Source organism: Phocoena phocoena, chromosome 20, assembly GCF_963924675.1.
Source record: "Phocoena phocoena chromosome 20, mPhoPho1.1, whole genome shotgun sequence".
NCBI classification, from domain to species: domain Eukaryota; kingdom Metazoa; phylum Chordata; class Mammalia; order Artiodactyla; family Phocoenidae; genus Phocoena; species Phocoena phocoena.
Window position 1 is genome coordinate 32,443,734 of NC_089238.1, and position 141,020 is coordinate 32,584,753.

The 141,020-nt window shown below is 51.7% G+C and overlaps 5 protein-coding genes across 7 annotated transcripts in view; 3 read left to right on the forward strand and 2 right to left on the reverse strand.

The window, feature by feature from the left end:
- Positions 1–6,941: 6,941 nt before the first annotated feature.
- Positions 6,942–72,961, reverse strand: CNGB1 (cyclic nucleotide gated channel subunit beta 1). Its single transcript, XM_065898467.1, has 33 exons — positions 72,815–72,961; positions 70,222–70,279; positions 69,844–69,916; positions 68,998–69,118; positions 68,851–68,896; positions 68,621–68,657; positions 67,068–67,143; positions 66,829–66,868; positions 66,295–66,454; positions 65,092–65,167; positions 63,786–63,822; positions 58,004–58,163; positions 56,881–57,021; positions 50,387–50,474; positions 49,686–49,722; positions 42,189–42,220; positions 41,974–42,104; positions 38,775–38,882; positions 36,536–36,693; positions 34,923–35,078; positions 33,568–33,776; positions 32,490–32,540; positions 32,146–32,232; positions 29,939–30,003; positions 28,926–29,048; positions 23,068–23,209; positions 22,129–22,288; positions 20,213–20,310; positions 20,033–20,116; positions 16,976–17,094; positions 16,556–16,702; positions 9,882–10,098; positions 6,942–7,250 (listed from the first exon to the last, which is right to left on the reverse strand). The coding sequence occupies exons 1-33, from the start codon at positions 72,959–72,961 to the stop codon at positions 6,942–6,944; spliced, it is 3,693 nt and encodes a 1,230-aa protein (XP_065754539.1).
- Positions 72,962–79,368: 6,407 nt separating this feature from the next.
- SPMIP8 (sperm microtubule inner protein 8) lies at positions 79,369–86,684 on the forward strand. The gene is given in 9 exon segments (XM_065899022.1): positions 79,369–79,470; positions 79,472–79,506; positions 80,263–80,519; positions 83,844–83,905; positions 84,130–84,304; positions 84,732–84,793; positions 85,005–85,069; positions 85,422–85,454; positions 86,603–86,684. Coding segments are annotated over 9 exon segments (822 nt in total). The 3' UTR covers positions 86,634–86,684.
- An 8,741-nt stretch (positions 86,685–95,425) lies between these two features.
- ZNF319 (zinc finger protein 319) lies at positions 95,426–97,183 on the reverse strand. The gene has a single exon (XM_065899741.1). The coding sequence runs from the start codon at positions 97,181–97,183 to the stop codon at positions 95,426–95,428; it is 1,758 nt and encodes a 585-aa protein (XP_065755813.1).
- A 3,363-nt stretch (positions 97,184–100,546) lies between these two features.
- USB1 (U6 snRNA biogenesis phosphodiesterase 1) lies at positions 100,547–120,548 on the forward strand. Of its 3 annotated transcripts, XM_065898904.1 has the most exons (7): positions 100,547–100,648; positions 101,518–101,684; positions 103,451–103,634; positions 114,303–114,356; positions 116,642–116,747; positions 118,312–118,395; positions 119,433–120,548. In XM_065898904.1, exons 1-7 carry the CDS (start codon positions 100,551–100,553, stop codon positions 119,535–119,537), a joined length of 798 nt encoding a protein of 265 aa, XP_065754976.1. In that variant the 5' UTR covers positions 100,547–100,550; the 3' UTR covers positions 119,538–120,548. The 3 variants fall into 3 exon arrangements, with proteins under 3 accessions (XP_065754976.1, XP_065754977.1, XP_065754978.1); XM_065898905.1 differs by lacking the exon at positions 114,303–114,356 and having other exon boundaries at positions 100,551–100,648; positions 119,433–119,537; XM_065898906.1 differs by lacking the exons at positions 114,303–114,356; positions 116,642–116,747; positions 118,312–118,395; positions 119,433–120,548 and adding an exon at positions 104,767–104,770 and having other exon boundaries at positions 100,551–100,648; positions 103,451–103,637.
- Positions 120,549–134,350: 13,802 nt separating this feature from the next.
- MMP15 (matrix metallopeptidase 15) overlaps positions 134,351–141,020 on the forward strand; it is an 18,874-nt gene continuing 12,204 nt past the window's right edge. Inside the window, exon 1 of the mRNA XM_065898645.1 lies at positions 134,351–134,512. Within this exon, the coding sequence (XP_065754717.1) occupies positions 134,351–134,512 (162 nt within the window). The remainder of the gene's footprint in view (positions 134,513–141,020) is intronic.

Here is a 141,020-nt window from a genome sequence, read left to right on the forward strand (position 1 = left end):
GGAGCGGCTGGGCCCGTGAGCCATGGCCGCTGAGCCTGCGCGTCCGGAGCCTGTGCTCCGCAACGGAAGAGGCCACAACAGTGAGAGGCCCGAGTACCGCAAAAAAGTAAAAAATAAAAATAATTCCCCTCCTGATCTGTGCACAGCAGCATGGTAGACAAGACCACCAGAATGGTAGACAAGAACTCACCTGAGTTCTTAACGCTTCATTGTAAAAGAAAACAATGAGAGGCAGATCAGCTTAAAGGATCATTAATGAGGAGGGGTCTGTCCCAGGGGTCTTAGCTGTTGTGTCCTTCTTCAGGACAGGGAGGGAGCTGGGAAAAGCCTGTGGGGAATAAGCCTTGATGCTCTGTTTTGGGCTGCACCCCACAGGCCTATGCTTGCCCAGCTTCAAAACCAAAGAAAAGGCCCAGAGCAGCAACAGAGACATCAATAGTTTCATGGATGGGAGAGCTTACGAGTCTGAAGCAAGGTCCTGGAGCAACATCCCACTGTGTGCAGCCGAAGGGCAGGACACGGTGGCCATCTTCCCTCCCGGAGGAGCTGGGGAGGCGAGACTACCTTTTATAGGGGAATTGATGTCAGGTGGGCTCATTAGTTACCAGAGAAACCAGCAGAGGGGCACGCCCCTCATGGCCCCTTTGGTAAGAACAATCATTGGCTGGGGCCTGGGGCAAGTAGGCAGGAAGGTCAGTCCTGTGAGTGGGGTGTAGGTGACAGGCACTGGTCGGTCAGAGAGCAAGAGAGCGGGGCTTCCCTGGTAGCGCAGTGGTTAAGAATCCGCCTGTCAATGCAGGGGGCACGGGTTCGAGCCCTGATCAGGGATGATCCCACATGCCGCGGAGCAACTAGGCCCGTGCGCCACAACTACTGAGCCTGCGCTCTAGAGCCCGCGAGCCACAACTACTGAAGCCCGCGTGCCCTAGAGCCTGTGCTCTGCAACAACAGCAGCCACCGCAATGAGAAGCCCGCACACCACAACGAAGAGTAGCCGCAACTAGAGAGAGGCTGTATGCAGCAACAAAGTCTCAACGCAGCCAGAAATAAATAAATAAATATTTAAAAGAGAGCAGTCATCTTGAGTGGCCTGACAAGTTCTTCTTGCGGGATAAATCACTCTCTCCCAGTCAGTTTCCCATCCACAGAGAAGTATTTGAACTCGATCTTGTTTACAGCAGCTCTCTATCTCCTCTATTCCCTTCTCCAAGGGTCTCTTCCTGATGTTTGAATTTAGAAACCACAACTGTCTGCACTAGACCAAAAAATCACACCCAGAATGAGTGGCTAGGTCTTGAATTTTAAATAACCGGGAAACTCCCAGAAGTACTTTTGTCGGCAGCTGGTGAGGTTTCTTACATTGTGAGTGATGGAACCAACTCTGACTGAAGCCAAAGGTGAATTAACTCAAAATACACAAGGTAGCTCCTGTCATTTGGGAAAAGCTGAAGACCAGACAGGGAGGATAGGAATGCCCTGAATCTGAACAACTTAAGAATCCATCGACGAATGAATGAATAAAAACTTGTGAGATATATATATGTGATATACATATGTGAGATATATATATATTCCATATAATAATATGGAACATTATTCGGCCATTAAAAAAAACAAAAAAACGAGGAAATCCTACCACTCTGCGACAACATGGATGACCCCTGAAGGCATTATGCTAAGTGAAATAAGTCAGACAAAGACAAATACTGTAAGATCTCGCATGTGAAATCTTAAAAAACAAACAAGCAAACAAACATTTTTGAAAAAGAGGTCAGACTTGTAGTTTCCGGGGTGGGTTGGGTCTGGGTGGCGTGGGGGTGGGGGGCAGTGTGAACAGGGGTGGAGGGGGCATTGGAGGTAGGTGGTCAAAGAAGTACAAACTTCTAGTTATAAAATAAATAAGTACTAGGGACGTAATATACAACGTGATGACTGTGACTAACAGTGCTGTATGATACATAGGCAAGTTGTTAAGACAGTAAATCCTAAGAGTTTTCATCTCAAGAAAAACATTTTTTTCTTTCTTCTTTTTTTATTGTATCTATATGAGAAGACGGATGTTAGCTGAACCTACTGTGCAATATATGTAATATATTTACATATATATTTTACATACAAATTTTACATATTTACATATATATTTACAATATATGTAAATCAAACCATCAGGCTGTACACCTTAAACTTACACAGTCATGTTGTCAATTATTTCTGAATTAAACTGGGGGGAAAGAAAGAATCTGAGCAACAGGAAGGAATGATGGGTGTGGTCAGTGTGCGGAAGTTGTGAGGCATCTGACCGTGTTTTCTCTCTTTCCCCCTCCATTCCATTGCTCTTCTATCAGGATGCTTTCAGCTGCAGGTAACGGAGATCAGGACTTAAATAACAAAAGTATGTCATTATGTCAAGTAACAAGAATTCTGGAGATAACTGATTTGGGGGTTGATTTGGCAACACCAGCACATCACAGTTTGCATCTCTGATTCTTCTGATTCTTGGACTCTTCAGCCACAAGAGGTCTGTTCCATCTCCAAATACAATAGATTCTCCCCACCAGTATTGCAAGGAAGAAAGAGGGACCAAAGGATGGAGTTGGGGGTGGGGTTCCTTTCTTTATTAAGGAGCCACCTATCATCCTTCCCTTTATACTCATTGTTTGGGACTGGGTCAAATGGCTACCCCTAGCGGCAAGGAAGGCTGGGAGAGTCTCTGGCATAAGGGATGGGAAGAGCAGTGATTGGTTTACAGCAGGGCTTCATCCCCTGGGGCTGGGCATGTTGCTGCCCAGAACTAAATCAGGGTTGTTCTAGCAAGAAGGATGGGGCAATAGCTCTCAAGATTCAGATTCCCAGGAAAGAATCAATGGGCCTAGCTTGGGTCATCGTGTTTGAGTCACAATATATGATTGAAAGGTAATCTTCTGAAAGGAAGCCGAATCCTGGGGCTGGAAGAAGGGAGTTGGAAGCTGAGTGTAAAAGAGACACAGCTCCCTCTCCCATTGACCTTTTCAGATAGCATGACAGGCTACATAATTTGTGGGGCCCAGTGCCAGTAAAAATGTGAGACCCCTGTTCACAAATTATTACGAATTTAAAGATGGTGGGACTTCCCTAGTGGCGCAGTGGTTGAGAGTCTGCCTGCCAATGCAGGGGACATGGATTCAAGCCCTGGTCCAGGAAGATCCTACATGCCGCGGAGCAACTAAGCCCGTGTGCCACAACTACCGAGCCTGTGCTCTAGAGCCCGTGAGCCACAACTACTGAACCCACGTGCCACAACTACTGAAGCCCGGGTGCCTAGAGCCTGTGTTCCACAACGAGAGAAGCCACCGCAACGAGAAGCCCGCGCACTGCAACAAAGAGTAGCCCCCCCTCGCCACAACTAGAGAAAGCCCGTGCGCAGCAGTGAAGACCCAACGCAGCCAAAAATAAATCAATAAAAATAAACAAATAAATTTATTTTAAAATAAATAAATAAATAAAGATGGTGACTAGCATGGGGCCATGTGTGACTGCACGGGTCACACACCCATGAAGGCCCTAGGCCTGGCTCAGAATGGAGTGACCATTTCAGGAGAGTCAGCCTTGGGTGGGTGTTTCAGGGTCTGTTTTTGTATGAAATTGGATTAAAGACATTCATGAATGGTGGGGAAAGTAGTGATTTATACTGTTATAATTCACATATGTCCAGGCTTTTATACAAACTATTAGTTAAAGAGCAGCGAAAGAGGTGATCACACCCCATCTTTGTGTATAACCCCAGGCAGAGGCAGAATTCAGAGAAGACAGAGTTCTGAGGGGGCTTCTACTCTATCCCAGGTAGACTAAGCGGGATGGCACATTGGCTTTATTTCTCGTGCCCGTTCAGAGTTGGCCGTGCCAGTCTATTATCTGATCATCTCAGTGGCCCTGTACGGTGCAACGTATTATCTCCATGAGGTCACTGAGGCTCAGAGAGGTCATGGTTATCCGTGGTACATGGTCAAGCTGGGATTGGAAGCTAGGCAGTCTGAACCCAGAGTTCGTGTATGTCAGCACTCTGAACTGGCGGCATTAGGACAAGTCTAATGCGATTGAGGAAACTGTAAGCTGTGGGCTTGGTAAGAACAGACATAAAAGGGCTGTTTTTGAGGGACTTAGACTCCTAGGGATGGTGTGATAAGGGCTATCACTCCGGCAACAGAAATGCAGGATGGATTATTGCCCCAGCATGTCAACAGGAGATCAGTCAGGGAGGCTGAGCCAGAAAATAAACTTAATTTTTCTCACAAAAGTGTCTGTCATACTTGGTCAGTTCCTGAAATTAATCCACTAGCCAGGAACATTTGTCTAAATACTTTTAATTAAAATGCATTATAATAGGATGAAAACCAGAGTACAAACACGGTATTCATGTTTACTAAGAAAACGGATGAAAATACTCCAGATCGCTGAATACATTTGGATAATGAAATTGTAAACAGCTTCTTGGTTTTAATTTTATTTAAAATATTTATATAGTTAAAAAAATAACTTGCTGTTCACTTTCTACCAAAATGCAGGAAATGTTGAGACATTTTAAATTAGTAGAGATACAGCACACATAAATAAAAGTCTTGTTTCAACTGCAGAATGATAATATTCCTGACCTGTACCACCCATACCTTGGCGATCAACCAGTCCCATTCCATTTGGAGAATAATGTCAGCCTCAAATTCAATTCATCTAATGTCCAAAGTTCGTGAAAGTGTCAAGTTTTATGAGATTTCTCAGTGAAATTAAGACACTGCTAAGCTCATTTCAAAATCAATTTTCTTTCTAGGACAATTCTTAGGAACCTCAAGAATCTCTCACTTTATATAATAAGCAGTATACATTCAAGGGTTGATATCTAAAAGAATAAGTACATTTACATAAAAAAGATTCCTTATTAAGGACATTTACATAAAAAAGATTCCTTATTTATTCCTTACATAAAAAGATTCCTTAATAAGATTCCTTATTATTCCTTCCTGTTCACAGTGAAGGTGTCTTTGAAATATTTTGCCATCTACTAAAGGGCAATAAGTTTACTTTATTGATATATCTGAACTACTTGCTAAAGACGGAAGCATTCTCTATGCTTGGGTCATAGAACATATAGTACAAATATGAAAATGAGGAATGGGGACGGTAAAGAAAAAAATTAGCCCAAACCTCCATACTTCTCTTATTTAAAAGGTGTTTACCAGTGAAATTCTGTCTGTACAATATTTTTTAATTACAGCATTATTTTTAACAGCATAAGATTGGAAACAATGCAAATGGCCATCGATGGGACAGTGGTTAAATGTTATGGTACATGCATACAATGGACTAGATTGCAGTCCTGAAAAAATAAGCGCACCCTTTATGTTCTGATAGGAAATAATCTCCAACATAAATCAAGTGAAAAATAACAGCAGCTCTAGTATGTTACCATTTGTGGGGGGAAAAAAAGGAAGGAAACAAGAATGAATTTACATATTTCCTTGTGCAAGCTTAAAAATATCTCTGAAACAATAAACAAGAAACTGATAATAGAATGGCTGCTTCCAGGAAGGGGACCAGGGAGGTTGGGCGTCTGGAGTAGGAGGGAGAATTTTTACTGGATATCCTTTTGTACACATGTAAATATGTTATTACATTTAAAAATAAATAAAAAAAATTTTAAAGGTCAAATAATAACATTGTTCATCACTATATTCAATGTAATGACTACTCCCATCACATGGTATGTCATGGACTAGGTGAATCTGCTTGTTACCCTGGGATTTGAAAATGCTTAGACCAGTCTGGGAATTCCCATACTGTTTACTTCTTTTCACCGGGGAAATGAAAGTTCTGCTTTAGTTGAATGGATAAAAACACAACTTTGCCAGCCTTCAGAGGCCCCTTCAGTAGTTCACAAGGTTCCTGTGATTTTATATGAAATGGGCAGGACTGGAATAACAGGTCTTTTGTATTCATTGCTGCTGATGGAAACAAATGGCCTAATACTAGTTTTTGTTTTTAATCACTGAAGAGCCATTCAGTATGCAAATATAATCCTCTCAATAAATATTCATTTGACTGAATGACTCTTTTTCCTTTTTTTTAAATTATAAAAGCAACACGACTTGATCTGAAGAAACCTCAGAAACTTCAGTGATGTCGGCCATGAGACTCCACCTTCTAGGCTTAAAGGAAGTTACTACCATCCTCTCTAGAGCAAGGGTGTAAAAAGCAAGTAATAGATTAATCCCGGCTGAGGAGGCTTGGGTAACTGGCAGAGCAGATGCTCAGAAGCGCTCAGACCCCTTACCAGTAAGCCATTTCCGTTGTATCTGTTCTAAGATAACAGCATCACTGAGAAGGGAATATAGTCTGGGGAAGGTAAGTACTAACTGTCCTAAGGAGCAGCGCGTTCCTTATGTGACCGCCCAGCAAACAAAAGCAGCATTGGACCATGGGTCACATGTGCCGGAATTCCCACTTCGTCAAAAAAACAGTGTAGCTGCCCTCCCTTCCGCCGGAAAGGTTTTCTATTCTTGAAATGTGGGAGACAAATTCCTGAGGGGAAAACCCAAACATTCAACAACCGTTTGCTTCTCCAACAAGGCTTCCCATATGTTGAAGCCCCACAGAAGAGTATTTTGTTCTTAAAAATAATAACAGGCGGGGGGCAGGTAGGGTTCTCTAGTGACGGTGGGAACTTCGGGGCACAAACACTGTGAAGTTTGTTAATTTCAAGACCAGCCCTGGGAGACAGAGAAGCTGACATCAGGGCAGGATCGCTGGCCGAGCTGCTAACTGAGAGTGACTGAGGCCACTACTGCAGACCAGCGTCTTGGCCTTCTTGCGGTGCAGGGACTCAGGGCTCACGGGGAGCAGGGGAGCGGGGGAGTGGGCGGCGCGGGGGGGGGGCGCACCTGCTGGGTTGTGGCACACTAGCTACCGCCTCCCTATTCCTCCTCCTTCTCCCCCTCCTCCCCCTCCTCCCCCTCCTCGCCCTCCCCCTCCTCTTCCTCCTCCTCCTCCTTCTCCTCCTTCTCGGGGATCTCCACCAACAGGATCTGTTCCCCGGGATCCGGGCCTGGGCTCATGTGGATCCGCACCGAGTGCTCCTCGGGCCAGGCCGCACCCCCCTCTTCTCCCTCGGACCTCCCCTGGGATGCAGGTGGCGGAGAGCCTGGGGCCGGGGTCTCCGGGGCCGCGGGCTGTTTTGGGGTAGCTGATCCCGTCTCTCCCGCTGCGCCTTCCAAACTCTTGGCCTGGAATCCAGAAAAAGTGACTCGTGAGGCAGAGGGGTCTTGGACACTTCCCAGTTCCCTCCTTCTTGGACCCCTGGGACCCCTGAAGAGGAAGACAGCGCTCCGAAATCTAATAGCTGGAAGGTTGGGCGGAGCTGCATCAGGGTTATGTGGTAGAAACAGTATATTATGGGGAAGTTGAAGGATTAAAAGCCCCGGTAGGATGTGGTGAAGCTCTTTGGGATATTTTATGTCTCTGTGGAGTTGCAGGGCCGGAAGCCTGAGAGAAGTTGCGAGTTCAAGGGCAGAGCCCCGTCAACCGTCACTGAGCTATTGAGGGAAGAGAGGCTGTGACCAGGAGGGAGCGCCACCAAAACCTCTGCAGAACTCAGCCAGCCTGCCCTGCCCGGTTAGCCGGGATGTGTACTCCCTGGTGAATGAGAAAAGCTCTAAGCAAATACTAAGGTAAAGGCTGATGAGGGCAGGAGCAGCTGTGGCCTGGCCCGTTTCCCGGAAGGTCTCAAAGGTTGAGACACCGCCCCCTCTCCCCTCCGGCGGGAGAATGGGCTGGGTACCACTGGCATTAGGCTGGGCTGAGCCCGTGTCTGGAGACTTGGTGGGTACCTCCAACCTCCAGCCTGTGGGTTTCCCATGGATGGGGTTCCCGTGGGTAGAATTAGGGAATTGGGTGAAAACCCAAGCCTTGTGGATACCCACGGCCCCTCCTGCTCTCTCTGACGCCATCTCTGCATGGGAGGAAACTGGGGAGGGAGCAGCCCCCACAGCAGGAGGCCCAGTGGTCTGTAGGGAGTTTAAAGTGAGAGCAGTCAGCGTGCTTATGAGGAATAGAGAAGTCAGAGGGCACTGAAGGAGGGGAATTGGGTGGGGTGGGGCGAGCCAGGACACTCCTAGATCCCACGGCAGCTCTGGGGACCTGCCGCTCCCTCTGTCTCCACGAGCTTCTGCATGTTTCGGTGCACCTGTTCCCCCCACCCCCACCCCGCCCATCCACTGTCAGCTCTGACAACACACTTCCAGGGCAGGATGCCCAGATGGTGCCCATTATGGGATCTTCTTGAAGCATCCTGCTGTGAATGGAGCCGGAAGGATCATGGGAAGTTTGATCAAGGGCTTCACTGTGTTTAACATGCTTTTATGAAAGTATCCAAGGTAACCTGCTTCATCTCTGCTACCCCATGTGACAGCCAGGAGTAATGTGGGCCCCAGAAGGTCCTGGAGGAGATTCCCCAGGACACAGGGCTGGCAGTGACAGAGTCAGGATTTGGACCTGTGTCTATAGGCTGCTGTTTAAGAGCTCCATGTACTCTGCCCTTCTGCCCTGGTTGTTCTAAAACTGCCTTTTATGAGAACACTCATGCAAATTTAATTCACATCTCCAAGCTGCCTGGGTGAAGAGCTAACGCTTAGAAGCAACAAATCCCATTTCAGATAACACCTTTCACTGCTCTGAGAACATTCTCAGAGGTCATGTGCACTCAGTCCCACACACCAGCCAGCACTAAAGACCCCAACTTGCCAGCTCGACCCTGCCCTTGACAGTTGGTGAGCCAGACAATCACACCTGTCCTCAATTTGGGGCCATCGGTGGATGCATCTGGAGAATGTACTGGAACCCTGGGTGACTTTGGTGTCATTCCACAACTCCTGCTGTCAAATGACCTCTGGATCGGTCTCCTGGACCAGCCTGGATTGAGACTGAGTTCACCAGCCTCCTCTGATTTCTGTCATGTAGACTGCTGTCCCCTCCCTGCCACTGAGCTTCTGCCTGACCCCACCCCCCCTTTCCCAGCAGCCTCCCTAAAGGACAGTCATGAACAACCATAATTAGTGCAATCATCCTAATTGGCACTCTTGGCATTAGTCACAGAAAAAAGTCCCAGAATTAGTTAAAAATTCCATTTAGACTTAGGGGGTGGGGACAGTTGGCACCATGCCTGTCACCTTGGATTTTCCTTTCAGATCTTTTAAATGGTCACAGACACAACATTAAATATGAGAACATCACTGTAGTCTGGGGAGGGACACTGCTGCCCACACCCACTGCTCCTACCTCTGCAGCAGCAGCCGGATGTCCATTTGGGGGAATGCGCCCACCCCAATCCCCACTCTCAGTCCAGGGATGGGCATATGAGCCAGTCCTCCCCAGAGCACCACACTGAATGGCTCAGGAACTGACATGTGACCCAGTTCTGTCCAGTAGCTATGAGCCCTGGGACTTTTTGCTGAAGCTACTGAGAAAGAGGTACTTTCTTTCTGTGGGAGTTCCTCAACCAGGAGGATGTGATCTTGGGGGATGTCCTCTTAAGCTCTTGGGGGACTGCCTGGGAATGGAGCCATCCCCAAGGGAAGCAAAGGTGATAGAATGGCAGAACTCATCCTACTGGCATCATTTGAACTTTTAGATCCAGCCTTGCCTGAATTTTTCAATGACTTGCTCCTATAAATCCCCTGTTTTTTCAAGCTAATTTGAGCTTGCACTGTCACTTGCATTTCTATCACTTAAAACCAAATGAATCCTGACTGATAGGAAGAAGGAAAAACAGTCCCTAAAATGGAATGCGTGGGTCCCTAGGTCTTCTTCCTGGCACGTGGTTGAAATGGACCAGGGGGCTGTGTCTCCAACTGCATTACCTGTTCCAGCACCTGCTGCTGTCTTGCAGCCGCCTCCAGCGCAGCCAGCTCCTTGAGTCGCGCCCTGAGGTGGGCAAGCTTGCCATCTTTGGCCCCCTTGGCACCCATCTTTCCTGCTGCAGCCAGGGTGGCGCTGAAGAGCTTGGGGGTGCCTGGCCGTGGAGGAAGGATGAGTACGCTCTGCTCCTTGGGTTTGTTGTCATTTCTCAGCATTCTCCTGAAAGAAAGCAGCGTCCACTAACGTGACCAGCAAGCTCTGGGAGAGAGTGAAGCCGTGCTGGTTCGGGCAGAGCCCTCTAGTTGAGTTGTGTGATGGTGTTTGTTTTGACTAACAGTTTCTGAGCTCCTTTTCTGAGCCCAGCACGGTGCTGTGTGAGGCATCACATCTCACTGAACAATCAGAACAACCATAATGATGTGGGTCTTATTGCCTGCACGTTATAGATGAGGCTCAGAGGGGTTGAGTGGCTTTTCTGAGGTCACACAGGAAATGATGCAGGATACTTTAGTATATAGAATCAGAAATAGGACGTCCAGATGAAAAAGAACCCGAGCTTTCTGCTTCTCCTTCTTCTGCTTCATTGTCATTTCACCATCATCACCATCACCAATGTGGACACAAGTGTCTGTATGTGTCAGGCTCTGTGCTCAGACCTTTACAGGAGGGCATTCCTTGGTGACCCCTGTGATCCCCCTTCCTGGTGTTCACACCTCTGTGTGACCCCCTCACCTTGAGCGTAGTGGGACATGTGACTTGCTTTCAACCAGTGGAATACAGCAAGGGAGATCAAATGTCATTTTTGTGAATGTGTCACATAGGATTGTGGTCTCTGTCTTACATGGAGACTCTCCCTTGCTGGCTGTGATGAAGCAAGCGGCCATGTTGGGAGAGGCCTACATGGCAAGAACCTGAGGGCAGCCACTGGCCAATGACTAGCCAGGAACCGAAGCCCCCAGTCCCACAACCACAAGGAACTGAATTCAGTCAACAACTATGGGACCTTGGAAGCAGATCCTTCCCCAGTCGAGACTTGAGATGAGACCCAGCTCTGGCCCACATCCTGATTACTGCCTTGTAGTGGATGCATCTAAGCTGTCCCCAGACTTCTGACATGTAGAAACTCTGAGATAATAAATATGTGTGGTTTTAAGCCACTCAACTTGTGGTAACATTGTTACACAGCAATAGATAACTGATACGTACTTTAAGTCTCACAGTAATCCTTACAGGTAGGTCCTATTATCCTCCCTCATTTCAAATGAGGATGTGGACGTCCAGAGGGGCTGAGTAACTTTTCCAAGGCCACACAGCTGGGAAGTGGCAGAGCTGGAATTCAAACCCCTGCCTTTGACCCCAGCACCCCAAGTCTTAAGGATTACAAAGCAGTATCATGGTCATTATCTTCTTGGACGCTGACAACACTCCATGACCTGGAAAGGGCTGGGATTACCGTACCTAGAAGGGTTGGGGAAACTGAGGCTCAGAATGGGAGGAGTGACACGCCCAAGGTTACAGGAAGTGGCAGAGACAGAATTACAACCCAGATCCAATGCAATATACCACCCTGCTTCTCTAAATAAGGAGAGAATTTTCCATCACAGAGAGCCCCAGCCTTTATTAAGGAATTCTTCACACTACAAATACATGATGAGTGGTTTGGCTCAAGAACAAATGAGCTTCGCCTGCAGTCTAGCAGGTCTAGACGACTAATTGGCAAATTCTTTCATCAGGGTTCAGGCCAAACTTGTTTGTTTAAAAATGAGGCCATTACTGGCTGCTTATCTAATCAGAGGCAATGGGTTTAAATTGTGCATATTGATATTAATTGCCCAAGACTTACATTTTTGAGCTGGGGCTCTCCCAGGAGACCACAAACATGATAATTTTCAGAGGCCTCTTCCAAGCCCAGCACTGTCACCTGTGTTATTTGAGTCCATAATTCACAGCATGGCAGTCCGTGGGAAGGCTCGGTGTGGTACTCAAATGACACGAAAGAACCATCTACAGGCCCTTTGCTGGTCGCTAATTATCTCTGTTTTGAAACACTGAGCTGACTTCTGGGACATTTCCAGATCAAGGAAATTTATCCTCATTTTCAGATGACGTGAGTTTCACTCTAATTACGGTATAATTAACCCCTGAGAGAGTGGCATGCAGGAGAGCTTTTTGCCCCATTTCTTGGAGTGGCCAAGTCAGAGAGTGAAGTGTCTCACTTCTTTGGGGCCTCAGGTCCCCCATCTGTAAAGTGGGGAGCTTGGACAGAATCTCAGCAATTCAGACTTCCCCAGGCCCTGTGGTTCTCAGACCTGTATCTCCTTGGATGGGCAGAGCTCATCTGTGATCCCCTGCCCCTCTCCTCAAGCTTGCCTGTCCAGAGAAGCAGCCTCGGATGAACCGTGCCACGGCCCGCTGTGTGCAGCACTGCCCGCCAGCCCCTCCTCCTTCCTCTGGCTGCCTCACCCCAGCACACCGCAGGCATGGCCAGGAGCAAGACCTCTGTGGGATCCCGGCTGACTTGCTAAACCCACACCTAACCCAGCCGGAGGAATGGGATGACAGCTATGAGTGTGGCTTTTCTGAGCCATGTTCCTCTTGCAGGGGACAGGAAGGCAGGGGGATGGGAACCCGGTACCTATTCTCAAACATGAGCAGTCAGTTCTCATTATCCGCGGTAGTTAAGTTCTGTAAAGTGTCTGCAGACACGGAATTAGTGACTACTGAGCCATGGCTTCTGGGGGAAATACAGGATTCGGTTACGGTGAGCCTCTCCACACGTTTTCATCAACTGTTCATTACATAATCTTGTCTTGTGTGTGTTTCTGTTTAAAGACATCTTATTTAATATACATCATTGATTTGTTTACAATGAACGCGCGGCTCTCTAACTCAGGCCTGCGTGGGGCGACACGAGATAGCACTTCAGCACTACACCTGGGGCCATTTCAACAGCAAAATCACCAACAAAAATCACAAAAATGTGAAAAACATGCTACATAATGGACCACACAAAGACACTTGTTTACGATATGAGCTGAAACAAGAAGGCAGACCGTCACCTTCTTCAACTTTAGCTGGGAACGTGCGCTTTAGGTGACTCAAATTTTTGCCTCTGGGCACACGTCTGCGAGTGTCTGCGTAAGCCTTTGAGTATTGATTTGGGGATTACAAATAAATTTAGTGAGTAGGCGAATTGCAAGTATGGAATCTGTGAATAATGGGGATTGACTGTGCATCCTTGTCCCTTGGGACAGCAGGGGGACGTGGATAGACTTGGGGGAAAGATCACGTAGACCAGCCACTGGAAGGGCCCCATGGCTTCTCTAAGAACAGCCAGGTAAGATGAATTACAGGGCAGCTTCCTTCCCTGGGAGACCCCAACGCCTTGTCTATATTATGCTTTAAGGTCAACACTGCATCCACTCACCTGGGAGCTGCCAAAGGGATTCTGTAAAAACTTAAGTCACAGTAAGTCACTCCTCAGTGTAAAACCCTGCATAGCTCCCATCTCCCTCAGAGCAAAAGCTAAAGCCATTGTGAGGCTTCCCCTACAAGGCCCTACCCAATCTCACCCCCTACACTGCTCCCATCCCATATCAAGCTACATTCATTTTCTTGTTGGTCTCCATGTAACACTGAGTCTGTGCCTCCTTGGGACCTTTGCACATGCTGTTCCCTCTGCCTGGAATGCTTTTCCCTGCAGGCAGTTCCCCAGCTCACTCCTTCACTCTGGCAGATCTCACTTGAAGTGCCACACCCTGAGAATAACTTTTCCTGACCAACTTATCTCACATAGCTCCCTCCATCACCTCTATCTCTTCATGTGGCTTTATGTTTCCTTATGGCCTTTATCCCCAGCTGACACATCACATAGTCATTCCTTTCTCCATTGTTGGCTTCCCCGACTAGAATGTAAGCTTTGTTTGCTCCCTCCTGTGTCCCCAGGGCCTCGAACTATCAGCTCAATAAATTATTTTGCTGTATGAATGGACATGGTGAGTTTGTTCCCTTTATTATGACCACTCTCTGTACAGATTATTTATGGTGACTGAAGTGGAAAATATGAATATGTGATAAAAGGCAAGGGAGGAAATACCAGATAGGTGGATTAAAAAGGCTTTATCCCATGGGAAAATTATAGAGAGAATTTAATGGATAAAGAGGAACAATTATTATTATTAACACGTATTGAGCTCTCCTGTGTGCCAGGCCCCCTGCTAGAGACATTCACATACACTATTTTATTTAATCGTCTCCACAACAAAGTGATTACCCTTATTTTACAATGGAGAAACTGAGACCAGAAAAGTAAAGTGACTTTTCCAAGGTCACACAGCCAGTACTGCACATGGACAGGACTTGAGCCCTATCAGCCTCCCAAGCCTATTTGTGCATTTTCTACCACATCGTGCTGCTTCCATCACTCAATTTAAAACCTGATCTTAAGTGTTTGAAAGCAAAAAACTGCTTTTCTTAAAAATTACCTTTTCCAGGGAATTCCCTAGCCGTCTAGTGGTTAGGATTCCAGGCTTTCACTGTTGGGGACCCAAGTTCAATCCCTGGTTGGGGAACTAAGATCCCACAAACTGTGTGGCATGGCCAAAAAAAAAAAACAATTACCTATTCCCCAACAATACAAAATACAGCTGCACAGGGTTATTCGTTGCAGTACTATTTATAATTGCAAAATATTGGAAATAGCCTAAATACAGTTGTTAAAAGGAATGAGGAAGCTGTCTGTGGACTCAATGCATGTTTTCTGGGATTTCTCGTCAAGTGAAAAAAAGTCAAGTGCAAAAGAGAATCTGCAGTGTGCTATCCTTTGTGTAAGACAGAAAGGGAAATAAGCAAATATTCACAGATCTGCCTATTTTTGCAAAAGGAAACACAAGAAGAAAAAAGAAACTAAGGCGATTAGATTCCTGTAAGGGGTGGGTGGCAACAGGTGCAGGGAGTTGGGACCCTGAATGCACTGTTTTGTAGCCTTCTTCCATGTTCATGTTCTACATATTCAAAACACAAAAAATCAACAAGGGTCAGTGTGGGGGAACCCTGAAATGGAATGCAAACTGAAACACGTGAGCCTAGCTGTATTTCAAATGAACGGAACAACCACAGTAGAGGGAGGAAGACAGAGAACCAATCCAGATAACCCTGAACACAACACCTACATCGTGGGTCCTCAGGCTAAAGACGGAAAGAACTGCTCTCTGCTTAGAAGGCTTTCTTCTTTCCAGTAGTATGAAATCGGAATTCTGGTGCTACTTTCTCTACATTGTAGGACTGAACAAATGAATCAATGTAATGAGGATAAAGGGAGTCAAATTTCTCAGTGTTGGAGAAGGAATTTACAAATATGGAAAAGGAGATTAGAATGAACTCTGTGATGTTGGATCGAAATTGTTAGATAGGTGGAAATAGAGACAGAGATATACAGACACATAGATAGACACAGACAAAAAAATAGATGTTGATATTTATGTATGTGCATATACATATATGTATGTGTGTATATATATATATATTTGCATTTATACATACAGGTGTATATGTAGATGTATTTCCCAGCTCTGTCCAGCGTGGAGGCCTAGTAACACCCCAGTAGCAATGAGAGCACTTAGTACTCATATCTTGGTTTCTAAAAACCATTCCCCTCTAAAAGGAATCAAGCCTCCTTGGAGAAATGCCCATTTCCAGGGATGCAGCAGGGAAAGTATAAGATGAATCTACGGTGTTTTATTGTGCCTATAAGCAAAAAAGTGCTAAAATATAACAGGGACGTAACAAAACTTCACTATATTCAGCCTAAAGAGGTGTCCAGTGGCCAATGTGGAACAATTTGAGCGTGAAAATGATTGTAACGGGATATTCATGGAATACAGCAAATCCATACCATTATAAATAGATAAATGAAAAATCAAATAAGTGGGAAAGAAGAGAAAGTTATTCCTTACAGTACATTGCTAGCTAATAAACGTAGAAAGCATGACAGAGTTAGAAAATCACCATTTTGCAACCACCATGGCAATCATTGCAAGGAACCTTTAGTGAAGGCTGAAAGTAGTGAGGTAAAGTGAGATAAGGAACAGGAAATCTACATCATCTCAAGGTGACTTGCCACTCATTACTTATTAATTGCAAAGGGAAAAATAGTAACTTGAGAGTGTGGAAACTTTAACCACGTGATCAGAGTAAAAAAGTCATCAGAATAGGGAGAAAGCAGCCTCTCAATACACTGTACCGAGAAGGACACAACATCACTTCTGAGTAACTCCTGCCCAAAATGCAGAACCTGAGGTAATGATGAGAAAACATATAAACTTAAGTGGAGGGACATTCTACAGAATAACTGGCCTGTCCTCTTCAGAGAAGTCAAAACCACTGCAGATAGGAAAAGGTGAGGAACTTTGATCCCAGATCAAAGGAGACTAAAATGGCAACATCACGCAGTGGGGGATCCAGGAATGGAAAAGAAGAAAAGAAAAGCTATAAAAGACACTATTGGGACGATTAACAAAATTTGACTATGGATTAGGGATGAGGTAAGTATTGCTTCAATATTGAATTTCGTGATTTTCAGAAAGGTACTACAGTTATGTAAAAGAAAGTCTGAGTCCTTAAGAAATGCACACTAAAGTATATATGGATTTCTTTTATTAAAAAAAAAAAAACGTACCTGGCCTTCTTCCGGAGCAACTTCTGAGACTCAGGATAATGCACCAAAATGTCATTCAGGTCCTTCTTATCCAGAATGAAGAGGTTGGTAAACCCGTGGGCTATCACATTAGCCGTGCGCCGGTTCCCGCCCCCAACAGCCAGCAAGCTGGGGCAGAGAAGGGAGGGAGGTGAGACCCTCAGGAGGCTGCAGTTCTGATCACACTTAGCATCTTCACTTTCACCCCTGCCTGGAGCATCACGATGGCCTCACACGGGTGAGAGCTGGGCCCACCTTGTGTATGTCAGCAGGTGCCAGTGCTGTATGCATAGCGGTTTCCTCAGACCCACCGAAGGGCCCTTGAGGACGTGGTCCCACCCCCTGGCCATCCCTCCCTTCCCCAGCCTTTGCCGAGGTCCCCTTGTTTCACCCCGTTCTGACCTTATTTCTCCAAACACAGATCCAGCTTTCAGCGTCACCAGCACGGACTTCCCATCCGGGCCGCCCAAGACCTGCACCTGCCCCGCCTGGATGATGTACATCTCCCGGCCTATCTCCCCCTGAAACAGAGAAGGGGGTGAGTCCCTCTGTCATCACCAAAAGCAACCACAGAAGCAGCAGGGCTAGGCCCAGGCGCTGGTGGCACAGTGCAGAGGAACCTGGGCTGGGATCAAGCCCTCCTACTGACTTGGTATGTGGTGTAGAGATAGTCACTTCCCCTCCGGGGTCTCAGTCTCCCCACCTGCAGATTGCAGGATTACGGTGGGGAGTTAGTGGTGTGATGGAAAATGCTAGATAACGAGGCCCAGGTGTAGTGGTATTCGGTAAATTTCCAGTTATACGCACCCATGGAGGGCCCAGAGGCATGGAAAAGCTCACAGTGGTTCATACAATCAGCTGATACCTGCGCCTCCCCCATATCCTATCAGGAGCTTGGGCGGCATTTGCTTACTGAAATAGGAATGATAACAGCTTTAATAGGAACGTCCACCATTACCTAACGCTTTTCTGTGCCAGGCGTTGCTCTAAGTGCTTTATGTGACTGAGCCTCCTTAGTCCTCAACAGCCCTCTGCGGTAGGAACTCTGCCCAAGGTCACAAAGTTAAGCAAAGCCGAGCCGGGATTTGAAAACAGGCAGTCTGGTTCCATGAACCCAGAGTTCATGGTTGTTATGAACCCCCATTCATATGTTGAAATCCTAACCCACCCCTACCCCACCCCCGCCCGGCTCCTCAGAATGTAACCTTATTTGGAAATAGGGTCATTACAGATGTAATTAGTTAAAAGAAGATGAGATCATACCACAGTTGGGTGAGCCCCTAATCCAATAGGATTGGTGTCCTTATAAAGGGACATTTGGGCACAGAGACAGGTGCAGAGGGAAGACAGTGTGAAGAGGCACAGGGAGAAGGCAGTCATCTACAAGCCAGGAGAGAAGCCTGGGTCCTTTGCTCACCGTCCTCAGAAGGAACCTACCCCACCGACACTTGGATCTCCGACTTCTAGCCTCCAGAATTGTGAGACAATACAGTTCTGTCATTTAAGCCATTCCGTTTGTGGTACTTTGTTGTGGCAGCCCTAGCAGGCTGATACAATGGTCTTAATCACAAATTAAAACCAATGAACGAATGAATGAATAGCTTTGCTTCGGACTAGAATCAGAAATACCCAGTCTGCCAGCACCTTCCAATCCTCATGCCTTCACAGACCGGTGCCCTGGCCACACCTGGTGTGTGTAAAGGGAGAGTGACCAAAGACTGGTAAGTGGCTTATGCTTTTGATTCATTTGACAAATATTCCCTGGGCATCTCACACATGCATGGCCTTCTTAACAAAAAGGAAGAAAGTCTCCTTCCCCTGTTTCAGTGTCCAATTTGACATGGGGCTGAAGTGTGAGGGGCTGCAGAGCTCACCCTCATCTCACTGACCCGCCCAGGGGTGGTCCTGGGGTGGCCTCGGGTTGTCTCAGCGAGATTGTCACAGCGCCAAGCCTGTCAGCAGAGGGCGCCATTTACACACGTTCACCAAGTGTTCACTTCAGCTTCCACGGCAAACTTCCCAACAATCAGATTCATTTTTCCTCATCAGAGGTAAAGTCTACATCACCCACAAGGATATTAGCAGCAGCAATGGCACCGACTCTGTGCCAGCCATGGTGCCAAACTCTCTATGTATATCTTCTTCAATTCTCACAGTCACCCCATGAGGGAGATACTATCAATATCCCTACTTACCCTTGAAAAGAGTCAGGCTCAGAGAGGGCAAGCCACTTCCCCAAGGCTGCACAGCTAGGAAGTGGCTCCAATGTCAGACAAATCATTCTGTTGTTCCCAAACTTCTCTTGGCCGCTAAGGCTGCAGCTTTAAATTCTCAGCCATACCCTTGTCCCCATTCCCCTAGCTCTTTGCTTCCAGAAACTTCACTGTTATGCAGCATACAGCTTGGAGATGGGGCCCTTCTGGGGCTGGGGGTTCCTGAGTTTCACAGGGGGTTCTTGGGCAATATTTTCACCCCTGTATACACACTAAGCTCCTCCACCCTGACCACTCACTCACCAAGTGAGCTCCGTCTCACCTCGAATCCCAAAAAATGGGAGCAGAAGGGGCCTTAGACACTGTCTAGCCTTGGCATTCAAACCCAAATGAGTCCCAGGATCAGGTGGATGATGTCAAGGAGAGGAGGGAGCCTGTGGGGCAGTGGAGAGTGGTGGGACCTGCGGCATCAGGAGAGGACAACGTCCCCTTCAAGGCCAGCCCCTTCTCCAATCCACATGATTCTGGCTATTTGGGAAAGTGGGGCTCAATGCTAGCCGATTTTCTGTTTTCACCGGAAGTCTGGGTTTTTATGTGAAACCTTCCAGCTTTTTTTGGCAACGTTGCGCACTTTGCAGGATCCTAGTTCCCTAACCAAGGACTGAACCCAGGTCACGGCAGTAAAAGCACCAAGTCCTAACCACTGGACCTCCAGGGAATTCCCGAAACCTTCCAACTTTTAAAGGTTGGAGACTAATTCAAATTTTTATTTTTAGATTAGTCCAAAAAAAAGAAGGAAAAAAAACCCCATGAAACATCTGTGGGCTGGCTCCTATGCAAGAACCATTAGTTTGCAAACTCTGACCTATCCTACCCCTCCTCCAGCCCCATTTTCCTGACAGGAAGACCAAGACCCTGGAAGCAGGTCCATCTACACAGTCAAGACCCTGCCCCTCTCTATGCTCCTCACTTTCCTCTTCTATAAAGTGGGGCTCCTTGTCCTGGCCCCCATGGCCCCAGGAAGAGGGAGCAAGGCCTGAGGCACATCTGAGTTCAGTGCCTAGAGCTGGACAGAGCCTCCTCATGCCAAACAAGCCAGGAGCCCTGGGGTCAGCTCACCACCCTCCTCCCCTCCTGGCAATTCCGCTCGCCCCGCTGTGCCTTCATAGGCCCCCACTCCAGCCCAGCTGCGACAGGCAGTGGCTGTGAATCCCAGACCGCCTTGAGGCTGCCCTGGGCCACTCACCTTCTTGCACACGTAGTCGTTGGGCAGGTAGACAACAGAACGAAGTCTCTTCAGCATGTCGAAGATCATCTGCCGGTCACAGCCCTGGCCCCGAGAGGACGGGAAAGGAGCCGTTGAGAGGAAGGTGTGGGCTCTGGACATTCCAGAGTCTTGAGGGTGGGGACACTGGGTGGGCCATACCTGGAAGAGTGCCACTTTGCTGACGATGTCATAGTTCACATCGATGGCGAGGTCCAGCCGCATCTTATCTGGAAGCTGCACCATCAGCTCTGACTCGTCTGCAAATGAGACCCTGCAAGGTTCAGAGGCACAGCCGGGCCCCTCCTCCACACACACAGGGCCCGTCCACACCACACTGGTGGGGACCCCAGGCACACCATTCCTCTACCACCTGGAACCACTCTAGATTGGGAGGGTATCCTCTCTGCCTCCAGGTGTTTGCCAATGCTGTTCCCTCTGCTGGGAACAACCCCCTTCACCTTCCTGGCTAACCCTACTCATTCTGCAGAACCCAGCACTCATGTCACCTCCTCCAGGAAGCCTTCCCTTGACATCCTCCCACCTAGCTATTATGTTATCAGTCCCTGTGCCATAGCACATATCACACCCTTTACTGCAATTGTTTGCCAATGATCTGTCTTCTCCACTCACATTATAAGAACAACATTAGCAAGAAATGAAGTATTTGGAGCACTTACTATGTGCCAGGCAGTTTCACAGAGTGCTTTACCAAGATGATTTCATTAAATCCTCCCAGCAGCTCAAGAGGTGCCCACTATAATCCACTTTACAGACAAGGACAGGGAGACTCCGGAGGGCAGTGACTTGCCCATGTCCATGCAGCCCAGGGGAATGGAATCAGGACCCCACCCAGGCCCTGTGACTTCACAACCTATGCTGGGAGAGCAGTATGTCTGCCCACCATGGGGTCTATGGTGCACAGCTGAGAGCCTGGCACAGAATGAAGGTCGGTAACTGGAGACAGAAATGTACCACGGGGCCCCTGCCCCGTGCTCTGTCCACTGCACCACAATTAGCTTAGGGCTCAAGTGCTGGGTCTGTGCAACCCTGGGCAGGTCAGAGCCCTCTCTGGTCCTCAACGTGTGCCCCTGTGAAAAGTCACAAGGCTGTCACTAGAACAGAATGAGGCAGTGGAAATGAACATGCCTTGGAAACTGTAGTCATGTGCTTTGTCCACAGACTTGCCAACACCCCCCAACTCAGGAGTCTGTGGGCCTCAAGTGTGGCTTCTTTGAGACCAGAGTGAACCCCACAGAAGCAGTGGGGGGCCCTTTCATTTTTTTGAGGACCTTGGGAGACTCTAGGCACAGTGCCAGTGGTCCATAAGCTTTTCAGAGCCCTCCAAAACAATGTCTAGGCTCTAAAAACAAAATTACTAGCTCCCCAAAATAAAAAGGAAACAGGAAAAACATAAAGTCAATTAACATGTAATTAACCTATTCAAATTTCACTAAGAATTCCATTTAGAATCTGTGAAAACCTCACTATATTTGGAAACAGTTTACAGGTAAGATTCTCCCACTTTGCAAGAATAACGGAGCACACCTCATCATTGCCAAGAAAGCAGAAAGAGCAGTGAATGAAAATGCATTGTTTTAGCCAATTTCAGAAGCAAAGTATAACATCAAAAAATTTTTTTAAATATATTGTAATAAACTCTAATGGAAAATAATCTGAAAAAGAATTTTTTTTAATTTACAAAATATGTATTATATGTATGGATGTATATGAAGAGGAAGAGAGAAGAGAGAAACAGAGACAGAGTCTTCCCTCCTGGTTCCAACTGTACTTCTATTTTCGAATGTACATGCATTTCAAGGTGGGGGGCGGCATTCGGAAGACAAGCCCTTCATGTCTTCAGGGGTCTCCTGATGGCTTAACTTGGGCACTGCCCCATGCCTCCCCAGGCCGCTCTCACTTAAATGTTGGGGCCAAGAGAGGCCCCCATGCTCGGGGCCTCAAGGACACGGGATGAGGCCAGGGCCCAGGAAGGCAGGGCACCGGGTCGGGCTGGGGGAGCTGGTGACAGCTGGGTTGGGGCAGGGAGGGGAGGGGGGGAGGGGGCATGGTCTTACCCAGCATGCCTTGGGAGTGCCAGGTGTACTCATACCAGGTCTTGACCCGGTTCTGCACGGACCTGGGGATCTTGTAGAAGTTCATGTACTTCACTGTGCTGTCCATACAGCTGCGGTAGTAGGTCTTTCCCGCAGTAGCGGCCCCCACCACGTCTCTCATCTGGGGATAAGGAGGGTGGTCAGGGGAGCCGCTGGGTCAGAGCGGGCCCGGGCTCTGGGGACGTGTGTTGTGGGCACATTTACTTAACACAGGCCAGGGGTACGTGCCTGTGGGGCTGGGGGGAGATCAGGAGAGAGGGAATCGCATGTCCACACACAGGTTTTCCGACGATGCTGCACGTGGAGGAGCGAGGCTGCTGGCCCCCTCCCGTGGCCTCAGGTCTCTGGGGCCACACAAGGAGGGAAGGCCTCCCTGGGCTGGGCTGATTCTGGTACAACGTGGCCCCTTGGTGCCAGAGGTCACTTTGACACCACACGCCACCCTCCCGCCCCGCCCCGCGGAAATATGAACCAGGAGCGCTGCTCCTTGGAGCAGAGCCCCTCAAAGGTAACTCTGAGGACCCCTGGTGGTTGCCTCAGGCACTGACTACAGTATGAGCCGCACCCCCAGTACATTAGAATCCACCAGGGACTTCTCTCCAAGGGAAGAGCCCAAATCCTCAGCCCCTGCAGAAAGCCATTCAGCCCAACTCTCCAGCTGTCCCAAAGGACTGACATTTCAAATGGGAAGCAACCTCAGAGAGGAAATGGGACCTACACCTCCATCACCACCCCTTCACTCAGCGGGTCCCAGAGCTCCAGGCTCCTAACTCTCGGCCCAGTGCTGTTCCTGGGCCTAGTCTGAAAGGAACGGGCACAGATGGTGATGCTTCTGGCAGCAGCAAGAGGGCAAAGGGCCCTGCAGGCAGGTGGTTTGGAACAGACTAGTGACCCAGCTACCTGTCCAATCATCACGGAGAAAGCGAAGACACCTGTGAAATAGTTCAGACCCTGGAAGACAATTTCAAAGAGCGTCCTGGGGTCGGGCAGGCCGCCGATGGTGATGAGGGTCTTCACAGCCCAGTAGTAACAGCGAATGTAACTAGGGAGAGAAGAGGAAGGGGACCTCAGTCATCACAGGCCCCGCCCTGTGGATCCTGGGCAGCCTGGCGTGGATACGTGTACACTGTACAAAAGAGAAAAAGCTTTACGGCTCATAAGTGCAAACAAACAAACAAAACCAAAAAAAAAAAAAAGGAAAAAACAAAAACCCTCTCCCAACTTCAGAGCCCTCTGCCGCTTGTAGAGTACGTTCACAGGTACTGTGTGGTTTTGTTGTGGCTCTGCCCCGACCCTGCAGTGACATGTTGTCATCCCCATTTACAGATGTGGAAACTGAGGCTTCCGGAGATTACTTAGAAGACTTGGCAGGAGGATAAACCAGGGTTTTCCGGCTCCTGATGCCTGGGATCCCTCAGTTTCCCTCAATATGTTTTCAATGTCCGCAGTCTTTCCTTTGCTATCCCACCATGAGGTTTAAGAACAAGCTCAAAAGTGGAAGATATCCGGAGGATCACCTTTTCTGACCCTCCCCCTTGCCTGTCCACTAACCAGATAGTGAAATTGAGGGCCGCAGAGGGAAAGGGAACACCCATGGTCACCAACTGGCAAGTTCCAGAGCTCAGACTGGAAACCAGATGTCATCTGCTTCTCTGAGCTAGCACCCACCATCAGTAAGCCTTTGACACAGCTCATGAATCATCGGAAAGGGAGGTATGGGTGATGGGGCCCTACTGTGTGGTAAAAGGCATAGGAAATGCCTGCGCTTGTCTAATTATCACAAAGCAGTGAGAGTCCCTCCCTTTTTTTTTTAAAGTTTTGCATGTTTATTTATAATTACAAGTGTACGTTACTCCAACAGGGCAGCCCCATTGTTACGTTCCAATTTTTAGCCACTAAGTCCTACAAAAATAAACCTAAGCTTTTACAATATCTTAAGCAATACAGAACTAAAATCTTTATAGCTATTTGAAGGGATTTAGTTACCAAGGTGCTTATGTTCATACCTTCAGACTGTGCCCTCCCGCCAGCAAGGTTGAGGTCAGCAGGGCCTAAAGCCAGGGCAGTCTCAGCAGGCTTTCCTGTGCTTCCTGTCCTCCCACCAGGGCACAGGAATTGCCCAGAGCCTGCCCTGGCTCCAGTGTCCTGACACACCCATGTTTCCAGGGTCCCTGCTCTACTGGGAAATGGAGAACATCAACCAGCTGGCCAATCATCTGGTCCAAGAATGACCCCACATTTGTCCTCCCCTGGGCTCTGTTCACCAGCTGTTTTTGCAGCACCACGCTTAGAGCATGGGCTCTGGAGCTGGACCGCCTGGGCTCAAACCCAGCTCTGCCACTTTCTAGCTGTATAACCTGGACAAGTTACTCATCTAGCCAAGCCTCAGCATCCTTCCCCTGAAAGGGACATGGCAATACAGCATTCTTCACAGGGCGATCATGAGGGTGACATGAGGTGCAAAAGAGCGCCTGGCACACGGTGGGCTCTCAGTAAATGTCAGCTATCAGAGCCTTCACTGTCACTGGTGCCAGCAGTGGGGAACAATAGACTCACCTATGTCCTCAAGAAGTTCACTGTCTAGTGGGGACAGGCAAGTCAACGTGCAATGAGCACTGGTGGGTGGGGAAGCAGAGGTTGCTGGGGAGTTGGGGCAGTGCGGGGGCTCTACCTCTGAATAGCTGTGAGGCCTGGGGCAGGGCTCTGGGCCTCCTGACCCCTCATTACCACCTAGTGCAAGAAAAATCTCAGAATCATGAGACAGGCCTGCCCTGTCAATCCCCATCATACCAGTCCTGGCCACCAGAGGGCGTGCTGAGCAGCCTTTAGGAGGACTGAGCTGGGCGCCGCCTGGGTACTGCCTGGGCTCTGGGTGCCACTGGGCCACCAATAGAAGATGAGTGATATCCACACAGCTCCTGCTTTCCCCTAAACCCTTACTGGCTGCAGAAGTCAGCCACTGGCATGGATGGCACATCTTAGGGGCCTCCCAAGTCTTCCATGCCACTGGGTCTGTGGGGACCCCTGCATGCTGCCCCAGACCAGGCCAAAGCAGAGCAGGATGAAGAAACCAAATATTAATATATAGGAACTTAGGTCCTTAAGCTCCCTGGCCTATAGCAGGTGCTCAAGGAATGGTCACTATTTTGAAAGTTATTATTACGGATCATGTTGGATTTCTACAGGAATTCTCCTTCACTACTTGTGCTTTTGCATATCCTGGGGTTCCCAACAGGATTCCATTTCGAAAAGGGTAATGCTGCCAGAAAAGTGTGCCCCTCCACTACGGAGCAGTGAGAACTCCCCAGGGCCATGCAGAGGGAAGTCCCGGATGGTTGGCCCTGTCCTCCCCTGCCCTGCCTGCCATTCCTCCCAGGCCTACCTGTGATGCGGGCCAGGTCCAGGTCCAGGATGTGGGTTTTTAGCCTGTTGGGGCACAAACCCCTTTGAAAAGCTAACAAAAGTTATTAGGAAGCTTCTCCTTAGAAAAGCCAGCATGTTCCCAAAATTTAGTTCCAATTTCAAGGTGTGGTTGTGACCCCCTTAAATCTCTGGACCCCTGGTTAGGAACCCTTTCCTGGTGTGCCGGCTTCCCCATAAGAATGGCCATAGCTAGGAAGTGAGGTCATTGACTCCTGTCCAGGCACAGGCTGGACATGTTACATACTTCATTTATTCTTCACGAGAAATCTGAGTGTAATCCTACCCCATTTTATAGATGAGAAAATTGAGTCTCAGAAAGGGTAAGGGCCTTACCCAAGGCCACAGAGCAAGATTTAATGAATAGCTTCTGTTCTTCCCTTTGCATAGAATGTCTTCGAGTCCTCCCTCTGCCCCCTTGTGAGGGGATGAATGAGTGAATAAATGAGTGAATGAATGGTCTAGTCATGGGCTCAGGAGCAGGGCTGTGGGTGAGTTCAGCCACAGGGAAGAGGGAGCGGGGCCAGTGGTGATGTAGGCGTGCTGGGCCCTGACCCCATCCCTGACACACTCCACCCCACAGCAGATGGCAGGATTCCCCCCACCTGCCTGGTTGCCCTGGACCCTGTGACTCTCTAGGTGAGCTCCCCTCAGGCCACAGGCCCGTCGCAGAGGGTGACAGCTGTGGCCATTGGGGCCAAGGTTGGGGCATCTGTACTGAGAAGGGACTTTCTGGACCAACAACCACTCTAGAGAGAAGCCACCTTGGACACAAGTGGCCTGTTCTAGCGCCAACTGGAAACAAGCACGTGGAGGAGGTGAAAGTGCTGACAGCCGGACTGAGAGCATTTTGTGTCACTAGTGGGCACAGCCCAGGGTGAGGCAGGGCCTGCCTGAGGGGACTCACTGACCCCCTGGGCCTGAACTCTTCCTCCGCCTCTTCGTCACCACAGCTGACCGAGTGCCGGTTGTGGCCTGGCATGGGATCGGTGACTCAGATGCACCCAGTCCTCACAGTTACCTCTTCAAGGTGTGGGCTCCTATTGTCAGACCCATTGGGCAGATCAGGAAACTGAGGCTCAGAGAAACGAAGTGACCCGCCCACTGCTAGCAGGTGGCAGCACCAGGAGTGAGCTCCTGATTCCTGTTTCTAAAGTCTGTGCTCTGAATCTCCAGGCCCATCCCTGACCTTGACCCTAAGTGCTTCTGTCTCCATCCCACACTGCCCTCCATCCTTGTTATCACACAAACCCTCTCTCGACCTTTTCTTTTTTTTTTTTTTTTTGCCCTCACGGACAGGGCCCTAACCCCTAACCAGTTCATCTGTCTGCTTCCTGCCTGTCCTCCCCATCCATCCTCCCATCAGCCATCATTGGGAAAACCATCTTTCTGGGATTCCCCTGGGTCCTGTCATTCTCCTGCTTAAAGGGCTTTGAAAGGCAAGTGGTGAGAGTGTAAATGGGCAGCTTTCAATAACCAACCAAGCCTCAGAAATGAGGTGGTGTACGGGAACTCTCTGTACTTTCCAATCCACTTTTCTGTAAACCTAAAACTGCTCTAAAAAAATAGTCTCTTAATAAAAAAAATAATAATTTTTTTAAACACTTCATAAAATGTTCATACCCTTGGCCCTGCCATCCCTCTGTAGGAATTTATTATGAGGAAACTGTCAGACCAGAAGACAAAGATTCCTAAACACAGACACGCCCTGCAGCATCACCACGTGTCATCATGAAAAAACTGGAGACAACTTAAGTAGCCAATGACAAGGAAATGGCTAAATAAATGGTGGTATCTCTGTGTGGTGGGGCATTGGTATCATGGTTTTTAAATTTTACTGATGGGAAAATATGCACAATATTATGTCATTCTATTTCCTTGTTGGTGACAATTCTTTTCACACTTTCATATTTCTAAAATAAGGATTATCTTATAATCCATGTATACGTTTAATGTAATATTTCCTTTTTTCCCAAAAAGCTATATTGACTCAATAATGTATCATAATTAACTGCATCTTAGACTCAAAGAGAGTATGTTCCCGATCTTTCTTTTATAATCAGAATATATATATATATGTATATGAACAGTAAAAAAGAGACTTCTGCTGGTTTTGCCTAGGGCAGCTCTATCCAATAAAAATATGATGTGATCCACATATGTAATTTAAAATTTTGAGCAACCACATTTTTGAAAAGTAAAAAGAGGTGAAATTAATTTCAATAATGTATTTCAGTTAACCCAAAATATCAAAATTAATATCATATCCACATGTAACCAATATTTTAAAAATTAGGAATAAGACACTAATCCAAAACCTGTGTGTTCTCTACAGCTGCAGCGTATCTCAGTGGCCCTTGCACTTCAAGTGCAGCCAGTGGCTTCGGTATGGCTCAGGTGGGAGGCTGCTTGGTAACCCGGCCCCGCCTCCCTCTATGGATCCTTCCACACACCCTGCCCGCTTCAGCGACAGAGGACCGCTGGCTTCCTGACTCCACTATTTCGCAACTCCACACCTTTCTTCCTGCTGCTCCCTCCCCCCGGGATTCTCTGCCCCTTCCCTCCACCTACCCAGGCCAAGCTCAAACTTAACTTTTCAGAATTGACCATCCCACGTCTCCCTCCCCCCCACCCAGGGCACTGGGCAGATGGTACCACACGTAAGACTCTGTAGCCGTGCTGTCTGGATTCAAACCCTCGCTCTCTGTGTGATCTGGGAAGTCGCTTCACGTCTGTTACCTCATCTGTAAAATGGGGATGCTGATGGTTCCTGTCTAGTGTGATTGTTGGGAGGATTAAGTGAGATACTACGTGAAGTGCTTAGAACAGGGCTGGTCTGTCTAAGCCTTCTCCAATGCTTGCTATTATGAGTATTACTACCATTGTCACCATCATTAACATTTGAGCATGGACCTCTATGTGTGGCAGCTCTCTGGACTGGCAAGTAGATTTCTCCTTGTTTGCTAGCTCCTCCACGGCTAGCGATGCCCAGGAAGCATGTCAAGCAGTATTCCCTGGCCTTGTTCCCGCACAGCCGTGCCCACAGGGTGGAGGAGTGGACACGCACGTGCTGTGAACTGGCCAACTCAGTAGACTTTGGGATGCGAAAGAATCTTTCTAGCAGGTCTTGTTCATGTCTGCCCCCTTTTGCCTGGCACGTGGCAGGTGCTCAGAAAATGTTAGATTAGTGAGGATGTGGAGACTTGGCCCTTGAACCTTATCATGACAATGATTCTTTGGGAGTGAGGTGACCTCGGCAAAATGGCGGCAGTGGGACTCCTTTCTGGGAGTCTTGGTACCGTGAATTATTAAGACACAGGAGGAAGACCGCGGCTCACCTGTTTCCCACGCCATCATAAACCCAGTGAGTGGAGCCAAGGCCCTCATAGGCTGAAGCCCAGTAATACAGACATGAGTTCACATGTAGACTGTAGAGCAGGTAGGCTGTGGTCCTGATAACCCTGCAAAAGAAGGAAAGGCATGAACACAGTAGCAGAAAGGGTGGCAATGACATATCACCCCAGGGGTCAGAACTGCAGGGAACAAGCTAGTCTTCACCCTTCCCAAAGCCCACCTCAGAGCCCTCCCTGTCGGAGCTGCACAGCCCTGCCCAGCTGTCTGGTGTGATGGACACTTGAACGATGGGAACCAGTGGCTGGACTGGGCCAACTGGCTGCTCTGTTGAGACTGTGCTGGTTAGGACTGGTGATACTTGAACAGAAAGTTGTCAAGACTGGGGGCTGGAATAGGCACAGAGCTACATGTGCAGACAATTCCAGGGAACTGGAAGAGCTGAGTGGGGGATGCATCGGGACGGGGGAGCAAAGAAAGGACAGATGCATACAGAGGAGCGCTGCTCCATGAGAGATGGGGAGAGGAGCCCTGTCCCCGAGCGTGGCCTGGCTGGTCCTGGGTCCCAAGCTTGGACATCTGCAAGATGGCCCACTGTGGCCATACAGCCACTACCCCCGTGTTTGAGTGGTTAGGGGGGTCAGTTTCCTGAGCTGAGACTAAATTGAGACCCAGTTCCCTGGAAATGCAGGGGAGCCGTGCGTGTCAACCTACGTGAGACCTCCTCACAATTGGGGGAAATGGGACATTCCTGGTTCTCTAAAAAACAAACATCCCTTCGCAGAAGGGCCAGGAAGAGGCCCGGCTTCCGGTGAGTGGCAGTGGCGAGGGGGCCTGGGGGCCAGGGGAGCCGAAAGGGGAAGTGATGGGGGTAGAGAATTCCTTGCTCCGTTCTTGCTGCAAATGTCCTGGGGCATGTGTGTACGTGCATGTGTGTGCACGTGTGCACTTCTGTGTGTGTCTGTGTGTGTGTGTGTGTGTATGTGTGTAGGGGTCTCACCTGTAAATGTAGGCTTTGCTGAGGATGGATTCCAGGCGGTTGTTAAACTCGAAGAAGGCCATGTACTGGGAGAAACAGCAAGGCATCAGGGGCGGCCCGCTGCCCTCACCTCCCAGACCATTCCCCACAGACCCCCGGTGGGAGCGGGTTGGAGAGTGAACATTCAAAATCAGAGGTCCTTAGCCCTTTGAGGAATGGGGGGCCAGAAACTCCATTTCTGAATCTGATGGAAACCCTGGACCCTCTTCCTTGGAAATTACATATAATCATGTTGTCACAGTTTGTGTATAACTTCAGGGGACTCCTAGACCTTCCAAATCCTATCATGAAACTTTTAAGGTACATGCATCCCAGGTTAAGGACCCTGTTCTCAAGGTTTACTTATAAAGACAACAATTATATAAAGAAACAGCCGCTCTCTGATGTCCTCAAAAGCCTTATTTATAATAATAAAAGTGTAAGATAACTGCCCATTACTGAGCCCTTGTATGACTGCACTTTATACACTTTACCTTAGCACTTATTTACATGTATTATCCTTCTCCTTTCACAGAGAGGAAACTGGCACTCAGGGGAATTCAGGAACTTGCCCAAAACACACAGCTGGTAAGTGACAGAGCCAGGGTTCGAAGCCAGATCACACTCAAAACTGCAAGCTCGGGGCTTCCCTGGTGGTGCAGTGGTTGAGAGTCTGCCTGCCGATGCAGGGGACACGGGTTCGTGCCCCGGTCTGGAAGGATCCCACATGCCGCGGAGCGGCTGGGCCCGTGGGCCATGGCCGCTGGGCCTGTGCGTCCGGAGCCTGTGCTCCGCAGCTGGAGAGGCCACAATGGTGAGAGGCTTGCGTACCGCAAAAAAAAAAAAAAAAAAAAAAAAACCTGCAAGCTCTTTCCACAATGTTACACTTGCCTCTAGATCTCTGCACACATGTTGTTTGACCTTTGAAAATAACATTGATGAAGATTCCCTGTGGGCCACGCTAGCTATCATCCAGGTGTTCATTCTAATTTCCACCCGGAGTTTGCATTGGATGAAGAAGGACCACGGACTTGGATCCTCACCTTGGACCCAAAAAGTTGCATCCTCTGAGTCCTGCTAGATGTTAGGTGCTTGAGTTACGTTCACTACTACCACGTGGACCAAGATATGGATCCAGCCTCTGTATTTGGGGTAAAACTTGGGCTGTGGATCTAACCCTCCTCACTCTGATGTATGGCTCTAAAGCAACCTCTGCCGCCCCTGGAAGGCTGGCATGTGTCAAATAACACTGGTGCCACTTCCAGTTTCCCTCTTCCTCTGGGCAGCCAGGATGCTCAGAAGCAGCTTTCATGCTCCATTCCAGATATGCTTTCTTTTCATCGAGGTACTTGCATTCTTCCAGTTTTTCTCTGCCCTATTTCTCCAAGTTATTAAGGTTATTGCGTTTTCCTCTTTTGTAAATTCCCTCATTACCATTTTGGGGAAGAAGCATCAGGTATTATGTAAGGAGAAAGATGAATTTACTTGGTCTGCCAGAAAAATCCATTTGGGGGATCCTGAGTGCTCTGACTAGCTGTCCACTCTGGTCACATTACAGGATGTTGCCAGGTCTCTACTCTACACTGTGTCACCCTCTCTGAGACATTGGCTCTGCCCCGGTGACAAGAGGAATGGTTGTAGTGACACTGTAATGACAACAACTAATGATGAAACAGGTGTCGGGCTGCATGTTCAAATCCATCCTGGGCACTTCCTGGCTCCTGTGACCTTGGGCAAGTCACCCAAGCTTTCCAAGCCTCTGCTTTTCCATCTTTTAGATGAAGACCATCATAAAGCAGAAATCTCTCTGTTGAATCTCTATAGTAACTGAAAGCATAGACAGTGGAAACAGGCTGCCTGGGTTCAAATCCAGACTCTACTCCTTCCTACCTGAGTGACCTTGGGCAAGTTACTTAACCTCTCTGTGCCTCAGGCATCTCATTTGTGAAATTCTGGTACTAACAACACTCATCTCATGCTGTTGAGGAGTAGGCACTTGTAAAGCCTCCAGAACGATATGTAACACACAGCACAACTAAGAAGCGCTAACGATTGTAAGGAATTTCCCATCTCCCCTCGGGGCCACCCTTCCCAGATGCCTCCTGCTCCCCAGTGCTGCTCAGGCCAGACATTAAGCTGCCACTGCAGGCGCAGAGCACGGAGGAGCTGAAGGCCTTGGATGGTCTTACCTTCAAACAGCGGGGCAAGCGCAGGAGGGGATTCACACCGAATTTCAAGTAGAGAAAGTCCAAGGGCAAGAGGCAGAGCATATCCATCTGAAATCCCAGCAGGACACCACAGTGCATAAAAGAGTATATAACTCCCAGGGTTGTGGGCTGGGGTGAGTGGCAGGGGTCTCCACCATCAATGGAAAGGTGAGGTCAGAATGCCCCTGGAGGGGCTAAAATTAGGGCAGGAGGCATCCTACCAACGAGCTCCACCCCATGCTGGTCCTGGCAGGAACCACATCACATTGGCCCCAAAGCACCCAGGGACCCCAGAGACATCACCTCCCAAGATCCCTGGCACACACCTTAAAGCGCTGAGATTTCAGGTAATTGTTGCGCATCTCCTTTTTGTCTGTCTGGAATAAAATGGAACACTGACTGTGAAATGGCCTGAGAGCTTAATCCCTGACCCCATGGGAGCAGCGATGGAAAGCCCTGCACAACCTCCACCTTCCTATAACAGCCCCATAGATGTGTAGCAGAATGGACCAGCAGAGCTTCGATGAAAGCCTCACAGTCTACAGATAGGGAGGGTCAAGCTCCCGGGGGTGGCATGGTGGGGGAGGGGGGAGGTTGTCCAAGGGCACTCGGCTCAATTCCAACTTCCTGGATGGAAGGCAGGGACATTGAGCTTATTCTCTCTTACCTGGACCATTTGCACCTTATTCACTGAGGAGCTGGCCACTGCCCTGATCAGACCAGGAAAGAGGTTGCTCAGGGAATTCTCTTTCCTCTAAATTGTTTTAGAGGCTCAGACTCAACTTGTCTGCACACAGCGGAGCAGGCTCTGCCAGCATGGGATTTTGAAAAGTGACATGCACAGGGAGATGGGAACTCTGCCAAGTCACGATCAGGACTTAGGTTTTCTCCCTAATGAGCGCACCAGAACACAGGCTCCCAAACTTGTCTGGGTAGTGCTGCAGGAAATGTTGATTGTCAGCAGACACCTGTGCTAAGCATTCTGCATACATCACCTCCATAGATCCTCACAGCAATGGCATGAGGTGCGAGCGATTACTATCCCCATTTTACAGATGAGGAAACTGAGGCTCCACGAGGTGATACAGTTGTCCTGGTTGAGCCGAGATTTGAACCAGGTCTGCCTGTTCTAAAGGTCAATCTCTAGGCCACTTCTTCATCTCTCACTGCATCAGGTGGTCCAGGAAGCATTTCACCCATGAGCAAGACTTGATGTGTGTAATTTGAACGTATCAAAGATGTGTGAAACAAGCAATGATGCTGTTGAATAAGCATGGGTGGACGTCCTGAGATTTCCTTGTTCATTTAGCTTCTGGTCCCTCCCAGCGTCAGGGGTCAGCCCCACGAATGCTCTGGCTGCAGGGTCTGCTCCCAGCCACCCCCCCACACCTGTCTGTGACTCACAATGATGTCCCCGCCTCTGACAAACTGCAGACGCAGCTGGAACACGGTGATGTCCAGGAGGTAGATGAGGTCACACAGGTAATCCACCAGCAGCCAGAGGTGGATGTTGTCCGGCATCTGGTAGGGGAAGGCCCAGCGCACGGGAATCAGCCAACAGTTCCAGTTCCAGGCCAGCACCACGAAGAACAGCCACAGGATGTACATCAGGTCTGCAGGGGTGGGAGGGGCCAGGAATATGCTAGAACATCAGCCAGAGAAGGGCTCCTCACCACGGGATGAGGGTGGGGCTTTCCTCTTCCCACTTGTCTGTCTGCACTTTCCTACAAGCCCTATATGCGGTCCTTCTGTAATTTCGGGGTGGGGGGGCATGTAAAACTATCGTTGATATAAAAATAAATCACGGCTAGGCCCTAACAAATTGAGTACTCTGAGTAGGGGATATGGGATATGGGGTCATTACTAGTTAATAGACAGCTAACCAGAAAACACTTCTGCTCTCATCCTTGTTGAAATTTTTCCAAAAATGTATTTCCTGCCTTTGTAAATACACAACAGTAAATAATGCATAGAAGATGGACAGATGGATATACAGATGGACAAGTGCATGGATGGATGGATGGATACTGTAGGTCACCTGGGCATTTTATCATTTATCTATTTATTTTTGTTTTTAATTTTTTTGACCACGCTGGGCAGCCTGTGGGATCTTAGTTCCCCGACCGGCGATCAAACCCATGCCCCCTGTAGTAGAAGCGCAGAGTCCTAACCACTGGACCACCAGGGAATTCCCCCCACCTGGGCATTTTAAAGGACCAATGGACACCAGGGTTGAAGTCCTGCCCCCCAAATGACTTCTTGTGTGTCCTTAGGAAAGTTCCTCTCTGGCACCTGTTCTGTCCTCCTCAGAGAAGTCATAAGGAGAAGTCAGATAAAAAAGGCAGGGCGATCCTTTGTAAACTGTGAAGTGCTGTGCACATATGAAGCGTCGTTATTCCTGAAGAATACAAAACGGGCTAAAAGGCAAGTGAGAGGGACTTCACTTTAGATGTTGGAAGAACTTTTCCCCTTTTCTGCTCAGAGCAGCAGCTCTGGGAAGGAGCCAGGAAGAGCAGAGTAGAAAAAAGACTTGGCCAAGAGTCAGGAGTCCTGAGTCTGCCACTGACTAGTTGTGTCTTTAGGCCAGTTAACTTCTCTGTACCTTAGTTTGCTTGTCTGTTAAGATGGGTATGACCTTATGTTCCTAGTTCAGGGACTTCGTTAGTTTGGGGCCCGCCCTTGCACTGCCCCCACCCCCTCCCATTCTCCTGCCCTCTCATGTGACATGTGGCAACGCCCACCGCCTTCCCAGGACTCACTGGTCATCGGGTCGATGCTCTGGGGAAACTGGCACTTCTTCCAGGGGCGGCGTTTGAACTTGCAGCAGAGCATTTCACAATAGTGTTCCTCCTCCACCTGCCCTGCTTCAGCTGGCTTCACATCCAGGGCCGGCTCTGGGGCTTTCTTGGCTGGGGCTATGGGATGACACTGTGACCCTCTGACCCAGCCCTGAGGCTCGGGTAGAGGATGCAAAGAGAAGGCTCTCAGGACTTCCCTTGTGGCGCAGTGGTTAAGAATCCACCTGCCAGTGCAGGGGACACGGGTTCAAGCCCCGGTCCGGGAAGATCCCACACTGCGGAGCAACTAAGCCTGTGTGCCACAACTACTGAAGCCTGCAAACCACAACTACTGAAGCCCGTGCGCCACAACTACTGAAACCCATGCACCTGGAGCCCGTACTCCGCAACAAGAGAAGTCACCGTAATGAGAAGCCCGCACACTGCAACGGAGGGTAGCCCCTGCTCGCCACAACTAGAGAAAGCCCGCACGCAGCAACAAAGACCCAACGCAGCCAAAAATAAATAAATAAATTAATTAATTAAAACAAAAAAAAGAGAAGGCTCACAACTGCAGGCTCTGGAACTGAAGCTGAGGGGACCCTGGCACCATCCCATAACCTGCTACAAGCTCTGGGTGCTCTCCTGCAGCAAACCACAAAGATCCTCCTTAATAGCAACCTGGGCACCTGCTCTGAACTCTTACAGCTACCAGTCTGGGACTGCTTCTCAGGAACTGCCTAAAATGAGGTGTTTCTGGGCAAGTTGGATGTTTCAGTTGAGTGTGTGCTTGTGTGTCTGTGCTTGGACCCCTTGGTTTCTCTGGAGGGCTAGGGGCATTGGTACCCAGAACTTCCACCACCCAGGGCCAGAAATCAGGAAAACATTGTTCTAGGTTTTTCAGAGCAGAAATCTCAGCTGTCTCATCTGTAAAACAAGACACCAGATGGGATCACAGTTTTCCTGTGCATCTATGGTGATGTTGTTGGTGAGCTAGAAATTGGTTCTTACAGGTTTAATATGGCTATGTTTCCAGCTTTAGGAGTGTGAAGTCAGGCTCTGCTAGGTCCACTGTTGGCACCATGAGTTCTAAGGCACAACCCTCCTTTGAAAAGACCTAGAAAACCTCCCTGGTGAGACAGCATGGTTCTTATTTCCTCCTGGCACTTTGAAAGCAGGAAACTTTCAGGTAACCTCATAAAAATACTGCAATGGAGGCCTCTGAAAAATAAGACTGTGTAGTTCCAGAGTGGGTTACGGACACCATCTAAGTGCAAGACCATGAGATACATCCCAGGGTGGACCACCTGCCCGCCAGTGGGAAAGGGGCAGGGGGTCAACAAGGGAACTTGCCCTGTGGGAGGGAGAGCCAAGTACAACTGGATCACTGGTCAGAACTTTGACATTCTTTCCTCCCCTGGACACGTAGCTAAACCTGTACATAAAGGACCTCAAATTCCAGAGAATGGAGATCTGGGCTTCTCTCAAGCACCCCAACCGTTTCCTTGGGGCCACCCTCCCCAAGAATTGACAGGGGCCTTAAGGGGCCCCACCCCACCCCTGGTCAGGTGGCCCAGCCCCAGCTCTGGACTCACAGGGCTTGGGGCTCTCTTCGTCAGAGGTGACATCAGGGTCGATGAGCTTCTCCTTCACCTTCTCCGTCCGCTCCTTGAAAAGCTTCACCAGCTCCTGGAGCCGGTTGTTGATGAGGGCACTGGTCTGGCTGTCTGTGGAGGCTGCGCGGTCCTGGTCACTGAGGGAACACCACCCAGAGCTGAGCGGGCTGCCTGGGGAGGGACCCCTGCACCACCGGGCAAGAGCTGAATCTATATCCCACCTGGCCTTAGGGGGTAAATCCTGGCCCAGTCTTCTTCTGACATCAAAACATCAAACCCACCTTAATATCTCCTGGGAGGAAAAACACCCGGGTGCCCAGCTTTCAGAAAATGTACCACAAATGCTCTGATTCAGATGGGCAATTCCAGAAAAACTCGGATTCCACTTGTGATTTAGGGGGAAACTCTGGAACTCAGTTCAGGGCTGTTAGTCTCAGTGTGGGGTTCACATGAGATACAGGACAGATCAGAGAGGGGACAGGGGCTACTTTTTTAGGCTTAGGAAATAACTGATGGAAAAAACAGTGCAGGGAATTCCCTGGCTGGCTGGTGGTTAGGACTCTGTGCTCTCACTGCCGAGGGCCCAGGTTCGATCCCTGGTCAGGGAACTAAGATCCTAGAAGCAGCACAGCGCAGCCTAAATAAGTAAATAGATAGATAAATAAATAAATATTAAAGACAGTGGAGGTACATTACATATTCTTTTAATTTGTAGGAATTTAAACTGCATGAACTTGCAGCAAGGGAGAGACAGACACAGACAGAGAGAATGAATGAAAGTCTTCCGCTCAGTGTGTGTCAAGAGCCCTGGGTGAGTTGAGACGGGCGGCCGTGTGAACCAGCCTATGTTCTATGTTCCCCTCTGAGTAGCCTGTGATCTTCTTGCTGAGCTGAGGGTAACATTAATGTTTACAGATCTACTGGTTTTTTTCATACATTGAGGCACTGAAACTCAAGCCAGCTACTCTTCTTGTGCTCAGTTGAGGGAGCTAGCTGGAGAAAATCAGTGTGGGGGGGTCATAATGAGAGATAGTGCTGGGGGGCAGAGGAGACACGAGCTGCTCACCCACACCCACTCCCTCCTGCAGGGAGGGGTCACCACGCAGCCAGCGACTACGTTGCTCAGGTGTGGCCGTGCGAGCTCTCACGGGTGGACATGCTAGTGCAATTCCGGGCCTCCTTGTGGAAGAGCGTCCCGGCACTCCCCCTTTCTAGTGGTGACCAGCAGGGTCTTGAAAGCCACACAAAGACGGCAGAGCCACTGTTGGCTGGGGCCCTAAATGACGGCAGGGGGCAGAGCCTTCCACTGACCTGAAACACACCACCAGTGACACAACTGTGACATATGAGACGTCTTGTTCCTTAAGCCACTGAATCATTGAGGTCTATTTGTTATAGCATCTTAACCTACTGAGGTAATACATGGGGTTCCATGCTGACCACCTTAAGAGTTTTCAAAGGTAATTTTTATTATTATACCTGATTTCTGGCTTATTTTCTGATATTAAACCCTAATCCAACCCCTACCCTACTGCATAAGATGTGACTCCACGGTATGCTAAAATGGATCACTGGACTATACGTGAGGTTTGGGTTTTTTCCTGCTTCTTTTGCTTTTCTGAACTTTTCACAATACCGTTAAGCATAAACTCCATAAAATTATGGACAGAAAAAAAGACTGGAAGGAAAGTATATTGTCTCCTAAGGTCACTCCAGAAGCTATGCCTGGAGAGGAGGTGAGGATCCCAGGCCAGAGCCCAGGGCTGGGGTATTCACTGTCACCAGCCTACGTAGACCCTTCAGGAAAACACCTCCCACTGGCCCAGCCCTTGTGACACTTCGATGTCAGAGACACAGGTCCCGATGCCCTCGTAGTGGCCTCTAAACATTGTTCCACAGACCAGTTGCATCAGAATCAGCTGGGGAGCTTCTAAAGATGTGGATTCCCCAGGGCCCACTCTCTGTGGTTCTGGACACAGCTGGGCCCAGACTTTGAGCCCATTCTGCACACCAGATTTTTCAGAATTTCTGGGCTGGTCAGAAGCAGCCTGGGCAGGAGACCCGGCCCTCTCTTACTGCCGGGAAGCCACTGGCACAGTCTGCCTTGGGGTGGAAGGTTCTAAAAACATCCATTCTCCCCCCAACTCACCTCCCTTTGCTTGCCCATCCCCACCCAGACTTCTGGTTCCCTGAGACCCCAGAGGCGGCCCCCACTTACTCAGTGCCCTGCGGGCTGGTGGGGTCCGAACAAGCGACCACGGGCGATACAGCCGGTGACAGCATCTTGAGCTCTTCAGCCTCATCATCTTGGGAGCACAGCCTCTTCCTGCAAGAGCACAGACATGGAAGGGAGGGGCCTTCAGGGAGGCAGGGGCCGCGAGGGGGTGAACCAACTTTGAGCCCTGCAGATCACCCAGAGCGAATCCTGGGGGGGGAGGTGGGGACAGAGGACGGTGCTGCCAAAGGGTCCTCGCTTGCCTGCAGGGAAACAAAAAAGAGAAGAGGGGACACATCCAACCTCTGGATCTCGGTCTCTGCATCCATTCAATGGCCTAGCATAAAAGTAACAGCACTGACTTGGGATCAGGCAAACCCGAATTTGCACCCCAGCCCTGCTTCTTCCCAGTGTGTGACCTTGGCAAGTTACTCAAACCCTCTGAGCTGCCTCAGTTTTCCCCCTCTATAAAATGGGACTTAAACCTACCCAGTTCAATGAGGTGCTTATCACTCAGTCGGGTCTCCCTTCCACCTCCCAGTCTGAGGGCACTGCCCTTCCCAGTCCACCCCGTCCCCTTCTCCATCACACCACCCTTCCAGCTACTGAGAAGGTGCGAGGGCTCACATTCCATCTTATTAACTCTCCTGGAAGCTCAGCTTCTCTCCCTTTGCAGATGTGCCCCTGGCTGGAAAAGCTGACACCCATGGGCCATGAAGTCTGTTTTCCAGCTCATGGTGCGACCTGGGGAAAGCCCATCCCCTCCTGGAGTTCCCGCTTCCCTATCTGAAGAATGAAGGCTCAATTATGTCCAGGTCCCCATCATTCAGTCCAAGTCTGCCACAGAGTGCTGCATTTGGAATCACTGGTGTCTCAGCTGCTGGTGTCTAGATTTGAATCCACTTGGTACTTGTCCCATACTCAACCACTGTGACTCAGGATTCCATCATTAGGGCTTGTAAAGGGATACAGTCAGAGGGATGTGCAGCATTTGCTTTATTCCACAAGGCTCTGAAACCACCCTATTACCTTCTGCGAACTCGCCTAGAATGGCAAAGCTCATGGGTTCACCTCTTTTACGCTCTAATTAAAAGGATGCCTGCAAACAAGAAGACTGGGGCAAAAATCTCACAACTGGGACTTAAACTCAGGCCTCCTGCTCCCAGCCCAGTGCCCTCTCCGGGCCTGGAGAGAATCAAGAGTGTGGAACTAAATCAGCAGCTATGCTCCTCCAGCACCGCCCAGTGCCTGGCCCTGTGTTGAGCACCTCACATACAGTAGCTTGTTGAATTTTCATAATCCTAGTAGATAGGGGATGTTTGGGATTCACTCCAAACCACAGCATTGCACTGTGAGAAGGGCCTTGCCCATGCACCCCTCTGTTTTGGTGGCTTTTCTGCTCCCATCAGTTGCCCCCAGTGCTCATTCCATCCCGGACCACAGGCAGCCGCGCTGGCCTCTCATGTCAGGCATCAGAATTCCCTCTTGACGCCAAGCTCAGGCTGAGGCGTCCCAGTTTCTCACAGTCACATTCTCCTTAGCACTCTCTGGAAAAATCTTGTGTGATTACTTGTTCATTGTCTATCTTGGCCCCACTGGAATGTCAGCGCCATGAGGGCAGGCCCCTCTCAGGCTTCTCCCTGATGCAACCACAGCACCTAGAGCAGAGCCTGGCACATAAAGATGTTCAGTAAATGTTTGCAAATGAATGAAAGAATGATAATAAGAGGAGCCTCACAGACCCAGCTCATAAGCAAAAGGCAGGAGGTTTTTTTTTTTTGCGGTATGCAGGCCTCTCACTGTCGTGGCCTCTCCCGTTGCAGAGCACAGGCTCCAGGCGCGCAAGCTCAGCGGCCATGGCTCACGGGCCCAGCCGCTCCGTGGCATGTGGGATCTTCCCGGACCGGGGCACAAACCCGTGTCCCCTGCATCGGCAGGCAGACTCTCAACCACTGTGCCACCAGGGAAGCCCCAGGAGGCCTTGATTCTTGTCCCAAGTGATTTTAGTACCCTCCCTCCTCCCGAATATCCACCTCTAACCCAGCCTGTACAGTTTCCCTACCCTTATAAAGGGAACAGAGAGAGGTAGACCAGATGTCTACAATTATGGTGGTGCCTTATCTTCTGCTCTCTGTACTCTGTGCATGATTCAGTGAATTAAACATGAGGACTGATGTGTCTGTGAGCTGGGTGAGATTATGACTCTTTTCTCCACATCAAAATCTGGGAGCCTTCTGTTTGCTACGTCCAACCATCTCTGTTTTGGCAGTCTTCTGACCTCAGCTGAGAAATTACTCAAGGGTTCATGGATAAAAGCAAGAATTAATCAAGAAAAAAGAACCATCCCGCAATCTAGCCAGCAAAGGAGATGCACTGGCAGCTCCCCTTTAGCTTAATTAACCATTCACACAGCACTGTACTGCAGTTCACAGACTACCTACAGCTCTATGCAGGCCCTCTCTCAGTTACCTGGCTCAGGTTGTCCAAAACCAACTCTAACCATGCAGCAACCAACCTATCTCGAGAGGCACAAAAACGCACGCAACCCTGACCAGGAAACCCACTCTCGAGAAAGGAGCCCAAGGACAGAGGGCAGAAGACCAAAGAGATATTTGTAGCACCACTGTGGACAGTATTCAACAACAGAGGATTGTTATGTCTATCCTGGCACATGCAGCTGGAGGATGTCAACACAGCATCACAATGTGTTAAGGAAACAGACTAGCAATATGGAAAAGGGCTCAATAAATAAGATGTGGTCTCAAATGAGATATGATCCAATCACTCCTTCAACTAAAACCACTCAAAAGCATGGGCCCACGGACAAGGTATGAAAGAGGAGGCAGAAAAATAAAAGTACCACCTAGAGTGGTGGGATTAGGGATGGTTATTATATCTAGTGTTCTTTGGTATGTCCATTGTATTATTTAACAATAAAATTAGCCCTGTCACATTTATTACCCCCTTCAAATGTACAATTGAGGGTATTCTGGACAGGACTTCCTCAGAGAGCTCTTTCTATAGAGCCTGAAGCCAGAAATTAGGAGAACTGAAAATGGTGGGGCCATAGTCCCAGCGCTGACAGCAACTCGCTGAGTGACTTGGGCCAGCTTCTTCCCCTCTCTGGCCCCAGTGTCCTCAAATGCCAAATGCACAGGTGGTACTATGCTATGAAAAGCCCAAGAGAAGCATAAAAGGTGACCTGAGGCTCCCTGTGGCTGATCCTGGGACCCCAAGTGTGTTGCATTTGGCAGGAGACGGGGGCAGAGACACGGGAGAGGGTGGATTCTCCTCCTCGTTGAGGGGTTGGCTATCAGCATCAGCGTCTTCCACCTGCACTTCCGGGTGCTCTTCCGTGGGAGAGGGTGGATTCTCCTCCTCGTTGAGGGGCTGGCTGTCAGCATCAGCGTCTTCCACCTGCACTTCCGGGTGCTCTTCCATGGCAGGTACTGGGGAGAGGGAGGAGGCACAGCATCAGAGAGAAGCCAGGTCCCAGGGCCTTGCTGTGTTCTACACGGAAGCCACAGAAAGCATGTGTGGAGGGGCCTCTGGAAGTCTTGCCTCCCAACAGGGCCCACAGGAGAGATCCATGCAGGGGGCACAACGATGCAGAGCCCAGGGCCCTCTGACAGCCACGCCCATGCCAGCCACTAACCCAGGAGCCACAGAAGAAACCACAATGCCACAGAAGCCACAGGAGCTCCTGGACACAGCCTGGAGCCCAAAATCCAGCCTGGTTTCCCTGGGCCTGGAGAAGCATCAAGGCCCTGGGGTGGGTGATGGGGGTGCATCACTCAGGTAGAGCATGGGGAGCCTGGGGGTGCCACGTCCTAGGGCCTGGCCTGGTGCGGCCTGGCTCAGCTGCTTCCCCTCTCTGGGCCTCAGTTTCCCCATCCCAAGGTAGGAGTGACGAGGCTTTCCCAGGCCTGTGGGGGCATGAGACACGGGCTAAAGGGCCTCACACTCTTTTTATATTTGACTTACCATGTTGTGTCAATCTCTGCTGTACAGCAAAGTGACTCAGTTATACACATATCAACATTCCTTTTTTTCATATTCTTTTCTATTATGGTTTGTCACAGGATATTGAATATAGTTCCCTGTGCTCTACAGTAGGACCTTGTTGTTTATCCATCCTATGTATAATAGTTTACCTCTGCTAATCCCAAACTCCCAGTCCTTCCCTCCCCACCCCACTCCCCTTTGGCAACCACCAGTCTGTTCTCTATGTCTGTGAGTCTGTTTCTATCTTGTAGATAGGTTCATTTGTGCCATATTTAGATTCCACATGTAAGTGGTATCATATGGTATTTGTCTTTCTCTTTCTGACTTACTTCACTTGGAGTGATAATCTCTAGGTGCATTCATGTTGCTGCAAATGACCTTATTTCATTCTTTTTTATGGCTGAGTAGTATTCCATTGTATATATGCACCACATCTTCTTTCCATTCTTCCGTCAATGGACATGTAGGTTGTTTTCATATCTTGGCTATTGTGAATAGTGCTGCTATGAACATAGGGGTGCATGCATCTTTCTGAATTATAGTTTTGTCTGGGTATATGCCCAGGAGTAGGATTGCTGGATCATATGGCAACTCTAGTTTTAGTTTTCTGAGGAACCTCCATACTGTTCTCCATAGTGGCTGCACCAATTTACATTCCCACCAAGAGTATAGGAGGGTTCCCTTTTCTCCACACCCTCTCCAGCATTTGTTATTTGTAGACTTTTTAATGATAGCTATTCTGACCAGTGTGAGGTGGTACCTCAATGCAGTTTTGATTTGCATTTCTCTAATAATTAGTGATGTTGAGCATCTTTTCATGTGTCTATTGGCCGTCTCTATGCCTTCTTTGGAGAAACGTCTATTAACGTCTTCTGCCCATTTTTCAATTGGGTTGTTTTGTTGTTGTGTTGGGTTGTATGAGCTGTTTGTATATTTTGGAGATTAAGCCCTTGTCTGTCACATCATTTGCAAATATTTTCTCCCATTCCCTAGGTTGTCTTTTTTTTGTTTTTGTTTTTAATGGTTTCCTTTGCTGTGCAAAAGCTTGAAAGCTTGATTAGGTCCCATTTGTTTATTTTTGCTTTTATTTCTATTGCCTTGGGAGACTGACCTAGGAAAACATTGGTACTATTTATGTCAGAGAATGTTTTGCCTATGTTCTCTTCTTGGAGTTTTATGGTGTCATGTGTTATGTTTGAGTCTTTAAGCCATTTTGAGTTTATTGTTGTGTATGCTATGAGGGTGTGTTCTACTTCATTGATTTACATGCAGCTGTCCAACTTTCCCAGCACCACTTTCTGAAGAGACTGTCTTTTCCCCATTTTATATTCCTGCCTCCTTTGTCAAAGATTAATTGACTGTAGGTGTGTGGGTTTATTTCTGGGCTCTCTATTCTGTTCCATTGATCCGTATGTATGTTTTTGTAGCAGTACGATGCTGTTTTGGTTACGGTAGCTTTGTAGTATTGTCTGAAGTCTGGGAGAGTTATGCCTCCTGCTTTGCTTTTTCTCCTCAGGATTGCTTTGGCAATTCTGGGTCTTTTATGGTTCCATATAAATTTTTTGATTATTTGTTCTAGTTCTGTGAAAAATGTCTTGGGTATTTTGATAGGGATCATATTAAATCTGTAGATTGCTTTGGGTAGTATTGTCGTTTTAACAATATTAATTCTTCCAATCCAAGAGCATGGGATATCTTTCCATCTCTTTGAATCCTCTTTAATTTCCTTTATTAATGTTTCATGGTTTTCAGCGTATAAGTCTTTCACCTCCTTGGTCAGGTTTATTCCTTGGCATTTTATTTTATTTTTTCTGGTGCTGTTTTAAAAGGTATTCTTTTTTTACATTCCCTTTCTGATATATCATTGTTAGTGTAAAGAAATGCAACCGATTTTTGAATGTTCATCCTGTATCCTACTACTTTGCTGAACTCATTTATTAGATCTAGTGGTTTTTGCATGGAGTCCTTAGGATTTTCTATATATAGTATCACGTTTTTGCATAGAGTGACAGTTTTACCTCTTCAGGGTCTCACAGGAGAGAGACACGGTGCAGTGGGGACGTCCCCCTGCTTCCCTGAAGACCTTGAGAGAGGTGAGCTGGAGGTGGGCCAGGGGCGTGGAGGCAGCCAGGACAAGGGCAGCTTCTCAAAAATGCTCAGGGGCCCCCAGCATGGCCCCCAGGCAGCAAAAAAACACCCTGGTCTCAGCATCCATGAAGCTGTCTCACGGAATCTGGGAAGAAGAAGGTGGTGCCCTTACCCCCTGCCTCGCCCTGCACAAGACCCTATGAACTCAATCACTCCCAGGGGAGGGCGGAGAACTCCTAAGCCTGATGTTTCATTTCCTGCCAGCTTGGCAGAGTAGAAACTCAAAGTAGAAATTATATTCGTTTATATTATACTGATTTATAGAATAAGAATACTATAATTCCGAATATAAAGAATATCTTATGCTTAAATTGGTTTAGAGAATAACAATATTTACCGTTAAGCACTTCCTATATGCCTGCTAGGCATTAGTTTCACTAAACTCTAAGCGCTTTATATATATAAACTCCTTCATCGTTCCCGGCCACTCTATGAGGTCCCTGTTACCATAGTCCCCATTTTGTGGAGAAGGAAACCGAAGCACAGAGAGATTAAGAAACTTTCAGCAGAGCCCAGATTTGGACCCAGGCAGCCTGGCTCCAGAGCTGAAACTCTTATCCCATCCTGAGGTTGGTGACCAACATATGTAGAGGCCTCTGTCAAATTGAAACCTCGGCTGAGAGGTGCCAAGCAGCACCACTGAAATGGGAATAATGTTCTCACTACATGCCGTCACCGCCTTGTCTGCAGCATCTAAGATCATGGTGTGTCCTACTGTTTAGATTGGGCATAGGTAGAAACCATATATAAGACCCGCAAACTATCACCGAAGGACCTTGCTCTTGATCCTAGATAGTAAATGTTTTAGAACCAAGTCTGGGGAAGAAGGCCTTGATTTACATCTCTCTATTAATCTGTGTTGTAAATTCGACCACTACCGTGACCAATACCAAGCCTTATATAAATCCCTGTTTTTTAGATCTTTTAATTATCTGAAAGATTTTTTTGACTGACAATATTTTCTATTTCTCTACTTGTTTTACTTTTAATGGCTAATGTCGTCATTTTATAAATAGTCTGTATTAATGAATATTTAAACAGTGCTGCAGTAAACATCCTTGCCTACTCATCAGTAAATAAAATAAAATCATCACGTGTCAACGACAGCCGGTTCAACCTACTGTCCCAATGTGTCACTGGGACTATTTCTCAAAGTGTGGGGCTCCCAGGGACCAGAGAAGGCACACGACGATTTTAGGTGGCACAGCCAAGGCAAAGGATGATAGAGCGGAACCATTCCTCCCTGTCCGGTTCCGTCTGGATCCTGAGAAGGCAGAGAGAAAGCCTCAAGTTAGTGCTGCTATGGCCTTAACACCCCTCTGATACGTCTGAATCCCCCTTTGCAGCTGGGAGAGCAGACTCAGCTATGAGCCTTCAGCAGGCCACGTACCTCACTAGAAACTACCGACTCCACATTGTTCTCCATACCTTTGTGGTTATTTCTATTTATGTCTTCTCTATATTTATGGCAGGCCATGCTGGTTTTCCATTTGAATTATAATGTAAAGCTTCCTGTTTAAATACACTCAATTAAATGAAAAAAGTGAATCCACTGAAAGAAAGATGGTAAGTAAATAAATGCAGAGTTGGTACAGAGTGCACAAAACTCGAGCCGTGATATAAGGGTAGAGGGCGTGGAAGACCCTTTGGAGTGACGAGATTTAGGCCCTACCCGGAACACTGAGCCTGGCATGTCATCCCCTGTCTTGGGGTTGATCACGTGCCACCTTGCCCCCAACTCTGTGCCCACCCCAGGCCAGGAGGAGGGAGAGGACGAGAGTGGATCTCTTCTTGTGAAATGTTCAGCTCAACCTGCCTGTGAATCTCAGAGGCAACCTTGCCCAGTGTAATCCAAAAACAAACAAACAAATTAAAGGGAAAATGGCAAGTCTGGTTTGAGTCAAGGCAGAAAGTGACAGAGGTTAGCCCAGAGGCACCAGTATGTCCCCCAGCACTTTCCAAAGGCCACTGAGGGGATCTTGTCACAATTAAATGGATCCAGACAGGCTCTCTCTCTGCACTGGCCCCTGAGGATGCCTCCTCTGGGTCTGCCTGTCAGCACCTGGGGGCCTCCCCTTTCCTGAAAGGGAATTTGCTGAGCAGGTAACAACAGTCCTCAGAAAGTCTAGCTCCCAGCCAACTCTCAAGGTCGGTAGATTCTGTCTGCAACGGACCTCCACATTCCTCTTCTGGTTTATTCCCCTCTGATTATTCTCTTCCCCCACCCAGCTCCCTGCCCCAAGCCTCTTGGCCTGGAGATCTGAGTGACTTGTTTAAACTCGGGTATGAGTGACTACCTGTATAAAAATTGATGATCTGCAAAAAGCCATGTTTAACCCAAAGAAATGAATTGCTAATTGTGGAATTTTAGGCACAGAGAGAAGGGGACTAATACCCTTCAAGTCACCACAAAGCAAGATGAAGGCACTGGTCAGCAGAGGAAGAAGGGGTGGTGTTCCATGAGCCCAAATAGTGGTCCCACGCCAAGACCATGGCACCCATGCAGGAAACAGCCCAAGCCATGCAGAAGCACATCACAGACACCAGCGCGCTGGGTGGTCAATTTCACGCTACCTAGGCAACCGATGGAGCTCCTGGTCTCCTCGGCGAAGCTGGAGTTGGACAAGGCTGTCCTCCGGGAGATGAGGACAGGGGTGTGGGTGATCAGGGGGTGGTAGCTGGACACATTGGGGAGGTGCTCCACCAGGTTTGGGGGAGCAAGCCCAGGGGTCACTTGGCCAGGTGGCTGGTCCTGGACCAGGCGATTCAGCTCCACGTCCTGGCCTGGTTTAGCCATGGTGCTGGGGGCAGGGGATCTCAGGCAGAGGCGGGACCCTGGGGACTGCAATGAGGAGCACAGAGTTGGGAGAGGCAGGGTAGGTGGGGCTCCTCCCCACCAGCACCACCACAGACCAGCCCGGTGCCCACCTGCGCTTGCAGCAGCTGCACCCAAAGTCTGGAGCGTCACTCTCGTCCCTGGAGTTCAGTGTCAAGAGCATCACCAGTCACGTGGCTCGTCCACCCAACAGCTCTGAGAGACAGCCCTGAGCGCCCCAGTTCTGGAGCTTTCTCTGCTAACCAACCATCGTAGCATTTCATACTTTAGACTCAAAGAAATTAGAATCAGAGAACCCAGAACCCGTCAGGCTTAGGCTCACAGACTCAAACGTTCTTAGCCTGGTAGGATTTTCCATCCCAAAGAAATCCTGGAGCTCAATTAATTTCACTTCCAACCAGAAGCAATAACTTTTCCTAGGCCCCTGTTTCCCCAAATGGGCTGCATATTGGAATCGCCTGGGGAGGTCTGGAAATGCCTGATGCGTGGGCCCATCCCCAGAGGTTCTGATTTAATGGTCTGGGGTGAGGACTGGCCCCAAGATTTTTAAATCTCCCCAGATGATTCCAATGTGCAGTCATGATTGAGAACAAGGGCTCAAGGCCATTGCCTCTCAAACACAAATGCGCAGAGAAATCACCAGGGATCTTGTTAACGGTGCAGATTCTGGTTCAGCAGGTCTGGGATGGGGCCTGGGATTCTGCATTTCTAACCAGCTCCCAGGTGACACCAAAGCTGTTGGTTCAAGATCCACACTTTCGAGTGGTGGCAGACAAAGGGCTGTGTTTCAGTGTTTCTCAAAGTGTGGTTCCCAGGCCACCTGCTTCCAAATGACCTGGGGAAGCGGGTGGAACCAGCCCCACGGAACCTGAGTCTGCAACCGGGTGATCCTGGTCTTGTTCATCCATGTGGGGTGCAGACTTAGTAGGTTTCCGGCAGATTTGGGTTAAAGTTAACAGATGATGGTTTTCAAAGATCAGGTGGGGGGCAGGCTCAGGACACCTGGGGTTAAGACACGCGGGTCCAGTCCCATTTCCATCAGTGGCTGCCTGGGACACAAACGTCATTGTCATGGTCCCCATTATGGTCTCTTCTTTCAGTTCCACTGATGCATTGTCACCCCCACTCTGCCCAACAACCCAGTGAGGTAGGTACTGCTATAGCCCCCTCTTTCTTGATTTGAGAGCTACAGTTAAGAGAGGTCACAGAACTGGCTCCAGGTCACAGAGCGAGGAAGACGGAGGAGCCAATAGTGAAATGCAGGTCTGTGTCCTTGACCACTGAGCCAAATGCTGCCCACATGGAGCCTCAGTTTTCTCATCTGTAAAATGGTCTGTCTGCCTCAAAGGGCAGGTGGAGCACCACCCGTGTCTTGAGGCCTGTGGAAGTTTGCAAGGCCAGGGCTCAGTGTCCAGACATCCTCACTCCCCTAGACTCTGTCCCCATCATCCCTGAAGTTCTCAGGATTAGGGGTGGGAGTGATAAATAATCAAATTGTGCTGGGGATCTTAGCAGTAAGGAAAAGCTCAAAAGACACAGAGTCTAGGACACAGCCTTAGCGAGCTCTGGCCCCAATTTTCACTCAGGTACGTTACATTTGAGCCAAATGCTCGCTGGGCAGTAACCTAGAGAGCTGTGTTCCCAGTGAGGGGGTTGGCAGGAGAGGTTGGCTGGGAGTATGGTTTCCCCAGGCCTCTTGAGGTCCGGCGGGGGGAACCTCAGTGCAATTCCCCTGGGGCCTTTGAAATATATCATCAGGCTCTGACAAAGTGGCCCTAAGATGCACAGAATGGGTTTTGCCTGAGGATGGGATGGAGCAGGGGGACGAGTTGAGAGGGACAGGAGGAGGGTTTGCCCCTGTACCCTGGCTGCCCCCAGCCTGAAAGCATCCTGGACATTCTTATGCAACCCCACCACACGCCTACCTCCTGAGCTGGCGGCCACGGCCTCCTCCTGCAGCTCCTGCAAAAGATAAAGAGGAAACCGAAGCTGTGACCATCGAGCCCTGTCCTAGCCCTAGTCCAGCCCAGCCCCTGTGGGGGGATCTACCCTCAGGATGGGCCCCAAGACTAGTCCTGGCCCTGCCCATTTGGTCATACCCTCCAACTCACCTTCTGGGGCGTCCAGTGCACATAGGAGCCCCAGGCCCCAACACCTGGACCTGTCACATATAATGAGGGGAAATTCTCGGGCAGCCCTCTGCGTGTGGGGACAAAGCAACTGAAGCAGCCACCACGGCACTCTCCATCCGGCACCACACTTCACAGCGTAGAACTGTATACAGTACTCCAGGGAAGGGTTTTTAGCCCCATTTTACAGAGGTGGCCACTGAGGCCCAGAGTGGGGAGGTGACTTGCCCAGGGTCACACAGCCACGTGAGGACTGGAGTCTAAGCCCACTGCTTCCCACCCATGGCCGTACCACCCGGGGCCCTTCCTGACACCATCTGACCCCTGCTACAAGCAGGGCCTCACAGCACGCACCACCCTGCTCACTTCTGTCCTGTGGGCATCTCATCAGCCAAACCCCGCCCCTGTAAGCAAAGGGGACAGGGCCCAGCGCCTTCCGCCGACTCCAGTCCAGGCCTCTGAGGTAGCCCGGCCGCCAGCCTGGTGCTGTTCCATACCTGGTGTGAGGCGCTCTGGTGCTCAGTTCCACCTACTCCACTCTGGTCCTCGCCTCCCTGCGCCACCAGACAGCTATCCAGCAGGACACTGTGACTGCGAGGGGGCAGGAGGGAAGGGCTGGGGTTAGGGGTGTTAAATGTTTCCTGAACTGTGCTGAGTGCCAGGCTCTGTGCCAGGAGCTGGGGCACAAAGACGCCTAAGGATAGGTCCTCGCCCTCTTGAAGCTCCCAGCACAGGGCAGGTGGCAGATCTCACATCCTGCTAACAAGTTCCCAGTCTGAGTCACAGTCTGGAGCAAGTAGCTATGAAGGGCACAGCACAATTCTGCCTAGGAAGGAGGGCTTCCCAGAGGAGGTGGCCTGCGAGCTGGGAATAGGTAGGGAATAGTGTCCAGGAATGGGGAGCAGCAAGTACAAAGAAAATCACGGAGGACGGTTTTGAGGAGCTGTCCTTTGGGGGCTGACCAAAGGGCATTGTAGAGTGTTCAAAATCTATGCCCAGCATTTCCCCTCTGAGAGTCTCCAGGCCACCTTGGGGATATAGGCAGAGCAGGGAGTATGAGAAAAGTGAGGCACAGAGAGGTCAAGTGGCCTGGCCAAAATCACACAGCAAATTGTCCCACAACACACAAACCTCGGACACAGACCCTGGTTTTTTCCATGCCATGAGATCAGAGCCACACTGCAAATGCTGAAGGTTTCGGGGGTCCCTGGCCCAGGCAGAGGCATACATGAGTGACAGGGGCTGGGGTGAGACTATAGGAAGGAGAGAAGAACCTGTGCCCATCTGGGTCAGCAACCCCACTCTGCTTGGAATGGGAGTCCTGTGGCCAGATCTGCTGATTTTCAAGAGGAGCCTGAACTACACATTTTAAAGGTGGGACCTCCCCATCTCTAGATGCTGATAATTAATCCAAATGAATAGATCTATATTAACATCTGTATTATCTATATTAATATCTATATTAATATGTCAATATCCAAAAGAGCCTGTCTCCAGACTAACGTGGGCCCTGAGATGCCTGTGTGCAATCTCTGGGTTAAAATGATGACTTGGGACCAAGGGCTAATGTGATTTCTGTGGTTAGAATTAGATTCTGCTTCCTAACGGCCTCACCCCATGCCATGGACCACTGTCACCAAGGGGCTCATGGAGGATGCTCCTTGGCATCCGCTGCCCAGAAAACCTGAATTCCCCATCCTTTACCCAGAGGGCCAAGTCTCAGCCCTCCTGAGGTGGGTGAGGAGATGGGGACGGAATTACAGCCCAGTCGGTTTGGAGCCAGCAGCCTGGGAGCAGGAATCAGCCAGCAATCATATTGTCACAGCAGCTCCCAAGGGCTGTGTGCCAGGCGCCGGGCCAAGCACATGGCACGCACAGTGTCTCACCAAATCCTCACCCAAATAAACCCGAGAGCCCCGCTATGACTGATCCTATTTGAGCTTAGAAATCGGAGGCTCAGAGAGGTCAGATGGCCTGTCCAAGGTCACACAGCCTGTACCAGGTGAACCTGGATAAAAGATGGGTGTCTCTGACTCTAGCACCAAGTCTTTAATACTCCACTGCCTGCCTCTGAGTGTCTGCACAGCCCCAGGTGACGTGGAGGAGTGAGGCGAGTGTTTGGAGGATTCAAGCACCTAACTCACTTTATTTCTCTTCATTGCATATGTATTTCCATTGTGAGGGGCCTGAAGTGTCAGTCACACTCTCTACCCTGCCCAGGAAGAAACAGCTTTTCTTAAAGAAAAGGGCATATTATGACTTCCACAGGGCCTGGGCACTTCAGCCTTCACGGGTCCCTTCCTCCATAAATATATTTTTAAAATTCCATTTTGTGACTGCATTCATATGAAGATTAATATGCTAATATTATATACTAAAATATTCTCTTCCATCTAAAAGTTCATTTTTTGGTCTGATTTTGAAAGCAATTAAAATGTTCTTGGGGGCCTCTCAAAGTATTACGGGAACCGTGCCTTCCACACCTGACAGAGAAGTCGGCCCTTCCCGGAAGGGTGGGATGGGCTTGTGCTGCGAGGGGCAGACTGGCTTCTCCTTCCCTGGAACAGATGCAGGGGCCTCCTCGGTTCTCAGAGCGCAAAGGCCCAGGAAATGAACTTCCCACAGTCCCAGTCAGAGGCTTCCTGGCGTCTTGCTCATTCTAGAATCTGGCCTGGAAAGCAAGTCCCCGGGAAGCCTCCGTTTGCTTATCTGTCAAATGGGTAGGACTCATCCAGCCTGTACTGTACAGACTGGCTTATTTGAATGAGGTCAGAAGGGCCAGTGAGAAGCTCATGGAAAAGTCAAAAAACCTCCCCGTGTCCGGTGTCATCTGGATCCTCCATCTCTAAACACTGGTAAGCAGCTTTCCTTGTCTGTAGTACTAGGTGTCCGCTTAGGAGCCCAGCCTGACCTGGGACAGAATCCCAGCTCTGTGCTTGCTGGCAGGGCACCTGTGGACGTGTGGGCTGTTATCTCTGAGCCTCAGTTCTCTCATCTGTGAAATGGGATTACCAGTAGGAGCCTTAGCACAACGTCTGGCATGGAAAACAAGTGCTAATCAGGTGACAGCTGTTATTATGACTGTTCTTGTCATTATTACTATAAATCCCAGAGCAGGCGGCCTTCTGCAGGTCTGTGAACCACCCACATAGATTGCGGAACATTTTGCACAAACATCTCCAGCTACGGAGACACATAACAAGCCTTACAGTGGGCCTGTCAGCCCCACCAGGGGCTGTTTGGGGACCCATGTACCCCCAAATCATGTTGCCCCTGGTTGGCAGGTCGCCTGGTGCCTGCTGAGGCCCCCTCTTGACCAGCCCAGATGCAGCGGGCCATCAACTTCTGGAAAGTTCCCAAGTTCCAGGGATTTCCAAGTAGAGGATCAGACAGACTGGCTGAGGTGGGCATCCCAGAGGTCCTGGCTCTCCGAGTTAAAGGTGTGGGGAGTAGCCGCAACGGCCAGCCCACTGTCCTCCCCCAAGTCACAAAACAGGCTGTGCCCCCAAGTTAAGGTCCTCACTGTTGCCTTCAGCAGACTCGTCACCCGGTCCCCCAGCCCCGAAAGAAGGAAGGAGGGGAGCCCTTAGGGAGAAGCAGCCACCTACTTGGGTCTCTCTGTCTTTGCTGACAAGGACGCCCGTGGTGCAGAAGTTCAGCTGGGGGCAATGACATTCATTCCAAGCCCCAGGTCGGTGCATGCCAGTGGAGGATTGGGGGAGCCCGAGCCGGCCCCGAGCCTGTGAGGCCAGCTCTGGAGCCAGTGTGGCTCGGGAGGCAGATGAGCCACCAATCCTTCCTGCTTCTAATCAGATTGAGGGGATGTGCGGGGGAACTCTGCAGAAATGGCCCCAGGGAGGCCAGGTGGGGCCCAAAAGGCTTCCGTTGCTATGAAAAGCTGAGCTGTTGCCAACAGAGACCAGGTCGCTAAGCGACCATCTGCCCGTTACCAGGGCTTGCACGTTGTCGTCAGTAACCCCTGTGCCTCCGCAAAGCTGGCAAAAGCATCCTTCCCCAGCCAGTGACAGCCCAGCCCACCTGTCCCACGCCTGACACCCTCTGGCCTTGGCCCTGGGATCACTGGCTCTGTCACCACAGGGCCCTTGTCCCTACCTGGGGCCCCAGGCCCCAAAGTGCCCTGAGTTTGAAGCTCTGGGTGAACATCTGTATGAGCCTGTGTGTGCCTGCAGTGTTTGTAGGTAACTGTATGTATGCACTTGTGTCTAGTGTGGATATGTGCAAGTGCGTACACGTGTGCCCGTGTGTGTTGCTTGTGCATGTATCAGGCCGTGTAAGTGCCCTGCCTACACACAAGTGTGCACATAACCCAGCCTGTGTGGCTGTGTTTGTGTGCAGGTGTGTATGTGCGGTGCAGATATGTGTGTGTGTCTGTGTGTACTGTGCAGAGAACACGTGTGTAGTTAGCGTGTGCGTCTGTGTGTGTGCACGTTGGCTCACTGGCTTTCAAGTGGTGTTTTAGCTCAGGAGCTGTGACATATAAAGGGATTTGCAGACCTATGTGTTGGGCATACGGGTTTGGTGGCGGAACAGCTCAGAGCTCTGCAGTCTACACAGAGGCAGGTGAAAGCAGGGGGCAAACAGAACTGCACTAATGCAGCCAGGCAGCATCTAAGGTCTTCATTTAGGGGAGGGGCAGTTACCTGTTAATGAGAGCATCCTGGCTCTGGAGAGGCCTGGAGGGTAGAATTAGGACTGGGTTACAGAAGCCATAGTTTTGGCAGAAGAAATAATTTCCTAACTCAGAGGTGCATATGGATGGAATGGATGGCCTTTGAGAGGTTGTGAGCTCCCTGTCATTGGGGGCAATCAAGTAGCTGCGTGGCCTCCTGCTGAGGATAGAAAGATTATAGGTGAACTGGGCAAGCGTGGACTCAAAGTAGACGACACTAAGCAGGCTTCTAGCCCCCAAATCCTGTGTGGCCTCATGGTTTAACTCTTTCCTGACTGGGACTAAAAGTGACCCTCAGTAGGGATGAGAAGATGGGTGACTTTTGATGGAGCACTTACTCCACACCAGGTCCTACCGCATCCATTCTCACAGCCAGCCCTCTGACCACTCAGGAGGGGCTGTTATCAACCCCTTCCCCCATTTTAGAGATGTGGAGGCAGAAGCTCTGTGCCCATCTGCCACTTGCCCAGGTCACTCTGCTGAGAGAAGAAAAGCTTGTGCTCCTAACACTTGTGATGCTATCTCGCCTCAGGCCATGGCCAAAGGGGCAGGGAGGAAGTGTATGGGCTGGGGGTACCACAGAGGGCAGAGTGACGGGGACAGAGAATAATACAAGGGGGATGGAGCAAGGGGACAGGTTAAATCATCTGGCCTGATCTGTGGTACGACAGCCACCACGCTGCTCCTCCTGCCTCGGTCTCTGCACAGCGCAGCTGCCAGCCTGTCACTTCCCTGCTCACAAACCCTCCACGGCTCCCCACTGCTCCCGGGAAATCAAGTGCAAGGCCTTCACAATCTGGCCCCACCACCTCAGAAGGATCATCCCCCACCCGTTCCACGAGCTACACTGTCACTCTGCCTGGGACATGCGGGCTGCTCGCCAGGCAGCAGTTCACTCCCTCCTCCTTGAGACACTTTCCAACTGGGCCTCCAGGCCTCACACCCTTCTCATTTCCCTCACCCGCCATGCGCGCCTCCCCTTCCTTGGTCCTTTCTGGTTCCTCCCCATCTCCCTGACCTCTGATCTGGCATTCTGGCCTCTCCTCCATCTACACTCACTCCCCGGGCATCTCCTCCAACCCCACTCTCATTCCATCTATGAGATCAGACGCCCGTCTTTACATCTCTGGTCCAGCCTCTCATCCCCTAACTCCACTCAGGTATCCAGCCCTCTGCTCGTCACCTCCACGTGCATCCACCTCTCCATCTGCCCTTCTGTCCAGCCCACGTTGCTCAGAATCACCTCCCTCCTAGTGGTTTCTTTTCTTATTATTCAAATATATTTGACATATAACATTTTATAAGGTATACAACGTGCTGACTGATACATTTGTATATTATGATACGATTGCCATTGTAGCGATACGGAGCATTCTATCACATCACCTAATTATCATTTCTTTTTAGTGGTGGGAATAATTAAGATCTAGTCTCTTGGCAAGTTTGATTATAACTTTTAGCGGTTTCTGAGTTCCATTTTTAAGCTCTTACTGTAACTGAATTCTTTTGTGTGTTTTGATGTTGAAATTTTTATGGATGTGGATACAGAATCAACCATTATGGAAGATAGAGCAGAATCCAGGGCAGCCATAAGGGGCATCAAAGGCAACCATTGGGGACCGACTGTTGGGGAGGGTGTGAGGGACAGAGACAGCTCTGTGCCTTGGCTTTGTTAATCACACGGGAGAGCTGGGGGCCCACTGCATGGGTCCGTGCATCCTTCCATGCATTCAACCAACACTGATTTGGTGCCTACTGTGCTAGGCACTGTTCTAGGCTCTGGAGACATGGCAGTGAAGGCAACAGACAAAAATCCCCACCCTGGGGCTTCCCTGATGGCACAATGGTTAAGAGTCCGCCTGCCGATGCAGGGGACGCGGGTTCGTGCCCCGGTCCAGGAAGATCCCACATGCTGTGGAGCGGCTGGGCCCGTGAGCCATGGCCGCTGAGCCTGCGCGTCCGGAGCCTGTGCTCTGCAATGGGAGAGGCCACAACAGTGAGAGGCCCACGTACCGCAAAAAAAAAAAAAATCCCCACCCCGTGGAGGTGCATTCTACCTCTGCACGTGTGAGTGTGGGTGGTGTGGAGGCGGTCGCTGAGTATTAGGTACTATGGATCTCAAGGTCATTACGAGCACAGTGGGGTCCCCCAGCACCGCCTCAGCCTTTCTGGTCAGTGTCCAGCGGAAGTGGGCACGGGAGAAAGGGAGGAGCTTCCGTAAGCGGCAGAAAGCACCGTCACCCCAGAAACCCTGGCAGCCCCTCCCTGGGCCATCCCTCAGCCAGGGGCATGGGTCCTTACTCAGGTTCCTCCTCCTCTCCGTCCTCCTCCTCCTCTTCGTCCTCCTCCTCCTCTCCGTCCTCCTCCTCCTCTCCGTCCTCCTCCTCCTCTCCGTCCTCCTCCTCCTCATCTTCTTTCTCCTCTTGAATCTGAGGCAGCTCCCTGAGTTGAGGTCAAAGGCAGGAGGTGAGGTCGCCTGTACCTTACCCCGAATCCACCTCCTGACCCCTATTTTCAGTACGATGGACTGTGACCCCCCCCCGCCCCAGAGACCAGACCTTAACTTCCCACCCAAGACTTTACCTGGGGAGCCCTGCCTGAGCAGCCCCGGCTTCTCTCTAGCAACAGGTCTCCCTCAGTGCATCGGGGACTGGTCCTGGCCCCCAACTGTCCTGGTGCTGACCCTAGGTCAGCCTCTGATCCTCCCTGGACCTCAGTTTCCCCATCTTTGCAATGGAGGTCATGGGCCTGGGGACCTGAGGTCTCCTGGCTTGAGCAGCTATCACCCAGCTCACAGGTGGGTACTAAGATGGTTCAGCCCCTGTGGAGGGTGACCCAGACATCACTACCATGGTGACACATTCCCTTCCCCGAGGACCTTGCAACTCCCTTCTGGAAATGTGTCCTGCAGGGGGTACACATATGCACGTGCAAGGACACGTGGACAAGAGTGCTTGTCGCAGAATTGTTTATAATAATAAAATTTTGGAATCAACCTAAATGGCCATCAAGTGTGGACAGGTTAAATACATTCTGGCATATCCATAGGATGGAATACTATGCAGTTGTAAAATAAAAAATGAGGATGATCTCCACGTACTAAATGTGGAAAGATCTTAAGGTACGCTGTTGAATGAAGGTAGCAAGGTGCAGATAGGTCAGTGCATGCGATATGCTATCTTTTGTACAAAAAAATGAAGGGAATCCATGCTCATATATGCTCAGATTGGCCCTGGAAAGGTACAGAAGATGCTGGCAGCCACTGTGCCCGTGGGGAGAGGGATGCGTGTCTGGTGGGAGGGAAAGGGAGGAAGAGGCAGACTTGGTGCCCGCTCTATGCCCTTTTATACCTTTGGGATTCTGTACCGTGTGCCTGTTATCTTCCCAAGCACTGTTGCTTTTTAGGGCTTTCTCTGGCTCCCACCTGGGCATCTGCTCCACCACCTCGCTCTCCTCTTCATCAGCTGGAGCTGCCTCTGAGCCCCGTGGGCTGCTGACCTCCTGGTACTCATACTCCTCCCAGTGAGGGTCAACATCTTCTAGGATGAGACTGGGCTCCTCTTGCTCTCCCGGGAGGATGCTGACTACAGGGGACACAGGGTGAGGGGGAGAGTGGGCCTGGGCCTCTGAGACCCCGGGACCACACAGGGAGCCTTGGTCATCACCAGCTACAGGCCAGCTCTTAGCCAAGCAGCAGAAAGGGCACCGCTATCAGTGGGACCGTTGACAACCAGGTCAGTGCTAAAGTGATGGGCTGAAGCCCCCCAAGATCACTCATCCTGTCTCCCTCCATTAGTTTTCCCTCTCTTTTTCCCCTTGAGTCAGAGCTTCAGTTACAGTTAGTCTTGTTTCTCACTGGAGGCTCCTTCTTGGAGGTTTGTGCAGAAGCAGAAACTATGCTTCCACCACAGTATTGCAGGTGATGCCAAGAGACCCAGGCTCGAAGTCCACCCTGCCACATCCAGGTGCAGTGGCCTGGAATGTCCCGAGGGATACAGACAAAGCTTGCCCACCACCTGTTCTCTAGATGCTGCCCCCTGGTGACAGCGTACTACATGCCCATCATCTCAGAACCTCCTTCCGGGAGTCTAGGAAGACTTCCTCCTGGACTAGAGGCTCCAACCTCCAAGGGAACTGAACTTGACTTTCTCGTGGAGGTGGTCTCACTTTCAACATTTCTCCACGTACCCTGGTCCCTGGCAATGAAAACACTGTGGGGCTGTGACCTTGGCAGAAGTGGGTGCAGGGGAGTCTCATCAGGAGCCTTAAGCTCACCCCAAGACAGGAGAAAGGTGGAGATTGCCTGGTAGCAGGGGTTCCCAAAAAGCTCCAGCAATCTTGGTGGCCTTCAGGCCAGGCATGAGTTACTAATGGCGACTTTAAATGGAAGCTAGCCTCAAGTCTCATCCTTTGACTTTGGAAGTTATTGTTCATGGTGTAGACTAATAATATTAATAATAGTAATGGTAATAATAACAGCACCAGCTACATTTATTGAGCATTTACTATATGCCAGGCCCTGTGCTAAGTGATTTACATGGACTAACTCAATCAGTCCTCACATCAACCTTTTGAAGTGGGAACAACTATTACCCTCATTTTATTTTCCCTCTTTTATATCTTATTCCGCATTTTACAGGTGAGCATGCTGAGATGCAGGTTAATACCTTCTTTTACGGGGTGCTCCCCACGTGCCAGACATGGGGCTGTCTGCCTTCCAAGAGTCACCTCACTCCCCACTCCTGCCTCCTGGCTTCCAGGTACCGATGTCATCCGGCCTCACAGAGGAGGCTACTGCCTGCCCTCCAGGGAAGGCTCCCACATGCTTCCTGAACTACGGTCCTGGCTCCCGCATCCCTACAAGAAGCCCTGGGGTTTGACCAGCGAGGATCCTCCAACTGTGGCCCTGAATCCATTGGTGGGACATACATGTCATAGGTATGTGTCGTTCTATGTTGCCACCCAGTAATGTTGCAGTGTCTTCATCCTGATCAGCCCCTGAGGGTTCCAGTTCCTGCCTGACATCCAGGTGCCATCCAGGGGACAGAATATCCCCTGGCCTGTGAGCTCACGAGCTTTCACGGCAGCGCTGCCGGGTAAGAACACTCCTCCATTTTATCGACCAGAGAGGATGAGTGACTTGTCCAAGGCCACACAGGATGCTGGAAGCAGTGCCAGGTCCCCTGACTCATTGCCCTGGTGCTATCCCAAGTGACAAACATGCCCCGGGAGCGCCTCCCTGCCATTGGTGGCCACTCCATAATGGACGCTGGAGGCTGTCCTTGCTTGCATCCTTGATTTCCCCTGCATTAACCCTTTATTTTTAGGTACTAATTAGTGAGTAGGCATTTTATAAACACTTCCTCCTTTCATCTTTGTGCCACGCCTGTCCCCATTTTACAGCCAAAGAAGAGGATGGTGCCGGAGGGTACCAGCCAGGAAGGGCAGGCAGGGGATACCAATCCCTGGGCAGGGCCCTTCCTCCCGTGGAGCTCCCAGCCCTCTCTGCAGGCATCTGATTCACAGCTCTCCCGGCTTTTCCAGGGTCCACCCAGGTCACAGGTGGGGCTACGATGCACCACAGGTGCTCAAACTCACATGGAAACTGCTGTTCCATCCAGGGCTTAAACTTCACCTGGAGTCCCTCACGGGCACACCAGCTCTCGCGCAGCGTCCTCTCTGCCAGCCTAGCATGGCCCTCAGGGCAGCTGAATAGGGTTCTGACCCCGGCAGTGCAGATCAATAGCCCCGTATGGGGAGGGAGCTGCTGTTTCTAGGAGCAGCAGGCAGGAAACCCAGGAGCATGGATTCTAGGCCGAGGCCCCCGCCCGGTGCCCGGGTTGCTGGCAAAGCCCAGGCCTTGACTCAAAACCCCCATCCTCCCTGGCAGGCCTGGGTCACGATACCCACTCCCTCTGCCTCTCCCCGGTCCAGACCCACATCTTCTCCCATTTGACCCCCGAAGCACTAACTTCTCACTAACTGGTATTTCTCAAAGCACGGTCCTTGCCACTATCCCATCATCAGAATCATCTGGGAGGTGGGTGCTTCTTGAAAATGCAGATTATCAGGCTCCCACACTCTTCAAATTGAAAGGTCTGGGCATGGGACATCGTTCATAGCTCCCCCCAGACGTGGCCTCAAGTTCAAGAACCCTTGTGTCCATTGCGTTCTCTGCCTCCAATGCTTGCTCAGCCTCAGAGTAATCTTGGTGAAGTCACTGCCCTGCTCAACCACCTTCAATGGCTCCCCATTGCCTACAGCCTCGTCCCCTAACATCAGGCCCCAACTCTTCTAGTTTTACCTTCTGCCTCAAGGACTCTGGGCTCCAGATTAGCTGAAGTACCCACACTCTCACCTCCAGGTATATGTTCATTTTGTTACGTCTACCAGCTTGCCGTCCCCTCGCTGCCAGTTTGAGACCTCAGGGGTCTCAAACTCCAAGGCCTATGTAGCCAGGGAGATGGTGCGTGTGGGTAAAGCAGAGGGTGTCACCTGCCCTCAGGTGGCAGCTGCCACTCAGACCGTCCTCACAAGCACAGTACGGGACCATTACAGCTCGATCTTCCCAGTTTTCAAGAGAAGCCAGATTTTTCTCTGCAAAGCCACCTGATTTTTAAATGTTGACAACTAATTCTAATTTTTAAAATCACGCCTTGCCCCAAATGAAGACATCTGTGGAGCCAGCTGGGACCCAGGGCAACTGGCTCAGGAGCCCTGGCTAACTCCTTCCGGCAACCCCAATACCACGGGCCATATGAATCCACCCACTTCTCAAACCTAGGTACTCGCTTTAGCCTTATCTGAAGCAATAATAGCATGCGATCACAGGTTTGATGTGCTACCGTATGCTTTTTAATGTCAGTTAAAGCACGTGCTGCTGTCCACTGGTAGTCCCCAACTCTTTGAGGCGGAGAACATAGCCAAGCCTAAGGAGATCCTCTTCAGGGGAAAAACTGTGTCCCGGGGGGGCGCTGAGTGTGCCAGGCACCATGCTGAGGCTGTGCCCGCGGGCTTTCCCGCAGCCTCTGGTGGGAAGTCCTCCTGCTGTCTAGCCTAAATCCCACAGGCTGCCCTTGGTTGGCCTTCCCCTTGCTCTGGTGGAGAGGGGCCAACCTTGGTGTCCGAGAGGCAGTTCTGGGACTGGATCCCCCTCACCCTGCCTGGGATTGGGGGTGGGAAGCAGGGGATTCAAGGAGAGTAGGGGGGTCAATGGCCACCTCATCCCCCTGCCCTGCAGGTCTTCTCTTCAGGGAACCCTTCTTTCCTTCCATCCGTCTGTCCATTTGTCCGTCTGCGCTCTCCCAGGCTCCCCTCCCTTTTGTTTCAGAGGCCTCCAGCTGCCGCCACCCCTGAAACAAAGGAGAAGAGAGAAGGGTGGGTGGCGGGGTGGACAGGCGGAGGGAATGAAAGGATGGGGAGACTGGGGCACGGAGTGGGGATGGGATACTCATCCCTCACCCCTCAGGGTCACCCTTGTGGTGGGTTGAATAGTGTCCCCCAAAAAAACGTATATCCAAGTCCTATCCTCTGTTACGTGTGTGACCTTATTTGGAAATAGGGTCTCTGCAGATGTCACTAGTTAAAGATCTCAAGATGAGGTCATGCTGGATTTAGGTTGGGCCCTAATCCAATGACTGGTGTCCTTATAGAAGACAGGAGAAGAAAATTTGGCAGACCCAGAGGAAAAGGCAGAGATTGGAGGGCAGCTAGATGCCACAGGGCACCAAGGATGGCCAGCAGCCACCAAAGCCAGGAGAGAGGCCTGGCACGGTTTCCCACTCAGAGCCCCAGAAAGAAACAACCCTGCCAACACTTCAACTTTGGGCTCCTGGCCTCCTGAACCACGAGAGAATACATTTCTGCTATTTGAAGGTACCCTGCGTGGTCCTTTGTTACGGCACCCCCAGGAAACTGACACACCCCGGGGCTGAGTCCGCCCCGTGGCTGCCCCAGGCCCCACCATGACCCGCACGCTCCAGGCACGCAGGGAGGCCCTGCTACAGCTGGCTGAGACCTGCCTCCTTCCAGAGGAGCAGGGAGGAGGGTAAGAGGGCTGGGGGCTCCGTCCTCAGAGCTCTCAGCGGCCCCTGGTAGGAGGGGGCGCGTGGACGGCTCTCGAACAAGGGAAGGTTTTCCACTCTAACCTTGGCCCGGCTGAGCAGCTGCTTCGCCCAGGGGACTCTAGTCACTGCTCCATGACAACTTGCTTTGTGACCTTGGACACGTCTCTGCCCCTCTGCCTTCCCCAACAGCCATAGGCGGCCCGCGCTGGGCCCTCCAGGGTGGCCACGAGCTCGAGACTGAGAGAGCTCTGCTCTGAGCCTCCCCTTCACGACGCTGTCACGATTATACAAACCCCATGACACCCACACCCGAGCTCCACAGCTGGCCAGCCTGTGGTGGCCGCCCCTGTCAGAGTGCTCGTAAAGGCCACCATTGGCCCAGCGGGTCTAGGGCTGGCAGCCCTGGGACACCCAAGGCCCACGGTCCAAGGGCCTGTGTCCAGGGTGGAATAGGGCCACTGCTCCCAGGCCTTAACTCTGCTCTGCTCACCCTCAGCGTTCATCACTGGCCTGGCACATAGCAGCCCTCCATGAGCATTTGTGAATGGATGAATGAACCACATGCCTTTCCAGAGGCCATGAAATGAAGGAAGAGCAGATTTGGGGTCCTAGCCCTCCCCTCCTGGCCTCAGTCTGGGCCCCAGTCCTGGTGCACAGCTGGGATAAAAAGCAGCACACATACCCCACAAGGGAGGGGATACCCTCCCAGCTCAAGGGGTCCAGTTCCCCCAGAGAAAGCCCATCTCCCCTCTTTCACCCCACAATCAGGGACTCTGCTTAGCCAAACCCACTGGCCCAGGGGGCTGTGGGGAGTTCTTACCAGGGGTTCCTAGCAGGAAAGGGGGGCCCATCCAACTTGACCTCAGAATTATTTTTTCTGGATAGAAGCTGGAAGGCAAGCCATGTTCCTGCCTATGTGTGCATCCACCCACCCCCGGCTCCCAGGAGGGGCCTCCAGCCACCATCTGGCTCTGGGCCGGGCTCTGGTGACCTGGCCAGGCTGACCTGAGGTAGGGCCTACAGAACATGGGGCTCTCCCAGCTCCAGGTCCGGAGGCTCTGCCTGCCCCACGACCCGTGCACGCTCAGACCAAGCATCCCCATGGAGACACACACGAGGACCCACTAACGTGTCACTTACTGCTCTGCACGTCACATGTCACAGGGGAGTCAGGCTCCTGTATGGGGAGAAAAGGAGAAAATCACTGTTGTGGACTCCTCACCGGCCTCCCTGCTTCCATCAGCCCTCCCGGCACACGCAGGAGCAAGGGGGTTTCCTCACGGCTCCCGGGACACTGCAGAAGATCCCGTCCTGCTTCTTCCCTCCTGCCTCAGAGGTCACCCGCTCCCCCAGTCACTCCGCCACCAGGGTCACCACTTGCCTCGTCCCACCTCAGCTCCTTTGCCCAGGCTGGGCCCCTGCCTGGAATGCCCTCTCTCTGGTTCTCTATGTATGAAATACCTCTCCCATCCTTCCCTGGAGTGTTGTCTCAAAGTTCCATCTGCACGATGGCCTCTCCCCGCCAGCACCACACCATCCCCCCGCAGCCCCATCCTCAGGGATCCCCCCCTCAGTGAGCACATCTTCATCCACTGATCGCTCCCGCCACTGGACACCCCGCTTTCCTCCTGTTGGGGAGCTCCAAAGCTGAGCTTCCTCTGCCACCCACAGAGGCCATGAACGTGGAGCCTGAAGGCTCAGCCCACAGGGAAGGGACCCTGAAGCTTCCTGTCCACCTCCTACTGCAGGGGGACTGCGATCCAGGCCTCCTGCCCCCGAGTTCCAGGTGCTTCTATGAAGATGACCAATTGTCCCCAAGAGAGAAGGGCCAGGTGGGAGGTTCTGGGAGAGGGAGAAGTGGGGGAAGCCCTGCTCCTCCCACCCACCCATGTGGGAGCTCTAGGTCGTCAGAAATGCACACAGGGCCCACTGGCTTCCTGAGAGCCCCACTTCTTCCCAGAACACTCCGGGCCTCTCTTGTCTCTGGGCCTTTGCACATACGGATCCTCTGCCTGCACGGCCCTTCCTACACCATCCCCTTCACTTTCACCCACCCTCTTCCTCCTCCCCCTCCCCCTTCAGTTCTCAGCTTGCAGGCCACTTCCACTAGGAAGTCTTCCTTGATGCTCCTGGGAGGCTCCTCCTCTGTACCCCACATCCTCTCTGCCCGCCCCCTGGGGGAAGCACCTCCCCCACTGTGACCACCTGGCAGGAGGCGCTGGGCCAGCACTTGTCAGCCCTGTGGCCACAGTGACCAGACAGTGTGTGTGGAATGAGTGTGAGCCATGCAGACAGGCGGGCTGGGTGGGCTGAGCTCCAGCTGCAGGCTCCGTTCTTCCTTCTGTGCCCTCCCCTCCCACCCAGGGACCATTCCACCCTTGCCTGAGCTCCCAAGACGCCTCCAACCACCACTCAAGGCCCCCATTCCCCCCAGCCCAGCACCGACCTGCTCCCCAGCCTTCCCACGGACCACTGGCTGTGGCAGGGCCATCTCCAGCCGGTGCAGGAGCCATGCCATCAACCTGCAAGGGGGAGAGAGAGAGTCAGATCCCTCCCAAGGCAGGCAGCAAGCTCACCCGATGGTGGACTGGAACCCAAGCCCCCGGCCCTGAAAACCACTGCCCCATCCCTGGCCTCCCCAGGAAAGCCTCTGGCTACTGTTCCGACCCCAGCAGGTAACTCAGTCCCCCCCACCCTCCCTGCCACCCCCAAGGTGCTTTTCAGGCCCCTCACACACTGCCAGGGCGGGAGCACCTAGCAGTACCTATCCTGATTTTATTTTTTTCATTTTTATTTTTTAAATAAATTTATTTATTTATTTTTGGCTGCATTGGGTCTTTGTTGCTGCGCACGGGTTTTCTCTACTTGTGGCGAGCGGGGGGCTACTCTTCGTTGCGGTGCGCAGGCTTCTCATTGCGGTGGCTTCTCTTGTTGTGGAGCACGGGCTCTAGGCGCCAAGAGCTTCAGTAGTTGGGGCTTGAGGTCTCTAGAGCGCAGGCTCAGTAGTTGTGGCACGTGGGCTTAGTTGCTCCGCGGCATGTGGGATCTTCCTGGACCAGGGCTTGAACCCATGTGCCCTGCACTGGCAGGCGGGTTCTTAACCACTGCGCCACCGGGGAAGCCCCTATCCTGATTTAAAATGTATGTACCATTTGGACCAACAACCCCACTTCCTCCCATTTACCTGCACGTGAACGCGATGATGCCTGTACAACGCTATTAACTGCAGCAAAAGTGGAAACAAACCTGAATGTCCACTGAATGCTTAAATAGAAGCTGGTACATCCGTATAACATACTATGCAGCCGTTGAGAGAATGGAGCAGACCTCTATGCATAAAACCACCTCTGAGTTACGTCTTTACGTGAAAAAAGTGAGATGAGGAACAGCATCTAGAGTTTGCTGCTGCCGGGTACGTGAGTTTAAAGGAGAAACGTGCTCAGAGCTTGTCTACGTGTAGGAAACAGCGCGGAAGCAGGAGAAGCTGCTCACGCGAATGCCCGGGGAGGGGGCGCTGCAAACCCCTTTGAGTTTTCTCTCAGGTGCATGTGTTACTTTTCTAATTTAAAAGACTCATTTAGTGGATGTTGGGCTGGGGCCACGCACTGAGTCTGCTGCTTGTGGGAGGAGAGGCATTTGGGAGGCTCACCTGGCAGGGTCCTGGGTGGGCGGCAGGGAGGAGGCCTGGATTCCGGGCTGGGGCTCTGGAGTCAGCTCCTCCTCGGGCTTCGGGGGGGCAGGAGCAGGCAGGGAGGGGCTCTCCTGGGCCTGCGGCACGGGCTCCATTTCCAAGGCGGGTCCTGGGGGCTCTATGCAGCAGGGATGGCAGGAGACTAAGGATGACGTGGTGGGGCTCCATGCAACCCCTAGGGCACAGAGTCCAGATTCAAGGTGCCAACGTGACTGAGTGGGGAGCCCCTTGGGACCACCCCCAACTCCCTTCATCATCAGACAAACACAGAGCTGAGGTGCAGGGAGGGAAAGGGACTTGTTCAGGACCTCACGGCTGTCCCAGGCTACTGGCTTCCCAGCCTGGACCAAGGAGGGGGGTTTAGGACTCCCACAACAGCCTGCTCCCTGCAAGCACTGAACCCCACCCCGAGCATCCTTCAGGCCCCAGTTGTTCCCCCAGCCCAGTCTGTGACCATCCCAGGCAGCCCCTTCCCAGGTCCCCTCCCTGTACCTGGACCCAAGGCAGCATCCGCAGGCTCATCTCTCCAGCCCTGCGTCGTAAACAGGAAGTGACGTCACGAAAGAAGGTCAGGCGCATTCCCTGCCCCGGCCAGCCCCGCCCACCCTTCCCCTGAATGCCCTGCCCCTCTTGCAGCCCCTCGGTGGGTCCCAGGGGTGAGGACAGCCTGCTGGAGTAGGTAGGCACTTCCTGGGTGGTCAGCTGCCTGCTCCCCCTGTTCCTCGACTTACCTCGGAGGTTTTCGGAGGCTGAGGCAGCATTTTCTCCAGATTCTGCTCAAGCCACCTGAGCAGCCAGGGCCCGGGCCTGAAGAGGGGCCAGAGGTCAGCCGAGCGGCCTCAAGGAGTGCCCAGCCACGCTGTCCTGACCACCTGCTGGGGTCCCAGGCCTCGAGCAGCCCTTCCTCAGCTCCCATTCTGCACACTGGGGACCTTGGACTGGATACTCTTAAAGGGCCTCCAGGGTAGGGGACTTCCACCAACCTGAAATTCTGACCCAGGGCTGGACCAGGTTCTGGAACAACAGGCCCAGCCTTGGCCTCCTGGGCACAGATGAGAACGGGGGCTGCCTGGGGACCTGAATGCAGCCTGGGGGCCTCCCTGTGACTGGGACAGAGAGCTCTGGCTTCATGGGTATGTGAGCAGTGTGGTCACACAGGGCCCCATACTTAAAGGGCCCATTTTTGGTTTAATGCTCTATCGTCACTGTCTTAAACTCTTAATAATTTTTTTAAAGGAGTCCTACATTTTCATTTTGCACTGGGCCCCACCGATTATGTAGCTGGCCCTGGGACAAACGTTGGGTCCCCAGATCCATCTGACCTCCAGGCAGCCCTGTCCTCTTCAGGGAAGCTCTATGCTCCCAGGGGAACCCATCCCCCATATACGGCCCCCCAAAAAGCTGGCAAGTCCTTTGGGTGCCCTCATCCTAAATCGTTTTACTGGTCTCACAAGTCAGCAGAGTGGCCCTGGGGACCCATGACCAGGGCAGCCTCCAGGGGACTAAAGAAATAGACAGCAAACTGGAGCAATGGATGACAAAAGCCCCCGTGCTCAAGGACCCAACAGTCTAATGAATGAGTGAGGGAAGGAATGAATGGGTGGGGTGAATGGAGATGAAGGCGTGACTCTGAATTTCCAGCAGAGACAGCAAACTGGAGGCTTCAGGTTTATTGCGGGAGCTCACAGTGTCTTTGAAAATTTTTCAATTCGTTGGCAACATCTAAAAATTAAGGATTATGTAAAAACCTAAATTTCTAGCTTCTCTTGAAAAACTGGAGGATCTGGCCACACCGGGTCAGCACTCCTGCAGGGCAGAGGGAAGTGGAGTTCAGTGGGGCCCCTCTCTGGAGAGAGACGTGGGCTCCCCCGTTTGCCACAGTTCCCATCCAGCCTGCCACCCGCCTCGGTCAGCTCTGAGAAGTCTGAAGCTCTTGCCAACCGTGAGACCAACCTGGGCACCCCAATGTCCCCCACGGTAGCCCAGGCCCTGCTTCCGGGCTTCACACGGCACCCACCTACTCGAGGCCCATCTCTAAGGAGCTCATCCATGCCTTCTCCCATCCTCAGAAGGTGGCCCCCTCCCGGGGATCTCTCAGTAATCAGCACAAGAAACCTTGAGCAGCACCGGACCCATCGTTCCGGTTTTGTGGATGAGAAAAGTGAGGTTCAGAAGAGATGAGGGGCATGTCCGAGGTCACACACAGGCGGTGGTGGTCCCTGGGCTCTGGGCATGCTGCGCCCACCACACACACTACGGATGGGGCTTAAGGATGGGGACTCACCCGGTGTCTTGGGCCCTGGGGGCCTCGCTGTGTCCATCTGCAGAAGAAAGGAAGCCGGTCAGCAACAAGAGGCCTGCCCGGAGCTCCCCGGTTAGCCCAGCTCAAACCCAGGTTCGAACCCGGGCTGAGTCAGATGAGAAGCTCTGGCTCCGTGGACTCACCCCAGGGAGCAGGGCCCAATGCAACAGTCCCTGAGCCCGCCCCTAAGCCATCCTGTTTCCTGGCCTTACCTGAGCCCCCAGTGCTGCAGTGCCCAAGGATCTGTCCTCCTGCCTGCTGGGACAGACAGACAGACGTGGGCAGAGTGTCCAGGGCCATCAGCCTTCCTCCCACCCCTTCCCCACCCGGCTTGCCTCAGCTCCCGGCCCCAGTAGTACCTGAGCTGGACCCTCCAAGCCAGCAGCGGTGCTCTGGGCGGGCCTGCCACTGTGGACGGGCTGTGGAACGACCTTCTCCACACCCTTTCTGAGCCAGGTCAGCACCCGGCTGCTGGGACCACTGAGAGACAGAGATACCGGCCTGCCCTCAATGTCCCCAGCCCCTCTCTGGTCGGCATGGCAGTGCACAGCATCCTAAAGAACTTGGTTTGAACCCCAAACCTCTATCTCCCCACTGTGACACTTCAGACACATCACCTCCCTCCTGGAACCTCGTGTCCCTCTCTGGAAAATGGGGGATGCCAACCCTTGGTGCCATTCCAAGCCCACTGCCATCAGATACTGCACTCGGCACATGTCTTGTGCTCTGAAAGGGTTGAGAGTTTCCTGTGAGGTGTTTCCTTGTGATGGAGACTAGTCAGCCTAAACATGAGGGTCACAGACTCACCGTCTGAGGCCAGCCCTCCACACCCTCTGCAGACACGCTTACTTGGATAAGTACCAAGGGTCTAAAATGTCTGAGCTATCTGGGAGATTTCATGGAAAAGTCTGGATTTCTGTCTTCATTGGGAAAATCAGAAGCCCTGGCCACACTAAATCTGCATTTCACCCAAGTGCTGAGAAACCTCTGGTCCCCCCGCTCCATTTCTCTTGGTCACATGGTGCATTTGGCCCAGGAGACCCCCACCTCTGCCTGAGCCTCCCTTCAGCCAATTCCTAAGATGTTCTGGGCCTTTGCTTGGGAGTGACTGTAGACCTGAGAGCGGTGCCCATCCCCACCCCCTCAATGGCTCCCTAGCTTGGGTGGGGGGCTGGCCCTGAGGAGAGGGGAGGGTGGTGTAGTACCTGTTCGCTTCTGGAACCACAGCGACCTGAGCCTGGAGGGATGTGGGTGGAGAAGGGGCAGCCTCCTGGGTTTCTGGAAAGGAGTCCCTCATACTTTAGAACTGGAGCCTCAGAAAGACCTGTTTCTACCCTGCTGGGGAGGTCAAGTCAGAGGCAGAGGAGAGGGGAGAACCCTGAGGGAGTCAGAAGCCCAGGGTTCCAGCTCAGCTCAGCTAAAAGGTCCCCAGGAGCCCACTCTTAGCTTCTCTGAGCCTCAGTTTCTTCATCTGTGAAATGGGTCTGACAACCTCGTGGGCTGCTTCAAGGTTCCGAGCAGTGGAGAACACAGCCCTTTCCCCGCCTCCAGCCACCCTGCCAGCCTGGGCTTCCAGCACTCACCCTGAGGTCCCGGATCAGCCTCAGCCACTTCCTTCCCCACGCAGGCCTCCTCAGGTGGCTGGAGGGTTCAAACAGGACCATGTAAACCCTCAGAGAGACTAGCCTAAGGCAGGAGCAGCCCCTGATCCCCCTCACAACCGACCCCCCACAGGATCAAACAGCTCTATTCTCACAGTGGTCTCTGTAAATCCTGGTGGCCTCACCTTCCACCTGGGACACTCCCTTCTTCCCAGCCCCAGGGGCCCCTCATCCAGGGCTGGGCCCTCACCACGCCCCCCCCCAAGGTGCCCCCCAGGCCTATCACATCCCCCAGGAAGCTGCCCCACTCAAGTGGCCTGAAAAGAAAGAGGAAGAGAGTTACAAGGCCTTGGGGCAACTGAGGGGAGGAGGAGGCGGGAAGAGCCCAGCCCTCGGCCAGCCCCCAGCCAGCTCCCTCTCATTCTGCGCCAAACCTTCCATTGCCCCCTAGTAGCTGGGCGGCCTTCAGCTTCTGCCCTCTGCCTCTCGTCTGCCTCCAGCTGCACCTCTGCTGCTGTGTGCGCATGTGTGCAGGTACAGACAAGCATGCACATGCATACAGACACACTAACATGTGTGCACACATACACTAATACACTCACTCTCATATACTTCAGACACACACACAGACACAAGCACATGTGTATACAGAAAGTGACACACAGACACGTGTGTAGACACACAGGCATACACACACGAGCTGACACAAAACTAAGTCCATCTGCTCACACATAGATGTGCACATGCAAGGCACAAAGCACGTGTGCATATACATTTGCATGTGCGTGCATGCCCCAACACACGCACGTGTGCATATAGGCACATGCCAACGTGTGCCTATACACGTGTGCATGCATGCAGACGCACACACGTGCAAATATCTGCAAGTGTACAGACACAGACACACAAACGCGCATACACACACAGTAATTTGCATATAGACACAGACACAGATATCTGTGTGTACACACATGTACATATACATGCTCAGTCACATAAACGGGCATATACACACACACACACGTACCTGCACTGACACGCAAACATGCACTCATGAACACATTATTTCATATGTGTATTAACACACAAATACACACATAGATGTGCATACATGCACAGGTGCACAAAATATGTATATATACAAACATGCAGGCACATACCAATATGTCCATCCATTCAAACATACAAGCACAGGTACGCAAACGAGCATACATGCACACACACATGAATAGATTCACAGACTCAGAAACACACACTTATACACACTAGCATGCCCCACGTGCACATGGAACTACAGGCACACGAATGCGTGTGCACATACATATGTGCGTACATGTATGTGTGTACACACACCTGTGAATCGGCACGCATGTGTTCGTGGGCACACAGTTTGCTAATACACATGCATACACAGATATACCACTAAGAACACGAGGCACACATGTATGAACATACACATGTGTGCACATGCAAACACATATGCACAGCAACCCTATACCTGGATAGCTCGCTGCTTCCTAAACACACCCTGCATTACCCAGTAATAGCCTTTCCTCTGCCAGGAAGGCCCCACCTCTTCACCTCCTCCAGTTACGATTTGGCCCAGCCCACTGTGGTTAGGAAGCACTCCTCCACCAGCTTCCAATCTCCAAAATTAAATGACTCTCCTCTGAGCTCCCAGAGTTTCCAGTCTGATACACTTATTCGGTCCTCCCAGAAGGGCAAGCTGAGGATGCTGTTGAAGCTCCCCACCTCCCTCGTCACCTCTGTCTCCTAGAAGAATAAGCTGGCTGGGTTCTCGTCTGCCGACCCCCGGGGCAATGCTTTATTCATCACTGTGCTCCCGGCACTGCACACAGGCCTGGCATCAATTAGAAGCAAAATCAAATCTGTCTGAGTTTCTGAATTGGTTGTCATCAGGTTCCCGAATGAATGGGATACAGAGCTGGGAAGTTTGATGTGCTTGACTGAAAGTTCTAGAGCAGTGCTGCTCAAAATGTGGTCCAGGAACCAGTGTCAGTCTGCAAACTGTTACTGGTCCCCAGCGATTAGGCGGTTTGCAGCAGATTGTATAGCAGCGCACTGCTTCCCTCATGCAGAAAGTCTTAAGGCAAAACAAATACAGCTGAACTAAGCCGTGTACTTACTTATATAGTAAATTTACATCTGGCAAGCTTCTGATCGCCTCCTGGACTGGTAACAAACGGTTCATGGATTGGCTACTTTGAGTAGCTCTAGAGGTTGGTAAACAATGGTCAGTGGGCCAAATCCAGCCTATTGCTTGTTTTTGTAAATAAAGTTTTATTGGAACACAACCAGCTACGCTCATTCATTTACGTATCGTCTATGGCGGTTTTCACACTACGGTGGCAGAGTTGAGTAATTAACAGAGACGGCATGACCTACAAAGCCTGAAATATTTACTATCTGCCTGTTTACAGAACCAGGTGACCGCCACGTTTCCTTCTGGCTCCCATTTTCTCTGTTGTGGAAGGTCGCTGGGGGCAGCTGACCTGAGCTGGGGATTCTCCGAGCAGTGAGGTCAGTGTGCCCTTCCTCACCATTCAGTTCTTACCAGGGACTCTTCCTCTAGCTCAGTCTCCTCAGGGGCTGTTTCAGGCTCCGGCTCCAAGTCTGGCTCTGGTTCTGCCCCCTCCTCCTCCTCTCTCTTCACTGGTGTTCCTGGGGGCTGAGGCAGCACCCTCTGGACCCAGCCCAGCATCCTGACACCTGTAGGGGACCAAGTCCTTAGGCCTCTCCAGAATGCTCACAGTTGCTCCCACCATTCATGGGCTCCTTTTGTGAGTTATATATTTCCCTTTTCCTTCATCATCTTTAAAAACATTTTTGCAGTTACCTCCAGGTATTTTCCTGATGGAAATACTCAAGCCCACAGACATATGTGTGTAAAGAGGTCGGTCACAACAGTGTTGGAGCAAAAGATGAAAACCATCCAAATATCCATCAGTAGGAGACTGGTTACTGGGAATTACCTAATCGGTCTTCTGTAAGAGGGGCACAGATTAAATAAATTATAATACATCCAATAATGGAATATTATGGAGCCAATTTTTTTAAGTAGATCAATTTAAACTAACATGGAAAGATCTACACTCTTTGGACTCCAGTCATGAGCAAATCAGTTAAAGGCTCCATGCCTCAGTTGGCTTGTCTGTAAAATGGGGATGTTAATAGTAGCTATCTTGTGGAGGTTAATGTGAGGATAAAATAAACTGATGAGAACAGTGACTGGCACACACTGAGAGCTTAATAAACGTTGGCTGTGACTATCATTGGATGTTAAGCAGAAATGCTGATGCTAGACTATCGTGTTCAGCATAACCCCATTATAAATTTTAAAAATACATTATGAGCAGCATATGAATGGAAAATATTTTTTGTTTAATATAAGATAAAAATCAACCTATTTTCATGATTTAGAAATTTTTAAGAGAAAATAACAAGCCCCTTTTTTCGTGGCTTACTGCGATAGCTCAGCCCTGCCTTACACGGGCTCAGTTTCTGGCATCATTTACTTTCAGGGAATGGGCAGCCCTGCCCTTATGACTACATCCCTGCAGGATGGCCTGGCCCAGCAGGCGCCACCCAGGTCAATATATGCAAACTCCCAGCCTCGAAGGGCCCTTCCGAGGCCGTGCCCAGCATGGTGTATCCTCCCTCCCCCCAGCCATGGGCAGCCAAAGTATTCTCTGTCCCTCGTCTGCCAGGGACCCTGGCCACAGGCTGCAAAGGGCAGGCACAGGGCCCAGGACCCCTGCCCCAGTGCCCATCTCCCCGCAGCCCCGGCCATGCTGCCTCCCCTACTACTCACAGCCCTGACTTATGTCCCTGCTCTGGCCTCAGCAGCCCAGCTTCCCCTAAGCGAAGCTGTGCTGAAGGACACAGCTCTGAGTGCGGGGTCAGTTCCCTGGCTCAGCCGCCAAAAATGTGACTTGGGCCAGACATGACACCTCTGGTCTTCCATTTCTTTGTTGGGTATGGGGGTAAAAACACTGATTTCCAAGGCTGGTAGAGCCCAAGATTGCATGTTTAGGATGGCAGATTCCACCGATCCCAGCCAGCCCCATAAGCCATGATCACCTCATCCTTAACTCCTCCCACTCAGCCTCAGTAAATAAGCGTTTTCATCACCACTTCATAGCCAAGGAAATGGAAGTACAGAGAGGTCAGCAGACTTGCCCAAAGTGACACAGCCAGTAAGTGGCCCAGCTGAGTTTACGCTCAGGTCTGCCTAGCTCCAGGTGTCCCACATCTACCCCGGAGGTACTGATGTTTGCCCAGGATCGGCTGCTTCTGCAGGCCAGTCCTGCAAGCCATTTGCCAGCAGGCAGCAATGCTGGCTTGTGCTTCTGAACCTTCTGGAAATGACTAGGGAAGCCTTCCCCACTCCCAGTTTCCCTTCTTCCCCCAGACCCAGCCACTTCCTCCTGCATAGAAACACGTGCAGGCCCCTCCCATCTTTTAGCCCTGTTGCTGCTGATTCCACGTTGATGAGGGAGGCGCAGGCGGGAAGGGGGGCCTGGGAGTGCTACCCAGAACAACAACAGTGCTTGGACCGCCAGCCTTTCAGAGTCTTCCAGGGAGCTGCGGAAGATACAGATTCCTAGGCCCCTCTAAACCCTCTGCAGGATCTGGAATCCGTATTTCACAAGCTGCCTTGGAGAGTCACTAAGGTTTGAGCCTCACAGGGGAAGACAGAAGCCTCAGGTTTCCAGCCTTGCCAGGTTCTCCATGTCTAAATGGCTTGATGGGAGGAGAGCACGGAGGGAGTCTCATCAGGGATCCCACGGAGCCACGACCTCACCCTGAGTTACCTGCTCAGATGCCGTCCACCAGCCAGGAATTGCCTCTTCCTGCCTCTCTCAGCTGGCCTCTCAGACACAGAGGGGATTAATTGGCAGCAGCCGGGCCGGCCCGTATGCAAAGGATTAGGAGGTTCTAAAGAGGGTGGGGAGGTGGCAGTGGAAGAGAAGAGATTGATGCGGAGGGAGCCGGCAGAAAACCCCAGGGGCCACCAGGAATCGGCTCCGGGGAAGGAGCCCTACATGGCCCTGGTTTGGGGCACCATGAGCTGCCCGGGGACCTGGTTCCCTGCATACCCTAGCCAACCCACAGAGCGGCTGGTGGGAAGATAAGAGCTTGGAGTCCCCAGGTGATTCTGGGAGACTCCTCAAGGTAGCAGGGGCCTGTCAACTCAGTCACCAGTGGCAGGAGGCACATTCCAGCTCTCCAGCCCCAATGCAGGGACTCAAGCAGAGTCACTCTGTCTCAGAATCTCCTGCAGCTTGGGCAGGACCTCAGCACCCCCTGCCTTGGGCTCCACCAGAATGGCTGTGGTCCCAGGGCTGGGCCTTTAGGGAGGACCCGAGGACGGATAGATGACTGACTGCATCCAAGCCGTCCTCCTGAACTGAGGTCGAACCCTAGAGGGGGATGGCGATCTCAGGGGAGAGCGGGAGAGGGACAGAGGCCCAGCACAAAGGGGCTCAGTGAGGTGACAGGACCTGGGTGGGGGGCAGGGCAGTGGGCTGTTTAGCAAAGGGGCAGGGGATTGACTTGATCATCTACAACATTTCTCGACCTTGCCTATGTGTCAGGCAGCCTGCCAGCCTTGGCACATTGAGAAGGACGGAAATAGGACCCGCCCTCACGGGGCTTACATTCCAACGGAAGATTCAGAAGTAAAAATGATTAACGATGAACTTAAAAGTATTGCAGATATGCTGAGTGCCATGAAAGAAACACACAGGGAGGAGACACGTGTGAGGTGGTGGGAAGTAGGAGTGGGCACAGGTGCCTCTATGAAGAGGGACATATTTGAGCTGAGACATAAGATCTGAGTGAATGGTGTTCCAGGCAAGGGTAAATAAAGGTCCTGAGGCTGGAATGAGCTTGGATGCACCTGAGCGACAGAGAGGGGGCCAGGGGCTTAGTGGGTGTAGGGGAGAGTGGTGGGAGATGAGGTCCAGGACAGATCAGGTAGGGCCTGTAAGCCACGGTCGGAAGATTGGGTTTTAGCTGATGGCCCATGGAAGCCCATGATGGTTTAGAACAGGGGCCAGACACCACCTGTGCGTCTGTTTTGTAGTGGGCAGGTGTGGAAGCAAGGCACTAGTCAGGAGGTAGCGGTGGAACAAACCAGTGTGTGACTGGACGACCCCTGTCCTCTCCTTCCTGTGCAGAACCTCTGATATGCAACCACCCCCAAGGCAACTGGTGTGGGAGAACGTTCTTTCTGCCGTGCTCTGTCGATACGCCAGGCTGCTGGGGATCAGCGCTCCTCCCCATGGCACCTGCAGCCAGAGAGGACAGTGAGCTCTACTGCTCTGCCTGGGTGTGCAAGTGACGGCCAGCATCATCGGCGATGCTCACCCTTGCCTCTAGCTCGACGGAGGCCAGTGCAGAGATGACGAGGCTTGGACCGAGCAAGTGGCAGGAGAGAGAAGAGGGGAGGGGAGGGAAAAGGGAGGTGTTGAGGGTGTTCAGCCTAGGCAGCTGGCAGGTGGTGCCATTTACTGAAAAGAGGGAGCCTGGGGCTGTGGTGTGGAAGAGTTTGGGGGGAAATCATGCGCTCTACTTCGTTGTCTGAGAGACATCTGAGTGGAAATGTGCACCAGGTGGTGAGAGGTGTGTTTTGGGGGTGGGGGCTGTCTGGAGTCTGGGAGAGGTGGACGACTGGAGACGGAAACTTCGGAGGCATCATCTCAGCTTGTAGATGATGCTTAAAGCCACAGGACTCATTGAATCAAAAGTAAAGAAGAGAAGGACCAGAGATGATGCCTGGAGCACACTGGCACATTTCGAAGTTGGGAAAAGAAGGAGGAGCTAGGAAAGGAGACTGAAAGAGCTGCTGGTGGGGTAGGGGAAGAGCCAGGACGCCGGGTTTGCTGCAGCCAAGACGGCTGAGTGTGTTGGGGGAGGATTGGCCACATTGGGACCACCGTGTGAGCGGAGGCTGACCTGTGCCCCAAGGCTCGGCAACCTGGGAGCGTGGAGCCCGGCCAGTGGTCAGAGCCAGGTGGGCCTGGCTGAAGAGTAACGAGCTCTAGGGTGAGGCAAATGAACGAACCTCAGCTCCACCCCAGTTGGATGACTCGTGTGCATATATACGGAGGGAAAGAAGCCAGACTGAAAGGACCCCAATGGCCCATGCATACAAAGCTCAAATAGGGCACAATTAGCCTGTCTTATCTATGGCTGCAAACATAGGTAGTAAAATTATAAAGAAAAGCAGTGGTTATACTACTCGGCCAGGAGAGTGGTTACCTCTTGCAGGAGGTGGGACTGAGAAGGGGTATGCGGAAGCTTCTAGGGGCTGGCGGGGCCCTAACTTGCTTTCTTTAGCTGACATCAATTTTTTAAAACAACGTTACTGTCGTATAATTTGTATGCTGTAAAATTCACCAGTTTTAAGGGTACAACTCAATGATTTCTAGTAAATTTACTGAGCTATGCAACACCTAGTTTCAGAACATTTCCATCAGCCCAGTAAGATCCCTCATGCTGGTTAGAATCACTCCCCATTCCCCCCGCCAGCCTCACGCAACCACTAATCTGCTTTCTGTCTCTAAACATGTGCCTTTTCTAGACATTCTATGTAAATGGAGCATAAAATATGTGGAGTGTTTCTGTGTCTGGTTTCTTTCCTTTAGCATAATGTTTTGATGATCATCTACATTGTAGCACGTATCCATAATTCATTTCTTTTTAATTCCCAAGAGTATTCCGTGGCATACAGTCGGTTTCCATGGCATAGATATATTAGAGTCTGTTTACCCATCCGCTAGTCAATGGACACTTAAGTTGTTTCCACCTTTTGGCTATTATAAATAATGCTGCTATGAACATCTGCATGCAAGTCTTTGTGTGGACATATATCTTCACGTCTCTTGGGAAGATTCCTAGGGGCAGAATTGCTGGGTCATATGGTAAATTTATGTTTCACTTTTTAAGAAACTGTTACACTGTTTTGCAAAGTAGTACCCATGTCTTGACCTGACTGGTAGTTACACAGGGTCTCACCTTATAAATTATGAGTTACATTATATATTTATGCACTTTCTGGATTTTGTTGTATTTTTAACTTTAAAAGAGTTAAAAAAAAAATTGCGATGGGGTGATGAATGAAGTCCAGGGAAAGTTTTCTTTAAGGGGTGGGACTTGGGGATGCTGCTCTGGGGCTGGATGGGGCACTGGAGGAGAAGCAAATAGGGAGCCAAATCCTACTTGAATCTCACAGTAGGGGTGCCAGGGCCCAGCAGGCTCAGCACTTAGGCAGGTGTATGCAAAAGCACGTGCCAAGATATGCAAATAAATTGAGTCTCCCCAGGGTTTCCTCACAGGGATGGGGGGGGCAGGGTCCACCTCCAGTGGTTCTTTTTTTTTTTGGCCTCCCTGCTAGCCTTGTAGGATCTTAGTGCCCTGACCAGGGATTGAACCCTGGACCACGGCAGTGAAAGCGCTTAGTCCTAACCACTGGACCGCCAGGGAAGTCCCCTGGTGGTTCTGACCTTGATGGTGGTCAGGCCCCAGGGCTTCAGGGTGCTGGGCTTAGGACCTCATGACCTCGCTTTTTTGGGAAGGTGGGAGGGAGGCTGCAGGCCTGCAGGGAGAGTATCACCTGCTAATCCCTGTCCTGCTGAGGCCACCACTCTCCCTGATCCCCTTATGCTGACCCTGGATCCTGGAAGCCACTAATCTCCACCTCTGGAGACTCAAGGACTGGCAGGCAGGTCAGTGCCCTCTTCTGTGAGGCTTGTAAGGAGGGGAGCAAGTGTCCGTGAGCCCTGCCAGCTCACAGGCACTCCCCCCGGCAGGGCCGGGGGCCCTTGCCTAACACAGATGGGAGCTTTGAGGCCCAGAGACAGACAGTAAGTAGTCTAGGGTCACACAGCCTGCCCTGGCCGGCCCTGGCCAGCCCTGGCATGGCCACCCCCAGGGAGACCCAGCTCCTTGTCTGATTTTCCCAACATGCCCAGCCGGTGTGAGGCCTGGGAGGAAGGCTGAAAGAGGGGGCCAGTGCAAGGACCCCTGGCAGCAGGCTCTTCTCCTCAGAGCCTCCGGTTGTCATGGTTGCCGAGGAGCCGGTGCCCTCACAATCAGGCTGCAATGGGCATTGTCTCCGCAGAATGTCCCTTTATTCTCCTACTGCCTCATAAGGCACTGGGCCTCGGCCCATCTCCCTGCCTCTTTTCCCCATTGAGCAGTCGGAAGAGCGGAAAATCCCTGTAAGCCTGTGCACCTGGGGCCCGTGGCCTGCAGGTGAGGTACCACTGTGGCGGACCAGGAGCAGGGAGCCCTCCCTCCCCTCTACCCCCACTTCCCACTTCCCTGTCCCTTCCCCACGAAGGCCCAGCCTTCTAGCCGGCTTCCCCATCTGGTCGCCATGCCCTCTCTGTGCTCCTCCATGGCCCAAGGTCCTCTCTCCTCCTGCCCACCTCCCTACCGCCCACCTCCATCTCTCACCTCCAACTGGGGTCAGGAAGAAAGCAACGGGACTCAACAAATTCTCACTAAAGTTTAAATGACTCAAAGGCTCTGGGAATATCCACTTTTTAAAACGAAGCACCGGGGAACCAGCCATATTTTTTCTAGTTCCTGTCTATCAGGTCTCTCCCCTTATCTAAAACCTTTCTATGTCTCCCTGTAGAATGTTGGGTAAATGCCAGATACCTTAGCTAAGGCCAGAAGCCCATAATTAATTACCCAGAGGCAGCCTGAGCGCAACTGTGAATCCACTTGCTGCTGCCGCCACTTCCTGCTCGTTACTGAAGAACAGACACAAATGGCATCTCTTTTTAGACCATTCGCTGAATCCTCCAGCCTCCTCAGACACACATCCCCTGTACTGACCTCTGCCGGGGTCCTCAGCACATCCTCTGTGTGTGTGTGTAGTTGAGCGTCCCTGGCCCCACCATAGCTCCTGGCACACAGCAGGTGGTCAGTACCTGTTGGACGAGTAGACAAATCGGCACTGGCCAAGGTTGTGTTCCCACACAGAAGGGTGTCTGGTTGGGGTGTCTCTGCTCCCCCAGCCATGGCCCGCATCATCAACCTGGTGCCCTGGGAGGATGGCTCCACCCACGTGTACGCATCCCCGGCCACCCTGCTGCCCGTGGCACGGCGGCGCAACAAGCTGGCCAGCGTGAAGCAGCAGCTTTACCACCCAGCCCTGCCCAGCCTGCGCCGCATGGACATGGACTCCGTCAGGGCCTGCCTTTCCGACGAGCACTGCCAGTCCACCACCTACTGCTGCAAAGGTCAGGTCACCTGGCCACCACCAGCCCCTTTGGGCCTTCGGGGAAGGCGTGGGTGGTTTGGCGGAGAGAGATCTCGGAGGGAGAAACCATGAGTGGCAGGTGAAAGGGTTAAAGGGAGTCGCCCCAGCTCTGCTCCTCCCTGTCTGGGTATCCTCCAGGTCTGAGCCTCTGTTTCCTTATCAGTAAAATGGGGATGCTGACAGTGCCGGCCTGTCAGGGCTATTTTGAGATTAAAATGAGATAAAGCATGAAAAGCACTTGGAGTAGTGCCTGGCACATAATATGTGCTCCACAATAATATTATTATTAATGGAGAGGGAACTGTGCAGAGGCCAGCAGTTGCAGGAGGAGGAGGAATAATAATAGCAATAATAACTTCTGCCCAATCATCTCTCCCTTTGAAAAAGGAAGAGAAAGACACCTGTCATGAAAGAGAGGTGGACATGGGAGCCTTTGGGGTAAAAGGCCACACGGGGCTAAGGAAGAACCCTTCATCGATTGAGAAGCTTGGGTATGGAGATAGCGGTGCCACACAGACACCCACACTCACTCATTCCAGCACATTTATTAATTGCTTTCTTTGTGCCTGACACTGTGCCTGGAACAAAGGCGCTCCAGCTAGCGGGAACAGCACATGCAGAGGCCTGGAGGGGAAAAGCTGCTTGAGGTGTTGGTGAACTTGAGGGGCGTGCTTAGGTGGGAGGATAAGGAGTGCGGGGGCAACAGGAGCTGTGGCTGAGGATGAGGACACAGCTCAGGGAGGGCTAAGCTTAGGGGTCTGGGCTTCCTGGGGAGGTAGATAAGAACCTCTGAAGACTTTAAGAAGGAAAGAGATCCGAGCATTGGGACCGTGGGGAGTGGGTGACCCAGAGAGACTAGAAGCGGATGATGGGGGGGAGGGTGAGTGATTAGGACACTGGGAGGGACCACAGTCTTCAGGAAGTAGTGATAGTGTCTGGCCACAGGGGAGGGATTTGGAAGGTATTTAGGAGATAAAGTAACACGATTTGTAGCAGTGTGGGTAGAGGGGCAAGAGTGAGGAGTCCAGGGTGATACCCAGGTTCAGACCCCGGTGGCAGGTGGAGTGAGGGTGTCAGAGACTATAGGGAGGTCTCCAGAGGCCCCACAGAGACCCCTGCAGGGCCAGGATGGGAAACACAAATACAGGAAGTGGGTGGGGACGCAGTGGGGGGAAGGGGTGAAAGGTGAGGTGGAGTCCCAACACCCCCCTCCGAAGGGGAGCAGCTATGGGGTCCTGCTGATACTGTGTGGGAAAGGTCAGCACAGTTCTACCAATTTCCTGGCTTCCAGGAGAGGCCAAGAGTCTAGATTTTTCGGGAGAGCTCTTGATTATTGCAAGTACGTTTTTAATAAAAGCAATGGAGTCACAGTTTCAAAATTCAAAATGCTGTAACAATGTACATTTTAAAAATTCTCACTCCTCCCCCGCCATCCCCACTTATAGGTAACCACTCTGAGCTCCTGCTGAATCCTTCCATTGTTTACTACTGTAAATACAACCTATTCTCTTCCTCCCCAACTTTTTTTATTAGGAACATATTCAAACATAGAGGAAGGTTGAAAGACTAATACTATGAACATTCATTACCTTCCACCTGCTTCAATTAATGTTTTGACACATTTGTTTTCATTCTCTCTCTCTCTCTCTCTCTCTCTCTCTCTCTCTCTCTCACACACACACACACACACACACACACACACACACACACTTTAGCAAGCAGTTCCCAATGATAGAAACAACCTCAATACCATTATCACATCTAGGAAAGTTAAAAATAATTCCCTAATATCTAATATTCAGTCCATATTAAAACATCCCCAATTTTCCCCAAGATGTCCTTTATAGCTGTCAAAAAAATTTTGGAACCAGGATTCAATCTAGGATTGCACCTTGTAATTTGTTGTCATGTCTCTTGGATCTTAGTCTAAAACAGTCTACCCACTTTCCATTTTTCCCTCATAATATTGACTTTTTAAAGAGTCCAAAACAGTTTTATTGTAGAGGAGTCCTACATTGTGAATTTGAGTGATTGTTTCTTTATGGTGCTGTTTACCTTGATAGTCTATTTTCTGTGAACTAGAAGATAGATGTAGAAGCTTGATTGTAGAAGCTTTCACAGGTGTTGGAGGCCATATTTGCCATGATGGCTCAGCAGGAGGCACATAATGTCATTATCCCACTATTCGTGATGCTAAGTTTGATGACTTGGTTAGGTGATGACCTGAATCTATATTCTTCTTTGCCTCCAATCGTCTCAACTTTAGGCTTTAAAGCCATATAAAGGCATATACTCTTCTGCACCTTGGAAGGTTTTGAATCAAGAACTTCCTCTACTGATTTTTAATCAAGGCATAGTGAGGATGTATCATAGTTTATTTAACCAGTCCATTAATGACAGACTCTTGAGTTATTTCCAATCATTTTCTATTGCAAACTATGCTGAAATGGGTAAACTTTCTACCCACATCATTTCCCAGTTGTGCAACTGTGAAGTAGGATAAATTCCCAGAAGTGGGACTATAGGGTCAAAAGGTATGTGTATTTATAATTCCAATAGATAATGCCAATTTCTTTCCGTAGACTCGAATCAATTTATACCCGCCCCCCGCTGGCAACATATGGCAATGGCCCTGTTTCTGATAACTGCACTAACTTTTGGATTCTTTCCAATCTGATATGAAAAACTGGTATCAATGTAGTTTGAATATGCATGCATCTTATTATGAATGAAGCTGAGTCTTTTCATAGTTTAGGGACCATTTGTATTTCTTGTGTTTGTGTGTGAACTACCTGTGCAGACTGTTTACCTATTTTTCTCTTTTTCTTCTATTTTGTTTTATTTTATTCTATTTTGTCTTGATTTATAGGAATTCTTTCAATATTAGGGAAATTGCACCTTATCTACAAAATAAGTGGAAATATTATTTTCCCATTTGTCTTTTGACTTTCCTTATGTTGCCATGCAGAAGTTTATTTCTATGTAGTCCAAGTTATCAACATTTTCTTTAGGCTACCTGATTTTGAATTAGAGTTGGTAAGGCCTCCCCCACCCCAAGGTTATAAAGAAATGTATCCATGTTTTCTTCTAGTACGTCTATGGTTTCATTATTTTACATTGAAATTTTTTATCTATTTGGAGTTTGTTTTGTTGAATGGGGTGTGTTAAGTAAGAATCCACTTGATCTTAGATTTTTTTTAAGTTGTCAGGTATTTCAAAAACCTTTTAAAGCAGTGTGGACCAAACCTCTCCTGCGTGGGCCTGTGACCACTGGTGGACTCCTCCCTTTCTCTTTCTCCTTTAGATGACTTTGACAATGCCTACTTCACACTCCTCGGTGTCCCCAACAAACGCCTGCAGTGCTTGGTGAGTGTCCTTTGCCCCTGGCCCTAGGTTTGCTCTGGGGACCTGAAGGTCCCGCGTGCACCCAGCCCCAAGCACCTCGAGTGCTGGGCTCTACTCCGCGCACTTCCTCAGCTACCAGCTTGGGACCCTACCCCCTTCGCATCTCTTTCAGGGGCTTCAGGAACCCCCTGGGTCAGATGGTTCAAGTGCCCCCCCCCGCGCCCTGACTCCCTTCGTCCTGGCAGGACATCACGGCGACCGGCCAGAGGCTCCGAAATAGGTGCCACGAGGGAAAGCTGGCGCCCATCGCACCGGGCATCAACAGGGTCGACTGGCCCAACTTCACGCGCGCCATCGAGGACTGGTCCCGCTTCGTGTCCTCTGCCGGCGAATTCAAGCTGCCCTGCCCGAGCAAGAAGGGTCAGTCTACCGGCGGGGAGGATGCCTTAGTGTGGGAGAGACAACTGGGCCGCTGGGTCCCTAGAGCCCTGACCCCGAGCGCTGACCGCGGGCGGGGGGCTTCGGGGGTGGGCTCTGACAAAGACAGGTCTAGGATTTAGGAGCAGCTGGGGCACTCAGAGCAGGCTGGACCCAGACAGATTGAGGTTCATAGAGACAGGGCTTGTCCTGGGGAGGGGGCGGGGCCAGGTCCGAGCCAGTGGGAGCCAGTGTGGTGGAGGTGGAGGGCAGGGACTCCCTGGGACTGACAGAGCTTAGTCCGGAGGGGGCACTGGTTCTAGGAGCAGGCGTGGGCGTGGCTTGATCTAGGGGCGGGGCTCAGGTAAGAGTAGGGGCGGGGCTTGCCCTGGGCTGGCGCGGGGGCCAGAGATGGGCGCTCTCTCCGCAGTCGAGAGTTTCAGCGGCAATGCGGTGCGGTACTTGAAGCCGGAGGTGACCCGGAACTGGCGGGTAGGTAGGCGCGCTGCTCCGTCCCTGGCGGGGCGGGGGTGGGAGAGAAGCGGCTAACACGGGGTCGGGGAGGGGGAGAGGAGACCGAGAATAAGGTCTCCCAGTGCCCAGGGCCAAGATCCCCAGCAGAGAGTGCTGTGCGGGGCCTCGGCGGGGGAGTCCGTGTCCCCTCTACTCAGTGGACCCCCCCCATTCCTCTGGCCCGCCCCAGTTCTGTCTTAACCAGAATCCCAGCCTGGATCGCTATGGACAGAAGCCCCTGCCTTTCGACTCCCTGTAAGTGACCCCACAGACCCCGGGGGCCCCATACCTGGCGGAAGGAGAGTGGGGTCTTGGCTGCCTTCACCACCGCATACCTAGTGGCCCTGGAAAATGTGAGACCTAGGAAGAATTGATTGGCTCCAAAACACCACAAGAAAATTGCAATTTCAAAATGACTAAATGTTTAATTCCTACCAAACGGAACATCCTGTCATCCAGTCCCTAGCAACTCCACCTTTCAGAGTGGAGGAGTTAAGGTGGGGCGAAGGTGCAGTGTAATCTTGGTGGATGGCGCCCGCCGATGTGTTTGTTCCCAGAGAGGGTCACCCTTCCTCACCTCGGCCTCACCCTCCTCTCTCTTTTGCAGGAATGCTTTCCGACGCTTCGGCTCGATCTACAGGTAGGGCTCCAACTGCAGTGGGGGGGGGGAGGGGGCGGGGGGGGCGGGTGGGAAATGACCCCGACCCCGCCCCACATTTGGCCACGCCCCCCAGTCGGGCAGCGCGCGGGCCCTCGTGAGGGAGGCGCCAGAGGATTGGTACCCTCCTGGATGATGTCAGGGGGGCGCAAAGGTCTTCCGCTGGAGAGATCTTCGCCAGGCAAAAGTGCAGCCCACTGGGAGGTGGAGGGAGTAGAGTGCCTTTCCCTCCCGATTTGCCCCAGAGGAGGCCAAAAGGCAAAGACGGGGGTTAGGGGGATTGGGGGGGCGGGGTTACCTAGGAGAAGAGCAGGGACTGGAAGAGTAAACAGACATTTAAGGAATATGATGTAAGGAGCCAAGAATTTGCCTTCCAGGAAGCAGGTGAAGTGGTAAGGGCTGGGACAAGTGTTCCCAGGAGAAGAATGCAAGATATTCAAGCACCTTCATAATTTGGCCATCTCCCACCTCTCCAGCCCCATTCCCTACACTTCAGCAGTACCAGACTCCTGCGTGCAACCCAAACCAAGCAACCAAACACTCCATATCTTTGCTTGTGCTGTTTCAGCACCTAGATGATCTTTCTACCTCTGCCTGGAAAACTCCTCCTTACACTTTAAAGCCTAGCCCAGGTGTCCCATTGTCCTTGAAGTCTTCTCTGACCTTCTGCCTTTCCCCTCCAGCTCAAACCCCCCTCCAGTTGGTCTCCGTATGTGCAACCCTCTCCATCTTAGAGCACACAGGCTATTGCATTATAATTATTGATGAAAGTTTGCCTTCTCTCACCCACCCTGTGCACACACAAGGGAAAGCTTTTTTTTTTTAACTACTATATAATGCCTGCCAGAGTAGGCTCACTAAATGATTGAAAAGTGAGTAAAGCTCACGGGAGATAAAGATGAGGCAAACCAGAAGTGGGGCTTGAAAGTCAAACAGACCAGCCAAAAATATATTAAAGGTAATAGGGAGCCATTGAGGACTCTTGAGCCATAGAGAGACAGGACAGAAGCTGTGTTTTCAGAGCCTCGAGGGCAGGAAGGTGGGTTTGGTGGGGAAGGCCTAGAGAAGGACAGCCTGATTTTTCCCCAGGACATCCTAGAGGCCCCCACCTCACCTGTTTCTTTCCACAGTCGTGTCAACTACCTGACCCCCTGGCGTTAATCTGTGAACAGGAGGCCGATCCCCAGGCTGCCGAACCATGCCACCTCAGGGTCCCCAGCAGGACAGAGGGTGTATGGTGGCAGCACCGATCTCCCTAAGAGTTTAGCCTGAGTGGAAATAAACCTTATGCTCCATAAGGAGGCACCACACCCGTGTATGTGTGTGTGTGTGTGTGTGGTGCAGGGGCTGGGGGAGGGTCAGGACCTCAGGACCTCAGGATGTCTTGCCCTTACCTGCCTCCTGCCAACTCCTGGAGGACTGGTGGCGGTGGGGGGAGTTGGGAAAGATGTCTGGTGACCCCAGGTAGAGAATCAGGGTCTAGGCCCCAGGGCCCAGCCAGGGATGAGGTACAGAGGCAGGCCTGCCTGAGAATTAGTTTTCCTTTGTGACCCCGTTCCCCTGCTCATAACCCTACAACAAAGCCCCTTCCACCTCAGACTCTGAACTTGAGCCCTAAAGAGAAAAGAGGGGGCTCGAAAGGGATTTTAGACACCTCTCTCAGAAGCCCTTGCCATCCCAGTGTGTGCTGGTGGCCTCCCTGGGCCCAGGGTTCCCCTGAAGAAGTGGAATCAGGCCCTGGAGGGTTGGCCTATGGTCTCTATTCCCTGTGAAGCAACTAAGTGTGGAAGTAAGATGAGGTGCCCAAGCCCACTCAGAGAAGAAAGTTTCCTCTCCCCAAAGCACCGCCAATGAACATACCATGTAAGCAAAAAGTTATCTGCTCTATTCACATAGCTTCAGGACTAGCCCTCATCTGCCTACCAACCTACAAAAAGGAGGCCTGATGTGCTGGGGACAGCCGTGGGGCTCCTGGGCCAGATCCAGAATAACCCTGCTCAAAGTTTTGGGCTAAAGAAGAGTGTCTCGGCGTGGCTGGGTGTTAGAGCAGCCAGCATCAGCACTTAGCTCCAGGACCTTCCAAATACCATCCCACCTGTGGCCAGTCTGCAAGGACAGACCCAGATCAGGGTAAATAGCCACCAAGCCCAAGTACTGTTTGAACAGGACTTCTGGTGCTAGGATCTGAGGCCTCAGGGATCCACGAACCTTCTGACATCATGTGCAAAACCGTGGGTCCACCCACATGTGCATTTTCCATGGAAAGTCTCCTTGTTTTCATCTGATTCTCAGGAGAGTCAGTGCCCACAAAGGTTAGGAAACCCTGACTTATATCCTCCTCATCCCCTTCCACTAATATTTACTGAGCACCTAGTGGATGCAAGCCTGGTCTCAGGTGGAAGGAGTTTAAAACAATAATACCAGCCCCTCACCTCTGGACCCTGTGTTATACTGGTTAGAACACATCATCTCCTCCAGGCCTCATACTCCATAAGCACCCAGGAGAGTGAGCAGAACCAAAGCTACTCTACTTCACAGATGGGAAAACTGAGGCCCAGATCAGGAAAAGGCTCCAGCCAAAACCAGAACCCAGGACTCAAAGTCAGTCCCAGCACTTGCCACAGTACTCACATATAGTTTGTGCTCAATATTCGTAGAATAAGTTATTTCCCAGAATCGGGGTCTTTTGTTCAACCTTGGGTAATAAACAAGGAAATGAGTTGTTTTGTGTCTGATATGCAAACAGAGCCTGCCTTACAAATTCGAGGCTGATTTTAATTTCTTTTGGGGGTGGTGTTGGAAATCATCACCCTTATACCGAGGTGAGGGAAGGAGTCTGTCTCTGTCCTGAAGTATGGGGCTCTGCTGACAACAGGGCAGGAGACAGGAGCGTGGGGAGGAGGGGATGGGAAGTGGTAAGCAGATCAGAGCCCTTTCCTCCTTGGGGGCCTGTCAAGGAGGTATCCAGCTTCCTGCCATTTCATGCAGGAAGAAGCGCTTTCCTCCAAGCCCAGGGGCAGTCCACCTGGATTGAACCTTGGGAAGCCATTGGTGAAGGCCCCTGAGGTGTGAGAGCCACATTCTTCAGCCCTGAGTGTCCCCTCCAACATGACAGCTCAGAGAGAAATAGATTTGCCCAAGGCTCATAGCAGAGATGCTGGAGTCCTGGCCTGTGTGAGACTGGGGGCAGTCAGGGAGCTCCAGAGAGCGTGCTGAGATCCCAGAGGGAATCAAGTGCCCGTGTGTCTTCGCGTGGCCCTGCTTCCTTGACACTGAATAACTGGACAAGTCCCTCTGGGAATTTGGCCCAGCAGACATTCAAGGCCTCGCCAGACCCCATGCTGGGTGCTGGGACACAGACCAGAAGACTTGTCTGCCTTAGAGGTACTTCTAGTCCAGTAGGAGAGAGGTAAACCCAGCTGATTCAAACCTGAAAGCAGAAGGTGAGAATGTGAGCACACCTAGATCATGTTCCTCAAGCCTAGGAATTTGATTAGGTCCTTCCTCACCAGTTGTACACTGAATCCTAATTTCGTAGATATAAAAATATGTGCCCAAGAATAAAGGAAATACAGAGTAGATGCCCATTAACAAGTCTGATTTAGTATACACTTGCTATTTTTTACGTGCAAAGGCAATGTATCAATATTAAGCACTTGGCAGTACCCAGGAGGTGGGCAGTTTTGGACCCATTTTACAGATGATGAAATGAACTCAGAAAGGCTAAATGACTGGCCCATGGTCACACAGCTGGTGATTGGCAGAGCTGGGAATTGAAGCCAGCCTGCCTGACCCCCTGAGCCTATGGCCACCATACTCTACTGCCTTCTTGCTATGAGAGAGACGCACGCCAAGAGTTGGGGGGAAACCAGTGGGGACATTCGACCTGAGCTTAGAGAGAGGAGAAGATGTTCCACCAGAAAGTTCTCTTGGAGTTACTGGCAGTGGCAGAATCTGCAGGTTGAAAATCCCAAGAGATGGAGAGAAGCCACCCAGCCTGGGCCTCTGTCTCCAGCCTGGAAGTTCCCTCAGCCTCAGGGGGTTCTTTGCTCCTCATAGAGAGATCACAGTAGAAACCCTCTCTGTGGCCATTGCCTTGGGGACAGCCCAGCCCCCATGGCCTCACCTCCAGGACTTCCTGGCCTGATCCCAATCCAGTACCCAGGCCCTGGGCCTCCATGTGCTACCCCTACCCACAACGGCATCACCAGTCTCCTTGCTGTTTCAAACACCCAGGCTCCTGTCTGCCTCCTAACCTTTAGTCAACGCCTTCCTCCCACCTGAAATGCTTTCCCCATCTCTTCCTACCCAAACCTCACCCTTTCTTCCAGGCAGGCCTCTCTCAAATCCTCCGTTCTCCCCAAGTCTTCCCCAAGACTATGAGAACAGGAACCATAGCTGTTTCAGGGGGACTAACTCATAGCCTCTGGCCCACCGTAGGCTCTTAGGAAATACTGCACTCGCCGGCCCCTCTTATCTCTCTAACAGGATCTGGGACTCAGGAATGGGGCCTGGGGCCTCCCAGAACCAACACACAGACGTGGACTAAATGATACAACTACTACAAAGTAATAGTTGTGTTTATTACAAAGTAACACACAAAACACATACCCTCACCCTGGGGCTGGCAATGGGGAGGATCGGGGATGGAGTAAGGGTCCTAGCTCAGGGAGAACGGGGTGAGGGTCGGGGAGGACTCTCACAGGTAATGTTTTGTACTAAATACCAGCAGCTTTGACATTTCTGACCCTACCTTTTGATACATGAAAACCTCAAAACTCTCTCATCTGAAGTTCTACCTTCATGCTCTGCCGCGCCAGCTCAGTGTCTGGCAAACAGCAGGTGCTCAGTGATGCTTATGGATGAACAAAGGCAGGAATGCAGACCCAGAGTGGGGATGGACACACACGCATAGTGCGGAGGGAGACCCCACGGGCCGCAGCCCACCTCCGCCCCTCCCCTCGACCTCCTTTTCAGGGCCCCGAAGGAGGACTGGGCATTCCTGCCAGAATCTGCAAAAACCAATAGCGGGCCAAGGCTTTTCCTGGAGGCATGACCTTCAAGGAACAAAGAAAGCACCGTCTTGAGGATGGGATGCGGAGCTTATCACAGGCGAGCCCGGGCCCAGGCGCAGAGGCTTTGGGCAAATTTCCAAGGCCTGAGCAGTCCATGGTCCTGTCTGGGGCCTGCTCTGGAGGAGGGATGAGGCTGGGTACTGGGAGGTCTGGTGGAAGCTCTCTATGGAGCTGCCTCTGCACAGATGGCAGGACAGAAAACGGAGGCTCCAGTCCCTCAAGGAGCTGAGAGCAGGCCCGAGGGCTGGCTGCCCCCTCTGCCTGCTGGTGAAGAGCTTTCCTGCTTCCATGGCCAGCCCTGGTGCCAGCACCAGTCCCGGCCATTGTTCCCGGCTTCCTGGCCCGCAAAGAGTGGGCTGGAGCCAGAGCCCCGGGCTTCAGTGGCTGAAGCTGGAGGTCTGTGGGCTCAGAGCCCAGGCGGTTCCACCCCGCCGCCTATCCCCCCACCTAGCCAGACCCCACAATGCCAGGCCTCTCTCTTCACTAAGTGTACGGCTTTGGGAAGCCCCTGGACTTCTCAAGGATCAGCACAAAACACTTCCTCAGGTCTGCCCTGCCCATCTCATGGAGATGGTATGAGGCTCAGACCAGCTGGTGGATGGGAAAGGTCTTGTGTGTAGCAGGGTGGGCGTGAGAGAGCCCTGACGCTCAGGTAGGAGAGCTAGGCTGGCTCCCTTCTGCCCCTGACCTCCCAGTGCTCTGCTTTCCTGAGTGGCCACTATGTGGCAAACACTCCACTCAGGTCATTTCACGGGACCCTCACCCTAAGCCCAGAAGAGAGCATTAATGGCTCCATTTCACACATGAGGAAAATGAGGCCCAAAGAGGTCCAAAAACCTTCCCAAAGCTTTGGTGCTGATGAGTGGCAGAGGCGGGACTCCAGCCAGGCCTGACTGTTGTGCTCTTAACTATGACGGCACAGCGCTGCCACAGTGGTTCACGAGCACAGCCTCCACCCCTGGAGAGCAGGGTCCTCTCCCACTGCCCCGCTGGGAGGCCGAGCACAGAGCCAGCCACACAGTGGGAGTCTGACAGAGCCGTCAAGATGATGGGCTCCCTAGGGAAGTTGTCTTTGGTGGCCCAGCTTGCTCTGGCAATGACTTCGAGGACCCAGGAAAAGGGACCCCCACCCCACCCAGCAGTGCCTCTTTCCCCAGGAAGGGGAAATTATTAACTCCAGAGTGTGAATTTATGTCAGCCTCTCGCTCTCGCTCCTCTGGCCCTCGTCCACATGTCCCCCCTCACCCCAAGGTACCACGCTCTTCCCATCCTGTCAGTGGTTGGGGCAAAGGGGATGATTACCCGGAGATTAAAGATGATAGTGCTAGTTTGTAGCCCTAGCCACAGCACCTGAAGTTCCCCCATGAAAATTCCATGCTCTAAGAGATGGAGCCTCACATCAGCTATGGGACACAGGAAGCGGTGGGGCTCCTGGGCAGGTAGGTGCGAGAGGTACCTGTGTGTGTGGCCAGGTACAGTGTGTGGCTGCTTAAGCCAGTTTGCGCTGCTTCTGTCACTTACAATCAAGAGAGACCAGAATGAGACAGGTGGGGAGCAGACTGGAGGCCGAGAGAGGCAGGAAGGGGAATAGGGGCCACGGGTTGATCCAGTTACCTTCCCAGAATCAGAGCGACAGGTCTCTAAGGACCCTTAGAGATCAGAGGTCAAGACCTCTGCTTCAGATGGAATCAAGGCCCCAAGAGGAACAGAGCCTGCCTGTGATCACTTGTTATCAAAGGTCTAAGACCTGAGCCTGAACACGCAGGCCCCCAGGCCAGGGCTCCATTCATGGCCCTGGTTTTGGCCCAGGTGGGAGCCCCACTGCTTTGTGAGGGGAGGCAAGGTGGGGACAAAGGAAGAAAAAGTCATTGCACCCTCCATGTGGGCCCATCCAGGGCTCCTCTGGCCCCTGGCACACGCAGAACACCATCTGTTCAGGAACAGCAACCTGAAGCTATAAAGCACCCAACACGTGCCAGTGCTTTCCAGGAGTCTGCGAGGTGGGTGGGTTTTGCCTAAGGTCACTGAACTAGAAAGGAAGTCAGGATTCAAGCTGGGCACAGGGACAAGGGGCCCTGGGCGTCCTCGCTGAGAGGTGGACGCTTGCACACGGCTTCTCAAGGGCAGAGTCCTCCTATGGCCACACATGGAGGGAGTAAGAGGACCATGGGGTCCTGGTCACATCCAGGGTCCCCCCTGGCCTCTCCACTAAGACTTCTGCAGCCAGTTTTGAGCTCTCTGCGGTGTGGGTAGCTCCTTTTCCTCTTTCTACCCTCACCTCCACCCCTACCTTCAGGGCAGGGGTCCCTCCTGACCACCCTCCACTGGCTCTCAGACCTGGGGGAGTTGCTTCTACCTTCCTCTCCCCACCTCCACCCTTGCCTTTGAGAAACAGAAGGAGCCTGAGTTGCAGTTGGCCCACTGCGGGACAGGATAGGGGACAGAAGAGGGGTGCAGGAAGGCTGAGATGCAGGTGGCCGGGCTGGACATGCAGATGGATCACCGTGCGACAGGGTGAGCAGGAGCGGGGTGAGAGCATGTGATCCTCGGGGGCGGCGCCTGTAGGCTGCTCCAGGCAGACCCTGATTTTCCACTGGGGCTAAGCAAGCTCTCCTGCTTACCAGGCCCAGTGCCCAGCTTCTGACCATCCATGAGTTGCCGGTCCCTCACAGATCAGCTCCCTTTACAGGGGCTGCAGTTAAACCCCAAGGATGTCAAGAGGTCACAGCCCAAGGATCCCAAGTGTCCTGCAGTTGGTACCGTCAGCATCGTCACAGCTTCCCCACCAGGGCCGCCGTATGCAATTCCACTTAATTCTCACAAGAACCAAGCAAGGCAAGGGTTAACCTCCCCATTTTATAGATGAGGCAACTGAGTCCCAAAGAGGTTAAGTGACTGGCCCAAAGTCACACAAACAGAATGTTCAAAACATTCGAACCCAGCCTTATGTCCCAACCCCAAGCCTGCCACCCTGGACCGCACACCTCACTCCCTCTCCACGTCCCAACATTCCCCTCTGAAGAATGACCAGAACAAACTGTGCTTTGGTCTGTGAAGGTCAATGTCTTTACTTCTAAAGCATACATTGGACTCACTATATATTAACATCAAAAGGGCTATCTAAAATGGAGTCATTCTTTTTAAAAATCCAAATTCTCACATTTTTATATAAGATCCAAAATGACATGAAATTAAACTATACAATGTTATGAACAGTATAACAACTGCTTTTAGAAAGCAAAATGAAAGAAAAACATTAGCAGTTGGGACTGTTGTCAGCCTGGGTTCCACGTCTTTTGAGGCATTGTGACTAAAGCCAGCACCGAGGGGAAGGACCAGCCCCTCTCTGCAGGCACAGGAAGGGAACCTAGGCAGAGGAGGGGGATGAGGGCTTTTCAGACTTCTGAAGGTGAGAGTGGGACAAGACAGGTCTCCCTGCTCCTCTGGGATCTTGGGGTGGGCACTGATTAAAGTCTCCTTCTAAGACCCAGGGAAGGGGGCTGGGAGAGGGTGGGGCAGAGCTGGGTTCAAAAGAATCATTTTGATAGTAAAGGTCTTCTGGCCTTCCCGAGGACAGTCCCGGCCATCAAGCAATACCAATCGACTCCATCTACCTACCGGTTTCCTTAACAACCCTCTTCCCCTGCCCACTCCTTATCCTGAACACCCTCGGCTCCATGAGCCCAGTGGGCAGCCAGAGACCTAGGAGGGCCCGAAGGAGAACACTATGGCCTTGGAAGTAGCTGGATGTTGTCCAAAGCATCTTGGTAGAGCAAGACCCCTGAAGTACAGGCCAGCAACCAGACTGATGGGGGAGGGTGCACATGGGCTGGGAGGACACTGTGAGGTCAGAGGCGTTCCCATGGTCCTTTCACCTCCCCTACCCTGGGTACCCAGGCATGGTCTTGGCCCTGAAGCAGGGCTGGGGCGAGCTGATTAGGGCCACGCCCTTGAGGCTTTGGTTCACACAATTCAAAGGGGTGACACTTGTTCCCATCCGCTGGGAAGATCACGGGCTTGGCCCTGCTTCCTCCCAGGCACCAGGTGATCTAACAATCCCCTCTTTCACATCAGTAGTTCTGTAGGGCTGAGAGCACATTCCCCACCAGTGCTTGGAACCATGCCGCAAAGGTGGGAGGGGCACTTCCAAAACAGTGGGATTAGCCCTGGGTGCAAAGGCTGCCTTTCCTCCTTTCCCTGTGGACAGCACTGTCCCTGGCTGAGTGAGTCACAGGAGAACTTCTCTGCCTCCTCCCTTCTGGCTGGGCCAATTGTTCTCCAAGCAGACTGAGCCCACAGGTGTGTAGCACGCCTGTATGTCTCGCCTGCCAGAAACCTGGAGGATGCATCGCCCCTGGCTGAAGCTGACGGAGAGGCCGGTGGCTCACAGTTTGCCCTCCTGGTTCCAGGACTACACCACGGAGCTGGCCTTCTCCCTCAAACAGCAACCTGAAGGGGGATGCCCTACACCCAGCTTACCTCTGGAGTCCAGCCCTTCTCCCAGGCCCTACCGTGACCCTCCTCTTTCCTAACCTATCTGATTTCTAATTAGGCTGAAAGGTCTGGGAAGGTTGGGCTAGCACCACCCCCTCGTTGGGGTGGAGAGAGGCCATTTGACTTCCAGCCTGGTTCCAGGCCCCCAGAGACAAGGGAGGCTGAGGTCTCTCAAGAAAGCGAATCCTGTAATGGGAAAGAGGTCTGTGGGGTCAGGACCAGCCACAGCAATCTGCCGCCCCCGCTCCTCCCCCCAGGCCTGTACCAGGAGTGCCAGGGACCCACACCCTCCACCTGCCCAGGGCCTCCCTCAGAACACCGAGCCGGGTGCAGGGGTGGGTGCGAGGAGGCCGGGCCGGGCCTGGTGGGGGCCGCGGCGGGGACTCAGGGCAGGCAGGCGGCTACCTGGTAGGCGCCCTCGGCCGCGGCGGCGGCGGCGCTGTGCTGTGCGCTGTGCTCCTGCAGCAGGGCCACGTCCAGGAAGCGCTCGCCACACCACACGCACTTGAACTGCTGCTCCCGGGCGTGCACGCCCTGGTGCTTGTTGAGGTGCTCTCGCTGCTTGAAGGCCTTGTCGCAGTTGGGGCACTTGTAGGGTTTCTCACCCGTGTGCACCCTCCGGTGCCGCTGCAGGTCGGAGGCGTACTTGAAGCGCTTCTCGCAGTCCGGGCACTTGAGCGGCTTCTCGCGGGCCGGGTCGCAGCGGTGCTGCACGAACTCGGAGGACGAGAAGAAGCGGCGCTCACACAGGGTACAGCGCAGAGGCTTCTCGGCGGCCGAGCAGTGCGCCAGCTGGTGCTTCTGCAGAGCCGACGCCCGCTTGTAGGCCTTGGTGCACACCGGGCACTTGAAGGGCCGCTCGGCCGCGCCCGGCAGGCACTTGTGCCGCAGCAGCTCGGCCGACTGGTCGAAGCCCTTCTGGCACACGGGGCACTTGAAGAGGGTCTCGAGGGTGTGCACGTGCTGGTGGTAAAGCAGGTGGCTGGGCTGCCCGAAGCCCTTCTCGCACAGGCCGCACTTGAAGGGCTCCTCGGTCTTGTGCGTGCGCCGGTGCCGCATCAGCGCGTACTGCTGCTTGAAGCCCATGGGGCACAGGTCGCACTTGAAGGGCCGCTCGGCGCTGTGCGTGCGCTCGTGCTGCCGCAGGTCCGATGGCCGCTTGAAGGCCTTCTGGCACTCGCCGCAGCGGAAGGGCCGCTCCCCGCTGGGCGTGCACGGGTGCTGCAGCAGCTCGGATGACTCCTTGAAGTGCAGCTCGCACACGTTGCAGCGGAACAGGTGGTGCTCGCCCGAGTGTGCGTACATGTGGCGCACCAGGTGCGAGCGGTGCTTGAAGGTCTTCTCGCAAACCGCGCACTTGTACGGCCGCTCCGAGCTGTGCGTGCGCTTGTGGTGCACCAGGTGGGACGACTGGCTGAAGCTCTTGTCGCACAGCGTGCACTTGTAGGGCTTCTCGCCTGTGTGGATGCGCTCGTGCCGCGAGAGCTCCGACAGGTGCTTGAAGGGCTTCTGGCAGATGGGGCAGCTGTAGGGCTTGTCGGCCTGTTCTGCAGGGGCTACGGCGGGCGGAGGGGGTGCCGGGGGCAGCGAAGGGGCGGCCGTGGCCGCGGGCTCAGCCGCCTCGGCGGGCTTGTAGGTCTTCTCGCAGATGGAACATTTCACGAGGCCCCCAGTGCCGCTGTGCGCGCTGTGGTGCTGCGCCAGCGACGTGAGCAGTGAGAAGCCCATCTTGCAGACGCCACAGACAAAAGGCTTCTGTTCGGCCTGCACGCACTGGTGCTCCAGCAGGTCGGTAGCCTGGTGGAAGATCTTGAGACACTGCGTGCACTGGAACGAGCGGTCGTGGCCCGCCAGGCACTGGTGCTCATGCGGGCTGGACAGATGCGCCAGGTCGTGACCACACACGCCGCACTTGGGGCCCGGCTCGCCTGCTGGCTGCAGGGGCGCATGCTGCGGGGGCTGCAGGCCCGGGTCAGGCTGCAGAAGGATGCCATAGACGGCACAGCCCAGGGGGTTCTCAGCTGTGCCTGGGGTCAGTGTGTGCTCGGCCAGGGCCGGCGGTGGTTCTGCGTGGTGTTGAGGCTGCGGCGGCTGCGGCTGCTGCGGCTGCGTCTGTGGTGGCTGCTGCCAGCTTTCCGACATGCTTGGGAAGATGAAACAGGGTTTGGAGAGTAATGGCTTCAGTTTCCCCGCTTAAGTTGACCCACACCAGAGAGAGAAGCTGCCCAGGATCAGGTATGGATGAGGACCTCAGACAAGGCACAGAGAGGGGCTAGTCAGGCGGCCCAAGTCATTAACCAAGACAGACTACAAGGCTCTGCCTACAGGACGGGGGTCTTCGAGGCAGGGTGCCAGCAATGGCGGGGAAGCTCTGCCTTCCCTGATGATTGGTTCTGTAGAGAAGAAAGAAATCGTGAGCTTGAGGCAGGGACATGCAGCTGCTCCCGGGGCCTCTCCCTGATCTGCCTGCACTCGCCACATTGACATAAACCACATCAGGGAAGCAAGAGGGGCTCAGGGCTGGGAGATCTGCTCCCTTCACATGCTACCAAAGAAGTCTGCTGGCGGCTCAGCTCCTCTGGCAAAGGGGATGGTGGCTGTCTCCATGCCCAGCCCCCATTCAGTTCCCCATCCCTGGGCCAGGCATCCCAACCTCCCAGCTCACTGTCATCCCTCTTCAATTAGCTGTCTCATGAGTGACAGTCTGGGGTGATCTGTCCACAATACAGAGAACTCACAAGTCCTGCTCTTGCTCCAAAGAAAGAAGGAGGTGACCAGATAGGGCCCTGGCATCCAAAACAAGAATCTTAGTAACATAACTTTATATTTTGCAAAACACTTCTTACTTGGAAGCCCAGTACCTAAGATAGATAAAAGCAGAAAGGCTCTGGTTGAGGCCTCCCTGTAGGCCTGCCAGCTTCTCTCCTGTTGCTGAATCTCAACCCAGGACACAACTGCTCATAAGAACAGACTGTGGGTCTAAGAGGCCAGGCCTCCCAGACCTGAGGGCCCCACAGCAAACGGCCTCAGTCAGTCAATATCTAAAACAACTGCATGAAACTGAGGACCATCTCAGAAACCTTCTCCCATCAGGGGCTGGCCCATACCCCTCTCAACTACCCCCCAGGCCCTCCCCCCCGACCATGTGTCTGTTCTCTCTTCACATAAGTGGGATGGCTTTGCAGGGACCTGAGCCAGTGCATGATGGGGGTTAGATGGCGGGTCCACAGACCCACGCAGCCTAGATGTCTACATAGCAGAAGTTCCCTAGTCTAGTCATCTCCCAGAGCACCAAAACAAGTCCTAAATCCTCTTCATCTGACAGTGTCAAGGCCTGTAGGAAAATGTAAGCGATTTCGAGTTTGCCCCTGCAAGGTGGGAAGTGGCATGCTAACCACAGAGCGTTCGTCCCTATCACCCGGAGAGAACCCTGTTCCCTTGCTCCAAGTCTGTAACATTTTGGATAATCAGTGGAAGGTAAAGACCACCCAGCTCAGGCAAATCTCTAACTCACCACTTTGTGGCAGCATAAGGTAATGACAGCGAGAGGGAAGAACTTTTAGAATCAGACACAACCCACTTTCAGGTTCCCAGCTCTTCTGCCTCTAACATTGAAAAGTTTCTAAGTTTTCTCCCGATGAAAAGAGAAGGAAGGGGATGCCTTTCCTGGCCAGCCTGGCCTCTAACTGCCAAAGAAACGTAAGAGTCAGGCTAAAAGCTGTCAACCTCAGCATCTTTCTAGGAAGAGAGAAGTAAAGAAGCCGCTGCTCTGGGTGGAGGCAGCAGGTTGCGTGAGTGAGCAGGTACTGAAGCCTCCCCAGGAAAGAGGGAAGCAGAACTACTCTGAGCGAGGTCTAGGTCAGGCTGCGCCAACCCAACTGTTTTTGGTTTTTTTTTTTTTCCGGCATGAATGGCTGCCACACAGGGTCCACGGTCCTAGGCCCCCAGCTCAGCTGCCCACCCTGGCCCCCCTCCAGGAAGGTGCGGCCAGAGGCCTCTATGATCACTCAGCAAAGAGGATGAGAGACTAGGGTGAGGGCAGCAAGCGGAGGCCCCCACCTGAGCCCCACCCCAGCCCTTCCTCTTCCCTGGGAAACCGAATGAAAGCCGATCACCTCCCTGCCGGCAATGCCCGCCGGCCCAGCTGGGCTGCCTCCTGTCAGCCCTCGCCAGGAATGGACAGGCCGCTGCGGCCCGAGGGCCGGCCCCGCGGGCGACTGGGCCCGAAAAAGGCCCCAGGGCTGCAGGCTTGGCCCGGGAGACAGCTGCGCGTCGAGGTCGGCCTGGGCCGCCCAGGAGCTCAGGAGGCCGCCGGGTCGGGCTGGAGGGAGTGGAGGGGCGGCCGGGCCGGCTGGGGAAGGGGTGCGGCGGGCGCGGAAGGGGCGCCCAGCCGCGGCCCCGGGCGCCCAGCCGCTCACCTGCTCCAGGCCGCCCGCGGGGTCAGGCTCAGGGCGAGTGGCGACCAGCTGCTCTCTCAGCCGCCCCTTTATTCCGACTCCATCCGCGGCAGCGCGGCCTACGCGCTCTGCCAATCCCCGGCCTCGCGTAGCGGCGGCGTCCGGCTCGGGGGCGGGAACGGGCTAGCGGCGGCCGGAACCGAGGAAGCGACGTGCGCGGCCGGGATAGCGGGGCCGGGGCGGAGGAGCGCTGGGAGGGCGGGCGGACGGACCGATGGCCTTGCAGAGACCGGCGGACAGGCGGGCGGCGCGGGGGCCAGGGAGGCGGGGCCGGGGGGAGGAGCGGCAGCCTGGGTGGCGGCGGCAGCGGGAGGAGCGGGCGGCGTGGAGCGAGGCCGCCCCCTGCCGGGGACCCCGCGGCCGGGCCGAGTCGGACAGCCGCGCGCGCCGGGCCGGCTCTCCAGTCGCCCGGCCGGCACGCCTCAGCTGGCCCAGGGAGGGCGCTCTGTTTCCGACCACCCTGCTCGGCCTTAAGGGTGGGAGCTCCCAGGACCCAGCCCCCTGTCCGACCCCTGAACCTGAAAGGAGGGGCCTCCTAGACTCAGAACTTCTGGAACTGACCCGCCTCTGACTGTTCAGCTCGGTCTTAGGGGAGGGGACCCCGGAGCTCGTACTTTGGGCCAGCTTGAGGAAGAGGCCCCGGGACCTCTGACCCCGCCCGGACGGCGAGGGCAAGGGTGAGGGCACTAGACTCCGATGGGTCTAATGAGCTGACCTCTGACCCAGGGACCATCTGCTGCTGGGAGGCCCCGAGCTGCTGCAGACCGAGCAGCGGCCAGAGAGGTCACAGCCGAGAGCGATCTGTTTAATGGGCACACGGAGGATGGCGGTTCCGGGAGGCTCCAGGTAGTGGTCAAAGCGCGGCGAGCCAGCAAGCGTAGTCTAGGTGGGTAGCCTCTTGGCTCGAGTCCTGCCGGGCCCCGCCCCAGACCCCGCCCTGAGGCGGTGCTAATCCGGGCCCCGCCCCCTGGAGAGCACTTCCGGCGCAGAGGAATTCCGGGTGTGTTTCGACTGCTGGCGGGCCGGCTGTGCCCTAGCGAAGGGGGTCCCCCATGAGTGCGGCGCCCCTGGTGGGCTACAGCAGCAGCGGCTCCGAGGATGAGGCTGAGGCCGGGGCCCGGGTCCGGCCGGGGACTAGAGGCTGCAGTCGGTGAGGAGCGAGGAAGACTTTCTCGGGAGGGTGCGGGTTGGCACCCGGACCGGACCCGAGCTTTGGGGTGGTTGGAGAGGGTGCCGGGCTGCTCGCAAGGGAAGGAAAAGGGGCACCGGGGGAAAGGAGGATCCGGAGGACAGCCTTGGACAAAGCCCCGGAGTGCCCCCACCCGGCTGGGCCGAGATTAGGAGGCAGGAAACGTGGGCTCGGGTCCAGCCTCCGCCGCTGGCCCACTCGTCTCCCGGCGCGCACCGCTGTACCACCCTAGGTCTGCTTCCTCATTTGGAGAGTGTTTTCCTTTATCCAGTATATATTCATTGAGCACCCTCTCTGCGCCAGGCTCGGGACTGGGGACTCAGCAGTGAGCAAAACCATCCAAGTCTCCTACTTTGTGGAGCTTCAGTTCTTAATCGCCAAGCCTGGTGCATCCTGAGTGCTTTTCAAGCAGTCTCCCGGTTCATCTCACAATAGCCCTATCAGGTTGCACTGCACTGTACAGATGAGGAAACTGAGGCCCACAGAGGGCACATGACTTGCCCAAGTCCACGGAGCTAGGAAGTGTCATTCCAGCTGAGGCCTGTCCAGTTAGGGCATGTGACCTCTGAACCACATATTGCCACTTGCCCCGTTGTTAACCATGGGGACCACGTTCCCTGCTAAAGTCTGCCTCCGCGAGCCGTTGGGAGACCCCAATGAGACAGTGTTGGGGAAAGAGCTTTGTAGTTCTCTAGAAGCTGCTTACAGCACCTGGTGAGAAATAGACACACAGACTCACCTGGTACAAGGGGTTACAACTTTCATTGTGTGGACAGAGGTAGAGAATGCTAAGAGGCTAAATGTGCTTGATTTCTTCTTTTCTCTTGCAGGGGCCAGAGCCCCCTTCCCAGCCAGAAGTTGCCAGTACCCAACAGTGTGCTGGACATGTTCCCAGGCACCGAGGAGAGGCCTGCGGATGATAGCGCAAAACATGGGGGCCGGGTGCGCACCTTTCCCCACGAGCGGGGCAACTGGGCCACCCATGTCTATGTACCATGTGAGTAATGCGTGACAGGCACGTGGCTGACACTGACAGGTGCCCCTTATGGGAGGAAGCTGGCCCCAACCAGGAGGAAGAAGCCAGAAACCTCTGACACTGGTGGTGGGAAAGAGATTAACTCAACAGAGAGAGAACAAGTTTCAAAAACTAGGGAATTTTTCTGTTAACTTGGTTTCAGGTTTTCTGGCCTTTGTTTTTATACTGGGATGTAGTTGATTATCAATGTTGTGATAGTTTCAGGTATACAGCAAAGTGATTCAGTTGTACATATACATGTATCTATTCTTTTTCAAATTCTTTTCCCATTTAGGTTGTTACGTAACATTGAGCAGAGTTCCCTGTGCTGTACAGTTCAGTTTTGCATTCGTTGCCTGAAATACTTTTTACTAACCCTGTGTATACTGTTCTCCCTGCTCATGAGGATGTGACCAAGGGAGGGTCTAGGGCAGAGTGTCAAGGCCATCCCAGACTGCAGCTGTAGCTGGTACTTTATTTCAAAGATGGCTGTCGGTGTGCTGGCCTCCAGTCCCACCCCACCCTAGCCCTAATGAGTGAGTGGCAGGCAGAAAATGCCCAGGGTTCAGAGTCTGACCTCACTCCAGTACCCACTACTCTGTGTGCCCTTTAGTAAGTTGCTGACTTCTCAGAGCCTCAGTTTCCTCATCTCTAAAATGGGGATAGTAGTAATACCTATCCTCTAGGACTTTTGTGAAGATTAAATCAGATAATCTATGTCAAGTTCTTAGCATGAAACACGGAGAATGTGGTGGCTCTTATTACATTGTGTTAGATCAGGTAAACTCTTGGAACCTTCATTTCCCCATCCACAGAATGAGAATGATTCTCTATACTGCATACTCCACGGGGCACTTGAGCAAATCGAGTAAGTTATTAGTTGTGAGCAGACTATTAACCATGCAGCTCTAGTCACACATTTGGTTAAAAAAAATGAATAATCTGTGAAAATACAGTGGTGGTCCTTGTTGCATTCTTTGTCTTTATGAACCATCAGGAGATTCTAAATGTCTGATTTAAAAAATGAACTGTTTCTGATTATGGGTTACTGTGGAGCTGTAATTATGAGCTTGATTTATGTAATGAGAGGAAGGCTGTCCAACATGTAGTGTTGTATGGAGAAAGCCAATGGAAGAACTGGTATGCCCTCATCTTTTTTAACAAATAAGATATATACGTTAGTACATGCACTGAGAAAAGGCTGGGGAAATAGGCATCACATTTGACAGCCTTTATCTCTAGGGTAGTATCTTGAAAATGGGCTGTATGTGCCTGGGGATGGGATCAAGATGATCCATTAGAGAGAAAAGTGTTAAAACCTTTTAATGTGTTTCTCTTTATCTCATCTTTTAAAATTTCTGTTGTTCCAAGTGTACATTTTATAACACACATAATTTGCAGTGTAGCACATGTTTGTAATTTATAAATAAATACACATTTATTGTGGGTATGTGGGCAAGCTTGTTTGACTAAGGGCCTGTGCAATCACAGTAGTTTGGAGACCACTGCTGTACGTGATAGGATATCAGGGGCCCCTACTTTCTCTGTCACATATTTCTTCTCTCACTTGAATTCTTTTCAAAGAGCATGTATGTGTTACTTCTATAGCCATAAATGCATATTAAAGTATTATTCGAAATACACAGACATAGGCTACTCTCAAAAGCCTTTCTCTGCCTTCTGGGCTTCATCCAGCCATGCTGCCCTGGCTAAGAGAATGGCCCACCCTCTCCACTCCTCCCCTCCAGATGAAGCCAGGGAGGAGTTCCTGGACCTGCTTGACGTGCTGCTGCCCCACGCACAGACATACGTCCCCCGGCTGGTAAGGATGGAGGCCTTCCACCTCAGCCTGTCCCAGAGCGTGGTTCTGCGCCATCACTGGATCCTCCCCTTCGTGCAGGCTCTGAAAGACCGCGTGGCCTCCTTCCAGAGGTGAGTGCCCAGTGCTTCCCTCTGCCCCTCATCTCCCTCCCCTTCAAGGCTCCTCTTCCTGTCCTGAGCTCTTGTGGGGATGGACCTGTGGGAGGCACTACCCCTTCAAGCAGGCAAACGTAAAGGTTAGCACACCGAACATCTCCCAGAGCCGCCTACTGCGCGCGTCATCCCATGTGCCCTTGGGTGTGCCACGTAAGCTCTGGAAGCCTCCGAGCCTTACCTATGTGCGGGTCAGGGGAGTGGTGGTGGCTCCCTCAGAGGGGGACTTGTGAGAGTGAATGAGATCACGCATACCCTCAACGTGGCACTTGGCGAACGATCAGAGCTCACCCCCACTCTGGTTTTATCTGCCAGCCTAGGCTTCTTTTCCCTTGACTATTTCATACCTCTTCTTTCTACTAGAAATGCCCCTCCTTCGAGACTTGGCCAGATCAAAGCGCTGCTCCTTCACTGAGGCTGTCCCAATTGGTATCTCCTGCAGAATTCTTCAGTCCCAGGGACCCTGCTGTCCTGTGCTTGTCTATACCCCAGTGCTCGTTCCACTCATCCTCATATCCATATTCAGTCATCCCCATGTCCCATCTCCCGCTTGGAGCCCAAGTTCCTGCAGGCCAGGAATGCGGCTGCTCTCTGAATTACCCCACAGCTTTTTTCCAGGTGCCTTGCTCACTATAGGCATCAAATGGGTGTTTGTTGAATGACTGAGCAGGAGAGAGAGAGCCCAGAAATCCTCCTCTGGATCGTCTGAATGTTGGTTCCAGTAGGAGCCTAAGAAGCCATCCAGGTGGTGGTTTTCTACTCCTGGTCTTATCTGCAGAGTCCTTTCTTCTGATGAGGTGTTACACAGATCCCTGATGTGTAGCTGGGTAAGAGAGATAAAAACAGAAGTCTTTTAGCCAAAGCCCCACCCTCGCAGTTCAGGAGGCCCGAGGCCCAGGAATTCCATAGAACTACTCAGCCCCATTGGAGGACTGCCCATTTTGTGTAGCCCCTACTCAGGGCCAGAGGAGGAAGGGATTTGCTCCAATTCAGTCAGTTAGCCAGAGACTCAGGACTAAAACTCCTCTCTCCCCCTAATCCAGCCCCCATCCCTCTTTTTATTGAGTCATGTATGTTAGTCAGGACCCTCTTGATCGCCGGTGCCAGAAATCCAACCAAAAGTGGCTTAAACGGGGAATTTATAGGCTGGTGTAACTAAAATGTTTAGAGGTAGCACTGGCTTCATACATGGGACCGGGAGACGTCAGATGGCAGCAAGTCCTTTCCCCTTCTACATGAGAATGCTTCAGTTATCCTGCTTCTAGCTGTGTCCCTGGATAAAGGTAGAATGCCATATGTGTTCTTGGGCCACGTCACTTATGGTAAAAATGACTTATGAGCACGTCGTGTCTGGGCTGGGAAGACTGTGAGTGAACTAAGCCCCTCCTGGGAAACCATGGCTTGGGCCTCCCTGCATGCGGTGGTTCCCTACCTAGGCAGGTCCCTTGCTGGGACCTCTGGAAACTTTGCGCAAGGGCTATTACAAGAGGTATTGCTCCCCAGGGTGGCTGGGGTGGGTGGATTTAGCTTGTTCTCTTGCTCATTTAGGGAACAGCCCCTGGACCACTGGATTGGCCCTCCCTGGTGCTGCCCTGCTGGTGCAGTGTTTTCTAGCCTGTGTCCTGAAGGAAGCTGGGCCAGGTGGCCTCTTCAGGTTTGACTGGTTGAGCCTAAGATGACCAAGAGTGGGTAGTGCACCTTTGATTCTATGGCTGTGACTGAGGGAATGCTATGCTCTGATTGTCCAGGCCTGTCAAGTACACACCCCTGGGTGGGGGCAGGTTGACCACTCTACCAGCACAAAATGGGAGAGCAGTCCTCCTATATAAGATCACCAGGAGAAAGGGTGTTGGTTGATGTATTAGTCAGGGTTCTGCAGAGAAACAATCAATAAGATGTATACAGATATACATAAGAGGAGATTTGTTATAGGTATTGGCTTATGTGGTTATGGAGGCCAAGAAGTCCACTGTCTGCCATCTGCAAGGAGAGAACCAGGAAAGCCGGTGGTGTAATTCAATTTGATTCCAAAGTCCTAAAAATCAGGGGGCTGATGGTGTCAAGTCCTGGTGTGAGCCTGAAAGCCTGAGTACCAGCACGCCAGTGTCAGAGGGCAGGAAAAGATGGACGTCTCAGCTCAAGCAGAGAAGGGGAGTTTGTCCTTCCTCTGCCTTTTTGTTCTATTCAGGCCCTCAACAGATGGGATGATGCCCACCCACCCACATTGCGGAGGGCTGTTTGCTTTACTCAGTTCACCAATTCAAATGCTAATCTTTCCAGAAACACTCTCACAGACAAACCGAAACCTAATGTTTCACCAGCTATCTGGGCATCCCTTAGCCCAGTCAAGATGACACATAAAATTAACCATCTCAAGTCCACCCCTTATCAACTTGACACTTACATGCATCTTCTTAAACCATACTTAATCTCTAAATTAAGACCACAACAAGGTCATAATTCTGCCTAACATGATACAACATCCAGTGTACATCTGAGAATGCATTAATCCCTTCCCCAGAAGAGGAGGTAATCTTCTTGAGCGATACTTTTTACTCTTCTGAAAGCCCATGACTTGAATACTATGATGTAAAATTAACAATACTTGAATACTAGTATAAAGTCACTACATATTATGGTACATGGTAAGGGAATAAGAGAAGAAAACAAAGATATTTGCTCAACATATGTACAGGCAAACCTTGTTTATTGTTTGTTTTATCGTGCTTGACATATACTGCATTTTTTACAAACTGAAGGTTTGTGGCAACTCTGCATTGAGCAAATCTGTCAGCGCCATTTTTCCAACAACAGTTGCTCACTTTGTGTCTGTCACACTTTGGTAATTCTTGCAATATTTCAAGCTTTTTCATTATTGTTATATTTGTTGTAGTGATCTGTGATCAGTGATCTTTGATATTACTGTTGTAATTGTTTTGGGGTGCCAGGAGCCACACCCATATAAGAGGGCAAACTTAATTGATAAATATGTGTGTTCTGACTGCTCCACCAACCTACCATTCCCCCACATCTCTCTCCCTCCCCTTGGGCCTCCCTATTCCCTGAGATACAACAATGTTGAAATTAATAACCCTACAGCGGCCACTAAGTATTCAGGTGAATAAAGAGTCACACATCTCTCACTTTAAATCAAAAGCCAAAAATGATTAAGCCTAGTGAGGAAAGGCATGTCAAAAGCAGAGGTAGGCTGAAAGCTGCTAGGTCTCTTGTCCGAGTTAGCCAGGTTGTGAATGCAAAGGAAAAGTTCTCGAACAAAATTGAAAGTGCTACTCCAGTAAACACAAGAATGATAAGAGCGTTTTGCTGGTTTGGGGAAAGTTTTAGTGGTCTGGATAGATGATCAAACCAGCCACAACATTCCCTTAGGGCAAAGCCTAATTCAGAGCAAGGCCCTAACCCTCTTCAATTCTCTGAAGGCTGAGAGAAGTGAGGAAGCTACAGAAGAAAAGTTTGGAGCTAGCAGAGGTTGGTTCATGAGGTTTAAGGAAAGAAGCCATTTCTATAACATAAAAGTGTGAGGTGAGCAGCAAGTGCTGACGTAGAAGCTGCAGCAACTTATCCAGAAGATCTAGCTGAGATAATTCATGAAGGTGGCTACACTAAACAATTGATTTTCAATATATGAAACAGCCTTCTATTGGAAGAAGATGCCATCTAGGACTTTCATAGCCAGAGAGGAGTCAGTGTGTGGCTTCACAGCTTCAAAGGACAGGCTGACTCTCTCGTTAGGGGCTAATACAGCTGGTGACTTTAAATTGAAGCCAATGCTCACTAGCTATTTCAAAAATCCTAGGGCCCTTAAGAATCTACTCTGTTTGTGCTCTGTAAATGGAACAACAAAGCCTGGATGACAGCACATCTGTTGACAGCATGGTTTACTGACTATTTTAAGCCCACTGTTGAGACCTACTGCTTAGAAAAAAAAAAGATTCCTTTCAAAATATTACTGCTCATTGACAATGTCCCTGGTAACCCAAGAGCTCTGATGGAGATGCACAATGAGATCAATGTTGTTTTCATGCTGCTAACACAACATCAGTTCCGCAGCCCATGGATCAAGGAGTAATTTCAACCTTCAAGTCTTATTACTTACAAGTCTTACTATTTAAGAAATACATTTCATCAGGTTGTAGCTACCACAGATAGTGATTCCTCTGATGGATCTGGGCGGTCATTTGAAAACCTGGAAAGGATTCACCATTCTAGATGCCATTAAGAACATTTGTGATTCATGGGAAGAGGTCAAAATATCAACATACACAGGAGTTTGGAAGAAGTTGATTCCAACCCTCATGGATGACTTTGAAGGTCTCAGGACTTCACTGGAGGAAGTAACTGCAGGTGTGATGGAAACAGCAAGAAGCTAGAATTAGAAGTGAAGACTCAAGATGTGACTGAATTGCTGCCATCTCGTGATAGAACTTTAACGGATGAGGAGTTGCTTCTTATGGATGAGCAAAAAGTGACTCCTTGAGATGCAGTCTACTCCTGGTAAAGATGTTGTGAAGATTGTTGAAATGACAACAAAATATTTAGAATATTCCATAAACTTAGTTGATAAAGCAGTGGCAGGGTTTGAGAGGATTGACTCCAATTTTGAAAGAAGTTCTGTGGGTAAAATGCTATCAAACAGCATTGCTGTTTGAGAAATGCTACAGAGAAATTATTCATAAAAGGAAGAATTGATCGATGTGGCAAACTTCATCGTTTGCCTCATTGTCGTCTCATTTTAAGGAATTGCCATCGCCACCCAGTCTTCAGCAACCACCACCTTGACCAGTCAGCAGCCACCTACATCGAGGCCAGATCCTCCACCGGCAAAGAGATGATGACTCACTGAAGGCTCAAATGATGGTTAGCATTTTTTAGCAATAAAGTATTTTAAAAATAAGGTATGTACATTGTTTCTTTAGACATAATGGCTTTGTTTAACAGACTACAGTGTAGTATAAATGTAACTTTTATATGCACTGGGAAGCCAGAAAATTGTGTGACTCACTTTACTGTGGGGCTCTGGATCCAAATCTGCAATGTCCCTGAGGTGTCCTGTGTATATATACTCGCAGACGTATTCATAACAAAGTAAGGAGGAAATACTCATGACGATTATAGCCCTCATTTTTGTAACTGGTCACATGGTCGTAGCTGATATCTACAACTACCTTCCACTACCTAGCTCTCTGTTCCCTTTGCCTTCAGCAAGCACCTCAAATGGTTGTGGTTCTTTACCTGGGGTAGTGACCCAAATCTTCATCCCCGAAGGGTCTGGGCCATTACTAATCCTGCCTGGATTAGGTCATTGTAGTTTTCCTTGGCCTGAAATCAGTAGGCATGGTAATACTAAAAGATGCCCTAACAGATCTCCTGTATTCCAGATATCCTCTTCCATATCTCCATTGTGGAGTAGTAGTCCAGTTTCCCCTCGGTAGTCAGGATCAGTGACCCCAGACAACACTGTAACTCTTTTGTCTGTTGATTCAAAGGTACAGGAGCCCAGAGTGGCAAGTCTCAACTTCCAGTTCAGTGGAAGCACTACATCTCCTGGTGGAAGCATTCCTCCCTCGGAACTAAGACCTCTGGGCTAGCAGAGCATGAACTTGTGGGAACAGGAAGCAAACGTTTTGCTGATGCATCACTAGGGCAATGGGAGTGGTACCACTCCCATTTCTACCCCTTGATTCCTGGCCCCGTGAATCCTGGCTACAAGAGAAACAGCAACATATGTGGCTGCTGATTCAGAGCAGATACAGATATTGTGGGTTCTGTTCCAGAATAAAATAGAGTGAATGACACGAGGTTTTTGGCTTCCCAATGCACATAAAAGTTAATGTCTATAAAGTGTGCGATAGCATTATGTTTAAAAAAAAGAGGTACGTACCTTATTTCAAAACTACTTTAGCCTTCATCTCAAAGGGGATATCTCGATATGGCCCACAACATTGGACCTCTAGACATTTCACTGAGGTAGAAGGCCCTGAATTTTAGTTGGATTTATTTCCCACCCTCTGACACACAAATGTCTTAGCAATAAGTCTAGAGTAGTTGCCACTTCCTGCTCATTAGGTCCAGTCAACATAATGTCATCAATGTACTGGAGCAGTGTGATGTCTAGTGGAAGGGAAAGGTGAGCAAACCCTCTACAGTAAATTAGGACGTAGGGCTGGAGGGTGCTGTAGCCCTGAGGTAGGACAGTGAAGGCGCATTGCTGGCCTGAAAGTAAACTGCTTCTGGTCCTTCTGGACAGGGATGGAGGGAAATGTATTTGCCAAATCAGTAGCTGCAAACCAGGAACCAGGGAATGTGTTAATTTGCTCAAGTAATGAAACCACATCTGGAAGAGCAGCTGCAATTGGAACCACCACCTCCAATCATCAGTTTATGATCATCCACTGTCATCTTCCACGATCCATCTGTCTTCTGCCCAGACAGAATGGGAGTTGAATGGAGATGTGGGAGTCACCACTCCTGCATCTCTCAAGTCCTTGATGGTGGCACTGGTCTCTGCAGTCCCTCCAGGGATGTGGTATTGCTTTTCATTTACCATTTTTCTAGGTAGAGGCAGCCCTAATAGCTTGCACTTGGCCTTTCCCACCGTAATAGCCCTCACTCCACAGGTGAGAGAATCAGTGTGGGGATTCTGCCTGTTGCTGAGTATGTCTATTCCAATTATACATTCTGGAACTGCAGAAATAACCACAGGATGGGTTTGGGGACCCACTGGGCCCACTGTGAGATGGACCTAAGCTACAACTCCACTGATCACCTGACCTCCATTAACCCCTACTCCAAGCGATGAGCCACAGTGACATTTTGGGTCTCCAGGAGTTCGTGTCATTTCAGAGCCAATGTCCAGTAGTTCCCCAAAGGCTGGTTATTTCCTTTTCCCCAGTGCGCAGTTACCCAGGTAAGATGGCATAGGTCCCTTTGGGGAAGGCTGGGAGAAAGATTAACAGTATAAATTTGTAGTAATGTACCGGGGTCCTTCCTCAAGGGGACCCGACTTCCCCTTCATTCAAGCGGCTCTGGGTCTGTGAACTGGCTCCATTCTGGGAATTGAGGGGCCATGACTCTGCCTTTATGATTCAAGTTAGACTTTGGCTCACCTGGCCTAGAACTTTCCTGCTTATACAGATGAAGGAAGAATGTAGTAGGCTTCCTATCTATGTCACTTCTAGAAACAGCCAACGCCCTGTGTCTGCACAAGTCAGACTTCTGATTGCTGCTGTCCTTTACGGTAACTACGCCCACCTTGCGGGCCAGGTATTTCCAGTTCACTCACTGTGGGCCACCTTTTGGTCCGTGTTTCAGCCATCTAACCAAACAGACCCCTTTCCAACTCCCGGAGCTGCAGCATTACATGCCGAATCTCTGCTTAGCAAGCCCATATCCGTAAATTCAGCCTGATCCCACTTTTGATCCTTCTGTCATTGCCCCACACCTTTTTTTTTTTTTTTTAATATTCACTTATTTTTATTTTTGGCCGTGTCGGGTCTTAGTCGCGGCATGCGGGATCTTTCATTGTGGCGCACGGGCTTCTCTCTAGTTGTGGCACGCAGGTTCCAGAGCATGTGGGCTCTGTAGTTGCGGCACACAGGCTCTCTAGTTGTGGCGTGCAGGTTCAGTAGCCCTGCGGCATGTGGGATCCTAATTTCCTGACCAGGGATTGAACCCGTGTCCCCTGCACTGGAAGGCGGATTCTTAACCACTGGACCCCCAGGGAAGTCCCACCCCACACCTTTAATATCCATCCCCACACACGTTCCCTGGATTTCTGCTTGTATATGTTAGGAAACTCAAATAGTTCTGGAGTGTAGCGCATCTCCTCGTGGGCCACACATGGTACCTCACCTTTAGGGGGTCTGCTGGGACTTGAGTCTAGTTATAGGTCTAGAAGCAAAGAGGGGTGTTGGAGGTGGGTCCTGAGGGGACTCAGCATTTTCTTGGCATCTGCCTCAGGGGAGGCCATTACCATTTCCTCAGGCAATGCAGGGTTAATCCCTTCAGAGGTGGGAAGGTCCATAACACTAGGTGGGGGAGGACACTTCCACTGCGTCTGGTCCAAGAAGACTCATCAGAATTTAAGGGCTCGGGCATCCCTGGTGGTGCAGTGGTTAAGAATCCGCCTGCAAATGCAGGGGACACGGGTTCGAGCCCTGGCCCGGGAATATCCCACATGCCGCGGAGCAACTAGGCCTGTGTGCCACAACTACTGAGCCTGTGCTCTAGAGCCCGCGAGCCACAACTACTGAGCCCATGAGCCACAACTACTGAAGCCTGCGCACCTAGAGCCCATGCTCTGCAACAGGAGAGGCCACCTCAATGAGAAGCCCACGCACCGCAAGGAAGAGTAGCCCCCACTCGCCGCAACTAGAGAAAGCCCGCACGCAGCAACGAAGACCCAACGCAGCCAAAAATAAAATAAATTTAAAAAAAAAAAGAATTTAAGGGCTCAATGCGCCGAGCTTCATCAGTTTCCCACAAGTCCCCATACTTTCCCAATCAGTGCCCTCACTTTAACTGTAAAATCCTGCTTGTTCAAGGAGTTCAACTTGTGTTATAATTCAGCAAATGGCAGGATAAGGTTCCAGATTTGATTTCCAGCAATTTCAGCCCTGCAGCTACAGGGAATCAAGGTCTCCTTTAGGGCACACCGAGAAGCTCTTAGGTCCTTTATGCTTGAGTTGGGAATTCAATACCCTGAGCTCATCTTTTTATTTCACCACTTTGTCCAGCAACATTAGGAGCAGCCAACCAACATCATTATATTCCTTAGTTTTCCAAAAATGTTCACAAGTAGCATATAGGGTCACTCACCTCCTTGCTTCTAATAAATGGCTGATGAGGGGTATCAAGGAAGACATTTTCACATCTCCAGAAACAGTCCGTGCGGCCTATCAGTGCTCTCTTTACTACTGGAGATACAGTCATTAGCGTCTTTGAATCGAATCAGATTAGAGAGCGAATTCCAGAAACCCCAGAACCAATTCAGAAAACTCATCCTTAAAATTCTGTTCCTGTAGAACCATTCTCAGTGCCAAAATCTGTATTAGGGTTCCCCAGAAAAACAGAACCAATAGGATAGAGAGAGAAATAGAGATAGGAGGAAATGCACTGTAGGAATTGGTTCACGCAGTTATGAAGGTCAGGTCCCAAATCTGCCAACAGCAAGCTGGGGAACCAGGAAAGCCAGTGGTGTCATTCAGCATGAGTCCAAAGGCCTGAGCACCGGGGAGTGGTGGGGGGACTGGTGGCGTAATGACTGATATGAGCCTGAAAGCCTAAGAACCAAGGACCCCAACGTCCAAGGGCAGGAGAAGCTGGACGTCTCAGTTCCAGCAGAGAGAGCGTGCATTTGCCCTTCCTCTGCCTTTCTGTTCTATTCTGAAAAGTTGGATGGTGCCCACCAACGCTAGAGAGGGCAATTTGCTCCACTCAGTTCACCAATTCAAATGCTAATCTTTCTGGAAACACCCTCACAGACACCCCAGAAATAATGTTTTACCAGCTATCTGGCAACCCTTAGTCCAGTCAAGTCAATGCATAAAATTACCCTTTATAGTTGGGTGCAAACGCCCCATGTCCACCCCAGGACATCTGGCAGGTACTCTACACTTAACCGAGCTCCTGCTGCTTCTATCACCCCTTACATTTTCTCCAGAAGGGATGCACTAGGAGGCTGAAGGCTGATAGGAAAGCCAAAAATTAACTGACTTCGTGCCCTTGGACAAGTTGTGAGATTCTAACCGGCAAGCTGGGTTGTTGCGTTCCCTCAGATGAGGGTGAGAGCTTGGCCTGGAGCCTGTAAAATGAGTGTTTCCTGTAATGGGATTGGCCAAGTTGGTCCAGGAAGGGCAGGAAGCCACTTTGTTCCCTGAGATCACCTAGTGTCCCAGAGAACACAGGCGGAACCAGCCAGAGTCAGAGCACTTATCTGGCAGAATTTGATGGTCCCCGTGTAACTGATCTGAGAGGTGGGTGACGGTATTTCTGCGGCAATCTCACACCAACAGAGACCCCTCACTAAAGCATCGGGTGAGAGCAAGGGCTCTGGAATCAGGCAGATTGAAGTTCAAATTGTGACTCACCAAATTCAGCCTCACCAAGCTTCAGTTTCTGTGTCTGTAAAATGGGTGTCATTATAGCACCTGCCTCACAGAGTTGTATGAGGATCCCCAAGCTCAGCCCAGGCACACAGAAATGTTCTTGTTGTTGCTTAGACTGGATCAGAATTGTCTTGTTAACCTGCAAAGAAAAAAACTGGCTCTTAAGTGATCTATTATCACTGGCCTGATGACTTTCTCAGTTCCCATCAGTAAAGCTGGGGTAGTCGCAAATCGCTTATTGGAATCAGCTGCTCTTAAAAAAGTAAAATTTTTGCTAGCATCTGAGTGAAGCTATGTGTTACCTGGACTGGGTGATTATTTAAGGTCTTGCCCAGCTCTAATATTTTAGGGTTCAGTTTACCACCTGTATAATAGGGTGACAATACTAAATGTGAAATGAGTTAACTGAATTTTCAAAGTGATGTTTTTTAATATACACTATTTTCTCTGATTTTTTTCCTTATTATTCTTTCTGAAATGTGGTCCTTCTTCTAAATTTCAGATTCTGCTTTACTGCCGACCGGGTAAAGATTTACACCAATCAAGAGAAGACCAGGTGGGTCTCCCCACTCTGCCCCCAGTTGTTTCCAGAAGAGGATTCTCTGGAGTAAAGACTTGAGGAGGCCTTGTCTCTCTCAATTGTTTGTTTGTTTGTGTTCTAACCGGCCCTATGACTACAAGGGCAGCTGTTCCCAAATCTGAACCTTTCATTAAGAAAAATAACTCAGGGAGCATGGGAGGAGGAGCAGAGGGAGAGAACAACATCTTGGTTTAGTGGGAAAAGTCTGAGACTCAAAGAAAACCTGGGTGCCTGACCAGCTCTGCCTGCAATTTCATGTTGAGCTCATACCTTCAACCTCTGTGACCTGCCATTTCCAAGCTGTCACATCATCCATCACATCCTGTCCCATTTCCAAGCATCCATCATTGGGCAGTTGTGAAGCTCAGATGAACGAAACAAGTTTTATAAAAGCATTCAAGGATGAGATGAACATAAGAAGAAACTTGTTATCAAGGCTTCAAAGCAAGCCTCCCTGTCAGATCCACTCACTGGATCTGAGCTGCCTTCTGCTCTCAGCACCTCTAAGAAGAGTACTCATTCGCTCATTCATTCATTCAGTCTATGCTTCACAAATTTGTTAAACACCTCCCGGTGCCAGGCACCTGCTGTACACTACAGATCAGCAGTGAAAAGTTCAGCATAGTCCCTGCTCTGTGGGATCTCACCTTCTGCAGGGGAGACAGACAATAAACAAGGAAATGAGATCATTAATAACTATCGTGTGAAACGATAGTTTGGAGCAAGTGGCCGAGGAGGGCGCTAGAAAGGTGGCATTTGCTGGCGACATGAGGACAAGAAGGAATCAGCCTTGGGAAGAGCTATCCCAGGAGCCTCCAAGCAGAGGACACAGCCAAGGAGGTGACTGAGGAGGAAAGAGCCTGGCATGTTGGAGGAGACCAGTGAAGCAGAACTTGGGGAGCACGTGGGAGAGTGTGAGGAGATGAGTCAGGCAGGGTTAACTCCCGCAGGGCCTTCAAGGTCAAGGTCAGGAGTTTGGATTTTTAGTGTCACAGAAGCCATCGGAGGGATCTAAGCAGAGACGTGATCCAATTTACGTTTGTAAACGTCAGTCCGGCCCTATCGTGTCCGTGTCTGTGTCTGTGGCTCCTGAGTGGAGAAAAGATCTAAAAGAGCGAGGTTGGATGCAGGGAGAGCAGACAGGAGACAGGTGAGGCGCCAGTGGTGGCCTGGCTTAGGGCGATGGCAGTGGAAGAGCCAAGAAGCAGACACATTCCCGATATATTGGAGGTAGAATCAACTGGAATTACCAGTGGGTTGGGTCTGTGCACAGTAAGGGGAAGAATTAAAGTAGATTCCTGGGTTTGGTGTTTGAACAGCTAGGTAAATATAGATAAATGGCCCCATTGTCTGTGATGGGAAACACCTGTGGGAGGAAGATGAGAAGTTCTGCTTTGTACCTGGTGGATTTTGCCGCCTATGAGACCCCCGGGTGGAAGAGTCGCATACACAAGTGGGTATACAGGAGAGGTGCCAGCCGGAGATAGAAATGTGGGATCCATCGGGCTGTGTGATACTGAAAGCAGGGCTGGGTGAGATCAGCCTGCGGGGGAGGGCGGGCGACACCGGCTCTGCAGCCCCTGACCATTTAGAAGAGAGGGCGGCAGAGGAGACAGAACAGGAGGCCAGAGGTGGGGTCACACCAGGACGGTGTGGTGGGTGGTCTCTTGGAAGCCAAGAGAAAAAAGGGCTTCAGGGAGGGAGGAGTCAAGTATCTGAGTTCAGGAACACAGGTGGTTGGCAGCTTTGACGGGAGCGGTTTCTGGCCGAGTGGACTGAAGATGGGAGGGGAGGCGTGAGAGACTGTCAAGGGAGACAAATCTTTGGAACGCACGTTTTACCGGGCATGGGATGGGGGCTGGCTGAGGGTGTGGGTTCAAGGGAGGGGTTTTAGAGATTAGAGGGTGCTTACGGGAGGGAGAGGGAAGTGCCAGAGCGGTAAGCCCTGGAGAAAGAGTCCAACATGGGAGCTATGCCGGCAAGCCTGGGCGCCACAGCCTGGGGGTCCGTAGCCTTGGCAGCAGCAGATGAAGACGGCCCTGCTAGGGTTCTTAGACCCTGGGGAAGGAGGGGGGATGTGCGATTAGAGCCGGGGAAGGATGGAGAGCCAGCTCGGAGAGCAGGGAAACGAACTGAACTCACGGCCCAGAACCCCCTCCCTCCTGGCTTTCCTCTGTCACATCCTCTGCCCCCTCGAGGATGGTTTCTGTTCTCAGGCTGCGTCTCATGCCCGTGTGGTCTCCACCTCTGTCTCCCCCCAGGACCTTTGTTGGACTCGAGGTCACCTCGGGACACACCCAATTCCTGGACCTGGTTTCAGAGGTGGACAGGGTCATGGAGGAGTTTGACCTCACCACTTTCTACCAGGTAATCAGCAGCGTCTTTTTCTCTCCACTGACCCATCTCTAATAGGAGTAAAATCAGTCTTAAAGAAACCCTTGTTAGAGGCAAACCGAAGAGCCCTCCAGAACTTGCCCGTGGGAAGTGTCCATTCGGCCAGCCCTCAGAGGACACACAACCCTGGGGAGTTGAGGGTCTGAGGTGTAGTCGGATGCAGCCCAGCAGAGGTCCAACATTTCTTACAAATCTTCTGTTATCTCTTCAATATGCATGAGATTTATGTCTTCTACTCTATAATGTATCCATGTTTATTTTTATATTTTTTAGGAAGTAGTTTTCCCCAGTACTTTTTAGTCACGTTGACACTCCAGGTAGAGTTGCAGCTTCGCATACCTTCCTGTGCCTCGCCCCGTGCCCTCCAGGGGAACTGGAACTCCAAGTCGAATATCAAGGCTTTAAAGGGCCAGTGGTTTTGCTTGATATATTCTTTTAAAATCATGCTGAGAGATATAAGTATGAATTTGAGTGGAGATAATTTATAGTTTTATAATTTTAGACATTTTGGGTTTTGTTCATCTTAAAAAGTGTGTCATCTCTTGAAATATTTTTGATCAGAAAACATTAAATCTGGGACAGGTGTTCTCTTCCACATCCCAGAGGTAATGACTCTCTATGATATGTAAAGGAGAGCCTCTGAGAACAGGACTGTCTTAGCTCAGGCGGCCATAACCAGATACCATAGACTGGATGACTTACACAATAGAAATTTACTTTCTCGGGCTTCCCTGGTGGCGCAGTGGTTAAGAACCCACCTGCCAATGCAGGGGACACGGGTTCAAGCCCTGGTCCGGGAAGATCCCACATGCCGCGGAGCAACAGAGCCCGAGCGCCACAGCCATTGAAGCCCGTGCGCTTAGAGCCTGTGCTCCGCAACAAGAGAAGCCACCGCGATAAGAAGCCCGCGCACTGCAACAAAGGGTAGCCCCCACTTGCTGCAACTAGAGAAAGCCCACGCACAGCAACAAAGACCCAATGCAACCAAAACTAACTAAATAAATGATTTTAAAAAAGAAATTTAAAAAAAAAAAAAAAAAAAAGAAATTTACTTTCTCACAGTTCTGGAGGCTACACGTCCAAAACCAAGGTGCCATCACAGTCAGTTTCTGTTGAGGCCTCTCTTCCTGGCTTGTAGATGGCCATCTTCTCACTGTGTCCTCACATGATGGAAAGAGAGAGGAAGCAGCTCTCTGCCGTCTCTTATATGGGCACTAATCCCATCATGAGGGCCCCACCTTTAGATGAAGGTCCCACCTTCATCTAAACCTAATTACCTCCCAAAGGCCCCTTCTCCAAATACCATCACAATATATGAATTTGGGGGACACAATTCAATCCATAGCAGGGACCAACCCAGGGCTATTTTATCTGTCTGTGGAGGGTGCTTGGGATCAACACTGAGGATATAGTCTCCCATGAATCAGGTCAGGGATGCAGCAGGGATACCGTGACAACTCTGTCACAGAGCTGCTTTGATGTCTGAGCCTGCCACGACCTCCAGGTGACCACCTGTCTCCCCGCCGTTCCTCTGCAGGACCCCTCATTCCACATCAGTCTGGCCTGGTGCGTGGGTGATGCACATCTCCAGCTGGAAGGGCAGTGCCTACGGGAACTACAGGTGAATTCCCAGGGCAGGAGCATGGAAGGTGCTGAACCCCAGAAGCTGGGGGATGGAGGGGAGCTGACAGGCGCTGAGGATTAGGCGTGCAAACCTGAATCCTGGCATAGGAAATAACTGGCATAGCCAGAGACCCCAACACCTTACCCTGCGCCTCACAGTGCAGTCCCAGACCACCTGGGAACTTATTAGCAACACTCACTCAAGCCCCAGTCCAGATCTAAGAAATCAGAATTTAACAAGATCGCTAGGGATTTGTGTGCACGTTAAAATTTGAGAAGCCCTGCCCTAGAACACTAATCTGAGAGGATGCTGCGGACCTCCCCTGAAGTCCTAGACCCTCACCCAGAGGTCAAAGGCTCGGGTGCTCCCAGGGGCCTGGCAGGTGCTGGAAATGAGTGAAACGCACCAGGTCTAAAGAACGTCCACCCTCACAGCCTTTCTCATATTGTGATAAGTAGGGGATATCTTTCACTTTCCTGTCAGTGCCCTCAGAGGAGCCGGTACTCACCCCTGGTGCAGGCAGCTGCCATGCAGGAATGTGGACCTCGTGTTGCAAGCACTTCTGTTTCTCAAGAGAAGCCAGAAATCTTAATTTTTGTGGGTAATCCCTCTATTTTCAAATGTTGGCAACCAATATGTATTTTTTAAGAAAACATTTTGCAAGCCAGACAACACATGTGCAGACGGGACACAGCCCGTGGGCCATCATCAAGTAGGCACATCTGCTCTTGGTCTAATCATTCTGGAGGCAGCAAGGAGCTCCGGTCTCAGGCTCCAGTAGACCCAGGTCCCAAGCCTGGTTTTATTGGATTCTGTGGTCCAGGGCTCTGAGCATCCATTTCCTTATCTGCAAAGTTGGGATGATAGGACTGACCTCATAAGACTGCAGAGCTGATTAGACAAGGTAACCTGCGTGGCCCTCAGCCTCCCCTGAGCAGGCCTAACCTCTGAAGGATTTCAGTAGGCTGGCTTTGTTTGCAGCGCCCTCTGGGTCCCTGATTCCCCTTAACGTGATGGTCCTCTCCTGGTTTAAGGAAATCGTGGGTGAGTTTGAAGACTCCGAGACGTTGCTGCGTGCGCACGCCGAGCAGATCCGCTGCAAGTCTGGGAACAAATTCTTCTCGATGCCTCTGAAGTGAGCACCAGAGGCCCTCGTTGTCCTGGGCCCCGCCCTCTGCAGCCAGGCAGAGATGGAGGAACCCACTCAGACCGATGGGGACGCTGCCAGTCCCACCACTGGGAGGCCCGGCCAAATGTGCAGCTGCTCCTGGCCCTCCCCGGGAGCTGGTTCTCTTTTGGCCCTTTTGGGGTTGCAGGTTGGGTGCTGCTGCGTTGCGATCATCCCCAGAAATCACCAGTAGAGGGCAGCCAGGGCTTCCTAGTTCTAGGTCTGTGGTGGTTATGCCTAAAACAAGACACAACAAAAGATGGGGGGTCACCTGGTGAGCCAACCTAGACTCAGCCTGAATCCCCACTGTAGTCCCTCCAACAAATGGCCCTTCCCCACAGCCCCGTGGGCTGTCTGCATTTTGATGCCATTGGCCCCAGATGAGGAGTTTTGTAAGCCATCATGCCCTGGCTCATCTCTGCTCAAGCCTGACATAGCGTGCTTCCACGGGCCTGTCATCCTCCCTCCTTGACACTGTGTCGCTTTTATTTATTTGTTTGTAGTCTCACCCCCTCCTGTGCCAGCAGAGGCCATTTCAGGGCCAAGGCCCAGGGTGCTAATTTGTGGTTTAGCATCAGTTTTCTCCATTCCTTCCTCCCACTCACCCCCAGCCAGGTGCCTGGGGAGACTTGAGCAGATGTTTCATCTTGGCCTGACTGGTGGCTTTAAGCCAGGCCTCCAAGGCTCTGTGACCTCTGGCTTCCCATCAGCTTCCCAAAGAAGCAGAGAGGAGCCTTCACCAGGCAGAGTTCTCTTTCTGCTGCCTCCAGCTGCCTGCTGTGGCCTGCGGGCATCCCCAGGGGCTGCAGAGGAAAGGCCAGGGGCTGCACAGGGGTTTTTGTTTTTCTTCGAGCCCTCTCGGGGAGCAAAGGACCAGTGCTCTCCAGTTGCTATCTGATTTCTAGTGATGGAGGAAGAGACACTTTGATGTTTTAGTTTAAAATTAGGTTCAGCAAATAAAAATTGCAATTTTTATTCTGGATTTTGTTTTGGACCACTTCTTTTCAACTAGGTGCAAAGATGACTTTCCTCTGCCCCCATCTTCCCCAGCCTGCTTCACAGTTTGGCGGTGCTCTCGGGAGTCTCTGTTACGACGTCTAAGGTGGCTGGGAGAGGCCTTAGCGATGCCTCAGTACAGGGTGCCTCAGTACAGGGTGGGGTCACCTGGCCTGCCAGGCCTGCTGGCCAGAGGGTCGCACACACCGCACCTAGACCAGGGCGTAAGCACAGACATTTAGACGCGATCCTGCTATAACACTTCTGAGTCCTTTCTAGGACCCTCTCAGCCGTTCCTCCCAAGAACCCATGAAAAGTAAACTGGGTTGGAATGATTATTCTGCTTTTCCAGAAAAGCAGGTTCCATGACTTGCCTGGGGTCACATGAGAAGTCAGGTAAGGCCCTAACCTCAATGCTGCCCTTTGCAGCCTGCCAGGCCTGCTCTCCCTACTCCACCCCGAGCCCCCAAGGGAAAGATGTGGGGAGAGGGGGCCTGTGGCTCTGGCCCCCACTGTGCCTCCCGTCTGCGCTTCCTGAGGCCAGCTCCCCATCGCCATGCTGAGAGACCCAGGAGATCACACTCTGTGCCCTTCTTCCCCAAGCCCTCTGCATTGAGCTGCTGATTCAACTAGGACTGGCCCGTCAGTTCTTCTGGCTTTTGCGGTCACGCGGGCTGGAGAGGGAGAAGCCGGCCATCCTTCCTGGCAAATCTGTGCAGCCAGCACTTACTGGCACCTGCTCTGTGCCAGTCCCTGACCTGGGCAGTTGGGTGAATCAGACTCCTCTGGCCCTCTGGATACTCACAGTGATGCGGGGGGATGGTGGTAGAAGACAGGGTGCAGAGAAGAATCCCCATCCCCAACCTTCACACTTCTCAGACTGGGAGATACAAGCAAAGCCACCCAAATTCCTACAGGTTCCAACCTCAGGATGGAGGCAAGCCTCCAACAAGGCGGGTTCTGTGGGCACAGACCACCTGATCTTCCTCATCAGGGACATGGAGCCTCCATCTCGGGCACTCGCTCTTCCTGGGAGGGGGCCCCATGTCATGTAGCATCACCATTAACAAACCCAGGAGGACAGACTGGCCGGCCGGTCCCCTGGGGGAAGATGTGGCACGGATGGAATTAGAGTACAGCGACTTTGATAAATGGGCCAAGATCAATAACCGGCTCTTCAAGAGAGGATGGAAGGTGGTGATAGAGGAAGGAAGCAGGAGATCCACCAAGCGGAGAGGGGCAGCAGGCGGCAGGGCTTGGCGGGCACCCAGACACTGAGAGTGCAGCTGGAGAGGGTGCGTTCATGGGCGCCGCGCTGACAGTGCAAGAGCAGCTGGGGCTCTTCCATAAGAGGAGATGTGCTCCGGAGACAGGAGGCAAGACCAGAGCAGGCTGGGGTCCACCCCTCGGCAGTCTGGCTCGGAATAAAGACACGCTCCCGAGGGGGATTTTATCACACCAGGGAGGGTGCAAAATCAACACATCTGGCCTCGGTGTCCTCAGATGTTCCCCGCAGGGCAGAGAAATCATCATCTCTCGGCCTGTTTGGCCCTCTTCCACCTGGCACTCTCCCTTCTCTCCACACGCCTCTCCAGACCACCCCAGCTTTGTTTCCAAGGAAGCGGGAAATTACCTCGGCTTGTTTGTTTATTCCCTGTCTTGGTACCAGAAGCCCAGGGGGCCCGCAGGGGGCGCCAGGGGTGGGGGTGGGGTCTCTGGGCCTGGCTCCAGCCCACAGTGCCTTTCCTTTCCTGAGCGAGGGATCTCAGTCTCTACCTAAGCCAGAATATGCCTTTAACAGATGAGGAGGCTAACCCAAAGAAGGGAGATAACTTGCTCAAGGTTGCCCAGTAAGTAAATTCGTGCTGGGCAGGAACCCCTGGCCTGGCTTCGGATCCAGAGCTGTTTGTATAACCTCTCACACCACAGCAGGGTCTCAGAATGAAACTGCTGTGAAATGAGGTGTCTGGGCTTTAATTCAAAAGACTCCAGGAAAAAAAGCGGGGAGGTTAGGGGCTAGATGAAAAGATAGAGACGAAGTGGGGGTGGTGGTTTAAAGCTGGGTGACTGAGGATACATTCAGTTAGATATACATATATATAACTGAATCACTCTCCCCCTATTGCAATAGTCTTTCTGAATAAAATGTCTCTTTACTACTTTAACCTCTGTCCAGCTCTATTTCTCTTGAACAGTTTTTGGTGCCATGATTCAGATCTGGATCAGAACCACCACTGAATCCTCAGATGTGACAGCCAGGCCTCACAGGGCACACCTACCTACACGTTTTGTCTCCGGTCTGCTTGCTGGTTTGGGGATCCAGTGGTGAGGCCGACTCCAAATCCCAGTGCTCTAGATAAATGTCCATTGATGCGGAATGAGGACAGATCTTGTTTCTTAGGACTCAGAGTATACTCTAGAAGCTGGGTTAGAGCCCTAGACAAGCCAAAGCCAGGCTAGAGTCCTGGGTTTCTCTGTAACAAGCTAGGTCAGAGTCCTAGGCTTTTCTGTTGGTACGAGGCTGGTCCCTGTAATGGACAGGCTGGGTTAGAATCCCATGTTTTTCTGTTCGTACGTGTAAAGGCACTATTAGTCAAGAACATGGGGGCTTCTTAATCACCGGGAACTCTCCTCAGACTCCTGCTGGCCACATGCTTCTGCAGCCCTAGTACTGTCTGCTTTTGTTGGCAAAACTTGACCACAAACTCTCTTAAGCTAACACAGCCCCTCTGGGGCTCCTGGGATCTGCTCAAATTAGTCCACCTAAGGGGAAGCCCTAGGGCAAAAGGGAACCAAAATTTCTGATGCACAGTGGTCCAATTTCTTCACTCGGTATGAAGAAGCCGAAAACAGCTAAATGATTCAAACCTCGTTCAAACTATTGAAGTTCTTAAATAATGTCTTCAGAAAATGTTTTCTGGGACTTCCCTGGCGGCGTGGTGGTTAAGACTCTGCGCTCCCAATGAAGGGGGCCCAGGTTCGATCCCTGGTAGGGGAACTAGATCCCACATGCATGCCGCAACTAAGAGTTTACATGCCACAACTAAGGAGCCCGCCTGCCTGCCACAACTAAGGAGCCTGCAAGCCACAACTAAAGAAGCCTGCCTGCCGCAACTAAGACCCAGCGCAACCAAATAAATAAATATTTAAAAAGAAAATGTCTTCTGACCCAGGAAACCTAGACACCTTCATAGTGCCCCGGAGTTCCCCTCCCAGCTCTCCATGATATCTGTCCCTCTCTCCCAGAACGTCCTTCACCAGCGGCACCCCAGCCCCTCAACTCCCTGAAACTATAAGGTTCTCCAGATCCCCACCTCTTGTAGATGAAGCTCAGGGTGTGGTTGTTACCCATTCTCAAGGGAGGCAAACAGAAAAGAGAACATTTAAACCTTGGTCTCTCTCAGAATTACATGCCATCATCAAGAAATTTCCTGGACTTCCCTGGTGGTCCAATGGTTAAGAATCCACCTTCCACGGGCTTCCCTGGTGGCGCAGTGGTTGAGAGTCTGCCTGCCGAAGCAGGGGACACAGGTTCGTGCCCCGGTCCGGGAGGATCCCACATGCCACGGAGCGGCTGGGCCCGTGAGCCATGGCCGCTGAGCCTGCGCATCCGGAGCCTGTGCTCCACAACGGGAGAGGCCACAACAGTGAGAGGCCCACGTACCACAAAAAAAAAAAAAGGAATCCACCTTCCAATGCAGGGGACGTGGGTTCAATCCCTGGTTGGGGAACTAAGATCCCACATGCCGCGGGACAACTAAGCCCATGTGCTCTAGAGCCCGCGTGCCACAACTAGAGAGCCCATATGCCGCAACTACCGAGCCCACGTGTTCTGAAGCCCGCGCACTGCAACTACTGAACCTGTAGAGAGAAGCCCACAACTAGAGAGAAGCCCGGGTGCCACCATGAAGAACCCGCGTACTTCAAGGAATGATCCTGCGTGCCACAACTAAGACCCGATGCAGCCAAATTAATTAATTAATAAGTTAATTTTAAAAAGAAAAGAATTTTCCTGAGTCCCGAATGAAAAAGGGAAGATTTCTTGAAGATTTATTCAGTCTTCAATTGAAGATTGTTCTGGGAGCATACTCTCCAGATTCCCCAATTTATGTCAACTTATCCACTTATTGGCTGGCCCTGGGGATACCTCCCTTTGGCTTGGAAAGGCCAAATGGAGCACCATCCCTGAAGACCCTCAAGGGTCTCAGATGACCCTGATTCTCATTGGAGAATGAAGGAAGTAAGAGGAAAGTTACCAGGAGCCATCCCTCGGGTCCCTCTCACCAAAACTGGTCGGTTGTGTATTCAAAATTGTAAACAGCAAAGAGATGAACTGTGGCTGACCATCACCATCAATTAGGAACAACAGGAAAGAGCATCTGGAGCTGGACCTGACCTCCCTAACAGCCTCTGCTCTGGCCACAAGCTTTGTACATGGCCTCAGACCAGAGCTTCATGACACGTTACAGAGAAATAATATTAACTGGCAAAATGCAAACATGTCTGAGCTCCAGACATTAGCCCAGCATTATGAAGATGTTATTTCCAGAAAATTGGAAAATACACAACACAAGCTTATGGCATTTCAGTTAAAAGAGCTAGAAGGACATGAAAATTTTAATCTATGGCAGGCTCCAAAATCACGGTCTCCTATGGATCAAGACCCTTGCTGAAATTGTAAGAAAAAAAGACATGGGTCTGGGAGTGGCCAGACCTCGAGAGGAGGGGGAAGCCTACCGCTTAAGATAGAAGTCGATCTTTCCATGCCCCTCCACAGGATTCCCCAATAGCACTGAAGGCCAGAAGGCGTTGAGAGGCTCTGCCCAATAATCTAAGGTTAATCAGACAGGAAAGTCCGAGCTCCCACTTGCAGTCCATGCACAACTCCCATTTGGATCATCAAAGCCCCCAATGGGCAAGGATGTTCGTTAGTCCAGATCTGAGATTTATCAAAATCGTGAAACTCAGATTTGCCTTGGTGCCCAATCCTGGCCCTATCCTGTCTGCTATTCCTCCCAACACCCAATATTTCCCAGCCCTCAATGTGTGTTGCGCGTTGCTTAGGATTCCCCTTTTTAAGGAATCCAGTACTTGTTTGCCTTCGCCTGGGATAACCAGTAATATACCTGGACTGTTATGCCGCAGGGATTTACTAAGGCTCCTACTTCCTTCTCACACACCCTGAATGCCAGTTTGAGGGACTTAAATTCCCAGGAGACTCCACTTTAATCCCGTATGCAGACGACCTCCTTCAATGTTCTGGCAGTTAGGACAACTCCTTTTGGACGCTGAATACCTTTTTAAGGCATTCGCAAGAAAGAGCTGTGAGGTGGCTAGAGACGAAATTCAGATATGCTCTCTGTGTGTCTGATATCTGGGTCATGATATTTCAGCTGCAGGGAAAATGATCACAGACTGAGCCTCTGCTATTCAACATTTTCCTCTCCCTGAAAGAGAAGGGCAACGGACAGGGTTTTGGGGTCTTGTGGTATATTGTAGGCCGTGGATACCTAATTCTCTATGATTGCCTTACCCCTCTATGCTGTGACTGGGGAGGCACCCCCCAGACCCAGTAGTCCGGGACCCCCTATCCAAAGATGCTTTCAAGAACCTTAAGGGCTCTCTGCTTTTACCTCCCACCCTTGAACTTTCCAACGACTCCCTGTCTTTTTCCTTGTTTGTGCACGAATGAGAGGGTCATGCCCTCAGTGTTATCCTAGAAGCATAATGGACACCAAAGACCTCTGGGATATTATAGTTTGGCCTTTGACCCAGCAGCTAAGGCATATCCCCCTTGCCTGTGAGCCATGGCTACAACCACCAAACTTGTCCAGGCTACCTCTGACTGAGTATTAGGTCATCTGCTTAACATACATGTCCCTCATGCTGCACAGACCCTATTGCCTAATGAAAATACACAGTACTTTTCTGCATCTCGACTTACCTCTTATGAAATCTTACTACTCTTCCCTCTCACATCACAATACGTCACTGTCAAAACCTTAACCCTGCTACCTTGCTTCCTTTACCCACTGATGGGACGTCCCATGACTGTGTCGTTAACACTAGATCATTATCCTGTCCTAGGCTAGATTTAGCAGAAAAACCCCTCCCCCAAGTTGACCTCACTCTTCATGTTGAAAGCTCCTACCTCCGGAAGGGAGATGGGGCCTTCCAGGCTGCATATGCCATCACTGATCAATATAAACCTCTAGAATATCGAGCCTTGCCACATGTCAGATCAGCCCACGTAGCCAAGTTAATTGCTCTTACTTGGGCTTGCCTAAGAGCATAAGGAATGAAGGTGAACATCTATGCTGATAGCTGCTACGCCTTTGGGTTAGTGCATGATTTTTGGTACATGATAGAAACAGAGAGGATTCATGACAGCAGCTGGTACCCCAGTCAAAAATGAGCCCCAAATAGCAGAACTTCTAGAGGCATTGTTATTGTCCCAGCAGATCATGACGGCTAAAACTGAAGGACACAGCACAAAAACTTTCAGATGAGGCCCGATAAATACGATACATTAGCAGCGCCTTCCCCAAGCACCCAAGAAATCCAAGTGGTTTCTAAGCCTTGGGACCATGCCCCGTGCATCCTGCTTCAAGGCCCTAGACCCCAATGGGATTATTCACCTTTTCTTGAGGGAGAGCACTCATTTAGGATGACTCCTAAGGAAGTCTTAAAAGCGGTCCACATGGCCTAAATAACAGCTTCAGACTCAGAAAGAACTGGATGGGGAAAAGCTGGCTGTTCAAGCCATTCAGATGGACTTTGCAAGCACCCAGACGGCTGCTTGGTAGCTCTTAAGTATCTCTCTTGAGTCACTGTGTGTGGTTTATATGACATGACTCACATGCAAAGGACAAGATGCAGGATGCATTACACAGACAGTAGTTTGGACCCTTTGGCTTTTATTTGGATCAAGCAGTTCACTTGCCTCGATTGCCAGTAACATGACCCTGGAAAACCTGTAAAGGTGGGGCAAGAAGGGAGGCACCTCCCCCTCAGATCTTCCTTCACTAGCAAATAGATTTTATCCAGTTACCAAAAGCACAAGGCTACCAACGTGTTCTCACTGTTGTCTGCCTGTTTTCTAAATGGTTAGAGGCTTTCCCCTGCCCAAATGCCTCAGCAGCATCAGATGCCAAAGTGTTCCTGCAACAAAGCTTCCCCACTTGGGGCATCCCCTCTGCCATCTCTAGTGACAGAAGATCACCTTTCATTGGTAAAATTATACAGGAAATTGAAAAGGCAACACATTTAGTCAAAGACTCCACCATCCTTACCATCCTCAGCCATCAGGTGCCGTAGGAAGAGCATAGAAACAGCATCCTCAAGACCAAACTGGCTCCACTGTCTGAAGGACTGGACTTACATGGCCACAAGCACTGCCCCTTGCTCTTAAGACTCTCAGATCACCACCCCTCTCTCCAGGCAAGCTATCCCCTTTAGAAATGATCACAGGAAGGCCCACAAAGATGCCTTATTCATCTCGTCTAGTGGAAGATTCTAACTTAATTCAATGCAACATCCTTAGATACTGTCACGGATTAACAAAATATACTCGATCCTATAATCAACAAGTCGAGACTTCCCTTGATTGCCTTCCCTTTAGAACTTCCTGATCCCTCATGTGCTTTACAAGTAGGCCATCTGGTATTCTAGAAATGCCACCATTGGAAAACCAATCTTGAGCCCAAAAGGGACCTTATACCGATTTACTCGTTGCTAACACTGCTGTCAAATCACAGGGTGTTCAACCTTGGGCTCATGTTTCACAATTAAAGAAACACAAGAGTCTTTTTTTTTTTTTTTTTGTGGTATGCGGGCCTCTCACTGTTGTGGCCTCTCCCATTGCGGAGCACAGGCTCCGGACGCGCAGGCTCAGCGGCCATGGCTCACGGGCCCAGCCGCTCCGCGGCATGTGGGATCTTCCCAGACCAGGGCACGAACCCGTGTCCCCTGCATCGGCAGGCGGACTCTCAACCACTGCGCCACCAGAGAAGCCCAAGAAACACAAGAGTCTTATACAAATAACTCATACAACTCAATGTCAAAACAAACCAAACAATCCAGTTAAAAAAAATGAGTAGAACTGAATAGACATTTTTCCAAAGAGGAAATACAGATGGCCAATAGGCACATGTAAAGATGCTCAACATCACTAATCATCAGGGAAATGCAAATCAAAACCACAGTGAGATATCACCTTATGCCTGTCAGAATGGCCATCATCAAAAAGAACACGAATAAAAAATGCTGGAGAGGATGTGGAGAAAAGGGAACCCTTGCACACTGTTGAGGGAAATGTAAATTGGTGCAGCCACTGTGAAAAATGGTATGGAAGTTTCTCAAAAAACTAGAAATAGAACTATCATATGACCCAGCAATTCTACTCCTGGGTGTATAGCTGAAAAAAACCAAAACACTAATTTGAAAAGATATGTGCACCCCAGTGTTCATAGCAGCACTATTTACAATAGCCAAGATATGGAAGCAACCTAAGTGTCCATCAACAGATGAATGGATAAAGAAGACGTGGGGTATGTGTGTATATATATATATATATATATATATATATATATATATATATATATATAAAATGGAATACTACTCAGCCATAAGAAAGAATGAAATTTTCTCATTTGCAGCAACATGGATGGACTTGGAGGACATTATGCTAAGTGAAATAAATCAGACAGAGAAAGACAAATACTGTATGCTCATATGTAGAATCTAAAAAATACAACAAACTAGTGAATATAACAAAAAGAAGCTGACACACAAGTATAGAATACAAATTAGTGGTTACCAGTGGGGAGAGGGGAGGGGGAGAGGTAATATACAGGTAGGGAATTAAGAGGTATAAACTATTGGGTATAAAATAAGCTACGAGGATATACTGTACAACGTGGGGAATATAGCCAATATTTTATAATAACCATAAACGGAGTGTAACCTTTAAACATTGTGAATCACTATACTATACACCCATAACTTACATAATATTACCGTACATCGACTAAACTTCAATAAAAATAAAATAAAATAAAAATTTTTTTAAAAGAAATACAGGGCTTCCCTGGTGGCTCAGTGGTTGAGAGTCCGCCTGCCGGTGCGGGGGATGCAGGTTCGTGCTCTGGTCTGGGAAGATCCCACATGCCGCGGAGCGGCTGGGCCCGTGAGCCATGGCCGCTGAGCCTGCGCGTCCGGAGCCTGTGCTCCGCAACGGGAGAGGCCACAACAGTGAGAGGCCCGCATACGGCAAAAAAAAAAAAAATCAGACCGTGGAAGTATTCCAAGTGGGACTTCAAACTGGGTCTCTATTGAGAGCCTCCATAAGCAGATGACAGCCAGAGCAGAGAGTTGCCCCAAGAACCTTGGAACAGTAAATGAGGTCAGGAGGAAGTCAATTTCCACTCAAGACCACAGAACAAGACCCACCTGGGTCCCTCCCCTTTCTCCTCTGCTTCTTACCCTTGGCATTTGCATGGAGACCCTCCTGCTCTTCCCACAATAACCTTCTGCCTTAACTATGACTTTTCCTCACCTGAGATGAGTCTCCACCTTCATTTCTAAATTTATGAGTTCCTGCTCCTCTTCCACGCCCTGCTTTTCCCTCTCTCAGCAAGACTATTTTGCCCACAGAACCTGTAAGCTTGGCTAAACTAGTTGCCACTTCCATTAACGCCACAGACTATTGGTACTGTCCTCCCTTTCCTGTGCGCACATCTGATCTGGCATTTCCCAGATCCCTTGATCAATCAGGATAACTATTTTGCTAAAAGCCTCCCTCTCTTTCCCTCCACCATTTTTTTTTTTCGGCTGCTCTGTGTGACATGCGGGATCTTAGTTCCCCGCCCGACCAGGGATGGAACCCGTGTCCCTTGTAATGGAAGTGCGGAGTCTTAACCCCTGGGCAGCCAGGGAAGTCACCCCTCCACCATTTTATACTGTAAGAAACCCCTGCACCTATTCCAGTCTATCCTCACAAGAGTCAAGTCTGTTGCCATCGTCATTTTACCACAGGCTCCCTTTTAAGAGTGAGCATTCACCATTATACTTCCTTAGCTGCCACTAGATCAAACATAAAACCCCCAAGCCACTATAGGAACCCTGGATATCCCTCACATGAGTGGCAATGACCCCACTGCCCCTCCCAGCCTAATTTCTGGGACCCAGACCAACCCCACACGACTACCTTCAAACAAATCCTTTCCCCACCCTAAATTTAGCATCCTTTGGTTACCCTCAGCCATCAGATAACTATCTCTATGGCCCTTCGCTAACTCCAGATGATTCTTATTTTGTGCATGGAACCCAAGTTTATTGGCTGTTACTTGCCAACTGGGCCAGATCTTTCTACCTTGCCAATCTTACCAATCCCTTCATCTTACTCTATTCCCCACAACCTCCTTCCTCTCTTAAACTGTCTCTAAAACAATCACTCACTCCCTCAGGTTCATCTCCTCTCATTGTAGGAACCAAAAGTATCCAGGATCGTTGTAGATGATCTTGGTTCCCGGGGAGACAATTTAGAAAAAAACAGCTACGGAACTGGGCCTACATTCCATCCACGACCTCACTATTTTTGGGGGAACAGTTTGCCACCTTTTGGGTACCATTCCCAGGAATCTATAGCCTGGCTCAAGAAGTTAGACTCGGGACTTCCCTGGTGGCGCAGTGGTTGAGAATCCGCCTGCCAATGCAGGGGACACGGGTTCGAGCCCTGGTCCAGGAAGGTCCCACATGCCGCGGAACAACTAAGCCTGTGTGCCACAACTACCGAGCCTGTGCTCTAGAGCCCATGAGCCACAACTACTGAAACCCACATGCCACAACTACCGAAGCCCATGTGCCACAACTACTGAAGCCCACGTGCCACAACTACTGAAGCCCACACACCTAGAGCCCATGCTCTGCAACAAGAGAAGCCACCGCAGTGAGAAGCTCGCGCACCACAACGAAGAGTAGCCCCCGCTCACCCCAACTAGAGAAAGCCCGTGTGCAGCCAAAACTAAATAAATAATTTTTTTAAAGATGAATAAAAACAAAAGAAACTTGACTCAATGACAGAATCATCTACTCATTGCTGAAGCAATTCACCCTGTCCCCAGATAACATCACCACTGGCCTGAAATCAGTGACTCACCAACAATGAGAAACCCAGTGTGCTATTCTCCATAACTGCATTGCCCTTGATACGACCCAAAAAGGGGGCACGTGTACAGTGGTTGGAAGCAACTGCTGCGCCTTTGTCCTCAGCAATCTACCTGACAGCTCTGCCATAACCAGGAAGGTTCGAGCTGTGAATGAAGAAGTGTGTGCATCACTGCCGTCGCGCTGACACCACCCACTGAGGAAGGACAACAGGTCCTGGGACTTCTGGTAGATCCCTGAAGGTCTACAAAGTTGGGCACAAGGACCAATTCAGCCTCTAACCTTCATCTTTCCATTTATCTTCAAGGTATTCCTCTCATCAAATGTCTGTGGATCCTACAGTACAGCAATTAGCAACCATCAAGTCTCAACAGATGATTCAGCTGGTTCTAAATGAATAAAAGGCAATAAAATGAGAAATGGATGTATACTGATCAGAGGAAAGAATGCCTCTCCTTCCCTTGAATAAAAGTGGGAAGTGAAAAAGACCCTTTGCTTAACCAAACTTTAGTCAGTCTCCCTTGAACCTTCTCCCCAACACGACCCATCTCTGTACTTCCTTCCAGAATCCAGTTTTAGCAAGAATCTTGCTAAGTCAGTTTAGCTGAATGCCCCACCCTTGATATCTGATCAAACGCAGCATCCCCACTATGCCCCAGGGGATATCTGTTCACTCTCACCTGCCTTCAGCCAGAATCCCCCCAGACTTGATGTCTCCCCTTAGTAATTTTCCATCCACCAATGCCGCCCCGCCCCCCACTTGCTCCTTGGCAGTAAATCCCCACTTGTTCCAGTTGTATTTTGAATCAGGCCCAGTTCTATAACGGAGTCTCTATTAAAATAGTTGTTTTTTTTTTTTTAATAAAATCTACCTTCATCACTTTACTGCCTGTTCTCTTTAACAGGGCTCTTTTTCTTCACCTGGCAGGTCGGTGAACAGGCCATTTCTGAAGCTCTGCCAGATCTCTGTGGATTTCCAGGACGTGAGGCCTGCCGGGCGACCAGAGGGCTTACATTAGGGAAACCCGCCCTCAGGTAAGGAAAGCTCCCATTTCCGGGGCTGGGAGGTGGTGTCGGAGAGGGACGGTCTCCGCCCTCCTGCCCTCCCGCGGGGGCCTTCACCACAGGACTCTGCCCCTCCCGGACTTCCCCTGGTCTGGATGCGCAGCCTCTGTGGACCTTAGACACAGGCCTCCCACCTCAAGCCTTCAGCATCCAAACCGACCGGATCTCAAGCCGCTCTTGGAATAGAATTAAACTAGCACTTTAAGCTCCGCTCTGCGGGGAGTTTTGCCCACCCGCCCAGCACCCTGTGGGGCTACATTGTCACATTTCATTTGCACGAAATAGTGTTCTTTGCTCGGACACCTAATGTGCTAGGCCAGCAGCCAGAAGTATATCTAACCCCCCACCCCAGCCCTTTGCCCTGCGTTCCAGATAAGGACTTGGAGGCTCAGAAAAGTTAAGTAACTTGCCCACCTCCATACAGCAAGTATGTGGCAACCCAGGACTGCAACCGCGTCTCTGTCGCTTGGCACTGCCCATCCAAGGTACCCAACGCTTCACTTGGCAACTGAGAAAAGTCCTGAAGGGCCAAAGACACCCTGAGGCTTTTGAAAAGAGACCTCAGGCCAACAAATCTCTAGATTTTTATCTTTTTTTTTCTTTTTTTTAGCCTAAGACCAGACACTTGGGTCTCTCCTCGGCTCTCCCTGCTCACCGCTGCCTCAGTATCCCCACCCACCCACTAGGCGGGAGAAAGAGGCGTCTTCATTCCTTTTTGCCCCTCCCTCTGTGGGGCGGGCCTCTTGGGGGTTAACCCAGCTCCCCAAAAGCAAGGAGGGGAGTGACGGGGGCGGAGAGGGGAGGATTCCCGCCGTCTGGGAAGATTAAAAGGGTCGCCTGTTCGGCTCCACCGCCGGCACCTGCTACCAAGAAGCCTCTGGCTGAGGTACCGCCCCCGGACCCCGCCTGGGTCCGCCCGCCACGAGAGCACTGGCCCTTTAAGAGCGGCGGTAGTGCATCGCGGGGAGGAGGGCCGGGAGCGCTCGGGGTTGTGCGGAATTCGCCGGGAACGTCTGGCGCCGGCTCTCTGGCTCGCTCACTCGCTCCGACCGGCTCCCTGCGCCTCATCCCTGGGCTGCGCGGGGACCCGGGCCCGGTCGGGCGCGGGGCGAGCAGGATCCACGGGCGGGAGGCGCGCGCTCTGGGCAGCGCCTGGCCCCGGACATGGACAGAAGGAGCTGGGCGCGCAGGGGGCGCCGCGGGACCGGGCGGCCGGAGCGCTGAGCCAGACAAAGGCTCAGGAGTTGCGCTTGCTCTCGAGAGCCGGGCCGCGGGCGCCGAGGCTGCAGGACCCCGCGGCGGGCGGCTCCGGCCCGCCCTCTCCCCCGTGGGCAGGCTCCGCGCGCCCGGCCCTGCCCGGCCCGCTTTTCCTCGGGCGTGGGAATTTACCGAGGAAACCTAAGCGGCTCCGCGGTGGCCGGGACCGGGAGGTCTGCCTCGCGCCCGCCGGGCGGGGAGCCAGGGAGCGTCGCAAGTTTCCGAGCCGCGTGCGTGGACCCGGCGAGCGGGCGAGCCGCGCGTGCAGCAGCGCCCCGGACCAGGCCGGTCGCCGGAAGCATGGGCAGCGACCGGAGCGCGCCCGGACGGCCGGGCTGGGCGGGCAGTCTCCTTAGCGGCCGGGAGGCGGCTGCGCAGCCGCGACTGCTGCCGCTGCTGCTGGTGCTTCTGGGCTGCCTGGGCCGCGGCGCAGCGGCGGAGGACGCAGAAGTCAATGCCGAGGTAAGGACCCTCGCCCAGTCCCTTTGCCACGGCTTGGAGGACTTGGGGCTGGGGGACTTGGGGTGGGAAGGAAGCCACGCCCGCACCCTGAAGCGTGGAGAGGAAGGGCGCGGAGATGAACCCCAGTCCCGGAGTTGGGGGCGGGGAAGAAAGGGGACCCGGCAAGCTGCCCCTCCCCAGCTAGCCCTTGGTGGTGCACCTCTTCCCAAACCCTGGAGGGCGTAGGGCTTGCGCCCGCTCTCTACCCCTACAGCCCCGCCCTGGGCACTGATCCTTCCCAGCCCGCGTCCCGGGAGCCGCTTCTGCCGCCCCCAGCCCTTGCTCCTCTCCTTCCCTCCCTACCGGACTCCTGATTCCTCGAGAGCTCTGCGGACGCACGGTGACGTTCTTTGCGAATGGGAAGGGGGCTGCTCTGTGTGTGTGGGGGGGGGGGGTCTTGGGCACAGCAGGCAGCGCTCCCGCCTAGATAGACTCTAGTTTGGGTGCCACTGAGCCTCGCGCGGCGGGCTGGGATAGGGGGAGGGGGTGCGAACCTCTGAGGTAGCCCATTCGGGTTGAGGGGGCGCTTTGGCGACTTTCTCAGACTCTTGCGCGCAAGCCGCGCCACGGCCAGATGGCATCTAAGAGGGAGACCCGGTCTCACCCGGCGCTTCCTCCACCAGCGACCCTACGCCAAGGCCCGGGCCGAAGAGGGTGGACCCCGAACATTTTTTCACCAGGAGCCCGGCAGACGTCCCTACCGGGGCCCATCTCTGGAGCGGTCCCGTGGGTGATTAGGCGCCGCCTCCTGGCGCAGAGCTGCGTCCAGCCAGCGCCCCCGGCTCCATGGGGTCGCCGAGCGCCGTCCTCCGGATTAGGGACAGTGAGGGCACTAGCTCCGTTGACCCAGAGCAAAAGCGTACACGTTCTTTCCCGACTTCTAAGACCCTGCTCCCCGCCCAGGAGAAGGGGAGAGGTTTGGCATGATGGGGAGACACCCCCCTCAGCGCCTCCCCGGTAGGCTCGGGGGCCTCGGTGCCCTTGCGCCGGCCTGGAGCCTCCTGCCGTCCGGGCTGCTGCCCTGAGTGCCGTTTCTATTTGCAGCCAGGCCGGTGCTCCCTCCCAGCTCTCAGCGGCTTCCCCACCTCCCCGGCTGCCTGGGAGATTTTTCCGATGGAAGCCTGCCCTTCCCCGCCCTACTTTAATAAAAGCACTGAGGAAGGGCAGGGAATTCCTCCCAGCTCAAGTTACACCTCCCAGCCAGTTCCCCACCTGCTCTGCCCTCCCTCTTCGGCCCGGCCAGGGAAAGCTACAGGGAGCCAGGCCCTGGCAGGAGGCAGAGTGGGACCCCAGGCCATCCCCAGTCCAGCTCCACCACCCCACCCCCGATTCACACAGGCAGGCAGGCAGGCAGGGGCTTACTGGGAACCCCTGCTGGTGGGGATTGCCCCTCAGCCTGCATCCAGGTATTAGGCAGAGAGTGCTGTTTGGGCCCACCTGCCACTCTCTGGAGTTGAATACCAAAGAATTGCAAGTCATAGACCCACCCCCGAGGAGTTTATAATCTATACTTAGAAACGGCATCTCCACACAGAAAGCAATTGCAGACCAAACGAATTTGGTAGCCAGGCATTGTGATTTGGCATTTTAGATGGCCAGGAGCTGGGGCACTGGGACCTGTGGTCTGAGGGCCTTCGTTCTCTCTTTCCTTTGCTTCTGCTTCTCCATCACCTCCTCCTCTCCCAGCTGCAGGAGTACCCAAAGCCCAGGGCCTGCACTGGGCCACAGACCATGGCCCTATGCCTGTGTGGCACTGACTAGGGATTCTGTGACTGACCTGCAGCCCCCCCCCTCGGGAGAAACTTGGGTTGGGCTATTGTGGGAAGAAATTCTGGAAAGTACAGGGCACCCTTGAGTGCTGGAAGCCAAGGTAGATGCAGGATTAGAGACCGGTGGGCTATCCCAGAGCCTAGAGTTGGCTTTGGAGTACAGGCTGTTCCATGGAGTCCCATCAAGTCTGGGGGGATCTGGGCCTAAAGAGTCAAATGGCTTCAGCAGCCAGCGCATTTGCCCGGAGGCTGTGAAAACTGTCCCCAGGTCCATGCTAACCAAGAACCAGCATCAGAGATTCCTGGGCCTGGCTGCACCCTGTTGCTAGAGGCTCTGTCCCTTGGAGAAGGGTTTTGGTCCTTGACCACAGCTCCAGACCTCCAGCCAGGTCAATGGCTGGGACTGTCTCTGAGCAGCTTAGAAACTGAGGCAAGGCCAGCCCCTCTCCCTCTCTCTCCCTCCCAGGGCAGAAACCAGAGGCATCTCATCAGACTAAGGAATCAGACGTGTGCTAGGAGCCAGTAGACACCGGCAGCCTGCCAGGCCTCAGCCTGGAGAAGGCTGTCTTCCTTGGGGAAGCCACCACTGAGCTACTCTGCCCTGTCCCACTCCCTCCCTTGGCTGTCAGGTCCCAGTCTCCAGTCATTCTGGCCCACATAGACCCAGGCCCCACCTGACTGAGGTGCCAGCTGTAGCTCCTGGCCTCCCTGACCTGGGAGTCCAGGCCCTCCTTCAGATTTCTGTCTTGCTCTTTCTGGCTGTAGCGCATACTCCACTTAAGTGCCTTTGATTTTTCACCAGAGAAGCTTTGGCTCTCCCCACCTCCCCCTATCCCCCAGACACACCTCTAGGCCCTCAGCCCACCCACGCCTCCGCATGGAGGTGACTCAGGCCGCTAGAGTTCAAAGGTGTGGTGCCACTGCCACTAAAACATGGACACACCCACCTCCTTGCCCCTACCTGGCAGCTTAGCAGGAGAGCAAAAAAAGGGGTAGGAGTCAACTGGAATTCTGCTTTTGACCTTCAGGTCTGACTGTGGCGCCGCAGCCCCAGGCTTCCTGTGCTCCAGTCTCTGCCCGCGCCTTCATGCTGGCCGCTGGGGCCCCACCGTGTGCTCCTGTTAGTGCCCTTTCCTAACTGGAGCAGAAGCAGCAGGGGCCCCCGTGCCCACCTGCGAAGAGAAGGGGTTAATGTGAGGACTTGTCTTTGGGAACTTATAGAAGCTGAATCTTCTCGCCTTCTTTCTCCCTCTCTACTTTTTAATCTGTTCTCCTCTTATCACTAACAAGCTACTGCTCTCCATACTTTATTTCAAAACCCAGAGAGAACTGGGCTGACTGGTGCTGCCAGGCACTCGGGATCTGACTGGGCTGTGCCCTTCATGCCCAGCCCTTTTCCGGAGCCCTGTGTTAGGTCTGCCCTGGGGTCCAGTCAGTCAGCTTCCTCCTTGCAGAGAACAGCCCAGTGTGTTCTCCATGTGTGTGCATCACCTGGCCTGCCTATTCTGACCCCTGGACTCAAGACGCCTTCCTTTGCCCCACCTCAAGGAGGATGGAGAGGAAGCAACCTAGAAACACACCCAGACCCCCCTTAGAAGACTTCCTGCAAATCCCTCCAAATACTACCCATGTTCTCTGATGCCAATTCAGAATAGCAATGCTGCCCGGCAAGGAAAATCCTCTCCCTGCCAAGCACTTGGTTCTGGTCACTCCTCTATGCCCCCTTTGTTGCTTGGTCCAGATGCCTCTTGCCATCGACGCCTCTGCCCAGCTGGAAGTTTGACTTCTGCCTGAGGCCAGCTTGAGGTGGTTGTAGTGGTGGCCACTGCTTCCCACCTCCAATTAAAGTTGGTGCTGTAGGCCTTTGGGAGGTGATTAGGTCATGAGGGCAGAGCCCTCGTGAGTGGGATTAGTGCTCTTATAAGAACTGCCTGAGAGGACTTCCCTGGTGGTGCGGTGGTTGAGAATCCGCCTGCCAATGCAGGGGACACAGGTTCGAGCCCTGGTCCGGGAGGATCCCACATGCTGCAGAGCAACTAGGCCTGTGTGCCACAACTACTGAGCCTGCGATCTAGAGCCCGTGAGCCACAACTACTGAGTCTGCGTGCCACAACTACTGGAGTCCGTGCTCCGCAGTGCGTGGGGACCGCCGCGGTGAGACGCCCGCACACTGCAACAAAGAGGGGCCTCCGCTCACGGCAACTAGGGAGAGCCCGTGTGCAGCAATGTGGAACCCAACGCAACCAAAAGTAAATTAAATAAATAAATTTAAAAAAAAAAAGATAATTAAAACTTCCTGAGAAAGCTCCCTTGCCCCTTCCACCATGTGGGGGCACAGCAAAAAGTTAGCAGCCAGGAAGAGAGCCCTCACCAAACCAGACCATGTTGTCGCCCTGATCTTGAACTTCTTGCCTCCAAAACTGTGAGAAATAAATATTGTTATGAGCCACCCAGCTCATGGTATTTTCGTTATAGCAGCCAGGGTGGATTAAGGCAGTTGGCATCTTCAGTATCGTCCCAACATTCATGTAGTTCACACAGCTGACCACTCGGGCAGGGGTCAAGCCCCATGGCCAGCTCTGCCCTGGGCGTGGAGATGTGTTCTGTGAGTCAGCAGAAGCAGAGAGGGCTTGGGGGCTCTCTACTTAGATCCTTCTCCAGCTCAAAGAGGGCCCAGGGAGGAGTCCACAGATGAATGTGAGGACCTGGGACCCTGCAGGTAGCTGAACACTCCAGGCCTGAGGCACACAGTAGGTGCCTTCTGACTGGACAAGCCCCCTGAGTTAGAGTTCATATGAGGCCGTTCCCCAGAAGAACAGTGGTTCTGGGGATGCCTGAGCCCTTTAGGGGAGGTAGTACAGATTTTGCAGCCCCGGGCAGGTACAGCAGAGATGTATGAGATGGTCCTGGATCAGAGAGACAAAGAGGGATGCCTCTTAACCAGATCCCATTTCCCTTGTGGGAATAGCAGGAAATGAGCAAAAAGACCCAACTCAACCTCCAGTATCTGGACAGACAGATGGGGACCTGAATCCCAGCCATCAGCCAGCCCTCAAAAGATGCCCCACAGCCACAGAGCCTGGAGGTCAGGGTCTGGAACTGCTCTCTAGGATTTGCCCTTAGCCCTGGACACCACCTGGTCCTCCCAGAAGCAGCTTCTCCCACCCACCAGAGGGGTGGGAGCCCAGCTTCGTGTCCACCACACATGGGCCTGGCGCCTGGTACATAGGAAGCGCTTACAAAATGGTGACAAAATACAGTGACCATGAGAAGCACATGGCATTTGCTGTTGTGGGCAAGTCACTGACCCCATCTGAGCCTCAGTTTCTCATTTGTCTACAAAATGAGACTAGTAATAGTATCTACTGGATGGAGTTACTGGGGAAATTCAGTGCGTTTATGTGTAAAATGCCAAATGCTATGTACGGTGCCCCTCACGTGGGGCCCATGGAGGAGCAAGTGTTATTTTTGAGCACCTTCAACACACTTGGTGCTATCCTGGTTAGGGCCTAGGGGTGTTTTGTAAGCATTTTCACATTTAATCCTGTATTAACTGTAGGTTTAGGTGCAGTCATGACCCCATTGTCCAGAAGAGGAAGCTGAGACCTTGAGGTGAGAGACATTACCCGATTCCCCAGCCTGGGTGGTGGCAGAGAAGCCTGAGCTCCCAGCCCCCAAGCTGGGTTAAAGGCTACAGGTCAGAGCCCAGGGTGTCATCCTTTGGAAGTGCCGCCAGGCAGGAGCCTGCTGGGCCTGAGCCAGGTGGGAAGGAGGGTGTGGAGGTAGAGCCAGGGCCCGCCCCCAAGCGAGTGAGCCTGGAGCCCTACCCCTGCCTGTCCAGCCACCCAGGCTCTGCCTGGAAAGCAGCCCCATGTAAGAGACAACACCTACAGGGGGTTTCCAGGTGAGGCCCCAGGCCTGGCCCTCGGCCAGCCCGAAACCACTAGCAAACAGGACCCTTTTCCCCACCCCTGCCCGTCCACTGGCCGAAGGACCGGGCTGCTTTTCCCTCCGGGTTAAGGAGTGCGGGGCAGGCTGGGAGGCCACAGGGTAAAGAAGTGGCGTCCACTTCCTTCCTGCTTCCTTGGCTGGATGTCCCCCACCCGGCCTGCTCTCCCCACCACCCAGAGCCCCTTCCCCACCTGCAACTTTCCCATCTTGGGGGGGTGGGTTAGATTTGAGCCCCAAATGAGCAAGTGTGTTCTTCCAGAACTGCTTAAATATGGACTATGCTGTCTCTAAAGGGAGTAAATGATCCACTAAGGACAGGGTGGGCTGGCTTGGCGCCCCCTTTCTTCCCTGGCCTCAGACTAGTTATGCCGTCTGCGGGCACAGTGAGGACCTCAGGACACCACGAAAGGTCTGCGTCCGTCGCTGGCGCGCCTGACAAGACGCCTTTTGTGCCTGTCTGGGCAGCCCTGCTAGGGTCTGCTTGGCCTGCAGAGAGAGCCGTGGGTGAGGGAAGCAAAGCAGAGCCAGGAGAGATTTTTCTTATCGCACAGGGTCTGATAAGGCCGGGTGGGAGGCGGCTTGGTTTGTCTGAGCCCCAAGGAGCTGGATGCGTCTGCAGCAGCACGCTCACCCTGCCCCCACCGCTGCTTAATGCACAGTATTGATCGGGCAGCTCCTTCCCCGACACGCCAGCCCCGTGGGGAGGGCCTGCCTCGGGGTTGTCTCGGCAGTCCTGAGGGGCAGCCCTG

Excerpts from the sequence above, each read along its gene's own strand:
- CNGB1 (XM_065898467.1), bottom strand. The coding sequence starts at position 72,961 with ATGCTGGGCTGGGTCCAGAGGGTGCTGCCTCAGCCCCCAGGAACACCA. Across the intron at positions 38,883-41,973 it reads TCAGCCACAGGGAGCCTCAG|GAAGAGGCTGTGCTCCCAAG; the intron begins GTCACCTTTTAT and ends GTGCTCTTGCAG. Across the intron at positions 36,694-38,774 it reads ACCAGCCCGCAGGGCACTGA|TGACCAGGACCGCGCAGCCT; the intron begins GTAAGTGGGGGC and ends GTGTTCCCTCAG.
- ZNF319 (XM_065899741.1), bottom strand. The coding sequence starts at position 97,183 with ATGTCGGAAAGCTGGCAGCAGCCACCACAGACGCAGCCGCAGCAGCCG.
- USB1 (XM_065898904.1), top strand. The coding sequence starts at position 100,551 with ATGAGTGCGGCGCCCCTGGTGGGCTACAGCAGCAGCGGCTCCGAGGAT. Across the intron at positions 103,635-114,302 it reads CGCGTGGCCTCCTTCCAGAG|ATTCTGCTTTACTGCCGACC; the intron begins GTGAGTGCCCAG and ends TCTAAATTTCAG. Across the intron at positions 116,748-118,311 it reads ACCTCACCACTTTCTACCAG|GACCCCTCATTCCACATCAG; the intron begins GTAATCAGCAGC and ends GTTCCTCTGCAG.